The 144,179-nt window shown below is 41.3% G+C and overlaps 1 protein-coding gene and 1 non-coding gene across 3 annotated transcripts; one reads left to right on the top strand and one right to left on the bottom strand.

Moving 5' to 3' along the window:
- Positions 1–25,683: 25,683 nt before the first annotated feature.
- BASP1 (brain abundant membrane attached signal protein 1) lies at positions 25,684–78,343 on the bottom strand. Of its 2 annotated transcripts, none has more exons than XM_053592845.1 (2): positions 78,093–78,343; positions 25,684–27,303 (listed from the first exon to the last, which is right to left on the bottom strand). In XM_053592845.1, the coding sequence occupies exon 2, from the start codon at positions 27,292–27,294 to the stop codon at positions 26,602–26,604; it is 693 nt and encodes a 230-aa protein (XP_053448820.1). In that variant the 5' UTR covers positions 27,295–27,303; positions 78,093–78,343; the 3' UTR covers positions 25,684–26,601. The 2 variants fall into 2 exon arrangements, with proteins under 2 accessions (XP_053448820.1, XP_053448829.1); XM_053592854.1 differs by lacking the exon at positions 78,093–78,343 and adding an exon at positions 66,540–66,750.
- Positions 78,344–121,361: 43,018 nt separating this feature from the next.
- Positions 121,362–121,464, top strand: LOC128592157 (U6 spliceosomal RNA). Its single transcript, XR_008381784.1, has one exon. It is a non-coding gene; the product is annotated as a U6 spliceosomal RNA (small nuclear RNA).
- Positions 121,465–144,179: the final 22,715 nt, after the last annotated feature.

Genomic DNA, 144,179 nt, shown 5'->3' on the forward strand with positions numbered 1-144,179 from the left:
CCCAAAGCCTTTCAAAATAAAAAAAAATTAAATATCTTTCCAATGATTTTCCTAATTTTTCACATCTACCCTTTAATAAGTATTTTCACCCTGGCTCTGTGAATTAGTATCATTATGGAAATGTTTTCAGTTCCATGAAAAATAAGATTTTGACTTTTTTACTCTACTACACATTCCATATATTTTTTTCTGATTAAAACTTAAAACTACTGGCTGGGCACGATGGCTCACTCTTGTAATCCTAGCACTCTGGTTGGCCAAAGTGGGAGGATTTCTTGAGGTCAGGAGTTCAAGACCAGACTGAGCAAGAGAGAAAACTCATCTGTACTAAAAATGAAAAAATTAGCTGGGCGGGGCGGTGCCTGTGGCTCAGTGAGTAGGGCACCGGCCCCATATACCGAGAGCGGCAGGGTCAAACCCGGCCCTGGCCAAACTGCAACAAAAAATAGCTGGGCATTGTGGCAGGCACCTATAGTCCCTGCTACTCAGGAAGCTGAGGCAAGAGAATCACCTAAGCCCAGGAGTTGGGTTGCTATGAGCTGTGATGGCACAGCACTCTAGTGAGTGCGATACAGTGAGATTCTGTAAAAAAATAAAAAATAAATTACTTGGGCATTTTGTCAGGTGCCTCTAGTCCCTACTACTTGGGAGGCTGAAGCAGAAGGATCGCTCAGACCCAGGAGTTTGAGGTTGCTGTGAGCTAGGCTGATGACATGACACTGTAGCCAGGGCAACAGAGCAAGACTGTGTGTCTCAAAAAACAAAACAAAACAAAGAAAAAAAACCCAAAACTTAAAACTACTAATTAGATCTAATGGCAAGTACGTGGTCTTCTCTTAGAGTTTTGCTTGCATTAGAGAGTTTCAGACTTCAGTGTGCATCATACCACCTGGGGAGCTTATAAAAACAGACTCCTGGGCCCCAGCCTCAAAGATTCTGATTCAGTAGGTGTGAGGTAGGGCCCACGAATTTGCCTTTCTATTATAACAAGCTCCCAGGTTGAGTTCATGTTGTAGATCTATCAACTGTATTTTGAAGAGCACCAATGTAGCTAATACCCCAAACACCAGATTATTTGGAGGATTCAATTAAATTATTAATTCTTCCTATTTTTCTATGGCACATATTTTTGAATATTATTTAACAATTTTAAAATGTTACTCAATTTTGATATGAGGACAATTAATGACAATTATGGTTATGGGGGGGGAACAGAAAGAGGGAAGGAGGGAAGGGGTGGGGCCTTGGTGTGAGTCACACTTTATGGGGGCAAGACACGATTGCAAGAGGGACTTTACCTAACAATTGCAATCAGTGTAACCTGGCTTATTGTACCCTCAATGAATCCCCAACAATAAAAAAAAAAAAAATTTTAAATGTTTTTAAACAGATTTGAATTAAAGCCCAAGATGTTTGAGGAAACTCAGCTCTCAAAGATGACTGATGCTAAACGTCACAGACTCTTGAGCACACAGCATTTTGCACATGGTAGATGGTTCCTAAATGTGTGTAGAAAAGAAAGGAAGCTGGGAGGCACAGAGAGAACAGGGGGCCTCATCTGGTTCAATAAAACAATTGTAAAGGGAGCAACTGATATTTGGGATCCTACATATTTTAATCTGTTCCAGCATAACTATGTAATAAAATGAAGCCACACTTTGCCAAATATTATTTTTCCAAGGATCCTCCTCACATCACAGAATTCTCAGATCCCAGCTGTAGTTCTGGGCTTTCCCACTCTCCATCCTCCCCGCTTTTGATGGATAGTCCCAAGGAACACGTCACATACCTCCACTTTCCTCTGCTTCATCAAGGCTTCCTCCGCAGGCTGCCTTTAAAACCAAACCAAATTACTACTAAGGAGCATTAACTTCCCCAAAAGGCTCATTCCTTTATCTCTGTCTTACATATTATTTACACAAACACATTTAATTTTTTAAAATATTCTCCCCTCTGGTAACAATGATGTTGTAAATTATCTGCAAGGAAGAATGGGCTAAGAAATGTCATAGCACACTCGGCCTTCCTTGTTTCCTATACATTCTGGTGAGTAATGAATGTATTTTTATACACTGACAAGGGCGTTTCCTCCACTTCAATATTAACCTATCAGCTTCTGTAGAAATTGATGGGAACTCAGAAAAAAAAAAACAAAAAAACTCAAATGCCAATTTATGTTAAAGGGACTTCCGGCTGTCGGCTGTTGGGTGCTTTATGTGTGACAATGGCAAAGCATCAGCATGCTTGGATATTGAGAAAAATTAATAGCAACTTCTCTCTCCTGTCGTTCCGGGCACGTAGTGTTGTTTGTTATTCCCAGGAGAAATTTCATTAAAAACAGCTTGCATTGCAGAAACATAAATAAATAGCTCTTCCTTCAGAGTTCGTTCATGTTTGATGCAGAAGCATGAAGAAGTGTATTTGTGGTGCCTTTTGCACAGACAAGCTTAAACATTTACCCCAACACATCTTTGATTGGGACACCCATTATCAATTTCAGAATAGCAAAATTCCAGAACAAATAAATTAATGTTCCCTCCAGCTGGGCAACATTACTTAGGTAAATAATGAGTAACTTGAAGGAATTCATTTCCCTCCAAGTTCTGGCAGTCAGTCCATGGGACTACAGAATTTTAATTTTTTATTTTTTTTGAGACAAGGTCTCACTTTGTCCCCCATGCTAGAGTATAGTGGCATCATCATAGCTCACTGTAGCCTCAAATTGACAGAATTCTTTAAGTTAAAAATACTTCATTTACTAGGACAGCTGGCACAAATACTCTGGGTTTTCCACATAACCTGATTTAAATAGTCCCAAACCCACCGGGGGAGGGGATCAGAGACACATGAAAACAAACTGTCCCCGACACCCCTCCCCATTGGTATGGGACTGTTTAAAGTTCTCCTGGTAACTGGTTTTACTCAGAGGTAAAATCCCTGATACCTTCTCTAAGGAACAACCCTAAGTCTGAGTGTTTCACCTCAATCTGTGCACTTCTGTCATGTGCAATGTGAATTTCAAGTGTTGTCGCCACTGGGCTCCTAGTTGTTCACCTCAGTTCAGCTGTAAGTAGAAAGGCTCATGTGTGTCCCTTCACAAGTTTCTCAAATGAGTGTGATGAGAACAAACGTGACTTCACGCAAGTTTTCATGTTTGGGGATTTGTGGGGAGGGGTATTTTCACTTTATTTTCTGAAATTGTCATGTCTTCTGTTTGATGCCATTCAGATGACACTCTCTACTATTCTAGGATCTTCCAACAGTGTCTGAGGAAGTTTCATTTCACCAGTTTCATGCGATGATGAAGCACTAGACACTAGCCTGTCATGAAGAGTGTGATTTGGCCTCTAATTCAATCTCTAATAACAGACATCCTCTCTGACAATCTCCTGGATTAGTAGATGAGTCGAAGTCTCCTGGATTAGTCCAATGCATTAATTTATTTTTACAAAATATCATAAACTAGCAGGTGGGTATCTTTAATCCCTTTGTTACTTGATAATATAAAAAATATATTACTCAGGTGGCACCTGTGGCTCAGTGAGCAGGGCGCCGGCCCCATATGCCGAGGGTGGCGGCTTCAAACCCAGCCCTGGCCAAACTGCAACAACAACAAAAAAAAAAATAGCCGGGCGTTGTGGCGGGCGCCTGTAGTCCCAGCTACTCGGGAGGCTGAGGCAGGAGAATCGCCTAAGCCCAGGAGTTGGAGGTTGCTGTGAGCTGTGTGACGCCACGGCACTCTACTGAGGGCGATAAAGTGAAACTCTGTCTCTACAAAAAAAAAGAAAAAATATATTACTCAGATTACATTATCTGAAGTTACAGCAGACTTGTTATTCATTCAAAATGCCTTTTACAATCCTTCAGCAAACTGTGCATGTCCACGCAACTAAATAAACATTGAATTTATGCTAATTCAGGGTCAACTTAATAGACGGCCACCTACCAACCATCTGTGTCATCGTTCCTCCTGACACCTGTGAATTACAAACTTGACCAATGTTTGCAGCAATGAATCTAAGAGGTTACTTATTCGTATTTTACTGTCTATAAATTTTACAGAAAAGCAAATTGAGGCCTGGAGAATTTAACTAATCTACACAATGGAACGATAGTTGCAAGAATTATGACTGAGTCCTTTTTCTCATTCTATGTATTTGACGAAGTGAGGAACTCTATGCAATACTCAGCCAGAGTCCAGATAGGTGGCGGGTGGGAGGGAATGGGAAGTGAATTCCAGTACCAGGGACAGAGCAGAAATATATGTGTATATATGTGTACATATGTGAAATTATATATGTATACAAATGTAATAAAATTGTAAATTATATTTAACAGATGTGAAAGGAATATATGTAATTATTAATAGCATGAAACAACATATAAGAAAAAATATGGAGAAAAATAATCATGCACATTTCAAAAGACTATAGAAAGTGGTAAGAAATTCACATTCTATATGAGACTAAGGCAAAAATGTTCCCTAAAGGGAGGGGGGGAAACTAAGAGGGAGAAATTATTTATATATTGGTCACATTTATACAATAACCTTTAGATTTTTTAAAAATCGAACTCTGTTTTTCTTTTCACTGCAAAACAGTATGTGTCCCAGAGTAAGTACTCAATAAATGTTTGTTGAATTGAATTTAAATTACTTTAGTTTGGCAAGATTATTTCTCTTTCATAGTGCTCAGAGGGAAAAATCATTAAATGGATTTTTATCACACCTTTCATAAATGTCTTCATAGCGTTGCCTAGTTGATATTTTCCTTTGCAGGGCATTGCATTTTGCTTCTGTCTTTTGCAGCTCCCTTCTCTGCTCCTGTACTAACACTGCAAGTAAGAAAGACTTGCCAAGGCCCTACTGTCAAACGTCAAAGGCCTCAACAAACATATCCAGTGTTTTGAATCCAACCAGCTTCTTCAAGGAGCCAGTTGAACCCTGGTCTTTGTATAATGTTGCAAATGTTCCATTTCACCCACCCCAGGGAGAAAAGAATGGAGTTCCATGGTTTGCAAAAGCCTTACCACGCATCATTAGAAATCAGAGAAATCTGTCCACCTCCAACTGGAGAACCCACTGCAATTGGACCTTTCAATGATGGGTGGGCATAAAGATTCACAGAGGATCCTATCAGCCTTTAGAATTGTTTTCAATACAGTGTTGTTCCTTGAAAAGTTTTTATCAGTAAGTCCTTCATGAACTCGCCACTTTTCTCAGTAAGGATTGGTGTCTCAAAAGACTTTGAATATAGCTTAGAACTAATTCTCGCCCACATTTCACAAAATTATACTAAGCAAAAGAATTTTATGTTTGGAAGAAATTTTCTTCAGCTTTTTTCTTCTTCAGACTTGTCACAAGATTAGGGTGGTCGAAGGGCCACTGACCTGACCCAGGATAAGTTTCTGTTTCTGTCAATGCATACCACTCTTGTCCTTCGCCAAACACATGTGCAACATAAGTAAAGTTTAGAGTGGGTCAGAGAAACCATCTGGTCTCACCTTCTAAATTTACCAATGAGAAAATTTAGGCTCAAACACATTAAAACCCTCTCCTGAGTAAAAAAGCCAAAATTGGAAATGAAATCTAATGGCTCCCAGATGGTTCATTCTTCTGCTATAACATGTTATTCTCCTGTGCTCTGTGCTGTTGTTTAACTTTTTACTTACCTGTCTAATCTTGCTAACTAGATTCTCTTTAGGCTAGTTCCAAAACTATCTAAACAACATCATGTCTGTTCTAGCTGAAAGCAGAAGATAAATAAGATACCTCCTCTTGTCTAGAAAATGCTATGTTTTTATAGTACCTGTGATGGTTAATTTTGCATGTCAACTTGGCTGAGCCTTAGTACACCCAAAGAGCTGGTTGAACGTTATTTCTGGGTACATCTGTGTGGATGTTTCCAGAACAGATTTCCACTTTGGACTGCAAAGCAGATAGCCTCCCCAATATGGTGGACATCATTCAATCCATCAAGGACCTAAACAGAACCCAGAAAATGATGGCAGAAGATTGAATTTCTTCTCTGCCTGACTGCTTGAGCTGGAACACTGGTCTACTGCTCTTAGCAGTCCGGGTCCTCAAACCTACTACACCTGTCCAAGCTTCCTAGGTCTTCAGATTGCATTCAGCTGACCCTGGGTCTTCTCAGCCTCCATAAACCCTTATACTAAACCTCTTTTTACATCTGTGTTCTGTTTCTCTAGAGAGCCCTGACTAATAGAGGACTCAGAAATGTTCATTCATACATTCATTTGCCAAATACACACTGTGTATACCCATCCTGTGCAAAGCAGTGTTTAAGGCATAACAGCAAATAAAATATTAAAATGCTTACTGCCATAGAAATTATATGTAATTAGGAGACTAGCCAGGAAAAATTAATATGAAAAAATACATAGCAGTTTAGGAAAAGTGCTACTAAGATAAATGAAGGATGAAGGGAACAAGCAGTGATGGGACACTGTCACTGATGGGCCAGAAAGTTCTTTCTGAGAAAGTGACTTTTAAGCCAAGACCTGAAATAATTAAGACCAATCCAACTGCTTGTCTCATTCCCCTTGGGCTTGTCAGGAGGACCAAGAGCTGGAGATGAAGAGGGGTGACTTTGGGGAGTTATAAAAAATTAGATTCCTTTGATTACCTTCTAGGTTTTTTCTTTCTTTGTTATCATTGAGATGATATTCACATAACATTGAATTAACTATTTTAAAGCATACTAAGTTACACAACCTTTACTATATTCACAGTGTTGTGCAACCACCACCTCTCCCTAGTTCTAGAACATTTTCATTATTTGGAAAGAAAACCACATACTCCTTAGCAGTCCACCCCTATGCTAGCCCTTGACAGCTATCAACCTGTTTTCTCTTTCTGTAGATCTACCTATTCTGGATGTTTAGTGTAAGTCAAATCATGCAATGGCAGCCTTTGGTGTTCAGCTCCTTTCACTTCGCATGTTCTCAGAGTTCACCCACATTTTGGCATGTATCAGTATGTCAGCCTCCTCTATGGCTGAATAATATCCCATTGCTTGGAAAACCAAAAACTGCTTTTGCATTCATCAACTGATGGACACTGTGTTGTTGCTACCTTTTGGCTATTGGGAATAATTCTCCTATGAAAATTTGTGTGCAAGAATTTGAGTACCGGTTTTCAAGCTTATTTTGTCTAATGACACTTCTGAGTCTGTTTACAATTCATATTTGAATCTTTGAAAAAAATGTTTTAAAGGACCCCGTAGTGATGAAGGATCAAATATATTTAAGCCCCTAATCAGGGGTCCTCAAACTTTTTAAACAGGGGGCCGGTTCACTGTCCCTCAGACCATTGGAAAGCTGGACTATAGTTTAAAAAAAAAAAAACTTTGAACAAAGTCCTATGCACACTGCACATATCTTATTTTGAAGTAAAAAACAAAACAGGAACAAATACAATCACACTGCCTCATGTGGCCCGCGGGCCGTAGTTTGAGGACCCCTGCAAGAAGCCTTCAATCGTTGTTATCGTTATCACAGCACTAAAGACCATATAACTGGACCCAAACTTCATAGAAAATCGTTTCTATCTGGAAAGCAGGAGTCTCTTATTGAGTGTCTCATAGCCTGTCCCCTCCAATTCTTCATCGACCTCATACACTCCCCAGGAGTGGAAGAAATTGGCTGGAGTCTTTCTCAGTGTCGTTGTCATTTATCTGCCATACTGGAAAAGAATTTCTAGTCCTCAAATTTGCCAATGGATTTTCTCTGGGTTTTGCCCTAAGTTACACAAACCTTGTTAAAAGCAAATAGAAAGAGAGCATTGTCTTTCTGACTGTGTAACTTGGCATATTAAAGGAATCTCTAATTTATTTATCTAACACGCAACTGCTGACATCACTGCCTGAAGTGATTATCAAGCCAGTCTGATCCCAGCTTGTTCTCCACCCAAAGTTAACAATATTTAAAGGAATTGTGACAACAAAAATTCCATTTTTATCTAGAGCCAAATATCTGTTCAAATAATCACTCAGTGATCATTTGAAGTGTTTGCTTACAAGGGATGAACCGAGCGAAAATTTGGGAGGTCTTCAGATAGTCCTAGATTTGCTATGACTTTTTATATGACTTCCAAGAGTGTAGCCTGGAGATGATTGTACTTGCCCATTATATAGAGATTTTTTCTGATCCTATATGCAAGGCTTATCCTGTATTTATGTTTACCTTCTCCAGGTTAATTCATTCAAAATGGTTGTGAGTTCTTTAAGTCGTTTCTTAACACCATATTTGTCCTTTCAGTACCAATTATGCTCTTTTAAAAAATTTTCTAAATTCATTTATTGTACTACTGATCATGTTGGTGAGAGAGAATTGTGGCAACTGGACTAATTCTGCCATTTGTTGTTCCTGCCAAATGCCAATTTAATATTCTTACACAAGTGGCAGTAAAGGGAGATGTGTTATCTTCCTCAACTAAACAAAACATTTCTCCTTACAACAAACAAGAGCCTTATTAATGTGTTTGCCATCAGGGCTCCTCCAATTGCAGAAACTAATTCAAGCTCTGTTTTTAGAGGTGGTACAGCCGTACCTTCTCAAAGAATCATCTTGAAGTTGAATGGAAACCTTTAGAAAACTCTCCCGAATGGTAAAAGAGAAACAAGGCCACAAGTAATCTTCACTATCTCAAAGCTGGGGGACCCAGCTGAGTTACCCTCATAGGTTAGGTCAAACTCCAAAGAAAACAAATACCATTAGAAACAACGTTTCCCTATAAGGAAAACATTTCCCAACCTTGCAGCCTTGCTATTCTTGACTTGGTACACAGTACCATACAGACAAACAGGCCATCTGCCGTGTATTGACCTGTGATGCTGCAATCTCCACCCTCCCCTAGAAGGTCGGTAAGGGCAAGACTTTGTACCACTGGTGCCTGGTAATTAATGTCATGGTGTCAAGTGGAGGTGGAAATGAATGGGTACTGAATTCATGTGAGCTTTCCAGCAAGTAGGTTTAATATGTCTCCCTTTCTAGAACTTGAAAACTCAAGGAACAAGTAATCGATACTATCACCAAAACTAAATTATTTCAATCTTTTCTATTTGCAAGTATTGAATAGGTTGTTCTGGTTGCGGGAGGGGGAAGATCAATCATTTTGTGGGGAAAAAAGCCATTTTCATTTCTTTCAAACCTGCTCTTGTGTCTGTCATCTCTACTTAGCAATAAATTGTTCCAGGAAAGAGACTGCAATAGTCCCCCCTTATCCTTATACAAGGTTTCACTTTCCAAGGTTTTAGTAACCTGCAGTCAATTGCAGATGGAAAACGTTAGATGGAAAATTCCAGAAATAAATAACTCATAAGTTTAAAGTGTACAGCATTCTGAGTAACATAAACAAATCTCATGGCATCTTGCTCCATCCTACCGAGGACATGAATCATCTCTTTGTCCTTCACCTCCGGACTGCCTGGATCCATCCAAAAGGTAGGGCTGTACCATGTCTAAAAACAGAGCATGAATTAGTTTCTGCAAGTGGCAGAGCCCTGATGGCAAACACATTAATAAGGATCTTGTTTGTAATAAGGAGAAATGTTTTATTTGGTCGAGGAAGATAACACATCTCTCTTAAAACCGCCACTTGTATAAGATTATTAAATTGGCGTTTGACAGGAACAACAAATTGCAGAATTAATCCAGTTACCCAATTCTCTCTCGCCAACATGATCAGTAGTGCAATAAATGAATTTAGTAAAAATGTTTTAAAAGGCATGATTGATATTGGAAGTCTAAATATGGCTCCCTAGTCACGTAGCTGTGCCAGTGATCAGATCGAAAAAAACATAGCACATGTAGGGTTGGCTGCCATCACAGGCTCAGACATCCACTGTAAGTCTTGGGATACATCCTAGGCTGATTGTGGGAGACTGCTCTATATCTTACATATTTATATAACTACACTATCTGGTATAATGCCTAGTTCCACAGTAACTTCTAGACCTGTTGTCTTGTTAAGCTGAACTTTTTTTTTTTTTTTTTTTTGAGATAGAGTCTCAAGCTGTTGCCCTGGGTAGAGTGCCATGGCATCATGGCTCACAGCAACCTCCAACTCGGGCTCAAGTGATCCTCTTGCCTCAGTTTTTCTATTTTTAGTAAAGATAGAGTTTCACTTTTGTTCAGGCTGGTCTCAAATTGGTGAGTTCAAGCAATCCACCCACCTTGGCCTACCAGAGTGCTGGGTTTACAGGCATGAGCCACTTCACCTGGCCATTAAGCTGAATCTTTAAGGAGTTAATAATGAAATAAATAAGTATGGTGGGATGCGGGCTCCACTGTGAAAAGTAATTCAGACTGAGTGTTTTGTACAAAGGGGCCTGGGTCCTCCGGAGTCTTCTGCTGCGGGCACTCTCTCACACCCAGCATAAGTGGAAGGGGCAGGAGATTTTCACTATCTCAATTTAGAAAGATTGAAAGTCTTCTCCAAGTCCTGTCCCCTGCCCCCTCTGTGCAAATTCAGAGTAACATTGTGCCTGTATTGATTTCTTTCCATGGAATGGAGACTTTGCAGTATAATTCCAGTGGTTTCCCTTGAAATAAAAATCACCTTTCCTCAAGTGTGGAGGATCTGCTGAAAACCTCTGAGCTTTGGGTTAGGATTTCTAGGGCCAAGGATATTGCCTGCTGAAACATTTTCAAGGTGCCAACCCACCCCTTCATCCACTCTCAACTTAGTATATTGGACCTGTTTTGATGCAGCCCAACCCCTCTGGGCCTACGGAGGAGGGCGCAGGCCTTTCCCACATCACAGACCCCAGGAAGGGGAGGAGGGGGCAGAGCTCCTTTGGGGGTGGGCTGCTAGTGTTTCTCTAAGTTGAAAGCTGGTTTTTCCAAAAGTTGTGGTATACAAAGAATACTGAGGGAGAAAGCAAAGAAAAAGGAAAGAAAGAAGGGAGGAAGTGGGCGTTTTCATGGCTCTGATGCTCACCCAAGTCTTATGAGCACAGCAAAGCAAGAGGTTTTATTTCTATTTTACTAATGAGGAAACTGAGTTTCAGAAAAGTCATTTGTTTCCAACCTCACAGAGCAGTAGAGACCTGAACTCATATTTTCTAATTTCTGCTCCTGTGGTCTTTCTGCTGTAGATATAAGAGCGTCTTTCTTCATTTTACTTAATTCTGCCAACTTAAAATTTCTGAGAAAGATTTATTGACATACAGATGAAATGGAAGCTCCTCATGCAGGAAATGGTGAAATAAATCATACCACATAGTCCCTAAAACCATGAGACAGTGTGACATGCCCCGTACGGCACCATCTCCAAGATATATCACTGAGTGCAAAGTAATAGCCTGCAGAGTATCCACCTAAGGTTCCCGAGGGTGAAGACAGCTCAACCAAGGGAGGGAAAAAGTTTTGCCTCCATGGTGCCTTGCTGGAATCTGCCACAGCTCTTCTGCCTGTCCTCCAACCCGGCCAGGCTTCCCAGCTATGAAAACCCCTTGGTATTGCTTCCGGAGCAGCTTTCTGCAAGAGTCTGCTGTTATCCCCAGAATGAAAAGGACTTCTACATCAAGCAATTCACTCCATGTAGCTAGATATAGGTTAATAACAAGAAAGAGGACTCCTTAGCAATAAGATCTTGCTTCACACAAGAAGTTAAGCATTGGAAGATGAAGCAGAGAAAAGTAACAGATCTCAGTGGAGACTGGAAGGCCAGAGCAGAAGCTTGGGTTTCAGTATTTAAGAAGTGGCATTGCCGGGCGGCGCCTGTGGCTCAGTGAGTAGGGCGCCGGCCCCATATGCCGAGGGTGGCGGGTTCGGACCCAGCCCCGGCCAAACTGCAACAAAAAAATAGCCGGGCGTTGTGGCGGGCGCCTGTAGTCCCAGCTGCTCGGGAGGCTGAGGCAAGAGAATGGCGTAAGCCCAGGAGTTGGAGGTTGCTGTGAGTCGTGTGAGGCCATGGCACTCTACCCGAGGGCGGTACAGTGAGACTCTGTCTCTACAAAAAAAGAAAAAAAAAAAAAAAAGAAGTGGCATTGCCAGTGGCGACCTAAAGGCTGTGGCTCAAACTACCAATTGACTACTCAGCTAAGAGCTCAGCCAGTTTGCTTTGGAGTGACGGTGAATTCTTCAAAATACCCTAAGTTGCAAGGTGAGTAAAGAAGTGAGGATGTGAGGCTGAGAAGGGTCCAGGGAGGAGAGGTTACAGTATGCCAGCAGTGAGTACAGACTCCCAGGTGCTAGGTGGTGTGCCTCACGGCAGTGCAGAGAGTCAGCAGAATGGTCTGGGGTTTGACACCCAGGAATGAGGTGTTGTGGGTTCCTCCCCTCCCACCCCGTTGATACATTTAAACTAGACTGGCATAAAGCTTACGCCACGAAGCCAGTTCAGAGCTCATAAAAGATCCCAAAATGATTTCTACCTGGGAGAGTTTTATTACCCAAGACTAAATCTGGGGTTCTTAAGGCATGCATCAAAGTTGATAAAAGAAATTTTTATCAGCAGAAATGACTCCCCTAGTTTTTAATGAAGTCAAGAACTTTGCAAAGGGGTTCATAAAAAATTGACAAATTTACCAGTAGAAACTGTTGATAAGACCGTATCATGTTGCACATGATAAATATACACAATTCTTATTAATTTTTAAGATAAATAATTTTTTTAAAAAAAGAAAGTTGATATACCAAACAAAAATGTTGATAAAATGTTTTTCACTATCAACATAATCCATTTCGACTTTCCTATTTCCACGATTTGATTAAAATGCATGTTTGACATACTGCGGACATGACTATAATACTTATGCTTAATCAGAATTCTATTTCTTCCTTCCTAAATTTCCCCCCAGGCTACATTTTAATAGTTTAGAGCAGTTTATAATCACTGAAGAATACTAACTAGAGCTTTATTTTGTTCTATTATGAATTCAAGTTTTTAAGAATGAATTATGTATGATAAGCTTTCCTTCCCACTAATGTGCCATTTATAACTAGCGTATATAATTCTTTTGAGAAATTGTTGCTATCCAGGGTTTTTATTACAATATACCATTATTATTATTATATAACATGCTACTACCCAGTCCTTTGTAATCTAGCTTGATGTCGTGTCTTAATACACATCTTTGTCCTTAACACACATCTTTGTCCTTAATACATATTTGACTAGACACAGGTCAGGAATGAGGGAGACTCAGAGATGGAGTGAATTTCAAAGGTACACAAGTCTGAGGTGAGACAGAGTTCTCCCACAAAGTGTCACGTTTGGCCCACACAGTTTAAAGTACTACATTAACTGACATATAGAAGTTCAGAAACTTCATGTAAAAATTCAAACTGGGGGCTTCTCTGGAGAAGGCAGCTCTGGGCCGTCCTGCATTCGCTTACAGAACAGCAACCTGCAAAGTAAGCAGCCGCAGGCCTCCCCTGGCTGCGGTGGGCCCCTGGGCGGGGCTTGCAGCATCTTTAGGGCATGTGTAGGGGGCGGGGCAGAGTCCGAGCTGCTGATTGGAGGAGGCTGGCGGGGAAGGCGGAGTCACAGGGGACAATCTGCACGGGCGTACCTTGTGCGCAGCACAATGATGTTATAATTTGATGTAACAACTTGTTACGGCTTCACGTGGCACCAGAGCGTTCTGCTTCACGTCAAAAACTGCTCAGGGCTTTGCCCTCGTGTCTGAGGGCCTGAAGAAGATCAAAAGAGAAGGAAGGCACTCCTCAGAACAGCATGACTCAGGAGAACAAGGAGTGTCCGGCAGGTGCAGTGAAAAGAAACCGAGCTGTGGATGATCTTCAGCATAATTTGAGGTTTTCTTTGTAATTCACCATCTTCATGCATGTCAGATATTCTACTGTGCACCACAGCACAGGGGTGCTGTCAAGAGTTCCTGCGACACGTGGCCCCTCTTGCCCAGGCTTGACGGACTGGGGTCGGCCCCGCAGGCTCCATCGCTGGCTGAGCAGTTCTGTCTCCTCTCTCCACACACAACCATGACCGTGTAATCAGCTCGTGGTCTTTCTCATCCACACACTTATTTACAGCCTGTTGTCTAAGTGAGCAACTGACACTTCTGGAGAGCAGCACCAAAGCTTCACGGCAGGACTTTCTTTGTTTTTTGTTTCTGGTTTTCTTTGGCTTGTTTCGGGTTCACATATCATGAGTTTCCAGAAGCCTGACCCCACCCCCAGCCTGTCCCCAAGATTAAGAAGCAGAGCTGAGGCATGCCCAGTCTTCACAAAATAACTTACCATAGTTCACTCGTAACTTAAACAATTATTTGTATTTTTTTGTATTTCTTTAAAACAAAAAACTAAATTTTGCTGCTGGAAAAGTGCGTGGCTGTAGCTAACAAAGTTCTTCAGCATAACTTTACAATGAACTCCAAATGTCTACTTACCAAGGAGGCTTCCCCATCGTATGAGTGAGCCAAGGTAACCCATGTATTTTCCTTAAACACTGGGCCACTTTATAATAAAAACAACTTGAGTGGGTGGTGCCTGTGGCTCAAAGGAGTAGGGTGCCAGCCCATATGCCAGAGGTGGCAGGTTCAAACCCAGCCCTGGCCAAAAAAAAAAACTGCAAAAAAAAAAAGAAAGAAAAAAAAACAACTTCAGAAGGTGCAATCCTATTCATATTCTTAGTTCTACTCTGTTTTGTGGGAAAAAATGTAAATAGGTTCTTCCACAAACTACCGTTAGCATTGCAAGAGTTTTTAGACTTTGCCAATGCAGAAGGCCAGGGAAGAGAGGGGTGCCAGCAAGGTCCCCTCTTCCTGTGTTTTGTGGTTGATCAATCCTTTGACATGACTTCTGGCTTCTCACGGTAACCGTGCAAGCCTTCTGTGTGTTCATTAGCTTTCTACCTACTTCTGTGCACATACCTACCCGTGCAAACATACATACACAGATGTGCCCTCCACTGTCACTTGCCTGCCCACATATAAACTGAATCTAAAGTACAGTTCTGACTCTGCCCTGTCTTGGTCCTGTTTCTCCTCCTGCCTGCTATCTCTAGTAAATATGGCGGTATCAACTATGCCCTAATTTGATTGGACCCATTATCTATAAATACATAGTAACAGCCCTTCCCAAACCGTATTAGCACCTCCCCAGAAATGCTGCCAATTCATAGGTCTGATTAGCTAGACAAACAGGCAGGGAACTCCAGCCCAAAAAGTAGTCTTTTGTTCTAAATTATGATATTTGCCAGTGAAAGTAGCAAATAGAATTTATGAAATGCAAAAGCACAATTTCTCAAAGCAGTAATTTGGTAGCATCTGTCTTATTCTGAAGAACGTAGCTATCTTGAACATAAGTATAAGGGGGGAAATTCGGCATTGGTCTAGGAAAATCCAGGAGATTATTGAGTCAGAAAGTATGCCCACCGTTGTTCTCATCTTGCTTGCTAAGGGTGCACCAAGCATGTTTATGCGTAGTGCCCCCTGCAGTGATTCAAGCAAGAGAAAGATTACTTTTGAATAAAATGAATATTCGATCAAGAACAGAAATAGATTTAAGCCAGATTTAAACTAAGACGCTAGCCGTAAATCCAGGGAAAGTCAGGGTACTAGAAAATAGCAACATAAAAGCATTTGGATCCTGCCAAATATCCATTTGAAATTGAGATTTCCATATAGCTAAATAAATAAATAGCAAAAATGTAAGCATTACTTACCAAGGGCCTGGCACAATTAACCCTATTTGTCCTCACAAGAGTCCCATAGGGTTTGTACTATTACCATTTTACAGATGTGGCTGAGGGTAAGTGACTCAGTCACAATCATCAATGGTGAGTGACTTCAAATTCGGTGAGTGACCCCCCAAGTCTGTTTTCAACCACTGTACCACCTGCTTACCTGGCACCCATGAGCAGGGGCGAGAAATCATCACTTTTTACCTAATGAGGGAGTTTATTGTGAGGACTTTGAAATATTAAAATACGGTATGTAGTTCTGTATCAAAGCTCCTCTGAGAACAGAAAACCAATCAGATACACATACACACACACACACACATATTCTATTACATCTATGCACACACGCCATAGGATGTATACATGCATTCACACACCACATAACAACGTACTGGTCAATGACTGACTGCCTATACACTGGGGATTCCATGAGGTTATATTGGAGCATGATAGAACCCTGATATGTGTCAGTCGGTACCGCACTGTAAATCAAGCAGGGGAAGTGATTGGTATTTAGTAATGGTGCTGGGACATTTGGCTTTCCAGGAGAAAAATACTTAAAAAAATAAAAACATCTGGATAAATTAAAAATATATATACACAAAATATATAGCATCTAGGTGTGTGTAAATATACACTATGATGTTTGCACAAGAATAAAATGGCTGGGATGCATTTTTCAGAAAGTCTTTTCGTCATTAAGGGACACATGACTATATATGTATATATATATATGCACCTATACAGACATATTAATAAATATATATACATAACACAGAAAGTTATTATACAAATTGGCTACACAATTATAGAAGCCAAGAAGTCCCACGATCTGCCATCAGCAAGGCAGGTGATACAGAAAAGCAAGTGATGTAATTCAGTCCAAATCCAAAGGCCTGAGATCCGGGAGCGTGGATGTTGGAGGGCACACCATGAGCTAAAACAGAGCCGAGTTCACCCCCCTCTGCTTTTTAGTTCTGGGCAGGACTTCCAGATTGGGTGCTGCCCACGCACATGAAGGTGACTGTCTGCTTTACTCAGTTCACCAGTTCAAATGCCCACCTCTTCCAGAAATATTCTCTCAGACAAACCTAGAAATAATGTTTCACCAGCTATCTGGGTATCCTTTGGAGTGGTCAAGTTGACACACAAAAGGAAACATCACAGGTCATTTTCTTAAACACAGTTCTGGACTTTTCTTCAAGACTTTATATTTTACCTTCAAGCCAGTTTACCACCTCTGGAATATGTGTATAAACACAAGAGGTGAGTCTTTAGGATAGGCCTTATTATCAAGCAAAAAAGACAGTCATCCTACCAGCAGGATTTGAGGATGTCCATTTCCCAAAAATCAATCTCTCTCTCTCATCCTGTGCTGACACTGCCTTAAATGGCACGAGCAGAAAAGTTGTGGGAATCACCAAATATTCACAGTTCAACATAAATGTGTCTTCAGATTGATTTTTCCCATCCCAATTGTTCCGCAGCAAAAGGCGCTGGCAAAATGGGATATTACACAGCAGTGTCACAGCAAAGATGATATTTTAATTACCTCTTCACCCTATTGGTGAGGGAAAAATTTCTGCCTGAGAGTTACAAAGATGGCCATAATTTTTTTAAAGAAACTAACAGTATCTTAAAGTATCTAAAAACAAATATTTTTGTAAGATGAGCTGTCAACGCCCAATGATAGTTCCATGATTAAACTTCTATTTCACAAACCTCTATTTTTCCTGACAGTGAACATAGCGGATGATCAAACACGTGTGCTGTGTAATCATTTCTAGAAATGTTTAATGGTACGTGAAGAAGACAAGCTTTATGTCTCACAGAGGTAAGGGCTCAAGATTCTGAGAGCCTGTCCAAAAATCAGGCAAAGAAATCTTTCCCAAAACGTCCTATAATATCTTCATCTCAAAATTTTAGGACATGGCTCTTTCTCTGGATGACAGAATCATCGAACCCCAGAAGCACCAGGACCATCCACCTTCCTGGAGCCCAGGTCTCATCTCAGGATGTCGTCGGGCAGAGTGGGATTCACTGAGATGGAAAGATCAGACTGGAGGAGGTGGGACCACAAACAAATACCCTTAAATATGGAGCCTCAGAGCTCCCTGACTTTTGCCAGTTCAGAGAGATACAGCCAAGTCTTGCAGCAAAACTCAGAGAACTTAATTTATTCTGACGAGCCAAAGCAAGGGGTCCCAGTGTCTGGATGCTTAAGGTGGAATGTCAATCACAGAATCATCTGTACAGGTGATGGGGAAGCAGGGGGTCTAGAAACAGGTGACATTCAGAGATTCTGTAGGCAGCCTTGGCCGGGACTAGAGAACCTGTGTTGGCCAACAGCTGAGATGCTGTCACTGGCCATGGGCGTAGGACAAGGACTCCTAATCCAGAAGAAGACAGAAAAGATCTAGGTGGGGCCTCAGTTCTGGAAGAGTATCATTTAGGAGAGCATAAGTTCTGGAATATGTTTCTGATACTCTTACCCTAAGTGGGGGAAATGCAGACAAAGCCTGAGGGGAAAGGCCATTGTGACATTATTAACTTCAGTGTTGAATGAAGGCTTCCTAAGTCACCAGACCCTCTGAGATCAGGAATGATCTGCTGTTTAGAGAGCAAAGATAAATTCGTGGATGGCACCTGTGGTCCCAGCTACTTGGGAGCCTGAGGCAAGAGAATTGCTTAAGCCCAAGAGTTTGAGGTTGCTGTGAGTTGTGATGACACAGCACTCTACCGAGGGGGAACATGGTGGGACTCTGTCTCAAAAAACCAGAAAATATATGTCATAGATATGCATCTAATTTCTTCCAGATGGGTACTTAAAAAGTTATTTCTAAGCTTTATGCTTTGCTGTGTATACTTAAATGAAGTAGGTGAAATGCTAGGCTGAAGTAGTGAAATGCTGAGTGGATATTGCCTGGTGTCCCACAAGGGACAGCTAAAGGGTAGCTTTTGTATCTTTAAGTACTTTAGCGTTGTTGTTTTCTTTTTCCCGAAGAACTGTCTGATCATTCCCCACAACCCTGCCATGTTCACTTAGGACTAAAGTAGAAACAGCCTTAAATTAAGGCTGTACAACTTTGACTAACACATAAGGAAAAACTTACAGAATGCTGGGGTGGGCATGAGTCTATCTCTGAGCGACCTTTTAAAAAGGGAATAATTCTAATGTAATCCCTGCTTTCAAAGAAGAACTATGGATTCAGAGCAAAATGCACCAGATGGGTTTAGATGTCTGGATCTGGAAGATATAGGGCTATGTCTTGAGTTTCTTGCTAGGTTTCAGGCATTGTGCTTTACATTAATTAATTACATGCAAAAATGTAAATTACAGAAATGGCACAAATAATACCCCCTTTTTTATGAGCCGTAATCTATAGAAATCTTTTATTACAAAATCATAAGCGAGTAATTCTTACAGTGAAAACTATCTCTATAGAAAATAACTAGATAACAACAACAAAAAGTAGGAGTAGGGAATTTGATGCAAAAGACAAAATGTCAAGCAAACAGAATATAGAGAGAGGAAATAAATAAAAGACCAAAAAGTTACAATGAAGTTCTGACTCCCATAAGAAATGTAAGCAACGTTTTTGAAATACTCTCGTTTATCTTCTAATTGTATTAGTTTGGGTTTTGTTGTTTTTACTATTTTGTGTGTGTGTGTGTGTGTGTATGCGTGTGTGGTTTTGTTTTGAAAAGGTACAATTTTCTCTGAATGTCAAGGCAATTTCACCTCCTGAAAGAGGCAACTGAATAGATAGCAAGCAAAAATATAGTCTCCATTATTCTCAGCTTAAAAAAAAAAAAAAAATGGAAAAAGAAACCCTCTGGGGAATTTGCATACTAGTCAGACTTGGGTGCATTGCAGTAGGTGGTTCCGGCTGGGGGTTCGTTCTATTCTTAGACGTCTGTGCCAAGGCAGAGTAGGATGGAAATTGTTCACTGCTGCTGAAGGACCTTCTAGTCATTTCTTTAAATGGGGTTCAACTGTCAGATCAAATTTCCCAAACCTGTGTAAAAGGCTCTTATAATTAGATGTGTCATCTCCTTTTTTCATGGCAAAACTCAAAACTAGGCTGTTTCTGTCAGTAAAATACTGATGTGTACTCTTTCTCTTCCATTAAGAGAATTGCTTTGTTTTTAGAAGGAAGGTTGGGGATTTCTTTCTTTCTTTTCTTTTTTTTTTTTTTTTTTTTCAGTTTTTCTTCCCTTCTCCTTTTGTTAATGAAAGTGTATGACAAGTCAACACTTTTCTTCAAGGTAAAATAAGTGCCTTTTTTTCTTTGAGTAATAACGTGATGTGCCTGGCTTTTTTGGTTGTGTGGCTCTTAAATACAATCCAACACTAGAAATTAATTCATTCAGTGACAAGCCAAGAGTCTCTGGTGACTATTCAAATTTTCTACTTGAATAAATTCATAGCCTGAAAAGCCAAAGGATATTAAAGTGGCCAGTAAGGAGCCTTTATTTCTAGTGTTTGAAACTCAGTCTTTAACTTCATTTTAAAAAGAAAATCTATCAGAATATATATATTACGTTTTATAAAATAGATTTCTTTTCAAGTTTTAGTATAAGATTCTACACCCAAGGCTTCAGGAAGCCTGTGGCCTAACAATGTTTTGTTTTCATTATCTAAATCTATGCTTCAGAATTAGTAAAATATATATATATATGTATGTAAAAATTATATTTGATAATTCCCCTAAACAGTTGCTTTTTGTTTGTTTGTTTGTTTGAGACCATTTGACTCTTTTAAATTCTGAACTGTATTGGCCTGCTGGGCGTGGTGGCTCATGCCTGTAATCCTAGCACGCTGGGAGGCCAAGGGGGGTGAATTGCTTGAGCTGAGCAAGAGAGAGACCTCATCTCTACTAAAAATAGAAAAAAGAAAGGAACTAGCTACGTGTTGCCATGAGCACCTCTAGTCTTGGCTACTTGGAAGGCTGAGGCAAGAGGATCCCTTGAGCCCAATCGTTGGAGGTTGCTTTGAGCTATGACCCCAGGGCACTCTATCCAGGGTATAGAGCAAAACACACACACAAAAAAATACAATACAATAAAAATAAATCCTGGACAATACAAGCTGAATGATTCTATATCAGGGTTTATTAACCTATCACTTTGCCATTTATCATTTTAACACCTTGACTTTATTATATAAGGCCAACTACTTTATAAATAAATGATATTAAAGGTGAATTGTCCTGGACTGGGAGGGTAACTCAGAGAAAATATAAACCTACCTTCAAAGATAACATCATAAGGAATAAATGTGATGTTTCAGCCTTGGAAAAATGGATATGAAGGTCCAGTGTACAAGAGATAGAGAGATAGGATATTTTTGTTTTTCTACTTCAATGTGTAAAGTTGCACTAAGTATTTTCCTTACAGATCATAGTTTTTTCCAAAATTTTTTTCAAAATACTTTTTAGGAATTTTCTCAAATGTGTATGTGAATGAAAGCACACAACTAAAGAATGAAATTTGTTCTTATTAATATGAAGACTAAGAAAAGTTTGGAGAAATGTAGTAAACCAATGATTCCCTGGACTTTGAGATTTCATACACTGATAAAATTTCTGTCATTTAAAAGGTGGAGGGGGACCGAGGGAGGCGGGAGAGAAGAGGAGAAAGGGAGATTGGTGCCCTCCCACTTAATGGGCACAGTGTAAGTGTATGTGGCACACCTCTTGGGGGTGGGACACCACTACAAGAGGGATTCTACCTAACAAGTGCAAACACTGTAGCCTAGTAGTTTTGTTTGTACCCTCACGTTAAACTGAAATTAAAAAAAAAAAGAACCTTATAATAATAAAAATATAACCTACCCCCACCCTAAAAAGAAATGTGGAAAGCATATAGGCTCATGATAAAGAATAGCTTTTTTAAAAATCAAAGATACAGACCTTCATTTAGAAAAAAAAAAACTCCCTACATTGCATTTTGTGCTTTCCATTTGCAGATAGCATAAAACAAAAAAAGTGATACCCTGGTCAAATAGCAGCCCTGGAGCTAAATATTTAAAATATTAACTGGTTGGCAGCCCAATCAGTGTCAGTTACAAATAAGGCAAATTGTGCCTTCTTTGGTAAGGCTGTATATAAAAGCTCATCTGATTAATCTCACAACTACTAGTGGTATTGCTATTTCGTGTATTTTTAAGATTACCTTCCAAGCACTCAGTTTTCATGATTATGGAAATTAGTTAAAATAAAGCTCAAAATAACTGCACTGTTACCCTCTCAAAAAACAAAATAGAAACTAAAAGGATGAAGTTTAATCCATCAACCCTGAGACAAAAAGTTAAATAGTAAATTTTTTTGTTTTTATTTATTATTTATTAATTTTTTTGCAGTTTTTGGCCAGGGCTGGGTTTGAAGCCACCACCTCTAGCATATGGGGCCTGCGCCCCAATCCTTTGAGCCACAGGCGCCGCCCAATAGTAAATTTTATAAATAGGTTTTTCCTGGCCATAATGGAACTTAGCTGAAAGAGTTGTATCTATAAAGGAACAGCATCAGATCCCCAGCTCTAACCATGGGTGTGAACTGATAGGTTGTGTGTTTTAGTGAGGATACCATGTTTCATTATACCATGATGTTTCATTTAATGAAAATAGAAAGTTCCAGGATCCTTTATGAACACAGATTCTGTGTAGCAATGCAGTACTCTTGGCTATGCTGGAAACTAATAATTTACCCAACTTACATAATTTATGCCGCTAAAGAAGGTCTAGATCTACTCAGCACCACAGAGTTGACAAACAAGTCCTTACTCTCCACTGGTCCAGGTCTCCACCCCACTGAGAGAGGAGATTTTTCCAAGAATGGTCGATAAACTCTACTTAACAAATTCAAATATTGTGACTTGGTTGTTTGTACCCTCACATTAACCTGAAATTTAAAAAAAAAGAGAGAGAGGAATAAATAACCAAAAAAAGAAAGAAAGAAAATTAGATTCTCCAATCTCAGAAAGCATGGTGAAAATAAAACCAAAAAATGCCAAGGAAAAAAAAAAAAGAATGGCCAAAGACTTTGCTAGTTTTGCCCATGAGATCTCGGCCTCAATGACCTAGCGTGTGCTGAAGGCCTTTTCTTAGCCTGGGATGCAGGGCACACTCCAGCTCTCTGGGAATTGAGTCCATGCCCATGGTGCAGAGGCAGCATCAACTACCAGACAGGACATTCACAGTGGAGGGACAGACCTGGTCAACCTGGGCAAGTGCCTCTGGATTTCTTTTCGTTTCCTCCTTGCATTAGGCACTAAAGCACCCAGCAAATGTGACACCCTGGAGCCCTTCATCTTCCACAGAAATGTGCACCCCTGAGTTAGGAAAGCAAACACCTGGTAAGTTCCCAAGTAGTTCTGACCGGCCTGTTCAGCACAATTCAGTCCACTGCTTTTGCTTCATTATAAATCGTTCATGAGGAGAGAACAATCTAGGTTGATCCAAAATTAACATGGGTCCCCAACATTGTTCTCTTCCCAGCTGAGCAAATTACTCCCACACATACATTTTCTGCTGAATATACAACTTCAAACTGCTTTTTTTCTAAGTATGGTAAAATTCAATATCATGAACTATGGCTAAAATTCTGATTTACAGATTTGGGGTACCACATTTTTAACATTCTAATACTCTTTAATTGCTTGAATACCTAACAGAGTCAGAAAAGAGAAAAATAAATACATATAGCTCAGATTTTAATTCTTCTATTCTACCCAACCAACGCTAAGTATAAATAAACTAAGAAAAATGTCTCCTTAAGCCTCATTTATTCCTCTGTGGCAATTTATAGTAATAAATGCTAATCTGGGAGGCTGATTTGATTATTCTAATCACCAGAAAGCCTAGTGAATTTTTTTTTAATTAAAAGGAGAAGCTGGGGGAAAACAGTGAATATCTAACAGCACCAAGCACATTTTTCTGCAAGAAATGCATGGCTTTTAATATTAGCAACTATATAAATACCCTCCATGGTTCACTGAATCTTGTTAATGCTTTACCACCATGACCTGGCTCTAAAGCTATTTTATATATGCCAGCATACATGCGTAATAATTTGGAAATTCCCCTTCTGTTTTTCTTACCTAGAACAGTTGCTTGGTGGATAAAGTATTGGCAAATTTCTTGCATGCTGTGCTTTCAAGCATGAAGAGTTCAAATTTATTTCAGAAATTATTATTTCAAATTTATAGAAATAAGAACTCAAAATGCAAAAACGTGATAAGCATGAATTGAACCCAATAGGTATAATATTTGCCTAATATTCAGTTTCGCCATTTCTTCTTCCCCAAATATTACCCACTGGTAACATCTTAGGTGTGGGTCAGATGACATGCTACTAGAAGATACTTAGAGAGGATTTTTTTCCTTTTTAATTTGACCTTGTATAATGTAACTAGTAAAAATGGAGCCAGGTTCATCTGCGTCTACCGTATTGCTAACATTCCTTTGAGAAGTAGTTCCATTACATTGACCTTCACAGATTCCATAAGAGATTGTCAGAGTTTTCTAAAGTACGAAATTATTATTTATTACTCTGTGTAATGACCACCCAATCCACTGCCTTCAAAACAATGATACTGAACTGATTTAAGCATGAGAAGTCTTTGTGGTGGCTAGGGTTCAGTTTGTTTTTTTTTTTTTTAAGTCTTTTATATTTGAGACTTGATTTCCAATATTCAATTGGAAAATACTCAAATATCTACCAAAAGATGCAGGAGACAACTGTGTCCTCTCTCGGGTCCCAGGACTGATGTCCACGCCTGACTATTCCACAGTCGCTGCTCCCACCCATCCTCCAGCCCCTCCTACATGTGCAGCATGGATGGTACCTGAGCCCACAGCTGGTCACTATGCTAGCTTTAAAAGAGAAATCAAGAGATGGAGGTGGAGGTGACATTACGTCTGTTGGTGCATACCTAGGCTTCATAAGATACACTGTCAGCAGATGTATACACAACCTACTGAATTCACAAATCAAAGCTGCCTTGCCTTAGAGGTCATAACATCCCTGCCCTCTTGTACGAAAGCAAGGGAGATCTGGAGAAGTTAGAAGTGACTTAAAAGCCAAATAAGTCATTAGTGGCAAAAACAGGACAGACATCCAGTCACCATAAAGGCCACTTCCATACTTGCTTTTTCACTTCCTGTCTCACCACACTCCGGTCGCCTTCCTGGCTTTACGATGAAGGGTGACGGAATAGAATGACCCTCAGTGGTTTCACAATTCACATACACAGGATGTTTCTGTAAGACACATCTTCCCATCCTTTAAGATCAATTCTGTTGGATCGGCGCCTGTAGCTCAGCAGCTAGGGCACCGGCCACAAACACTGGGGCTGGCAGGTTTGAACACAGCCCAGGCCTGCCAAACAACAATGGCAACTACAACAGAAAAATAGCTGGGTGTTGTGGCCGGTGCTTGTAGTCCCAGCTACTTGGGAGGCCAAGGCAAGAGAATAGCTTAAGCCCAAGAGTTTGAGGTTGCTTTGAGCTGTGACTGCACAGCACTCTACCAAAGGCAACATAGTGAGACTCTGTCTGAAAAAAAAAAAAAAAAAAAATCAATTCGGTGTCTTATCTTTTAATGATTTTTATTCAAAATCTTTGTTATTTTTAAGTAATTATACCCACATTTTAATAGGGTGTATATCTATGTTTTCTGTTTAGCTTCTGAGATAATTTCCTGACACTGATGCAGCTATTTTTTTAAGGAGATAATGTTCACAAGAATTTTAGGATCCTGTTTTACACTTCTGTGTAAATGTAGAACCTCCATAGTTGACCTCATTTTCATAAACCAGACAAGCACCACATGTATGTATCGGAACTGAAGGCCTAGTTCCTTCTGCTGAGCAGTTTGTAACATGCCGGATGGTCACCTTACAGAGGTTGTACTGTATGTTCAGGAAAACGCTCACTGCACTGCTCTGTTCTCTGATAAGGTTGTGACTAAGGGGACAGGGGGCAGATAACAAAGAAAACCAACAGTCTCCATCTCTTCTTTTTAATTGTTTAACTTTATTACTGTTGCACCATTTATACAATTACATATAATTTCAATGCATCCATTGTACATTTTTTTGTTTTTTTATTTATTTTTATTTTTTCCATTTTCCAATGAGTGGTGTGTTGGTGTCTGTGACACAGAATGGAAGAGAAACTGGAGCTGCGATGAACGCAGACTTTTTTTTTTTTTTTTTTTTTCATTTCCACTGACCAATAAACAGAACTACAGGTGCACCCAACCACGGACATGCATTAACTCGTCATGAGAAATCTAGGTAGGCTAAGTAGGATGAGAGAATGTTTGTTACTCCCAAAAATATCTGGAGAGGAAGAATGGAGGATTGGCATCGGGATACATGTGGACAAGCTAAGTGGGCTCTGTCTGAAAGTTGGCATTCATCCACAACATTAAAAAAATATCAAAATAAGAAAGGCTGTAAATTAAAAAGAAAACACAGAAAATACTGCTTTCATAAAGATCTGATTGCCTTGGCACAGGCCCTGTGGGCAGAATCAAACGCATCACTCCCAACTGCCCTGGTCAAAGAAGAAAAGCTATTCGGTCTTAGCGGTGGAGCGCGTGAAACAGCAGTCAGTTCAGGTACAAACGATGTACTGCACTTTCAGACACTGATCTTTAAAATCCAGGACTTCTTGGTAAAGTTGACTGAAGGTATATTAGATATTTCCCCACAAAAATACTATTTGGATTCTCCCCACCCCCTCCCTCCCTTGATGGGACACATCCTTTTTTTTCCTTGGGCAATACGTATCATTACTTCCAATTTGAAACAAGTTAGTATAGGACAGAGAGAGAGGAGAGAGGACAGAGAGAGAAGAGAAAGAGAGAGAGAGAAATCTTTTTTTGTTTTGTTTTAAGTGGTATTATTTTTCCCATAGGCTGTCCTTGTCACTCTTTCACTGCTACGGATTGATCAGAATTAGCTGCCGGGGCCTCGCCAGCCTTCGGCTCTTCTGCGGGGGCTGCAGGGGCCTGGGCCTTGGTTGTAGAACTAGGTGCTTCCGTGGCTGCGGGGGTCTCCTTGGTGGAGGCGGCGGCCTCCGTGCTGCTACATTTTGAGTCTGAAGCCGGGGCCCCGTCACTTTTCGTCTCCTGGGCGCCAGGGGCTGCGGGAGCCTCAGTCTTTTTGGGGTCCCCTTCCTCCTTGCCCGCGCCGTCCCCGGCGGCGGGCGCCGCGCTCTCGGCCGGGCCCGCGGCGGCCTCGGCGGCGGCTCTGGGGGCCTCGCCGCCGGCAGCGGGGCCGGAGGCCGCGGGCTCCGACTCGGCCGCCTTCGGCTCGGCCTTGGCCTCGGCCGCGCCCTCCGCCTTCTCGGGCTCCGCCTTCGGGGCCTCCTCCGGGGCGGCGGCCGCGTCCTTGGCGCCCTCCTGCTCTTCGGCCTTGCGCTCGCCGTCCTGGGCGCCCTGCTCCGCCTTCTCCTTGCCCTCCTTGGCCTCGGCGGGCTCGGCGGCCGCCTGGGGCTCTCCCTCCTTGGGGGTCCCCTCCTCTTCGGTCCCCGCGCCTTCAGCCTTCTTGTCTTTGTCCTTGGCCTTCTCGTCGTTCACATTGTAGCCCTTCTTCTTCTTGCTCAGCTTGCCTCCCATCTTGGAGTTCTGTAACCAAACACAGAACAAAAACAAAACAGAGAAGGGAATTAATTGCTCAGCTGGAGTGAAACCGGGAGGCTTCAGTTTAAGTGAGGAGTTCAAAACTCTTCTGAACTGGGCACCCCACCCCCCAAGCTCCCCAGGGGGTAACATGGTGAATTTTCCTTATATACAGTTAAATCATTATGTCATACGATTATCACACAATTGAACATAGAAATCAAGCAATCAAGGAAAATTTAGGAGCTCAGGCACGTGGAATTTTTTTAGATTGTTAAGAAAAAAAACAAACGACAAAAGAAATTAAGGAACTCTGTTGAGAGCTTCTAATTACACAAGTTGAGGGAGTAAGCAGCTTAAGTCCAAAAATCGGTGATTAGACCCAAAGCTTGTCGATCGCCCTGACGTGGAGCCCTGTTTATTCCTTATCTGCCTTCCCAGGTCTGCCTGTATCCAATATCCAACACTTGTGTGCAAAATGGCAGAACAGCCATTTTAGATCTATGCTATAGCTGGTACAAGTCTTCTTAATTTTAAAATGCTTTCTGGAAAAAATGCAAACTACAATAAAGCACCAATCACAAATTTCTTTTAAGAAATCCAAACTACAAACTCATTTTAAAACGACTATTCCTATGTCAGTTTTACAGACGCAAACACATCTTCAAAGACAAGACAAGAAGGGTTCAGTCTACCGGTTACCCAGTGGGAGCAGTTACATAAAGTATAGTGTCTCCAACTATTTTTAGTTCACTAGTTTTGTGTCTGACTTCCTTTCAAGGTCTTTTTCACTTTCAAAAAAGTTCCAGAAGTCCGGGAGAGGTAGCTCCCAGCTGTGATCCTAGCACTCTGGGAGGCTGAGGCAGTGGATCCCTTGAGCTCAGGCGTTCTAGACCAGTCTGAGCAAGAGTGAGACCCGGTCTCTACTAAAAATAGAAGAACTAGCTGGGCATGATGGCAGGAATCTGTAGTCCCAGCTGCTTGGAAGGCTGAGGCAAGAAGATTGCTCAAGCCCAAGAGTTTGAGGTTGCTGTGAGCTATGTTGCCATAGCACTCTACCCAGGACAACAGAGTGAGACTCTGTCTCAAAAAAAAAAAGTTCTATAGAAATACAAAATTGTTCTTCATTACCAATTTGCTGATTAAAATTCAAACTATACGTGCAAGCTTAGTGGTCATTAACAGCATTTTTCACTCAAAGTTAAGTTTCCAACTGTCTTGAGGATGCTACTTCAAAGGGATGAGGAGCTCTGATTGTCTTTGAATCCTGAATTCTTCTCCTCTGGTACTCAAGCATTAATCTAGATAAGAAATTTCATCCAGAACCATGGCTAGGGCCAAGTAGATTCTGGTTGTTTTTTCTTCTTCTTTTTTTTAATCTTCAAGTGCATTTTTATGGCATCATTTATCAGTGCGGATACACTGAAATGCTACTCTTATAAAGGAAATTGGTTACTTTTTCCTGACGAAAGAAATCACATTCCATTATCCTGGATAGTCCCTACAAATATGGAAGTACAGAAAAGAGAGAGAGCCTTGCCCTGGGCCCCAGTGGTGGTTCTGGTTCTGGCCAGGGTGGGGGCCACTGGCAGAATTGTCAAGCACTCCTTCAGCAGCCTTCTTGTTTTTGTTCTTTTAAAAATATTCATCTACAATGTTTGGAGAACACTTAGAGATCTAAAACTAGACCTGCCATTCAATCCTATAATTCCTCTACTAGGTATATACTCAGAAGAACAAAAATCACATTATAACAAAGATATTTGTGCCAGAATGTGTATTGCAGCCCAATTCATAATTGCTAGATCATAGAAAAAGCCCACGAATGGATTAATAAATTGTGGTATATGTACACCATGGAATATTATGCAGCCTTAAAGAAAGATGGAGACTTTACCTCTTTCATGTTTACATGGATGGAGCTGGAACATATTCTTCTTAGTAAAGTATCTCAAGAATGGAAGAAAAAGTATCCAATGTACTCAGCCCTACTATGAAACTAATTTATGGCTTTCACATGAGAGCTATAACCCAGTTATAACCTAAGAATGGGGGAAGAGGTAGAGGGAGGGGAGGGGAGGGGGGGGATGGGCGGAGGGAGGGTGATTAATGGTATCACACCTATGATGCATCTTATAAGGGTACATGTGAAACTTACTAAATGTAGAATATAAATGTCTTAACACAATAACTAAAAAAATGCCAGGAAGGCTGTTAACCAGTGTGATGAAAATGTGTCAAACGGTCTATAAAACCAGTGTATGGTGCCCCATGATTGCATTAATGTACACAGCTATGATTGAATAATAAAAAAAATTCATCTTCAAGAGAAATTTGGCTATTTATTCATTACACTCCTTGGGATCATAATTCGTGATAGTGAAATAAGCTACATTGATGTTACTTAAAAGTCAGGCATTGGGTAGGAGGGAACTACTTTTCAGTGAAGACTGTGTCTTACCACTCTGAATTCATCTCCTGCCTGGAATGACTTTAATAGTTAGGGGAGAAAAAAAAAAGCAATAAACTGAAAGATGCCTAAAATATTACTGCTATTCTCAAGTAATAGTTCCTGTTATCCAAGAAAGAATCTCTTTTACCTGGGTTTTTAAAAAAAGGATTGGCTTTTGGTCAATACCTACTTCAGACCTCTAACGGGTTCTATTTCACTTAACTATTATTTTTCCCTCAAACCTAGAAACAAATATACATAGCATAAAGAAATATATCATTTTATCCTATAAGCAGTTACAAAGCAATCAATCGGGATGTAAAGAAATAAACTGGACCAATATTTTAAATTGTAGTTTAGAACCCTTTCACTGAATTCTTAGTCAGTCTATATCAACTACCTGACATTTGGAAATACATGTGGGTACATTCAGTTAAGCTAAATAAGAAACAGGAAACCTGACAGGTCTGCCTTCAGGACCGTCCCTCAATTCGATAATAGAAACCCATACACCAACTTAGAAGTTACAGATGGTTAAGACAAGCGTAAATGCAGTGCACTTTTCGTAAGTGTAACATGGGGTGCCGCTTCCTGACACCCACACCATGAAACTCTATACAGCAATCCCCGGAGGTTGAAAGTCTTGTTGGTTTGCAAACCTAAAATCTGAGTTACTAAAACTGGTTTTCTGAAACACAGTTAAGGCCACATTCTATTCTTTCTTTTAAACCCAGCTGTGATTCATTTCTGGGTCAAAATGAACATACGTAATCAAGTTTGTAAGGAAGAAAACGTGCCTGTTTTCAAACCCAAGACTAATAAATGCCCCCTCACTTCTGGCAATTTACCTGTGCTAGTTAAGAGTGAGGTGCCAGAGGAAGGCTTATAGAATCCTCTAGAAACCCTGGAAAAGCAGATGCCCCTGATTATGCTCTAAGACAGTATGGGTGAAGAACTTGCCAGTGCCCAGGGGTATATTAAAATTACAATCTAAAGTCTCGCAACTGTTTCCTAGGTGTCAGCCACGGTCCTAATCCCAACCATATTACACAAATTATTTAATCTTCTCAACAGTGCAATGTAGTGTGCCATGAACATCTCCTTTTACTAGTGAAGGGAGTTCCTCCAGTACTATGAGAAAAAGGGCAAGTCCAACAAAATTCAGTACAGCCAGAAGGTACCATTGAGGAGGCAAAAAGGAACATTACCCACTCTGGGTAATTCAGGCTGATGCCACCTGAGCTGGCTCAGAATTTAAGATGTTGAAAGAACTAGGAAGAAAGTCGGTATTTCAGGTACTCTACGCTTCTCAACTTTTCATCTTCCTATTTGCCTGTTTTGTATCAAAAGAGAGCATTGGACATACAGTTTAATGATTTCCCTTATTTGTTACTTCTAATTTTGAAAGAAATCATTTGGTGAAGAAAGTTAGAAATTGGAACTTCTAAGTTAAGAAAAAAAAAAAGGCAGCTAAAAAAAAAAAATTGGGGCATCACTTAAACCTAAACCAGGACTCTACTGAAAGGGCATTTCTCCACAGTTAGGGCATTCACCAGGCATTAAGCAGCCCAGCCAGAAAACTCAAACCAGTGCTCTGTTCATTGACCTAAGCACCATGTGTTTACATGCTCCCCAAATACTGAAGCTGGTCTCTTAGATACGACATCTCAAAGGAAAGCAAATTCGGGAGCTGTCCTTTAAATTCTCAAGAAAATTCTGTGTCCAAAATATAGATTTATGTCTTGAAATTGAGATAGAAAATAACCATAAGCAGCAGCAGAAAATGGAATTTTACTGAATTTAATCTGGTAAATGTTGGACAAGAATTATTTCAAGACCTTGCACACTGGATCACAGAAGACTGATAAGATGCTGGGATAGGTCCCACCTCCATAGCACACTGCCCTGTATTCTGAGGCAAGTTAATTTCACCCTGTGCCACCATTTCTTACAAAATAAAAAATGTCACTATCATGGGAATTTAATGTGAAGCATCAATAATTTGACATGTCGCCAGCCTGCAATAAATGTTAGTTTCTTTTCCCATAATTTAACATTACAATTCTTAGATAATTCTGTTTTTTTATTTTATTTTATTTTTTTGAGATAGAGAATCACTATGCCACCCTCGGTAGAGTGCTATGGGGTCACAGCTCACAGCAACCTCAAACTCTTGGGCTTAAGTGATTGCTTAAGTGATTCTCTTACCTCAGCCTCCCAAGTAGCTGGAACTACAGGTGCCCACCACCATGCCCATTTTTTCTAATTTTAGTAGAGATAAGGTCTCACTCTTGCTCAGGCTGATCTCAAACTCCTAAGCTCACACAGTCTACTGCCTCAGCCTCCCAAAGTAAGGATTTATAGGTGGGAATCACAGCACCTGGCCAAAGAATCCAAATTCTTAAAATGAGTTAAAATTCATTTACTGCACTAAATTTTGTGTGTAAAAGGTAAAAAGCCTGATCTATGCCTTACCTTGCCTAACAAACTAAACATAAGACATTTATGAGGGAAGCTAACTTTGTCAAATGCTTTGGGGGGGGGGGGGGCATTTTCCACAGATACATTTTTTCTAACATTTTTACTAACTTACATATTTAAGATCCCCCCCCAAATGTCTTGTGATTAATTCCATATCCACCGCCTCCCCCCGCCCTTATAAAACCAAGCCTCTATCTAATTAATCCCACTTGGCTATAAATGGACATTCCAGAAAAAAAATGTGTTAGGAGTTCTATTTTTTTGGTGAACAGGGGAGAGAAAGTACCATTCTCTACACTGTTAGCTGATCAAAGCAACTAGGCTGGTGAGCAGGAAAATAAAACTATTATTAGCTTAGATTACACAAGTATTTTGTTTCTTGGTAGCAAATTATTTTTCCTAATAAATGAGTGTGCATCTATGATCCTCCATGAAACTTCGGAAACAGTGTTTCTCTAACTTTTTCATTCCTAGGAAGGCGTATAAAAGAGCATCTTCCTAGTTAGGTAAGATCATTTGCGGGGGGTGGGAGTGGGGTCCTCAGAAACAATGGCATACAGTAAAAAATGGTTGACAACTTGTTTTTAATTCTTCATCCAAGGCAAATATTACAAGTATTCCCTCCGGTCTCTCAGCCAACAATTAGTTCCTTTCTTACAGAAGAAGAAAATCCCTTTATAAGCTGATGTTCAACTTCATAGCAGGGGAATAAAATAAAAGTTGTGACCCTGTGTTTAGCAAATTTTCAAAAAAGCAAATTGCTTTCTTACTGTGGAGAGTTAAAATTTTGTATGAAAATTTCTTTGGGAGATTAAAGGCAAGAAATCATTGTAAATGCTACGTTATAACCAAGATACTCCTTAATAGCCAGAAACAGTCTCCTCTACAAAATTTTCCAACTGTTTGCTCCTCTCACTCCAGGAAGCCTACCTGGGAGCACAGGAGATGTTCCCTACCCCCTCAAATCATCTAAGTTGTGCTGATTTTGTAACACAATCCATAGGATGTACTGCGCCAGAATCACCACTGTACGTACTTTATAATCACAGAATCTCCTTAAACACCACAATCCTCACAAAACTGTAACATGATTTGGCTGCTGCTATGGTCAGCTCTCCCAGAACTTCCCCAACATGCACCTTAATTGTTTTCTTACTTCAAAATAAACCACTCTATCAGCATAGCCCACTGAAATAAAATTCAGGTTTTCCACTGGAGAAAATAAACGTGGAAGAGTAGATGACAAAAAGCCATATTGGAAAAAATTTAAAAACTTATAAAATATTTTCTTTCAGACTTGTGTCAAGAACAAGCCACCTAGTACTGAATACAAAGTTTGCTAAAAATGGCAAACAGAGGGCAAGCATGCTCTCGGCTGGTCGCCACTGTCAATAATTTGCTATAAGACTCTGAGCAAGTCACGTCCTGCCTGGGTCTCAAAGTTCCTAATTTGTACAAAGAGTTAAAGTTAATTGTCTTTCAGGAGAAGAAGGGAGGAGGTAATAATTTTAAGAATGTTTATGGCACTAAATAAAATGCTACCCATGAGAAAAATGTGGTATTATCTCCAACCCCACCTTAGCCTCTCAAAATGCTAGGCTTACAGGTGGGATCCACCACTTCCTGCCTAAAGATGTTGTCTTATTGATAAAGTTCTAACTATACTCCTACCTGCTAGCAGCTGATACATTACTGTCATTGAAGGTACGTAATTTCAACATGTGAAGCTCGTTAAAAATTAGAAATGGAAAATAATTTTTTAACAACTTAGAAATAAAAATCTGCAAAACAACATCCAAATACAGTATTTATCAAAGAACAGCATTTTTGTCATGTTTTCAGTTACATTTAAAAATATTTTCAGAATAAGGTAACAGTTGTTTAAGTCATGAGGCAGGAAGGAGCTGCCCACTGAAGACATCTCAGATAGAATCATAACTGTCAGGAAAAAAAAACAGGTTTCATTAGCTTCACTCAGGCAGAACTATTGCACAAGTGTTTTGGTTGTGAAAGACACTCCATCCATCGTTTCTCCTTCACCTGACTCTGATGGGTCATGTTTCTTTTTTTCTTTTTCCTTTTTTTATTGTTGGGGATTCATTGAGGGTACAATAAGCCAGGTTACACTGATTGCATTTGTTAGGTAAAGTCCCTCTTGCAATCATGTCTTGCCCCCAGAAGGTGTGGCACACACCGAGGCCCCACCCCTCTCCCTCCTTCCCTCTCTCTGCTTTGTTTCAACCATTGGTGGTCCTGCCCAGCAAGATCTCCCTAATGCCCAGTCTCAAAGGTGCTCCCTGAAAATAACCAAACCATCTTCCCTTTTATGCAAGGGAAAGCAGTATCAACCTACAGATACTAAAATGTTTTCCAGTACAGTTTAAGTTCATCTGAGAGGGGCTAATCACAGTTCTCCCAAACTGACATGACATTCAGTTTAGTGTTGTATGGAAATGATTGCTGGCTACCAGACCCCAGGGTGGGATAATTTCTCCAGTCCACATTTCGAATACAATATAGCCATATAACACTTCTAAAAACAAAAAAAGTCAGTGACTTCTAAATCAAATAGAAAAACAGCAACATAAAACAACTACCGGCTCTGAGAGCTAACTTAAAATAAGTTTCCTTTTCTAGTGGGACTGCTAACTAGTATAACCTCTATGGAAAACTGCATGGAGTTTAGAACCTCAAAGAACTTAAAGTAGACCTACCCTTTGATAGAGCAATCCCACTGCTGCATATATACTGAAAGCAAAAAAGGCCATATTACAAAAAGACACCAGCTCTTGAATGTTTACTGTAGCACAATTCACAATTGCGGAGATGTGGAAATAACTCAAATGCCTACCCACACAGAACAGATTAATAAAGTGTGGCATATGCATACTATGGGAGTACCAGGCAGACATAAAGAAAAGGGTGAGCTGGTATCTTTTGTGGCAACCTGGATGGAACTGGAGAAAGACCATTCTTCTAAGTGAAATATCACAGGAATGGAGAAACAAACACATGTGCTCAGTACCAGGTTGGAACTGATCAATCAACACTTAAGGGCGCACATAGAAGTAAATTTCCATGAAAATCTAGCTGGGAGAAGAGCTGACAGATAAATTCAGACCTTTTGGGTACAATGTACACTGTCTGGGTGGGGCGTCACGCTTACACCCTTGCTGCAAAAATAAAAAAATAAAAAACCAAATATGTAAACAAAGCACACTCTAATATTCTGAAATTTAAAAATAATATCCTTTTCCCACTCTGTACCATGTGAGAACTATCAAATATATAAATTCAATATTTAGTAGTCTAAGATTAATTAAGTAATCTGTTTCCTATATGTAAAATCCACTTATAAAATATAACCAAACTTGTACAAATATAGGAATTATTTTCCTGCTACACAGTCTCAGCTGGCTACCTCTTCCAGCTGCAAATCCTTCAGGAACACAAGCTCAGTGCAAATGGAGGACTTCTCTTTTTCCAGAGCAAGATTGTGCTGTTTTATAGGATGCTAAAGTTTAGCATGCGTGACCTTCCAATACAGTATATTTTGTTTGCTCAAAAACAAAAACCTGCTTTCACCCACTTGCTACCAGCCAGTAGCATCCTCTAAGTAGTAAGCTACATTCACTTCTTTCATAAATGGTAAAATTCTCAAGTCCCTAACCACAGACTGTATTAGTCCCTAAGAGTTTGCAAGATATTTAAAATATGCAGAGCAATTCTGTTTATACCTAGGTTGATCTTCTGGGGTGGGGGGAGGAGGTAAAGTATCTTGAATTTTATGAAGAACGTAGATTAAATTCCTGAGACAGAATAAATGTTAAGATTGTCCAGTACCACAAAAAATGTTCTGAATTTTGCCAAAGTTGAAGGTTTTAGCTATTGACTCATTCCTTTCCCTTCCTTCAACAAATTTTAAGGGCTTAATACATAATTACTCTTATCCCCAATTGGTTACACCACTTCTTTGGGGAAGAACTATTTTTTGTGTTGTTTTAATTGAAGCCAGAGATATGAAGCATCTCTTCTAAGGAAGAAACTTTTAATTTTTGTATAAAGGTCTATACTTTTTCATGGATTCTTTTTATGTTCAGAAGCTGATTAAGTAGTTTCATCTAAGAAATCTCTCATCAATATTTTTTCAAAATAAAGGAGTAATTCACTTCTATATTCATTGTAACACATGTCTTCGTTTTTACAGAGCTATCAGAATACAACATTTAGAAAAATTTTGTTTGGAGTTCCTAAGTTGAGAGAGAGTTTCTGGCCTGTTAAGAGCTCTTAATGCCAACAGCTTTACTTTTGGACTATCAACAGGAGGTCACAGTGAATTCAAACACAGGGAAGCCAAAGATTCAGGACCCTCCCATAAGGGAGAGCCAGAGTGAGAAAGAGATGGGGAGGGAGGACGACAGAGAGAGAAATCTCATTTTGAATGAAGTCTCTCTTCACCCTCCCTCTAACCTGCTTCTGAAAATCTACTCCTCCTCTAGACCGAATCCTCTTCTCTTTTTCAACATATGGAAACGGAAGCTGCATATTCTTTTTTTTAAGCTTGTCTAGCAGAACACCGTTAGAGGCACAACAGGGGTGACAGTACTCAAAGGGATAGGATTCAGACCTTACCTCCATTCTGCACCAAAGCGAAAGCAATGGCGCTGAGTCAGGAGGCCCAGCAGACGGCTTTTCCTGCTCTCTGGCCCTAGGAGGAGCCCACAGCAACAACTGTGGCAAGTGGAACCACTGAGTTTGACCTCATTCTCAGCAGTAAAAGAACATACTCACTGTGTCCTTAGACACTGCTGCCCTTTGCAGTGATGAACGTTCTCAAATCTCATGGCTGGAACCAAGTGAAAATGCCTGGCTTGGCCCCACGGCCTATATATTCCTTGGATTTTGGTCAAAATAACTGTGCTGTTTTAGGATATGGAAGGCACAGCCCTGCAATCCAGGATAGTGTCTAATCAGCATTTGAGCAAGCATGGAAGTTGTTCTTATAATAATTTTCCAATGCAATGGAGCTATCATTTGCTGTTTCATTTCTTTGGACCTTTAGATAAAACATCCATCAAATAGTAAGTGAGGGAGAAAGGGAGAAATGTTGAATCGAAAGGAGTACAGAGTAGGAGAAACAATAACACAGTCGTCATTAACTTTAAGAAGACTTCAATCCTTTGTTACAGATCTAAATACTGACACACCATCAGGCTTCCTACAAGATCCATGCTGGAGACCTGGGTCAACCAGATGGCTTTCAATAATCCCTCTGCATTTTAGTGGCAAGCCAAAGTATTGACTATGAAATATTATTGTTTATCCCAGCCATGTACGGAATTTTAGATGTTTTGATATGATTCCCATTTGTAACTGTTGAACATTCATTTTAGACGCACTTCACTGGTTATGTTGCCCAAATCTTTGGATGAAAAATATAAGCCCCAATTACAGTATTGCCCCTCTTGTGAAAACACAACCTTGTATAATGACAGTTTCCAGGCATTAACTACCCCAAAACAGGAGGGATTACGTGCACTGTGATCTTCCTACAATTACTACAGTCTTATTTTAAGGTGTGCTCCAAAGATGCGCTAGGTCTTATTTTCAGGGGACGTCTTATCTTTCCTGTAAGTAGGTCCTATTTTCGGAGGATGTCTTATTTTCGGGGAAACGGGGTACGTACTCCATGACACCTCCAATTTGATTTCCCTTTAGCATGTTTTTACACTTATATTACTCTGTCAATGAACAAGAAACACCCCACAGCTCAGTGATTTAATGAAAATCATGGGCATCCATTAACCAGGGTATTAAAAAAATAGGAAAATGGGATCAAATTTTTCCTTATGATCTGAAAGTTACAATATTCACCGCTTCACATGCTATTCCTACCGATGTCTTCTTCCTCTGTGCTATTATACAAACACTTCCTATGCAGGACAGTTGGCATCACACAAAAGTCCTATCCACTGCCAAGTTTCTATCTTGAAAATGTAAATTGGAATCATTTAACCATTTCACCTGGAACCAGCAGAACAGAGTTCTTAATGCTGATATCCAACAAATGACAGTGAGGAGAATGACTCCAAGCCTACAGCAAAACCCAGCATAGATATGCAATAGTATGTGTCAGAGATGGCAGCATTATTTCTGGTTTGATTACAGCTTCATCATGCAATCAAGATGAGAAGAAATCTCCTTTTGATTCTGTTGTCATCTTATAATCAAAAGAAAATATCCCTGTCTTACAAGAAAGCTGAGAATAAATCCGTTTCTTGGCCAAGTTTGACAGGTGGCTGCCCCATATTAACCTTGGGCAAGCAATAGTTACTTTGCTAGTTCAGAGCTGCAAAGATTAAACAGATTTATATGCCAAGGATCCACTATTGATTTTTTTAATGTAATATATACGGTTGTAAGTGACTCTTGAGTTGCATGTGTAGGCAAATTCATCACACAACAAGTTGAGTTTATAACCTCGTGTAGAAAGAATCCAAGTTATTGGTCAAACCTACTTGAAACAAATGTTGGCATGAGAGAGAGACAGAGAAGGAGAAATTTTACCTTAAAAAAAAAAAAAAAGAATTTATAAGGAATGAAGAAGTAAAACACATACCAAGTGTCTGCCGTAAGAATAAATAGGAGACAGCTAAAATATTTGCTGATGTCCAGCAATTCTTATTTTCAACAGTGGCTGACCCTTTTCCTTTAAATAGTCAAAAATTTTACTCCAAAAGGAGGAAATAAAATAAAAATAATGCAATGCAAGTGTATTTGCAGTAGCCTACAAGTATGATTATATCCTACAATGATTTATCATCGTCAGCTCTGACTCAGTCAAGCCTTCACATCCGGCAGTCCCACAGCATCACCAGCATTTAGGGGATGGGAATGTCCTCTGGGCAGAGGAGACGGGAAGTAAGACTTGCCAACCCATCCGTAAGTTTCTAAGGTAAAACTTTTCAATATCCTAAGTAAAAATCTAGAGAAAACATTTTCAAGAAAATTTATTCCCTTGTCACAGTAAGAATATCTGAATTATAAAAATGTACTATAAAAATATACAAGAAATTGGGGGGGGACGTACAAACACATACACATACACACACACAGATGCACATGCTCAGATGCCTACAACCAAATTTTTTCAAACAGGTGATTAAAATGGGTTGGCTATGTGAAATCAGAAAGCCTTCTCATATCAAAGAAGATTAATCCCAAATGGCCACTCCGTTGTTCTTCTTGAAGCCTAGCCTCGCTTGGGGATCTTTCAACAAAAATCCAACATGCATAATTATCTGAGGTGGTGAATGTATTAATTAGCTCATTTAATCTTTCTACATTATATTTAAAAATCATATATAAATCCACTTTAGACTCCATAAATATACACAACTATAATTCGTCAACACACAATTTTAAAAATCCAACATACAGAGATAGCAAATTCTCTGCCACTGGAGCCCATCGTATAAATTAAAGACTAAAATGCAGAAATCACTACAGTAATATTGCCGAGATCAATTTTTCAAAGTGTGTCTCCTAATCGATTGTACAAGTTTTAGCCACAGAACCCTGCTAAGTTGATGCTGTGGCTAAGAGGTGGAGATGGCAGTTCAGCTTCTCTACTGTAAGGGTTGACTGAACGTAGACATTATTCAGAGGGTTTCCCTCCCCCTTTTAATATATCCTGCCACATGCAGCAAACGCCATCGGAAAACATGTATTATTCATTCTCATCAATAGTCTAATACACTTTTAGAGGCCGCTGTGCATTCACATTGTTATTTATTTGCACTTAACGGGTGGTCCTTTCAAAGCCCCAGTTGCAGCATCCTAACATATGACGGTGTATGAATCACCTGCTTGGTTAGTCAATAGTCAGCCAACCACAACCAGCTCAGGAAATACAAGCTGTGGGGAGCACATCGGAACCATTTCTCTCTTCCACAGATAAGCCCAGGAAACTAATGTGTCCTATTGCCACAACTAATTTAGAACTCTCATAATGGAATTCAAAAATATACCACAAAGAAAAAACTCAGAGCAGCTATTTTTGCTGGACCATTATTAATGGATGAGACAGACCATGATGGCCTTGGGAGCATGACAGACTCATTAGATGTGGCCACCCAACAAAGACAGGCTAGTGGCTAAAGAAGAGGGAGGTCCATCTGCTTCAGGAATAACTGCCATTTATTTCCAGTAATTTCTATCTCCCAACATAAGGGGCTTGTCCACATTTTTTATGACCACCTAAAACTCTTAACAATATTGACATTTTAATGTATCTTTTTTTCTGTCACCAACAGCAAGTGTAGTATTTCCATCCTAATGTCTCATGTGTTAATGATTTTCAACGAAAACCATTCTAAAATTCATTATACATGCCCTTGATGTAACCAACAAAGAATTTGTTTCTGTGTGTCATGCTCAGCACAAACAGGGGTTTGATTAATGTTTGCTGAATTAATATATTCCATCCATAGGTGAATAGTTTGTGCTGTATTATCTTAAGGACCCCACTGCAATGGTGTGTAACATTCAGTAGCATTAGCTATCTGGCCCCTCCTTATAAATTCAAATTATCTCCCCAAATTTCTTTCTTTTCTTTTTTTTTTTTTTTTGGAGTCAGAGTCTGACTCCGTCACCTTGGCTAGAGTGTGGGGACATTATCATAGCGCACAGCAACCTCAATCTCTTGAGCTCGGGCAATCCTCTTGCCTCAGCTACTCAGCCTTCTCAGTAACTGGGACTCTAGGTACCCGCCACAATGCCCAGCTAGTAGAGATGGGATCTTGCTCTTGCTCTTGCTCAGGCTAGTCCCAAACTCCTGAAGCAATCCACCTACTTCGGTCTCCCACAGTGCTAGGATTATAGGCATGAGTCACCGCGCCCGAGCCTCTTCCCAAATTTCTAAACCAAATGCCCCCCCAGCTGTCCATGCTCGCAGGCCCCTCCATACTTTTCCTTCTTCAAATTCAAGCCTTTTAGCTACTGAATGAGGAAAGACTTAAGTCCCAGAATGCTGTGAGATTTAAAACCATAACTGAGGGGGTTTCTTCCTACCCAAGGAACTCCTAGAGAAGAGAGACCGTGTCTTTCATCCCCAGACTTGGCACAAAGTAAAAATTCAATATGTACCTTTTCAATTTATAAGTGAATTCTAACCAAACAACAAGAATTCAATACCAATCGCCCCTTACTCGTGCGAAGACTTGAAGCAGTCACTTCAACCTCCCTTATTTGCTGGTATTTCCAAAATTTGTGTGCGTAAGAATCATCTGAGGAGCTTATTAAAAGTACAGACTGGGGAGGATCATCTCTTTCCAGAGATTAATTAGCATCCCCAGAGGGGTTCCTACAAATATATGTTTTACCAAGCTGACCAGGTAAAAATGAAACAAATAGTGCAGAGACCACATGGTGAGATAGACGGACACAGAGTTGGCAATGACTTTTACATTATCTGTAAAACCTCAGATAAAAATCTCCCCAAACAAGTGTGATTACAGGTGGTTGCAAAGCTAAAAACAAGAATGGCAGAAAACCCAGTTGGGTGAGGGAGCACAGGGTGTCAGGCCCCGTGGAATCTCACCAATGGAAGGAACAGACTACCTTTGAGTTGTCTTTGCTACCAGAACCACAAATAAATTACAATTACCAGGACTTATTCTCCCTACAAACAACTGCCCACCATCCTGTCTGAACCCCTCTGGTTAGTGTCCTAGTTTAGTCCTGGGAGCCAAGACACAAGGACCCTGGATGGCAGAGCAAGGATCCTGACCGAAGGGCAGTTTTATCAGTATTGAGAAGCTCCAAGCCACATTGCGGGAGGGGGGTCCCCTGTCCCCCCATCCCCTTTTGCAGCTGGCAGGAGCTCAGTGGCTCCCTGCTTACATAATGGGAGGCCCCAATTGTTCCAGGTTTACAGCCAGCCCTGGGAGACAATGCTGTTTTCAGCAGCATCCATTTTATGTAATTAGAGTTCACATTTCAGAAAACAGGTTTTTCTCTTTTAGTTCCAGTGAGACTTTGATGGCTTGCCAATACATTCTGAATCCTGATCCAATATACTCTGTGGGGAAAAAGCATACGGGGTGAGCAGACCACGGTGCAACCTGGAGCAAGGAGTCAGCCTCAGCACGCTCCACCTCGCCTAGAGAAGGTGACGAGGGAGGGCGCGTTGTTAACAGTGTTAAACGGATTATCTGCAATAAAGGGCACAGGTCAGCTCACGACACACAGGAGGCAGTGTGTACGTTTTTGTTTACCTTTCTTTGCCTAACGCCATTTTTTCAGCTCTGTTGGTAAGTAACCCTGAATTTTAAGATTTAAGGAAAATAGAGGAGGGGCAAACTGCAAACAAATGGGGACTGATTCAATTATAAATAAAAATAATCACTTTCCTTAACATTTGAATTCTAGGTTAGAACCTACAACATCCATCGGTTGATTCTAAGAGTAGGTGAATGTTGCTGAATTTCACAATGACAAACACAGTCATTTCACCTTGGTAAAAGATGAACGCCAACCAGAAATACCACACCACTGAGTCCAAGATATACAGAGCAACACTGCAGGGAACAATCAAAAGGGAAAATATTAAAACACATTAAAAAACATGTCGTACATAAGAGAGACCTCATTTAAAATAACCTTGGGAAAGACAGTGTTTTCCAAACTATAGTTCCACCTTACTTGCTGTAGTGTTAAATTTAAAGGTTGTGGCAAAGGGCGGTGCACCATATACACAGCATGGGATTTAATAACAGTTGTTAAGCTGAAATAGCTGTAAATCTTTTCTCTAGGAATATTTTTTTCTATCAACAGCTATAAAATCATATGCTACATATTCAAACACCAAGTGAAGGAAAGAATTACCAGGTGTCTGTCCCTCAATCTTAGCATAGAATTCAGGCCAGAGGTCAGCTACCACTATTTTTTTCCTCTAGGCATAGAGAAAACAAGTCAAGAAAACCGGATTGCCTTAAGCCAGAAGCAGTTTTCTTACAATTAGCAAGCCTGCAGCTTTGCATCCACGCCACACCGTTATCATGCTGGTATTCATCCTGCAGACCAAGTACTAAGTACCAGCCCAACATATGAAATTTAATACGCCACTGATTCAACACCTACCTGTAATATTAAAACTGTATAATAACACCCAAGTCACCCTCCTTAGAAAAGGAGCTAATGCTACTTATTGTACCTGATTTTTTGAGCTTGAATCTTTAAATAATTTCTGTTCACCTCGGATGGACTCTTACCACAGCTACTACCCGGCTGCTTATATTAAATAAGCCACTTTTAACTCCCAGTATTGGTTATTTCATTAGTGATATAAATGACTAGACTTGTATCCCTTAGGTCTATACATTTTAGTCTTTATACAAATGTGCAATAATAATGTATCTGTTTAATTAGACTCCACTGAACACTCAAATTCATTTATTTACAAATGTTCAGGCATTGTGCTAGATGTAGGGTACCCAATGAGAAACAAGGTCAACTCTAATCACCAGTAGATCCTTGGAAATCATAGCAAAAACTATGCCTCCAAAAAGGATCAAAAGTAACAGGGAAAATGGTAGCCTATGAGCTGAATTCCAACGAGGTGGCTTAACAAGTAAACTACAACAGAAAGTCAATCTATTCCACAAAAGTTAGAGTAGAAAAGAGCAGGGCACCTCCCAAATCCTTCCTAATGAGGCTTTCTGGCCTCCCCTTGGGAAGTCTTTCAAATTTTTGTGCACTATCTGAGACAAAGGCCAAGGTCGAAGGTGCTAAAAAGTGGGGTGCAGGAAGGCAAGTGTGGAAAGTCATGCAGATCTCAGACAAATGAGGAACCAGTGAAACCTTGGATGTCTGTAATAGGACACCTCAAGAGTCCCTCAATCAGGGGGAAATTCTTCTGATTAGCAGATCAGGTGTCCTGCCCTATGGACTCAACCCATGCCTTCTACGTGTGAGTATCTGGAGTTCTCTATCTAGAAACCTACTGTGGTCTGAAGGACATTGCTTAATGGAATATACTGGTGACAACATGAGCTTAAGCAATCACGAAGTTGCAGCACAGCTGTTTGAGGTGTACTGTCTTAGTAAGATAGTCAGTCAAATGCAAACATACTGTCAACTTCAAACAGAAGGCGGAAGTGAAAGAGATATACTTCACATGAGAAAATTTACCTGACTTACACCAGCTGGCAAAATTCAGCCTCAGTGAAGCTTCTGTGTGTTCCACCATTCATGCCACACCAAACTTATACCCCCACAACTTCTACCCCCAAACACTGTCAAGAGTGGAGAGGTAAAGACTACAACATTTCCTGATTGACACCAAGCATCCAATGTGGGGCAAGAGATTTCAAAACACATAGCAGCCTCAGATTAACACAGGTACCACAGACTCTATATGACTCTCAAATATTAAGGAAAGCCCAGAATAAAAGCTTGGAAGGTAATAGTACACTATGACTCACAAGTCTGTTTTAATGGGGAAAATCCTGGTGAACTTATTATAGTATTAAGTGGGTAGATTACTATGTCATTACCATAAGATGGAAGGACCTAAAATAGATTAAAGTGAACCAAAGGAAAGAAGAATCTTTGTTAGAACAGTATCTCCTAGCTCTTGTGACCCTCTGCTGTCTTTTACATTTCTCTGCCTCTAAGATTGCTAATATAATAAGAGGATTATGCCATTTCATCTCTAAAATCACATGTATCTAAAACACTAGTACAATAAATATCAATAAAGAAAAATTTGCACATCCAGAAGAGTTCACATGTTGGGACTAATGGGTTAAAAAATAGAACTAAAATGTTGCTAGTTAGAATAAATCATTATGTAACATGAAGAAAAAGTAAACCTAAGTTGTGGGGAAAAAATCAAAGTCATTTGGACAAACAGCAGAGGAATAAGCAGAGAGTGAACTGAAATCACCTAAAACCACCTATGATAAGGAACATACATCCACCAAGGTCAAGATCAGGGTTGGAGCATCCTTATTCCTTTGGTGTCAACCAAAATGGCCTGTCCACTGAATTAGGTTACCCAAGATGAATGGTACTTTGTGCTTTTCTCTGTCCATTTTTACATTGAGCCTTTTTTCCCCCTCATTTAAACTAAAATGTCTTCAGATCAGTACCATGCATGGCATAGTTTAAAATTTCAGCCTGCTATATGATGTAATGTGTATCTTGTGATGACTCAAACATGGAATTTGCAATTCTTACCAAATTAAAACGTAAGAAATAAATGTGATTAGTTCATTCAATACGTCATATATACTGAAGCTCCATGCATCACTGCAATGCAGTCTGTCTGGAAAGGAAAGGGCACTTTTTAAATGAACACAAAAGACGAATTACAATGATGTTAGCGGATATTTGTTTCTCCAATTACAGATAAATGAGAACTAATTGCTAAAAAGGAAAAAGAACATGCTTGTGAGTCTTTTACAAATTAATTATATTCATCATAATTAGTACTCATTCGCATGCATACAAGATGCTAAAGTTTTCCTACTTTATTCTATTTTATGAAAAAAATAATTTTCCCTTGAAGATCCAGTCCAGTCAAAAATACCAATGCAAATGCCAAATACCAGTATAAACGAAGGTTTGCAATTTGAACACATCATAAAACTTATCAACATGCCAATTCTACGCAAAATGTTTTTCTATGATAGCTATGTACATTTTCTGCATAATATGAACAAAAACACCTGACATGGTAATTAATGTTGAAGGGGATTTCTGTTCCATAAAACCTCCTGAATGTATTAGTGGTCTTCCCATCATTGGTGAGCTAAATGCATGCAAATTTAATAATAATGTAAGTATCCGAGCTTTCCCTTGGCCACAGATTGCAGTCTAACCCCAGGTATTGGGATGCATGTCAATGGTGATCAAGGATTAGAGACAGGGTAGTTCTGAAAGACATAGATCATTTTGAGAGACTGGGAAGGACCTCAATTACTCAGAATCCCATCAAGCCTACACAGGAGAAAATAAAATAAAGGACAAAGCAGGGAACTGAATTTTATGCTTTGCAGTTGTTCTCCAAAGAAACCTCCCTTACAGGTATAAAAGATGATTACAGAGATAAGTATATTTTTTGAAAGTAACTAAATATTTTAAATTCTGGAAATGAAAAAGAAAATAACAATTGACTATTTTCACAATTTTGTTAGATAATTTTACTTGCCAAAGCTAGAAATTCTACAATTTAGTCCTTTATTCTAAAGTAGGTGTTTGCACACTGGACTGCTTGCTTGTTTCTGAAAATAAAGTTTTGTGGAACGCAGCCATGGCCGTTCACTGACGTACTGTCTATACGTGCTTTCACATGTCCAAAGCGGTGTGAAGGAGAATTGAGCAGAGACCCTCAATACAGAAAGCGTATGGCTGGTACTTTTAAGACAAAGTTTGCTGACCCCTGTCCAGAGACTTAGATGAATGTACTTAACAAGTGACTCAGTTCCTATGATCAGATAAGAGTGTGATTCAAATCTAAAGCATGCTGAAAAGATGAAACAGGCACTTTTTGCAACAATATTATCGGTGACAAAGAATGTCATATGAAAATGTTTAAAGATTAGGAAACAGGATGGTCTTTTTTTAAACTCTAATCACTCACTCTATGTATTCTGACCACTTGGGGGCAAAGAGATTTAGGTTGTAGCAGAAAAACAGCACATGGTAGGTCAAAAACTCTGTACAAGTCACCTAACCAGAAGGCCTAGGACCAGAGCACAAAGTCCTCAAAAACCAGAACCAAAAACATGCTTGGGACCCAAACAAGAACTCCATCCTTTCTGCTGCATAGCAAAGAGGGACTCCCTGAACCTCTCACAGCAAAACTACGGATAATAAAACCTTTACATAAGAGAAGATTTATAAAAATTAAATAAAACAATAAAGATTCAAATGCTTCTCTTGAGCAGATGGTGTGGTCCTGTGGTGGCCTTCAAATTCTACCACGCCTGGCTTTCTGGGAAGTCAAAATGTTCATCTCTGAAACATTTCCATAATATTAAGCAATACCCCAGAGGTAAAGAAGAAGCTACAGAGAACCCAGCTGCTTCTTATCATAGGTCTACCCCACCTCCACCCCCACCCCAGGAAGAGCTGCTTCTTACTTCTCCCCAGACCTGCCTTTCTCATCTTCAAGCCCTGACCTCAGTGCCCCCCTTGTCCTCTATGACGTCCTCCAAATGTTCCAGAGCGTGACATCAATTCCGTCTTGCAGCACTTCCTACACTCTCTAGCTCACAGCCTGAAGCTTCAGAGTCATCCACACAGCAGTGTAACACTGATCCAATGTGGGCATCCTTCAGGTTCTTCCCTGATACCTTCCTCGCCTACCTGACCCTACTCAATTTCCCATATTCCCACAAAGACTAGAACCATCTTCCACCCCATCTCTGTGCCAGAAATGTGGGGGTCTTTCTGGACCAACTTGCTCCACACCACCCCTACTATCCTCACATCCAGGGCTTATGTCCTTCTTCCATTTCAGATCTGTTCAAAACTCCACTTCTAGGTGCTAGAACACAAAATCGTAGCTAAAGCATGTACTTCTGAGTAAGCTTTTTTCTTCCTTGCTTCCTCTTGCTGCTAGATAAAGATGGCTGGCGCTCCAGCAGCTGTCTGAAACCATGAGGACAGAAATCAACAGTGCAGATGGAAGAGCTACTGGAATCTTGATCCTACCACTGAACAACCACATCAGCCCTGGAGCCGTCTCCAGAATTTTACATAAGAAGAATTCTACATTTCTCTCATTTAAGCCTTTACATAATAATTAAGAATTTCAACGCAGCAAAATCTAATTCTAACAAAGAGTTGTTTCCTCAAAACCATTCCTCAAACACCAAAAGTTCAGAATAAAAAACCTCCATACATTTAACAATAAATCATTGCTATGACCCCCTTCCACAACCAACTCTCAAACATAGAAACTTCTCAATTATTAGTGTTCAGAGTATGGTATCGCTTGAAAACACCACATCTAACTAAGTGAATTCTCCATGCAAAATACATACTGATGCTGTAAAAAAAAAATAGTAATAAAAAATTAGGTTGATTTGTAATAGTTATGTCAAAGCAAAAATTATAGACAAGTTTATCCAAGAACACAGTTTATAAAGTTTTTTATACAGAATGTGACTTTTCATAGAACATGCACCAAGTTAAAATAGAAGATATATTTTAGTATAGGTGGAAAAACAGCACAGATTGAGAGAGGGTCTCAGCAGTAAGTGAAAACAAAAGGGAATCCTAAAACACATTAGAATGAGAGGCCTTAGGGTGGCCTTATGACTTAGATTAAGGCTGAGCCCGGTGGCTCATACCTGTAATCTCCACACTCTGGGAGGATCGCTGGAAGCCAGGAGTTCAAGACCAACCTGTGCAACATAGCAAGACAGCATCTCTACAAAAAATACAAGAAATAGCCAAGCATGGTCATGTGCACCTGTAGTCCCGGCTACTCTGGAAACTGAGGCAGGAAGATCACTTCAGCCCAGCAGTTCAAGGCTGCAGTGAGCTATGATTATGCCACTGTTCTCTGGCCTGGCAATAGAGCAAAACCCCATCTCTAAAAATAGTAAAAACAAGTTATGAGTTGAAGTAGGAATATAGAAATGTTAGTACAAGGAAAAAAGAGCCATTTATAGAAAACAAAATAGACTTTCAATAGAAGTTTTAAAAAGCTAAAAGGTTGTGTGTAGCAAGTGATTCTAAGTAGGGTTAAAAAAGAAAGTATGGGGTGGGGGGAGGAATGCCTCAGCATTGACTACAAAGGTCTCCTGCAAGTCTTAACCGCAGTTGGCTTTTCAAATTCCTCATCAGTTAATCACCCCCATTTTACTTTTGCTGGCCGTAAAGCTCAGGAGAGAAGGACCAGGCAGAAGGCCCTACATGTCGCAATCCAAAGACGTGCACACCCGGACTGGGGGCTGTAGGCAGCACCAGAGAGAAGCAGATGGCTTCTTGCCTTTGACCAAATTTGCCTCTGGGTAAAGAAGGCTGTGGGAAGAACAACATTTACTGCACCACACGCAGGACAGACCTGCCGGAGGTAAACCACATAGGGCCCTGCAGGCGCTGGGTTAGCAGTGTCTGAGCTCGCAGGGGGCCTGGAAAGTATTAAAGTTTGATATCTCAAAAAGTAAAATAGTACCTCTCCCCCACCCAAAAAAAAAAGACCTCCAGGTCTTAATTAGTGTTTGTCTTCAGTAACACTTACACCAATAAGCCTGCGTAACTCAACACATTTGTAATTACCCAAATTATATTTAATTTGGGGTGTGAATGTGTGTTAGTGTTTGGATGATGTGGAGGAAGGCCTCCACCATGAGATAGGTATGGTGGGAAAAGGAAATCAAGAAGCTTGGGAACAGGTGCATCAATGTGTAAAAGTGCTTTACAGGCTACAAAAAAAGCACAATGGCAAGTGGTATATATGTTTTAAGAGGCAACAATGTTGGCCGGGCGCGTGGCTCATGCCTGTAATCCTAGCACTCTGGGAGGCTGAGATGGGTGGGTTGCTTCAGCTCACGAGTTCGAGACCAGCCTAAGCAAAAGCAAGATCTCGTCTCTACTAAAAATAGAAAAACTGAGGCAAGAGGCTGGCTTGAGCCCAAGAGTTAAAGGCTGCTGTGAGCTATGATGCCATGGCACTCTACCCAGGGCAACAGTTTGAGACTCTGTCTCAATAACAAAAAAAAGAGAGAGTGAGAGAGACTACAATATTGAAAATCATTCTGTGCCATCCTGGGTAACGTAGACACCCATAAACGTGCTTGTTTTAGGACATGGCGCTACACTCACATTCTACGGGGGGGGGGCACACTGCCTCCCATCCTTCTAATCTGAAAAAGCCCTGTGGTACCTAAACTTCGTTTTAACATTCACATTTATACAATCAGAATGTGTAATTGTGGATCAAATTTGAACCTTCTTACGGTAATGATTGTTAGACACCATTATACTCCAGTCATGTCCAACACAGGCTGAAACACACTTACGAATGGCTCCGCTACAGAGGTCTCTCCATTTAAACTAATGCACCATGGTCCACTCTGGAATCAATGTCACATACGTATTGACATTCAGGGAAAATTTATCTAGCACGCACAGCATATGATGGAAAAAAAAATCTTTTAAAGGGTGACATAATTGTTTTTCACATCAAATGAATAGATTGAGCTCACAATAGAGGCTGCTCTAGGTAGTAAACATTAGATATGAACTAGGTCCTTTAATTTCAACAGTTTACAAGCACTAGGCTAAATTTAAGTGTGAGCCATAGGTATTATTATATTTATAGCTCCAGTCAGAATTCTGACAATATGATCACAGGCAACCATTTAAAAGACATTTGTTAGAATATTGACTAACATGTCCCAGATCTTCCACTCTCCCAGATCTGGAATATTCGAGTGTTTGATTTGAAATAATGAAAAGCAATGGAAAACAAAACGGAGGCAGCTGATGACCCTGGGCTATTTGTTGGCTAGTCTATACCTAAGGCAACTTCATGGTGGCCTAGGATACAAAGTGATGCACCAAATCGTCACCAAAATCCTTTTCAAAGGAAGAGAAAAGGACGCGGCCAAGGCGACCACAAAAAATATTTTCCAAATCTTCTCTATTACATCTAATTCTTGATTCTCGTGACATGAAGTCTACTGATTTACAAAGTTAAATGTGGGGCATGAATTTACATATCAAGTGGTAGCACATTAACACAGCCAAACTTTATTCCCGACACTGACTTATACAGAAAGAGTTACAATTTCTTAAATCCATCTGGGGTTATGGCATGAAAGGCAAGCTTAAGTGAGGGCTCAGGAACTTAGCGGGTCTCATCAAAGTTGATTTCTAATCACTGTTGAAGAAGCAGAATTCGTAGTTAAGAGTTACAACTTCGGATCTGTCTCAAAGACTGAAAGTATGCAGAAAATATATTTATCGGGCAAAATTTCTTTCACAGTTGAGTGAGATGTAATATTACTGATGGTTTTAGATCTCATAAAACAGGTGAAAACATCACAATAACATAATTGACCTATATGAAGTCAAGATCCACTTTTCTCACCCTCTGGGCACCTGGATCAAGAGCCCTGAGATGCAGTAGCTTATACTTTGCATGTTTAGAACTTGACTAAGAACTCCACATTCAGAAATCCAAATGAATTTTAAAAGATAAACCCAATTTCACAAATCCAAATTAACTTTTTTTTTTTTCTTTTTTGGCCAGGGCTGGGTTTGAACCTACCACCCCTGGCATATGGGGCCAGCACCCTACTCCTTGAGCCACAGGCGCCACCCAAATTAACTTTTATAACACAACTGATAGAAGACAGGGTGAATCTCAAAGAGCTCTGATAAAGACAGGGCGAATCTCAAAGAGCTCTGATAACTCAGAGGCCAAGAGGGTGCAAAAATGCAATTGTCAAAAAAGATCTTTTACAGAAGGGTTTGTAAAGCAAATTGGGAAAATGGGCAGTTAGAGAATGAGGCCCCTCTAGATTTCTCTGAGTCACAAACACACTTCTAAGTCTGTAGTCACAGAGATGTGGGTTGGCCCAAAGCATAGCACCATTTTTCTAATAATATGTCATATTTAACAAAGTTCATCCTGGTTTTCAGGGTTGTTGTGGACCCTGTGATCTAGACTCTTTCCCTTTCCAAAGCTCTTTTATTTTACAGGGAGTGTTCTGTTCTTGTCAGGACAGTCTCTACTGTCCTCTGAAGAAGCCAAGCCCATCCCACAGCTGGGACAAGTTGTGCCTATTGTTTGTGCCTGAAAGACCTCCAAATACCTTAGTGTGATGGTACTCTACCAGGAAGCCTTCACCAATAATTCTAGAACACATCTACACTTTTCCTTTTCTGTAATCCTTTACAATGTCTTTTTCTCTAGGCATATATTACATGGCTTTTATTCACTTTACTAGTAATCCATCATTGTTTCGACTCAAGAAAAGCTAACATTACAGACACAGCTTGGAATCCCGCTGCTTCTGTTTAACACCTGAGTTATCCTGAGCAATGTATTTTTTCACTGAGATCTCAATTTCTTCCTTTCTCTCTCTCCTTTTTTTTCTCTACCTTATCCCTGTCTCCATTTTTCCCTGACTCCAGCAATTTTGCTCCATATTGTTTGTATTTTAAAAGAGGGAGCCAAATAATAAAGACTGAGAAAATTCTCTGCCTAGAGAAAAAATATTAGACATAACTTTATGTGCAGAGCCTAATAATTTCTAAAGTCCTATAAAATTATAAAATTTATATATCAGTAATCACAAAATCCCATATTTTAAATTGCTGGGGTAATAACATTTATAAAAAAAATGGAATTCTTTGGAAACAAAGTAGTATTTATAGATTCAGTCTCCTGAATACAAATACACGTTCATCATATATGTGGCATTTAGATTGACCATTTATAAAAAAAAATATCTAGAATAATTAGAACAGGGGTGAACCAAACAGCATTAATGCACTGGCTCTACTGTGCCAAAATAGTGTCAATAATGATAATGTAAATTCCACCTTCAAAATGGGAGAGAGCAAAAATAGTTCTGAATAAAATTTATTTAATAGCCACTAGGGGAACAAAAAATTTCTATTTCAACGTTGACATTTAAGCATGTTAAAAAGACTGTAATGACAGCATATATAAGACACACAAACACAAATACATACTCGTGTCTACTCTTCTATCAAATCCCACCTCGGTTAAAATAGAACTTTAAGATCTGACCTTATTATATACAGAGGCAGGATACTTATGGGTCACTCTTAGACCCTTCTGCCATGAGCTCCCTCATGCCTAAAGTTCAGTGTTGGAAAAGATGATTCTCAGCACTCTTCTGGGCTTGCCCAGTGTCAGTAGAGTTGCAGCGTTCAGACACTTAGGGATGATTATGTGAGAATACGTTCGGGTACGACCCAACACTGTTATGTTTTACTCAGGATCAAGGTATGAGACAAGTTTTACCTATAAACACAAATCAAACAAAAAGTGACCAGGAATCCTGTCTGAAATTAAAGTAGATCACTTATAAGAATAGATCCAGTTATGCTAGCACGGGTTAAGTTGTTTGAAAGTACACACCTCACTTAACTGTTACGTCCTCCAGACTGGGATTGTCTGAGGCATCTGTCCACATTCTCATCAAGAAGGTGTATGGAAATATTCTGACACACATTCTCACCAAGAAGGCTTATGGAAATATTTTGATGTATAGACTCACTGAACTCAAAGTTATCTTGCAGTATGTGAGAACCTAAAGTATCAATTAGATATTTTCAATCCTGTTGTACAGTTTATAGTATTAAAACTTTAATTTGCAAAAAATTAACTTCACCCAATTCCACACAGTCCCCAGAAGTTACGGCACTTGACAAATCGTGCCTGATGAAGGCTCTGACGAGAGCTACAGTGTTTTGTTTGCTGTTAGCAGTGGGCCCAGATTCACTGAGGACCAAGGTGCCTGATGGTAGAGACACGGCCATGCATGAGATGGACACAGGGCCTGAGGGCACACAGCCTACGTGACAAGGGGAATGGCTAGAGTCATTGTGAATATTGGTGAACCAGACAAGTTCACCAATATTAGGATCACATGGGAAGACATAGTCCACAAACAAGACAAATTCACAAACAAAATAACTTTCATGTGTTGTAAATGCTACAAAAGAAACAAAGATCTAGTCAGGGGTCCTCAAACTACAGCCTGCGGGCCACATGAGGCGGTGTGATTGTACTTGTTCCTGTTTTATTTTCTTACTTCAGAATAAGATATGTGCAGTGTGCATAGGAATTTGTTCATAGGGTTTTTTTTTTAAACTATAGTCCGGCCCTCCAACGGTCTGAGGGACAGTGAACTGGCCCCCTGTTTAAAAAGTTTGAGGACTTCTTGTGGGGGGAGGGAAACACCTATCACTGGCTTTCCTCACCTTATGCTAATTCACAGTGTAAAGTAGGTATCATTAGTGTCCAGTTAGACACCAGGTAACCGAAGTTAAGAAGGTGGAGGAATAAAGAACGAGACGAGGATTGAATCCAGGTGGGTCTATCAGGGTGCCCTTTCATCAGCTACAGGTGTTCCAGAATGTAACACACACTCATGTGTGCATATTTTAAGAAAGGCACAGACTTAGAAGAACAGGAGGGCTTATAAAAAGATCATTTTACACATGTCAGTACATGTTCACCTGTTTAAAAATAAGCCCTTCACCCCCCACAAAAAAAAAAAAATCCGTTTAAAAGGAAAATAAAATGCTTACCTTTTTTAAAAAACTGTGTGTGTTTTTTTCTAGACTTACTTCCACTCCGTAACAACATTAGCAAGCTGAGTGAGCATGTGCTATTACAAACAACAACCTTTGTTTTGTTGTTTACAGTTAAAATGCAAAGCATTACAGATTGTTTAAACAGGTTATACATGGGCCTAAGGACATAAGAAATGCACTTCACTCACTTACTCTCCCTTAAATTAAAATAAGCCCTGACTTGAATGTATATTAAGAGAGAAAGTGATAATCCTACAATGGTGGATATACATCATTACACAGTTGTCCAAACTATAGAATGTACGACCCCAAGGGTGAACTACGGACATAAACTATGGTTTGGGGTGGCGGTGATGATTCAATGCATCAACTGCAACAAAGGTACCACTCTGATGGGGATGTTGATACTGGACAGAGTATGATGTGTGGGGCGAGGAATATATGGGAAATCTCTGTACTTTGTGCTTCGTTTTGCTATGAACTTAAAACTGGTCTAAAAAAAGTCTATTAAATAAAGAGAGAGACAAAACCATGAAATCATTCTCACCTCCACTCACTGCAGACATGGATGTATACAAGAACCTCTATCATTCCTTGTCTTCTTACTAACAACTACTCTCTCAGTCATTGGTAAAGTTTAAAAGAAGAAAGGAACCACACAGTGACCGTAGTCAATAGCAGTTGCTAAAACTACTAATGGTGCGTTAAGGATGTCTACTCAGTGTAAAGCGCAGCGCTGTAAGCAGGATTTTACTCCTTTCTCCATCAGTCAGGAAGGCATTAGAAGAGGAGTATCCACTTACCCTTAAAATGTAGCAGATTTCTCATTTTGTAGAGTGTGTGGTTCAATAAAGCTCTTCAGAGCCCCTCTCCACAATGCACTTCTTTTCCTTTTTTTTGTTTTTTCTTTTTGGCCGGGGCTGTGTTTGAACCCACCACCTACGGCATATGGGACCAGTGCCCTACTCCTTGAGCCACAGGCGCCGCCCTTCTTTTCCTTTTAATAAAAAGCTGAAGTTTGAGTCTCAGAAGCCCCAAGTTTGCATGCTGGCTCTGTGGGCTAGTTTTGCAATCTTGCCCTCAACTCCTCCAGCTCTTGGTTGCAGCCAACATTTTGTGTCCATGAATTGTCCCAGAGACCTGACTCTGACCCCAGGCAGTCCCAGGGACACCCATGTCACTCCAGTTCTCACACAGATCTAGGAAAGCTTCAGGACCTGATCCATTTCCAACAAATAAGGCTAAGGCACAGCACTTACTTAAAGAAGTCAAAGAAGAGTTACACTGGAAGCAACAAATTAAGTTTTGTTGTTGACTGACATGCTTCCATCAAGCTAGAAAATGTGGAACATAAACTAAGATGTCCCCTGTCACACTGGCTACGTGACCCGTCATTTATTTCTCTCTACCACAGTTTCATTATTTGTTCAATGGGACAACAATGGAATCTCCCTCACATCTATCTGGTACATTTTAAAATGTCAATCTTTATGAAGCTTAGAACACTGCCTGCTTGGCTCACAGCCAGCACTCTGAGATCTCCAGTTCAATAGACTAAAAGGTTTTATTTTGCAATATTATAATTAAAAGACATAATAAAATGTCTTTAAATGCCACTTTAAAAATAAATCTTTGTCTAGTTTCACTTTCCCTGTAATGATGGTTTCATTTTTGTAACTTAATTTCTATTAAATCATAGCTGTATACATTTATGGGGTACAATGTGCTGATTTAATATACAATGTGGAAAGCTTAAATCCAACTGATTAACATAACCATCACCTCACTTACTTATTTTTGTGGTAAGACACTTATAACACACTCTTAGTTGTTTGAATCGAACCCTTGCATTGTGCACAGTAGGTGAGATCCCACCAAATACCCTCCCTCTACGTGCTCTCCCCCCTCCCCTACTGATGGCTTTATGTTATCAACTTCGAATCCAAGACAATTGAGTCTTTTTGTTTTAGTAGGATATCTTAGCCCATTCCTGCTGCTATAACAAAATACCTTAGACTAGATAATTAATAAATAAAAATGTAGGGGCGGTGCTCAGAGGGGTAGGGCCCTGGCCCCATATGCCAGAGGTGGTGGGTTCAAACCCAGCCCTGGCCAAAAAAGGCAAAAATAAATAAATAAATAAATAAAAATGTATTTCTCACAATTTTGGAGGATGGGAAGTCTAAGATTAAGGATAATAAAAGGGGACTAGTGCACTTCTCCAACCTTTTTATCTTTCGATATAAATATTTTTTTGCTGAAGAATCTTAAGGACCATGAAGCCCTCAATCTTTTTTATAAGAGCACTAATCCATTTATTAGGGCAGAGCCCTGAAGACTTCATCACTTTTCCAAAGGGTACATTTCTTAATACTATCTCATGGGTTTCAACATAATGAATTTTGGAGGGCCACATACATTCAGACCATAGCATAGAGTCATTTTTTAAATTACCTCTCTGTAAACAGTGCCAACTACAAAAGTAGACTAATGAAGAAAAAAGGAAACACCACCACTCATTCCCAAAAACTCCACTGCAGTGGTTACCAATAAAGAGGATTCACAGATTTGCGGGGAATCCAGACTAGGTCTTTACTTCTCTAATGTAAGCCTGGGTTTTCAACCATGGAAGGACATTTTTCAGAGGCAAATACACCACATCCATCAGAAATCCTAAATGAGTCCTAACTAGGATCAGTTTTATTTTAAAAGGCTCTGGAAAAAAGATAACCAAAGTTGTATTACCAGACTAAAGACCTAGGCTATCTAAAAACATTCTAGGAAAAAAACAAAACAAAAAAACACATCCTAGGAAGATGACACCAAGACTCAGGGTGAGTGTGGTGTCAGTCGCCATCACCAATAATACAACCTTCTGTTCCATGTACTAACGTTGACCTATTTTATTCAGACCTTGATTGAGTTTATTGACTCCCAAAATTATTTACCATAGTGAATTCACATATGCCAGACCTTATTTCAGAAATAGCTAAAGGAAGTGTGTAAGTTTTACTTAGGAGTTGATTATTTAGATAAGGAAAGATGTCATATGGCTTTATTCCCAACCCATTGGTCCCTTCTACTGAATGAACCAAGATACACTGGCTTCTTACCTGGCTAAAAGAAGCAAGAACTAAACTCATTCTCCTTTACTACCCATTTGTTAGAGAGTTAGGAGATTCTCATTTGAATGAAAAGATATTAAAATTTTACCAAAGATAACCAAAGTTAAATAGAAAATAGGTGATTGATAGTTGACACTCAAAAAGAAATTCCCACATAGTCCTTGAAAACTCATGAAGACTTATCAATATTTAAATACAATTCACTATGAGTCATGTTTAAGTAGTCTTAAAATTTATGCCACACATCAGATATTTATCAGAAATTACAAACAGTTCACAGTGCCAGAAAAGAAGATGACAATCTGGGACGAAGAAGAAACAGCAGGAGATGAAGGGGAAAGATGGGTCAAGTTCAGATTTGAGCTGAACATGGCTTCCATTCAGTACCTGCAGTTGAGACTATCTGAGCTCAAGCACACACTTCTGTCCTGGCTCTCACGGGCTCCACATTGCACTTGTACCAAATACCAGACATAGGTTTCTCCTCGCTGTTCCGAAGCTTGACATTACTTCTCCATCAACACTTAACTATATGTTTCATCAAATAAACATCAAATAATTTCCAAGATAAACATCAGTAGGTGTCAGTTGAAAGAGAGTGAAGGGAGGCTTAAGCTTCTTCCGTTTCTTTGAAGTTTTATTTCGGTTTCAATAAAAACTCAGCCAGCTATGGAGATTGAGTTGGTTGAAAATAGTGACCACTTTTCCTGCATGAGAAAGCTGAGACAAGGAGGACAACCAACGGATCCAGAAGATTGTAAGGAAAATGTCCACTGCTGTACTGAAAAGGAGAGGAGTTTGAATAGAGAAAAAATGGAAAGGTCCATAGATAAGTGGGATAGGTACCATTCACAAAAATTTCAAGTCACAAACCAAATGAAATAGGAATGTCAAACTGCTTAGATCCATAATGTGGCCAAAAACTGGGAAAAGACAAAATCCCCCCAAGTAAGTATTTATGTAATAAAAAGCCTCTTAATACATTGTATGTATTTTATGCTGGTCTGGTGATACTGAGAACTACAGGGAATCAAATGTGACTCTAGAAAGCAATTAAGGGTCACCTACCAGCAAGAGCCAGGTTGAACCCCTTTAAGCATCTCATTCCCAAAGGCTACATCTGTAACATCTGCAAGTTCAACAATAGATTTAGAGTTTGTCCTCTTCATGATGAACATCCAAGTCACTAATGTTAATAATAGACCCTTAGTCTATGCCTTTATTCATAAAGCATTCCAGATGAGCTCAAGAGTTCTCCAGGTCCCTAATCAGAATACCCACATTACTCTTCCTTGGCATACCTCCATGAAAAACTCTGGTTGTCTACCACAGCATAGGCTAAAAAATCCATTAGCAAACTTTCCAAGTACACAGAAAACTCCCAGCTTTTGAATTACAGAGTAGCACAACCAGTTTTTCTGATATGCAGAGTTGTGATTTATTTACATCAAGACTGCCCATGAAGACTTTTTTCTTAAGATATGGGTCTGATTAAAACAGTGCATTAGCACAGTGGTTATGGCGCGGACCACATACACCCAGGCTGGTGGGCTCAAACCCGACCCAGGCCAGCTAAACAACAATGACAACTGCAACCAAAAAAAAAAAAAAATAGCCAGGCACTGTGGCAGGAGCCTGTAGTCCCAGCTACTTGGGAGGCTGAGGCAAGAAAATTGCTTAAGCCCAAAAGTTCGAGGTTGCTGTGAGTTGTAACGCCAGGGCATTCTACGGAGGGCGACATAGTGAGACTCAGTCTCAAAAAAAAAAACAAAAACAAAAACAAAACCAATGTATTACTCACCGTATTTGAACCACTCAACTTTTAGATACCAGGGTCTTAATATAAATCTTTAATTCCAAGTATTAAAATATTCCTCTTTTTTTTCAACAATGACATGAACATTAACTCTCACAATGTGCTCTTAAGATAGTGTCAGTACCCATCTAACTGTAAAGGTAAGAGCATCACCAGAGAATGAACACTTTAGCAACCAGGAAAGTAGCTTCCTGGATAATCTGCTCAAGATCCCCACAAATGTAAACACTGGTTTAAATGCATGTAAAAGGAATTCGTTTTTCTATCTCTTTCCCAAAATAGAGTAGTCTCAAAGATTAATGCATTCGTTCACATTGAGCAATTATTCTGGACCAACTACTAGTTGAAGTTCTGGGAAAACAACCATCAGGCAGACAAGGCTTCCACATCCAAGAGTTTCCCTGTGGAGAAATAATCATCCATTAGAGGTGACAGGTAGTACAAATTAGACTGGAGGTGAAAGTCAGAAGAATGCTAAGAGACTGGTTACCCCAATCTTGCCCTAAAGTTGTCGAGACATGGTCAAGAGTCCCAGCTACTTCTGTAAGCTATTTGCAATTCCAGAGTCAAGAGAAACCAGCATGGTGGAGCAAAAGTGACAGCCACACCTGACTAGATATGGAAGGAAATATTAATGAAAAACACTAATGGGAAAATGGTCAGTTATCAATATTAGCACATTAAACTCACCCAGCCCACGAGGAAATCCTGGGATTAATATTTCCAAAACAGGTTTATCAAAATAAAATGTTTTCTTTGTGTAAAGACACCCTCATTCATTGTATGTCAGGCAATTTCACAATCATCTCTATGCACCCCAACCTGTCTTCCTGGAGATTCCATCTTCCTCTAGGTTAGAACAAAGGGTAAACTCTATTTACTCCACGGATTCCTTGGATGTAGGGAACAACTTCCCCATAGTAAAGATTTGAAAGATCTTGCAAAATATTGTGAGCTTTGCTTAGAATCTTGCATATTTCCCATTTCTCAAGTTGGGTAGCCAGCCTTATAATGCACTGGACTGTCAGGAGGGTATACCCGCTGGACATTCCCCCAAAAGATCCAGCATGACGCTGCCCAAGATCTAAAGTATATTCTTAATGGGTCTTAAGAACTACCTATTCTTGGAAGACTTAAACCTTCAATTTGTAAACCCTAAGTACTTGGGTTTTGATATGTGAGTATCTTTTCTATCTAATGATTAAGACCTTTGCACTAAATGTAATCAATGCTGGATTCTCCATATTCCCTAACATAATATTTACATCAAATTCTTTAAATAATAGTGAATTGAACTGGGATATCTCACATGGCTTAGTCAAGTGTAAGGTAGATCTAATATCATCGTGTATCTACAGACCAACATTTGTCTCTCTGTAATTACTGGTTTACTTCTTTGCCTTCACTGTAAGCTCCTGCGTGGAAGACAACAGGCTCTTGCACTTTCTAACTCCGTCAATAAAAAAACACTATTTTAATGTGGTAGATATTTTCCCACATTGCATCTAATGGAGTAGAAAACCCCAAGTCATTGAAGTTGTCCATTTATGTGCAGAAAAATGTTTTCAACATACTCTTGAAGAGCATACTGGAGCTATCTGAACTGCTTTAAAAAGGCTTCACCTGAGAAATATGCTTACAAATGCCACCCATCTTTCAATAAAGAATGAATTCATCACAAAAGCAATACTTGTATCTTTTAACGATATAAAATACTTTTTTAACTTATGGCTTTAGATGTATATGTGCACATCACGTTCATCCAACCCAATAACATATTTATAGAGCAGAAATAGAATAATTTTTTCACCTAATTGAAGAGGCGAGGTACACTATGCACCTTCAATTCCAGAAGACTGAAACCCATGCAGTCTTCCCAATGTTTCCTGGAAGAACGAGACAGCAGAATCTTACACCCAGCATGCCTTTAGCTTCTGTTCTGTATTTTCCCATTTTAAAACCAAAATGACACCATCACTATCAAGTCACATCAGAAGGTTGAAAAAGAAAAAAAAAAACAAGGAAAATATCATCTGTTTGGAAATACACATCATCCAAAGGTGTATCAGTCCCACAGTTACTCATCTGTGTCATAACTGCTGCTCAAACATCAGAACATGTCACTGCAGCTAATGACAGAGCCTAACTACGTAATCTACAATGTGAGCTAAAGTTTCCTAACAAAATATGAAGTTATGAAGTTCAATGTATGAGAAATCAGGAAGCGGTATGGCGAGTTAGGGCCAAAATGGTGAAATAAAACTTAATTGCAAAGAGCTATCACTGCCTTTTTTCTTCTACTATGCAACTTAAATCAAACTGACATGCCCTGTGTATTTGATGTCTGAAGCTGTGCTCTACCTTTTCCCAAGGGTTGGCTCCCTCCCGCCTTATCCATCAGAGTGTCCTTTGTATATTGGGGGAAGGACACTAAGGAACTAAGGAAGAGACAAAGGAATCTTAGCTGAAGACGATGCCACCAGCTAATTCATTAACTGGATCCATTTAAAATCCATTTAAGACAAGGTATTGACTGATGCAAGTACAAAGTGTTTATGGTATAGATCATACCTGTGGGATGGGTGGTATGAGAACGTCTTATACCTCCACCAAGCTCAAACGTGCAGACAGTAAAGACCCTACTTACAATCACCTCAAATACAACTACAGCTTTAACATGTAACACGGAAGCCTATGAAAATAAAAACTTCACGAAAAATAAATAAAATTTTGCAAATAATATCTAGAAATGTTTTAGAGTGAGTACATTTCATTGCTAGAATTAAACATGCTTACTGGAACCCCTCCATTATTATTTCTTAACTACAGGTTGCTTCAGAAATCAATTTCATATCAGTATTAAAAAAAAACTATAGAAGGCTTTTATTCAATAAAAATGCTATTAGCAGGAATTGGCTCAAGAAAACTGGACACTGACCTAATACAAGATCTCAGGGTAGACAAGAAAATACATATCTCTAAAAATCTACAAGAGGGACTCTACCTAACAAATGCAAATATTGTAACCTAGTTAGTGGTACCCTCACATTAACCTGAAAAAAAAAAAATCTTAGTTAAAACTAAGGCCAGTGACCCTGGAACATGAACGCTGACCATGGAGGAGCATGTAAAAATGGAAGGGAGGGAGTACATCACAAATGTTGTCTTAAATGTGCCCGTTCCCCTCTAATAAAAACACAAAAATCCACTAAGACATTTGCTAAGGGTTTATTACAAGCTGGTTCCTGGGGTATGAGAGCAAAGCCGAGGGCAACATTCTGGAAGACTCACAGGGCCGTGAGTCACAGGGCTGTGAAACACGCCGCTCCCTGCATTCAGCCCTTCACTGGACTGCAGGTTGTGCTAGAAACTGCCACCAAAAATGAACAAAGGAAGGTCCTGACCTCACAGGACTCTGCCTTGTGGGGCACCCACAGAACCAGGGCTAAATTCAATTTTACTTCGTTAGATTTACAATCAACTTGTGTAAAGATTTCAGCCCACATGATCATCTAAGGGCCTAGGATTTGAGACCTTACGAAGTCTGTTACTAAAATGAATTTGGTTAAGTTGCTTGAAAATGACTGATCTGAAGCAGACCAATCATACTCAATGACTTGGAAGAACGGTCTAGAAATATGATAACTGAACAGCTCCCACTTTCATCCTTTCATCTCATCAGTATTTCTGAAAAGTTTCTACCATGCACTACCATGTGTTTCCCACAAATAATGTGCGATTTCATTCTTTCTTGCAGATTCTACCTTGGGTGGAAGCTCAGATGCATGAGCCATCAGTACTAATTACTTGTAATCTCAGGGCTTTAGAACAATTACTACTAAGGTTACTGCCTGGAAACAGAATAATTACACTAATTGGAGTTCATCAGCTATTCATCTTCCTAGTAAGCACAACTGATGAGGTGAAATTTAGTGTCCATATGTGGGAGTCATTAGCAGCCAAAGGCAACTTTCAGAAGACATGTGCCCTCCATGGAAATAATATACTGCAGACAACTTTCCACACCCAACAGATGTGGGTACTTGGTGTGTATCAGAAATTGTCACACAGAGCTATTACATAGCTACAAAACTGAGCATCCTTGCTTCCCAAGTGTGTTAATCTAGAGGAGCAGAGACACAAAATAATCCTGTCAGTTTTAATTAAGTGCAAGGACAAAAATACCTGTGCCAAGAAGTGTGGGGGCATCTTTGTGAAAGCAGCATTTAAGATGAGATCTGGACCAGGAGTAACCTCAACAGTGGGGAAAAGACTACTTCAGCAGAACAGTAGGAATGGCTTGGAGCACTGGGAGAATGGAGGGTGGGCAAGAGACTGAGTAGGAACAGAGCTGGAAGAGAGAAACAGAAGACGAACACACACAGGGCTTTGAATTTTACACCAGGTGTAAGACAGAGTTATGATATAAAGTCTTAGGCAAAGGACTGCCAAGCTGAGATTTAGAGGAGTATCAGGGCAATGATCCAGGAAATGGCTAGAAGCTTCGATTAGATTCACGGCTTAGCGTAGAGAGCAATGGACACACATGAGAGCCTATTGGAAGGGGACTACAAAGAGATGCTCCCAAGTTTTCTAGCATGAATGGAAGGAGCTGCTATCGACCCTAAGTGAGCACTAATGGAAGACCACTGACATGGACTTGAAAATAGAAGCTGCATAAACTGGAGTTAAAATCTTTAGATTCTAAAACACAGCATATCACATGCATCATACAGAAGATAATTCACTAGAGAAAACTGTTATGGAAGATATTAAACAGCATTAACTTTCAATTCTCCTAGGCCAGTGGTTTGTGTATCTGGAGTAGTCAAATTAAATGGCTATATTCAATTTCACTAAGGATAAATGAGGAAATATTTAAATTGCCATGGTTCACACAGACCGGCGTGACCTGAAATTTGAAACAGGAAAGCAATGGCCGGATTGCTCGAGAAGGCACCCCTGAAGTTGTTAACTGCTTTTTAAAACAGGGCCTCTCAAAAATATGACGTATAAACACACTCACATTTGGAGAGAATGCCCCTCCAAAGGATCCCCTTAAGTATCACTACTTGTTTCACCGCCTGGAAAGACCCACAGATTCATTAGTCTTGATCTTGGTCATTGAAGATTTCACCTGACACCTGACACTCTGACTTCCCCTTGGTCAAGTCCCCTGTACTCTACCCTCTGTCAAAATCCCAGCTACTTACTCTTTCTATTCTCGTTTTTGTTAAATCCCCTGTCTTCTAATGTCTTCAACCCTGAATCTCTGTCCAATAAAACCTGTCCCACTCAAACAGGCTCATTTTACGGCAGTTGCCCCTTTAAAGACCCTATCTCTAAATATCGTCACATCCTGGGTACCTAGGGATGGGGCTTCAACAATTGGTGAATAGGGATTGGTGAGCACCTAATGAACAGCACGGATGCTGGAACAAGATTTTAAACAGCCTACACACCTGGCCAATGCTGGTCAGTTCTTCTATCTGAATGAAAAGGGCTCTCTACCATTGCAGATTTTAAAATAAGCTGCCCCAGAATGAAGCCATTCTAATTTAGAAAACTCAAGGCTGGCTGCTTCTTTACACCACAGGCCTTCCTCTCTTTCTTCACCCTCTTGTAATACAATCAGGTGTTGCATTTCGGTCAAAGATAGGACCATAGATCCAACATTGGTTCCCTGGGATTATGAAGCTGGATTTTTACTATACCCTTTCTATATTTAGATGTGTTTAGGTACACGAATACTATTGTTCTGTGTTACAGCTGTTCACAGTATTCAGTACACACCATGCAGTGCAGTTTGTAGCCTCGGAGCAAGAAACTAGAGCCTATACCTAGGCATGTGGCAGGCTATCCCGTCTTGGTTAGTGAATGTACACTTCGTGATGTTCACACAGTGAAGAAGCTGCCCAACCACACGTTGCTCAGGGCACAGGACTGTATGTAAGTGCACAGATACCCTAATGGGGAAAGCCTGCAGGCAGAGAAAAAATACTGTAACAGCCTCAGGAGGAAAACAGGTTGCACCATGCGTTGATGCCTGCTGATGGGTGGCACCTGCCTAAAGCACCAAGTTGGGGATTCTGAGGCCTCTGCCCCGTGTCCATGTCCATCGGGGAACAGGCCCTGCAAACACCCTCGGCCTTCCTCAGTACAATGCAACCATAGGAACCTGACTTTGAATCCGGTACTAGTCTCTACTTCCTAGTGATCTGAATCTCAGGGCAATGAACTTGCTGCATCTTTTGTGTCTGATGCTACCTTTACGTCCACCTTACATGGGCTCATGAGGATTAAACCAGGGCTCACATGGTATCAACTCTCCACACCCCCTTCTCAAGGTCAGGGACTAATGAAGCAGCAGTTTTTTTCCTTTTTATTTATTTATTTATTTATTTATTTGCACAGGAGCTTCAAATGGCCTGCACTGTAGATCCCCTTTTCAAATATGAAATAATCATTATCACAGGTTGAATTATGCCCTCCCTCACCCAATATTCATGTTTTAGCCCCAATCCCTAATAACCCAGGATGTGACCATATTGAGAGATGGGGTCTTTAAAGAGGTAAATACAGTAAAATGAGCCTGTTTGGGTGGGTCCTAAACCAGTCCAACTGGCGTCCTTAGAAGAAGAGGTGATCAGGACACGCAGACGCCAGAGATGGGCCCTCACAGGGAAGAGACCCAGTGAGGACACAGCAAGTGCAGCCTTCTGCCCGCCAAGGAGAGAGGCCTCAGGAGAAACCAACCCTGCCACACTCTGATCTTGGACTTTCAGCCTCTAAAATGTATGAAATATATGAAAAAGCACTCCCATTGTTTAAGCCACCCAGTCTTGGGCCCCAGTGGTAGGGTCTCCAGAGTGGCACAGGTGCACCGTACTGGGGCGTCTCCCAGTTGTGTCACTGCGGCGGCCTGTCCCACCCTTGCATCCACTCTGAGCTCCTTTTCTCCCCTGCGCACGTGAGGAGGGCTCAGAAATAAGAGCGCACTGACTGCCGACCTGGAACAACATAGTTCTGCTTCCTATAATGTACTTACCAGAAATCCTGCCCCCACACAGGGAATCTGCGCACTCCCAGGAGCAGAAAGGAAGGGTTTTCCCCTCCCCAGCCAGGAACGAGGCTGCAAAATGACTGTGCTCAAATTTCCCTCAAGTACAACCAATTCCTCTTCTTCAGCCGGGCTTTCAAATCTTAATATTTAGCAAGAAATGCTACTGCTGCTCCCAAAAGGCTCTTCTTCTCTCAAGACTGGAACTGGGTAACCAGCTAAGGAGGTGGCTAACTGTGTGACAAAATCCAAAGGAAGTGGAAATTCACCCCCACCTCATTCAACCCCACACCAACCGTGCGTGGCGCACATCAGTGTTCCAAAACATTTGCTCTGTGTGTCAGATACTTTCTCTGCCAGCTAAACTCTGCAGACAATTGCTGACAAGTCAGGGACTGCTAGTTTGCCACACTGTGTGCTTCTAATACTAACAACTGTCTTAATACATTAAGGGTATTTTTTTTAAAAGATATATTATCCCCCATCATCCCTCACTCTAACCCTCTTCCAACAAGAATCATGCCCAACTCAGTATTTGTCACTTCTTTCATTCCCCTTAGAAACAGCAGTAAACATTTCTTGCAATACTATGTCATTCTGGGCTTCTCTGCCCTTCATCTGAGAGTCTTGGCTCACTCACTACAGAAATCACAAAGGGTCCGCCTTTGGAAGTACACTTGGCCGATGAGGATCAATACCGAAGGGAGCCCCACAAGTGGTGGCATGAGTACCCCTGTCCCACTCAACTGCTCCCTGCATCCCTCTCTTTCTTCTCCCCTTAGCATGATAGTATTTGTTGCTGGATGAAGATACTGTCAAAGAATGTGTTGCCATAGACAGCATTAAACTTTAAAGTTCACCAAAGTGACTTTATTTGGCCGGAAGGGCTAATTAACGTGGTTTGGGGGAGAGGTGGGAGGATGTGAAGATGGTTGACTTCTCCTAACTTCACTTTTTGTTAAATTCTCTACATGTTGAGTTAGTAGTAAGTAAAACATAGTATCTTAGGAATGTTAAAAGAACTCCTTTCCCATAAGGAGTTCATTCCATTTAAAACTACAACTCTTACCTTATTGAAATCATCAATGAGTAGTTATTTCTTTCTGCACCAAGGTTGGCTAAGTTCTCTTATGATGACACCCAATGCCCCCACCCCCACGCAGGAGACTTCAGTACAGATGAAATCAGAGCTAAGTTCTCTGGATGGCAGAAATAAAACGAGTTAGGAGTGAGCTATTAATAGTCTGGTTTTGCCTCTTCATCCAATAAAAGGGTAACCAAACCTTCAATAAGACTCGTCATGAGTCAGCACTGGGCCAGATGAGAGAAAACAGTAATTACTCAGCTATGAGTCAGAAGAGGCAGCACATACCTAGGAAATGCCAATCTTATCCCAACACCTTTCTGGAACACATCAGTACACAAACTCTGGTTACTATTTGTCTGAAAACCAAACACTTAAAAGTTCTGGAACCAGGTTTCAAAGGTCCAGTTGGCTGAGCCCTGGAAATTGGAGCTTGAGGGTGCAAAAAAAGATCGCCAGGGCTACTGAGGAAACCCTAGTGCCACAATAAGCCTCTGTCAATAGAGTGTATTCACCCTGTTTACCCAAGGTTGGGTGATTATAAGAAGCCCCACAACTATCATGACCAATTGTTAATTGAGATTCTTTCCTTTTCCTTAGGAAAATGAGTCATTCAGAGACGATTCCAGGATACCTTATCTACTCACGTTAATGTCTTTGATAAAAACCTAAGCGATCATCCAACCTCACCCGCCTTCTGAGAGCACGCAGGATAAAGACAAGAGGGGTCATCTCAGATTTCTCCCACTGTAAATCACTGATTTCTTTAAATGTTCCTTTTGTCCAGTTGTCTTATACCTAAGGCAAATATAGCCTCTGTTATTCTCTATTGAAACAGCTGAGAACATTTGTAAAGGTCAAAGACAACAAATATTCTAGTACCCGGAAGGTTTCCTAGGCAAGCTCAAGAAGCCTAGGACAGCCCTCCGTGAGGACGCAACCACTCTGACACCTTTCTTCTACACATCCCTAAGAAATAGAGCCACTCACTATTACCAGGTATTTTGTCCCCTTTTGATATGCTATTAGATCACGTTATTATTTAACTTGGTTATTGTATCAGTCTAATATTTTTTTGAACGAACCGTCAAGAGAAAAGTGATCTGGGTCTTTCCAAAATCACTTCGCCAAGCAATCCAAGAAACTTGTTCTTTAGAAAATTCGACAAGGAAAAGCTTTTCTCTAACATCTATGTCTTCCTAACTTAAAAAAGAAGTTTCAGTTTGGGTTTACTTTAGGAATATATCCAATTTTTGAATCTGCATAACTATAATAATTATAAGCATTATGAAAACTGAAGTCACTTATTTATTGCAGGTTTCTCTGGAAAAATATGAATGAATCAAAGCTTCACTTAGTCAAATTTCTAAGTAGATTCTTTTTTTGTTTGTTTGTTTTTTGAGACAGAGTCTCACTTTGTCACCCTTGGTAGAGTGCCATGGCTTCACAGCTCACAGCAACTTCAAACTCTTGTACTCAAACGATTCTCTTGCCTAAGCCTCCCAAGGAGCTGGGACTACAGGTGCCCGCCACAACATTCGGCTATCTTTTAGAGATGAGGTCTTGCTCTGACTCAGGCTGCAAGTAGATCATTTTAAATATGAAATTAAAATTCTGTTTCACCTAAAACTATCACTGTTTATCCAAATACAAATGCACACAAATGGTTTACTTTGCTAAGGTCAGTTTCCACCATCCTGATAGTACTCTTTATAATGTGGTTTAGCAACTTGAGCATTTACTTAAGTTCCACATTGTAAGGACTACTTCAGTACCTTACAGCTCTTTTAAGTCCTCTAAATCAGACCAAATTTGCTGTAAACGCCAATTCTAAAGAAAAATGATTAAATCCCCCATTTTCTGCACCTCTCAAACCAATAAGCCAGTTAATGCTAGTAATTTGGCAATGACACAACTGGCTTTTTTTTTTTTAATGTGCATCTGCTATCACGGCCCCCAACCACCATCCTGCACCAATGTTCATCTTAGGAGAAAAGCAAAGATACAACACGAAAATTTAGCTTTATGAGGAAAGTTAATTTAATACACTCTGGCATAGAAAGGAAACCACGTGTATACAACATAAGAGGCAAAGAGGGCTAATTTGTTGGGGGCGAAGATGACACATGGTTAAAGCACTGGCAGGTGGGAAGTGGTGAGTTCCTCTCTGTGTTGTATCTGAGAAGGCAGAAGAAGGCCCTCTGGGGAAGACAATGAGAGAGATACAGGATCAGGACTGGATTTTCAAAAGATAGTATCAAGGTAAAAAATAAAATGTTTTTTTAAGTTGCAGGCAGTGAGTAAGAATTTGACTCAATTAGACAGTCGCTGCTTGTCTCTGGAAGAGACAGGCTGCAGGAGGGAAGCTTTAGTGGGAAATAACCTGGGCAGCTCATGGGACCTTGGGCGAGTCACTAAGGTCTTTACGATCCTAAGTGTTTAGTCATGAGCTTTCTGGCCCTCTGCTCCAATGACATAAAGGACTGAGGTTAGCACAGTGATTCTCAGCACTCACCACCAACTTTCTGTAAATGAGTTCTGCATGGAAGCAGAATGCAAAGAGGTGAACCAATGTCAGACTTGGTTTTTTATTTCTTTAATCAGGAAATACTAACTACACAGCTGACAGGGGATCTACAGTAGCTGATCTGTATCCCAAGAGCATAATTACAGGCAAGGTGACAGGGCTATTACCTCCACCTGTGAAGTGTAAGGAGGCCCACAGAGGAGCCAATCGAATCCATAGCCATTTATGGTCCTTAATAACAGTTTCCATCACCATCATCTTACAAGACAAGTATGACTTCAGGTTGTTAGCCCATGTTCACGATGATAAGAAGCATCTTTAATCCATAGGTAATTGAATGTATTTACTGAGTAGATATTTCAATTGTACACCAGATCTCCCCCATGATACACGTATATAATTTTTAACTAAAGAAGTCACTATTGCTCTAAATGAATATGGAAGATGTTAGCACATTAAAAGTTTACCCATTTCATCCTCAACAGACCATATGTATTACATGAGATAAAACGGCCACAGCTTATGAGTTCAGTGTAGCACCGGCAAATGGAATTGGGTAGAAGGCCATCAGGCATGGATTCGAATCCTACCACCTTCCATTAGCTCTGGGATCTGAGATACAATATTTAACCCTCTATTTGCTATGTATACCCAGGTAAAACGCATCTTACAATTTTGTTTGTGGTAATAAAATTCTATTAAATGTATGAAATACCATAGTCAATATGTGTCCAATAATTTCCCCAAATTAAAAAAAAAATCTTTAAGTAAACATTTAAATAGATACAACCACCACATCTAAAGCTCCCTCCCTTACATGAACACCTGACAGATAAATAAAGTAGAATATAACTTCCCTCCTAAAGCACCAAGATTCAAATACCTCTTTAAGGAAACTATTAAAAAATAATTTACCCAAAATGAGAACAAATTTACTTTCACTCAAAAGCAAAAGAACAAGTGTCCAGAAGGACAAAAACATATCACCTGGGCATCTCCCTAAATTAAAGTCTTAACTGTTAAGACCAATTCCAAGATTGATCCACCCTAAATATCTCAAATTCCAAAAAACTTCTTTTTTGTTTTAAAGTAGCCCTGTGACTAAGGTCTCCCAGGGGATAATTGCTTCCAAGGATTTCTCAGTAGGTGACAACACCTTTAAATAATATAAGCTTCAGTTTTACTCACACTATGGAAAAGGGTATATCTCATGTTGGGGTGGGGAAGTTGGATGGAATGTTACTAGATAACACAGTGGCTTATCAATCTTAGTACTAAAGACTAAGACACTTGTTTTGAAGGCAAATGAATACATCATAATTTAGGACACAACAAACCTAAGTATTTTCAGCTATTTGAATGAATTATGTCTATACCCAAGGTCATAATAGCTAATCAAGTTGAGTCCAGACCTCAGTGAACCATTCCCTGAATATCTCTGAAGTTCCAAGGACTTTCACTTTTTTTTTTTTTTTAATTAAAAAAATACCAATTCAGTATGGAGGTTTGGATTGTACTAACCTTCTATCCACTGTGGGTAAAAGATGTTCTCCAACACATTGAAGGTATCATATGCCTGGAGGATTATTCTAAACCACATACTTCTATGTTCTACCAGCTACTGTCCAAGGTCACTGCCATCAGCCTGTCTTGTAACAATGAGCTCTTTAAACCAAGCTTATGAACAGCTACAGACATTGATGACATAGAAAATTGATATTCTCTCCACTTTACAGTGAGTGTGGTTAACAAATGCTTTGAGTAAACAGGAGGCATTTTCCTAAAGGCATAATTTCACTTAATTCTTACAATAACCCTCTATTACAATCCCCATTTTATACATGAGGATTGAGGCACAGAGAAGCTAAGCAACTGCCAAATGTCACACAGCTAATAAATGACAGAGAATGTTAACAGTAAATCAGTCTCCAAAGCCCAATCCCACCACACCTAACCCTCCAAGTCATCCTTTCTGAATGTCATACTCCCCACACAATGTACGAACACTTGCTGAAATATGTGAAAGCTGTCCAGAAAGTATCCAGCCACGTAGGTCTCTATTTTTCCTATTACGTGGCTGGATACTTTGAAGACAGCCCTTGTATATTACATTTCAAAGAGAAGTTCAAAAAACAAACCAATTAAGTCCAGTCCTTTTTCCTTCCTTCAAAATGAAACCCCCCCAAAAAAAAAACAAATTGAAAAGTTCATGAAATGTTTTAAGCAATAGAGGAAAAAATACTGTGTAAATGCTTTGCCTTCCCCCTGAACACCATTTCCCTACATTATCTCGGAGTGTTTCCTTATGCCCTGGGTCCCTGTTGTGTTTGCAGGTGGTTTCTATTTCTAAATCTCTAAAGCTTTCAGGAATGTGTTCCTAGACTTCAAGTCTGCTCAGTCGCAGCCTCCCAGCTTGGCCTTGACGAGTCAAAAAAATCTCTGCTTTCCCTATTCAAAAACCTACAAAATACGCATGTCTGTAAAAAATTAAAAAATAAATATTTAAGTTATTTAAATCTTTAGGGTGCAGAAGAGTGAAAACACACCACGTGATTCTCTCTGCCTCCCATTTTCAACCCATTTCTGATTTTTAGAGGGGAAAAAAAAGATTACTATTTTAAACACACTACCCGTTAGGCTGTGTCTCCTCAAATTACAAGTTAACTATATTCTGTTTCACTTGATTCTATACAGTGGTCTTTCACTCTTGAGAAGCTTCGCCGGACAATTTTTCTCATGTGACACTCACCCAGCTGTCTGTCTCAATAGTTGTGGAGGAAACGCATTTCACAAAAGCCTTCCTTTGCTGTGGTTTTAAGACTACCCCTGATAAGTTCTCAATAAACGGCACCTCTGGTGTTACATAAGCAGGCCGGGAAATGCAAGGGGTATGGCCATCCAGACAGCAGGCAATCCACTGTGGGGCAAATTTCCGCAGTGGTGCCTCAAAGAATTTCAAATTTGTGTACCCAGAGGAGAGACGGTGGGATACATTGGTACACTTTCGAGACTAAGATATTTTACTTCTGACTGAAGGCTCCCTACATCCTCAGGTCATCATTAATCAGCCTGGAACCATATACTGAATTCAATATATACAGCTCAATATGCTGAAATCCAGGAGTGGTGTCAATTACACTGAATGGCTGAAAACACAGACCTAGAAGTTGAGGGGACTTAAGAGCCAGCCATTGCTGGCTGAGACTTTCCTCCAGCCATACAGTGTGTGGTCCTTCTTATAATTGCAAAATGGTCCTTCTTATAATTCCAAAATTCCAAATGGAAATATATATATTTCCTCCAGCCATTAGAGTGTATGGTCCTTCTTATAATCCCCCCAAAGAAATTATTATTCCAATTTTAGAACTGAAGAAAGTGAGGTTTGGAGAGTTTTGCTCGAAGTATACTAGCCAGTGCCTAGGGATTCTTCAAAACCAGCTTCTCTATATGATGCCCTGGGAAAACTCCTCCCTCCAAAAATCTCCCCAAATCAAGTTTTTATCTTTTAAAAAATTCATCCTATTTGTAACCCCACAGTTATTTTCTGATATTTATCCACTATAATTAAGCCAGGTAGAAAAGCTCATGGTCACTGGCTTATCCTTATAAACTCTTAAAGAGATGGAATACATGGAAAAGGACAAAAGGACAAAGATTCCGCACCCATCTCCCACCCCAGAAGGTCAATTCCTCTGTATATGTACTCAGGGTTTTTCCTGGCCAGTTATGTGGGTTTTAGCAATTTGACCAGCTAAGGAAATTATCAAGAAAATAAAGGTGGGAAATGAGCAGGTAAAAATTGCATTAAATGAAGGCCTGCACAAATCAAAGCATTTCTGTCAACTGAATCAGACACCAAATGCAATTGCTTTTGATAAATAATAATTCACACGTCCTTTTTGTACATTTTTGAAAACAAAATTTTACATGAGATCATAAAAATAAGACAGAACAATTTTATAAATCCTTTATTTAGAAAGCATTGTTTATTCCAGCTTTTAAGGTTTGCTAGTTTTTAATGAACATCATTAATGATCATCTTTTAATGAACATTCAAAGTGTTCAACATAACCCATTTATTTTAGGGGTACACTGGGAAAAACTGGAAATGAGCTTATGAGTAAACTAGCTAGGCTTTACCTCTTAAATACATATTTTAAAAGATAGAAATGTATTATCTTTGAAAAACCAATATGAAAGCACTATAAAATAATATTTTCTATGAACTAGTTTAGTCATAAGATTTTATTTTATAGTATGTATAAGTATACACATGTTTATACATATATATGTGTATATATGTAACAGCTTAATTTCTTTCAAAAATAGTTTTGAATCTTGTAATTTTTACAAAACTACAGTAACACAAACATCCGTTTTACAGTGATCAAATCTCCCCCAAATGGAAGTTTTTTCTCTGATATCATACTTCATTTATCTTGACCATGGAAAGAAAATGGCTTGAAATTGTTCTAAATGTGAAATTAAAAAACAAAAGCAAAAAACCTAAAGAGACGGAACACATCACATCTTAGACCATAAGATGAGTTTGTTCTGAAATTCAGGAAGATTATGCAGAGGCCTCCAAAGATAGGAGCCTAAATGTTTAGAGATCTCCCATTGGACATTTAAACTAAGGTGATATGGGGAGAGAGGAGGTTCCCTGCCATATGTCACAATGGCAGCCTGAGCACTACTTAAAGAATAGAAATGGCATTGTCATTGTTGGTGTGTTTTATCCAAAGGCTCAATTAGCTCTTTCTTCACTTGCTAAGGCTTGCCAAAAATCTAGTTAGCTAAAGGAATAAAGCAACTAAAAATAGTTTTTTCAATTCAATTTTAAAATTATCTTTAATTTATGGCCTTCATATGAAAGCTATAACCCAGTTATAACCTAAGAATATGGGGAAGGGGGAGAGGGAGAGGAGGGAGGGGGGAGGATGGGCAGTGGGAGGGTGATTGGTGAGATCAGACCTACAGTAGCATCTTATAAAGGGTACATGTGAAACCAACTAAATGTAGAATATAAATGTCTTAACACAATAACTAAGAAAATGCCAGGAAGGCTATGTTACCAGTGTGATGAAAATGTGTCAGATAGTCTATAAAACCAGTGTATGGTGCCCATGATTGCATTAATGTACACAGCTATGATTTAATAATAAATTAAAAAATAAATAAATAAAATTATCTTGTCCAAAAACTTAAAACTCCTTGAATTCGGGTCATGTTGTATATATTGGTATATATATTGGTATATATTGATATATACTTGCTACTGAGTTTGTTCTATATTCCCTCCCCAAAACATAACCTAAAGGAAAAGAAAAAAAGCAGTACATACAGCCCTTTAAACCATAATAAATCAATAAATCATTCTATCCTAAGGAGTAGAAAGGGAGTAATACCTCCCACCTAGAAGATAGCCAGGCAGACATTCTCTCCAAGCATAGGGCCTTGCACATTAAATGTGGTTAATACCGAGTACTTATTAGAAGGGACAAAAGACATTTCCATTTGAGGCCACATGCGTTATTCCACCAGGATCTACTGGGAATACTAAAGCATAAAATCCTGTAAAACATAACCTATCACTGCCAAAATATAATATTAGCTCCTATTTGATATGTACAATAAGTCCTCTTTTGGATATGAAAAACAAACAAGCCCAAAAAGAAATCTAAAGGGCCATAACCTGGAAAATACATTATTTGAAAGAGAACCAGCCATCAGACGTACAACATGGCTTCTGTTAGATATTGCAAAAAAAAAAAAAAAAATTTTAAGTGGAAGCCTTATGAATCTAATCAACCACCTTCAACCCACCACCATCCTTCCTCATCAGTAGATTTCCATCTCCATGGGGTTCACCCTTGGAATTCTTAATGAAACAATGAGGCCTGAATCCAGAGAAAACAGAAAGGGTTAGCATCCTGATTAGGTAACCATTTTCTTTCCTCTGGTTTTTGTAGGCCATCTTGTTCATACAAACGCCAAGAAGTCTTAATTCTTCCCAAGTGGTGTCAGTAACGGCAACACCCACTGTCAGTTTTGAGACCAGTGTCCCTTATCAAATGCCAGCCACAAAGATCTGTCAGGCAAAGGGCTAATTGATGCAAATTAAGAAAGCTACCGTCACTGCAGTGGGATACAAGGAAAAAACAATGGACAGTTCTAGAGAGGAAAACAACAGTGTGTGGTTAAAAAATATTTAATCCACAATTTGCTCTTATCATAAACGCAAATCTTGTTGTTCAACTGAAATCAGTTAGAAAGCAAAGAAGATAAGAGAGAGCCTGGATAAGAAGAAACACACACACAGGGGGATGGAGGGAGCCGGGATGGGGGGAGAACTGTCATGGTGTCTAAGGGTTTCTTGCTACATTTAGGGCAAACGCCTTTGTTCCTGGGCTTCTGAGGAGAGTGGGTGGCTGGATGATGGAGAGATCGGATGGGGCTGCAGGGCCCTCCACACCCTGCTCTCCGGCGCATGCGCGAGGCCAAGACAAAGGAATAGGTAATTACAGTCCTGATTCATTCATTTTGCCCGCAGTACTGGGGGTCTGCTAGCCCCGGCCGTAATCCCTAGGGAGCTTGGGGTGTTCAGCCACACCCCTATAGCAGAGGCCCACCTCGATGCTAGTGTTTGGTTTTAACCCAACACACAGTGCTAGTAGCCTCGGGGGAGACAGAGGTGTGTCAACACTGTACCAGGTACTAAAAATGCACCCATGTGCGCTGTGCTCACTTCAGCTGAGTGAAAATTACATGGGTAAAGCCAGTCCACTGAGTTGGTTTCAAGGCGGAAATGTCTCTGGGGAGGCAGATAAGGAGCCCAGTCAATTCGATGAATATTCATGAAAAGAATGCGGGTCGTAGCCGCGCATTGTGTGTGCGGTGGGATCCAGGGATTCCGCAATTTTTGTTTCTAGGGGCGGAGGGTGGGCAGAGGAGGGACAGCAAAAACCCAGGATCAGGTTTCAGCGTTATTGCTTTTGGCAAAAGCCCGAACCTTCGCCGCCTGCTGGGCTGAGCCCGGTTAGGGCCAAGCGCTGTCAGGTAACACACACACACATACACACACACGGGCCGGGGCACGCGCACACACACACACACACACACACACACACACACACACACACACGGGCCGGGGCTTAGGATGGATGCTCCCAGCGCTTTCTCGGAACCAAAGGTTCGAAAAAATAAAACGCTCCAAGGTAGCCCACAGGTCAATGGGAAGGCAATTCAGCCACGGACGAGGTTGGAACTGTGATCTGCCCAGGACGTGCTGATGTACCACGTTGTCGTGCGCACCTCGTATTTCTCGGCCACCTCAAACCAAGATTCCGGAGCCCCACGGATCGAGGAGGCCCATTTGCCGAACCCAAAGGCCACCCCCTTCCTTCTGATCAGACCAGATTCCCAGTCCTCTTTCTCCACTTACTCCCGCCCCACCCCACCCCCACCCCGCCCCCACCTCCACCCTCCATCTTCTGCTGCTGCGCCCCTCGCACCAGCGCTTTCTTCCCGGCTGAGAATGGCTCCGATGACAGAAACGCTCCCTTCAGCCCCCAAAACAGTGCTTAAAGGGTTTTGCATTCGGTAGTTTCCTCCTTCCGGAGCAGCTTCCCTCCCCCATAGCCCCCTCCCCGTCCCCAGCTGGGTTTATCAACCTCGCCATCCCCTTATCCTCCCCAGCCCTCAAGTGTCCGAAGCCGCCCACCTCGTCCCCTCATCACCCGGGATCCCCAAAGTGCAACGGAGCCCTCACAGAGGCACCCCATGTCAGCCGCCGTCCAATCCGGTTCGGCACCCCGGCTGCGGACGGGCGCCGAGAGAACCCAGGGGCTTCAGGTGGGGCGGGGCGCGGTGGGGCGCGGAGGCCCCGGGGTGCGCGGTGGTGGCGGGGGCAGCGGGCGCGCCTCCTTACCGGCTCTGGGTGCCTGTGCCGCCCCTTGGGTGAGCGCGGTGCCGCCGAGGGGCCCGGGTCGCTGGCGTCGTCCGGCCCGGTGCCTGGCCGCTGGCGGAGGCTCTCTCCCGGCTAGACGGCGGAGTCGGGAGCGAGGAGCCAGTTGGAGCGCTGCCGCCGCCGCCGTCGCCGCTGCCGCTACTGCCGCCGCCGCCGCCGCTGCTGCAGCCTCTGCATTTCTCGCGCTCGCTCCCCCTCCCCTTCCTGCCCAGCGCCCTCCCCCGGTGCGTCCGCCCGCCCAGCCTCCCTCCTCCCGCGGACCCCGCCCGCCTCTCTCCCCTCCCCCCCCCAGCCCGGGGCCCCACCCGCCTCCCCTCTACTCCCCAGCACTGTGGCGCTCCCGCACCTCCCCTCCCCTCCAGCCGTGTGCCCCGCCCGATTCCCCCTTCAACCCCGGGCCATCCCGGTGCCCCACGCCTGTCCCCCCACTTCCCTCCAGCACAGTCACCCCATACTTCTCCTCCCCTCCATCCTGGTCCCTCCCATCCAGTGCCCCGCCAGCAGCCTTTCCTCAACTGTCCTGCGTTCAGGTTTCCCACTCCCACTCCAGTGCCCTGCATTCCCTGTTCCCCCCTTCCCCCGCCGCGCCGGGCTGTCAGTGGGTTTCTCTCTCTCTCATTTGGAACGAACGGTTGGATACGAAGTGCTCAGGCTCTCGATCAGACTTAAGGGGCTGCCTCGAGGTGATGAATGACGCCCCCTGACACCAGCTACCCTTCTCAGCACCCCAATCCCACCCGCTCCCGACGTCCGGCTGAAATTCCGCTGCCCCGGCAGGCAGAGAGGTTGGGCTGACTGTCTAGGCTGCACCTCCGCGGGCGAGTTGCGCACCCCGGGTTGCTCCGGCGCCCGCGGGCAGAGCCGGGCTGGCTGCAGCTTTGGGCCAGCGCTGCCGACCCAGTCCAGCTGCCGGGGCGGGCGGCGACGCCCCTCCAAGGATGCTCTCGGGACTTGGCAGAGGAAGGAGGAAAGAGAGGAGCCCCAGGAAAGGGGCCGTCGATTTTTTTATTTTTTATTTTTTTGATGTGTGTGCTTTAATGGAGGCCACCAGTTCTCAGAAGAGAACTGCAGCAATGCTGCTCGGAAGCGCGCGAGTCAAAGCTGTGGCCAACCGCGGTGCGTCCGGGTGTCCCGGGGGGCGACCACTTTGTGTAACACCGGGACACAAAATAGCCACCAGATTTGGGAGATACGCTCACCTTGCTTACTTGTTGGCAAGAGGGAAATGCAAAAAGATAACATAACGTCACATCGTTTACAGCGGTAGATCTTGCGTTAGACAAAAGCCAATTCTACCTTCCCGCAAAAGCCATCGCCACCTTTGGAACTTCCATTTGCGGCATTGTGGCGCCCTCTGGCTGTATTTGGATCGCTTTCATGCTCGCCTACGTCCCGGCAAAGAAAAAAACCACGGAGCTGCGATCTGTCTGTTCTCCAGGATGGCTCTGGGTCTCCGGACCTGCCCGTGAACCTGGGGACAAGGTCGCCCTCCCGAATCGGGTGACAAAATATAACTATATTTAGGGGGGAAGGCGCCAAAGGCAAGCGCATTTCCGAATTCAGCTGGAGGAAGGTAAGTGCAGTTTCACTTAACAGGAAAGTAAACTTTTCAGAATTTAAACTATATCTAAATTAAGCGAGGTGACGATGTCAACCTAACTACACCAGCGATTTTGCGGTGGGAACACTTGACAACCTGCTGAACGCGTAGTTCATTTGGGGTAAATTAAATCAATACAATGCAAACTGGAAATGTTCAAATGTTAACCAAAGAGCATTAAGAAAAAGGTGGGACTTTTGTTTTCTTTGTTGTTTTTTTTTTTCCCTTTCTGTTATTTAAATGTACGAGGCTGGGGAAGAAAATTACAAATAAAATTGCCTTCAAAGCATTTTATACATCTGGCATGTATTTCTGGCTCACCAGTGTACCTCGTATAAAACTAGACACAGGATGTACGGTTCCTCAACCTCCTTTTTGACCCCCCTTGTTGTGAGGGTCTGCCCAGGCATTGTGAGGTGTTTGGCATTTATTGCTGACCTCTGCTAGTAGACTGTGACCCCCTCCCCAGGGGTACACACAGGCACACACACAACAACACACCCTACCACTGCCGCCACCACCATCACCAATTGTGACAACCAAAAATGTCTCCAGATATTGCCAAATATTCCCTAGAAGGCAAAGTCACTCCAGGGTGAAGTGACGATGAGAAAATGTCCTGGGTTTTAGTCTGTGAAATTAGGTGAATATTTGCCATTTTGTGGTCAAACGGTTTACCCTGTTTGTTAAAGGAGCTGAGTAGTTATTCATTTAGCATTCAGGTTTTCATCCCTGTGATCCCCAAGGCATGTAAATCATCTTAAAATCAGTAAATATATATTCCTATTGTATTTGCATTATATGCCTCTGGGTGTTATCTTCCTTCTAGATTCTCTATTTCCAATTTAAAAAAAAAGACAACATAAAAATTAATGCTCAGCACCTTTGATGCTTCCAACTAAATTTTCATGATGGAGAAAACAGGCCTTTCGAAGGTGTGATTGGAATACAGATCACAGGTTACCATAGCAACTGGAATCAAACACTTATACAAATGAAGAGAACCATAAGTCTACTCAATTTTGTCCTTCATCAGATTTAGTTGTTCTCTTGAAAGGTTAAAAAAAAAAAAAGGGAAGGGAGAGAGAAGCAAATTATCTTTTAATAAAATAATGATTCAAATGATGGATAATGCTATTAATCTTAAGAATAGAAACGTTTCCAGAATTCATGAAGGAAATGGTAGACAAAATGTTACATGCAACTACATAAAGTCAAATCTGGTGATATCTTTAGTCTCATTTTTAGTTGTTTGCCTTACATCTTACATCTTAGATTTTTAAGGTGTATGCCCTTAAATTATTTTTTAAACACATACTTAGGGACTTAATGAATATGAACTTGAACCTCTGGGTCTTAGAAAAAGGTTAACATTAACTATTGTGGATGTCACATAGCTGTGTAGATCACAGACTAATAAACTTGGGAGCATACCTTAAGGGTGCAATTTGTGGTAAATTTAATTAGCTTTCACCATTACATTCATGGGGAAAAAAACTCCTCTCCAAATGGAATAAATATATTTTCAAATAAATAAAGCTGGACTTGATGGTTATAAAATGAAGGCCGTTGTCATTTTTAATTGACTGCATAATGTGTTCCAATGAAGCATAACCTGCATTATGAAAATCTTTAACCAAGAGATAAATTATTCTGTGATTACTGATTTCTGTCATAGAATTTGCCATAGATCTACTTGCAATATAGTGGACTTATTACTTAAATCACTAGTTTACAGAAACTTTAAGGCGTGTTCAGCTTTTTGAATCATATATATTGTGTCACTTGAGACACCTGTAATAGATTACTATCTAACCCTCATCTCCCCTCCAAACTTCACTCTTAACTCCCCTCTCCCTACCTCCCACATCACCCACCGAGCCTAGCATCTTCCTCATCTCCTTGTCTTTCCTTCTGACAGCAAAAAGAAAATTAAATCTCATATAAAAGATATAAAGTAACGTGAATAAATCAAAAGCATGATGACAGTAGTGTTCCCCCAGATATGACTCCAGTCACCTTTCCTTGACATCTTTCTGCGTATTTCCTATTTAAGGCCACTGACTCCTCAGAGACCCGCTTAGGGAATTTTGAAAGTGAATTCGGCTCTACTGGTAAGTTGGAGGTACAAGACTTCCTTCTTGCAATTTGTTTGCAAAATCTCATCTAAAAACTGCAGCCAAAAGGCTACAGAGTCAGTATTACATAGGAGATCATGCAGGTTTTTTTTTCTTAAGTGTATTTATAATTTTTTAATCAAAGAAGATTGAAATCCATATATTTACTTCTTCTTTCTATTTCTTACTCTCTCCCCTGCACCCTGTATTATAACCTCACCCTTCACACAACCAAGTGAACAGCAAATGGATTTCCTTTCTTAAATCGGTTGTTCCCAACTGGGAGTTATTTTGCTTCCCAGAGGACACCTGGCAATATCTGGAGGTATTTTTGGTTGACACTATGGGTGTGGAAGGGTGGAAGGAGAAGGTGCTACTGGCATCTAGTGGCACACAGGACAGCCCCACAACAGTCATCTGGGACAACAATGATGAGGTTGAGTAACCCTGATTAAAATGAGCATGAAAACGCTGCTCAGTTAGAAAAGGCCTGATTTTTTCCCCCCTCAGAGCACATACTGCAGAGGGAAGCTTCCTCTTGCTGTGGTTTTAAAAGTCTTCAGCAGGTCATCCTGCTGTAAGTACAAAATTTAATGGAGATTTCCCTTCCACAAGGGCCTGCAGTGTCCAATGCACCCTGAGGCCTTCTTCAACCAGCTTCCTCCACTGTGACACAAATCCAGGCCTTACTGTAAAGAGCAATGTCAAAGATTAACATCAGGGATTTTAAATTTCATTCCCTGTTGCTACAGGCTGAGTAACTAGAAGAAAACAGCTTCCCAGAAGTTTCCTATTTTACCTTCCTCTTTATGTACTGTAAGAGGATAGCTGGGGAACCTGGGCAAACATTTGTTTACCAAGAGGCATTGGACTTGAAGTGGAAGGGAGAGCCTGGCTGCCTTGGTGCTATGCTAGGGACATTGGCCCCAGCTGAGAGGTGGATAAAAAGGCTTGGAGTTGGCTTGAATGGTTCACATTCCCAGCTCCCTTCTCCTTTTCATAGACCATAATTCTCCCACCTTTTCAGTCCCAACATCCACTTCTCCTCACCAGCATTTTTGATTAAAAAAAAAATTACATAAAACCCACAGTGAAGGGTTTTTCTAACCCTAACTAGCAAGGGCTTTTTCTAGGCAGTACTTAGCTGTTCCTACAGACATCAAGCCAGGCATTAGAGAGACTCAGAGCTCAGCCTTCCAGAAAACAGTCCTCAATTCTTTGGCTACCCTTCCCCCAAAATCACCCACTAAAACCTTCAGAGAAGAAATTGCCTTCCAATAGGATAGGAATGTTGTAGGACAATCATTCACTGGCCCAGCTACTGCGTACATAGGACTGTTGAGGTCCCAGTGTTAAATAGTGTGGAGTAGGATTAACCTTCACACCAGCTTCTACTCACCCTTCAGCCTCTGCTGTAATGAAAATATTTTTCCTGTAACTCCAGTGCAAGGAATGGTGCCCAAAATAAATTGCCAAGTGCAAAAGCAAGTTGTTAAACAGAATGCAAAGGGTGAACATTTTTCTTATGAATAAATTAAGGGATGCTGCTTTGTCTACTTTTCCAAGTACAAATACTGTCCAAATTTCAGTATCTACCTAAATCTGCTCTCATAATAAACTCCCTAAGACTCTCCCAGGCAGTTGCCTTAACCCTCTTGTTTCTAAAGCCCAGGAATCTCCTACTCAGATAAGCTCAACTCCATGTGAGAAAGAATGATTTCCCCCCTAACAAAAAATGTAAGATGGTAAGAAATGAGAGAGCCAGATTTGAATAAACAAACACCAGCTACTGTGCCAGTAGTTTTAAGGGGAGCCAAATGCTGTGTGGGAAAACAAAATAGATGAGTGGTGATGCGTCAGAACACTTGAACGCTTGACACAACAACCAAAAAAAAAAAAAGTTCAGTTACCATCTTGAAGCATCAGTCTTCCTGGAAAAACTTGGGACCAAAAAAAAAAAAAAAAACCAGCAACGACATTGTAATTAAGATATTAATCTTATCAAAATCAAAACACAAGGAAAGATGTCAAAAACAGCTGCTTAGTTTCTTAAAGCCAGTTGCTGTACAGGGTGTACGGCATTGTTCCATTTATGTTATAAACAGACACTTGGGGAAATGCCTGCAGGGTTTGACTATTGACAATGGATTTCTCTGGGAACTGGTGTCGTTTCAGAGGGGGACTGGAGGACAGCTTAGCTTTCTAACACTATATAATAAAATTCTATATTGATGAATGTGTTAGCCATGGCCATTTGTCACTTTGGTAATCAGAATAAACAATTTTGGAATAGCTGAGGAATAAGTTTGGGGCTAAGAAATTATTCCTTGAAGTCTGCCCTCTCATCCCCTTCCCTGGGTTCTTTTTAACATTGGACCTCTGCTTCTTGCCTCTTTCTGCTTTTTCAACTTCCAATGAGTGGCTCCACTTGGGGGAAGAGTGTTGCCTTAAACCTGGCACTTGCCCTTGACTTTTTCCCCTTACCTGTACTCATTCTGACTTCAGAGCAAACTGAAAGATATTCCAGCTCAGGCCCAGTCTCTGGGGTGCCATACTCCAGTCCACTTCTAGTGCAAAGGACTCCACACACCCCAGACTGATTCATTTTAAGGTGGTTGATCAAATGAGTCGTGATTACAGGAGCAAGAAGGTTGCAGCCTATAGTTAGTCCCTACGTACTCCGTCCTTTATTAACCTACTTTGGGGGTTGCTGGGCCCATAACACAAACACACACTGTTCAGTCTTCTATAGAACATCTGTATTTTGTGTCTTTCTTGCTATATCTGAATGACCTTTTATTGCACAGCATTGCTGCTGAATCAAAATCACGTAAGCATTTTATCTTCTCTTAGAAGCCGCTTATTTTCCTTTTCATTTTTATTCCTAGTAATACTTTTATAACAAATTGGAGCACCTACAAGTTTTCACCTTTTGAAATATTTTCTATGTTTACGTTTCCAGAAATGGGGCTGATCAATCCATGCTGTTCTGAGTTTTATGACTCTTATCCTCCAATAAGATAAGACAAATAAGGAAACCAAAAGAATGTGAGAGAACCTGTTTTCCTAGAGCTCCAACATCAATACGTTTTGCAACCTTGTATAGGTACAAAATGGTTCTGTGCTGCACATATTTAATTACCAATAAGATTAGACTTTGTTTTTTTAATGTTGATTCACCTTTGGGGTCTTGTCGGGTATAACAGTCTCAGTCTCCTATGAAAAGGTTAATATCAGTTCTACAAGCAAAAGTCTTCTAACTGTCCATCCTTCTGATCAATTTTTAAATGGGAAAATGGATGCTTTTCTTACATACCCCTTCTCTTCAATACAAGTTGAACTCCATTGGAACATAACTAGGGGGAGAGTTCATCATAGTAATTGAGTAGACAAGCACGGTTGTTAGATAATAGGTCAAAATCCTAACTTTTTAACGAAGGTTAAAATCCTCCATTTTCTAGCTTTGTGAGTTTGAACAAATTCTTTCATCTCTCTTAGCCTTAATCTTTTCATCTGAAAAATAGGAATATTACCAGCTTCCTTGGATCGTATCAAGGATTATATTATATAAGAAAATGTATGTGAAGTCTTAGTCAGTTCATACAACACCCTCAGAAAATGTGTTCTAAAGAAGTTGATTTTAGCATCACCAATAGGAAAATTCAAAAAATGGTAAAGCAAAAGCTATGCCTTGGACCAGGGAAGGTGAAGGTGAAGGAGAATGTTACTACCTTCGCACAAGGAAGTGAGCTCTCAGCAACTTGGCACCAAGAGTAAAAACTAATGGGATTCTCTAACCCTATCATCCAAGAAAAAAGAATATTTCCAGTGTATCAAGAGGGGAAACTTTTCCTGGCAGTCAACTCTGAGAGGGCTGTATTGGTGCATGCTTTTAGATAAAAGATACTGAATTTCTTAAAAACAAATTTTTAATCAATATTTTTACCACAGATACAGAGATCTTCTCATGAGGCCATTATGTCAAAATCCAAACTGAAGAAACCATCATACTGTGTAATTCTGCTAAAGCATTTTTCTGCTAAGGGAAAAATAATGTCCAGACACGCAACTTTGTGCTGGAGTTTATAATGAGATTCTCCGTGGGGATGGGAGGAAGGAGCCAGAAGTCTCTCCTTGGATGGTATCAGCATTTCCAACTGGGAGAGCAAAGTCTCTTCAAAATATAAACCCTGGCGGTGCCTGTAGCTCAGTGGGTAGGGTACCAAACCAGCCAGGGCCAGCTAAAACAACAATGACAACTGCAAAAAATAAAAATAAAAAAATAGCCAGGCATTGTGGTGGGCATCTGTAGTCCCAGCTACTTGGGAGGCTTAGGCAAGAGAACCGCAGAAGCCCAAGAGTTGGAGGTTGCTGTAAGCTGTGATGCCACAGCACCCTACACAAGGTGACAGCTTGAGACTCTGTCTCAAAAAAATATGTATAAACCCTACAAGTGGAGCTTTCAACGTGGGAACCCCAGTGCCCTGGATGATTTTGCAATAGATATCAGAGAATTCTTATACACCCCCCCCCCATTTAGATTCTTCTTACTAAGTGCCAGATATTTTTATGCAAAATTTAAACAAACACTGCAGAGTAACAATTGACTTCTCAATTATTGTATTGGTGGAAAAAGAACAAGAAAATTTGTATGTTAAGGGCCCTCTTCTTCCTCTTCTTTTTCCTCCTTTAAGACGGTGGTTTATATTTTGGCCCACCATTTCTGCCCGGAAGGGCACCACAGGACTCAAACAACAGAACCCCACATATTGTTCAATAGCTGTTTAAACCTGTTCAAGGATGAGAACATTTAAAATCTACTCTCTTAGCAATCTTCAATATCTTGCTACTTCAGTTACCATGATCTACCACAGATATCTCGCATTTATTTATACTGTTTAATTGAAAATTTTTGTCCTTTGACTAATATTTCCCCAACACTACCACAAAATGCTAAGTATGTGAGGTGATACGTGTGTTAAACAGCTTGATTTAGCCATTCCTCAGTGTATACAAAATCAAAACATCATGTTACACACCATAAATTTCAATTTAAATAAATACTTTTCAATTTAAAATAAAATAAAAACTCCTTTTAAAACTGAAAGTCTACTCAATGGCCTGCAAATTGCTGAATGGAAGCCCCAGAATTTGGGAGCAGTTGAGGAAGGAAGAGGAAACCTGAGCTAGGAAGATTTTTGAGGGTAGTTGTTGATAGTCATTCCCTGGCAACCAGCTGAGTGGCCTTACAGGTACCCTAAGCAGCTAGAAAGGAACACTGGGGGGAGATTCAGGCTAAAGATGAGGGCATGACCTCTACACGGAGCTTCTTTCTGGGGTAGGGGATAATGAAGATCCCAACTGAGGGGTAGAGAAACAGAGACACAAACGTTCTTCCTTCCAGGATCAAGAAAATACTGTTTTTATAAAGTTGTCATTAATTGATCATCTCAAAGTCACTGATACATTTTTAAAAGCCACTAAAAACCAGTCTAAAATGTACAGTCTAAGGTGACATTTATAATTAGATTAAGAATCAGCAAAATTTTTCTTAAAGGAACAAATAGTAAATATTTTGAGCTTTGAAGGCCATGAGAATTCTGTTGCCAGTCCCCAATTTTGCAGCTGTAGCAGAAAAGCAGCCATAGACCATGTGTCAACAAATGGATCTGATGGCTGTATTCCAAAAAAATGTTATTTACAGAACACATGGTAGGTCAGCCCTGACACAAAGGCTGAAGTCTACTCACCCCTGATGGAGATCACTGATAATGTCCTCCTGCTAGAATCACCTCTAAACTATAATTGAGTGTGAAGATTCAAACAACTCATGTGCTTTCATGTGTTATCTACCTCAGGAAATTATTTGGCAGCAACAAATAAAAGAGCTCTCTGATGTTTTTGACATGCTATACACAGAATTTCATATAAATATTTCTATGTTCTCAAATCATTGTCTTATCTGTTCACGAATATAAGCTTTCATTCTTTCACGCATTCCAATTCATTCCACTGTTTCTTCATCCACTGAAGACATTTATGAATGTCTGATAAAGTCATGAAAATTTGATGATAATCCCCATTTCAGTTAAGAAGGGTTTATACTTTCTTCTTGGGTTGATTTTATTTTAATCTCATGAATTTCGTATTATCCCTGTAATTGAAATACAGTCTGAAATATTTGCTAATCTCATCTGGAATTGTCTTTGTGGAGAAGAAAAACTGGACAAAAGAGAGCAAGTAAAATTAGCCAACTAAAAAAGACAGCACATTTTAAAGAGAAATAAAACATGAACCATGATAAATACCAGACTTAGCACAAGGAATTTTTGGAAGGGAACATTTTTAAATACCATATAATAGATACTTCTGCCTTATGATATAGGATATCAGATGATCCTAGTTAAATAAATAGGAGCAGATTCATTTGCATGTATCTTAGATAAATTCTCAAAAAATGTGGTTTATAACTTGAAAACCCTTCGAAGGTCTAGTTCAAATCTAAAATTAAATTGAAACGACTATGTTTTGAGAGGCTGTATTTTTAAATCACTCTGACATTTAGAGCTGAAAGAAACCATGTCCTCTAAAAATACACAGCCACATTGCCTTCCACATCCAGGGTAGACATTGATAATCTATCACTATCAATCAATCAAAGCAGTGTTGCAGCAGTCGTAAAAATCCTGTGTGATAATATATCCCAGATTCTACTGCCAATTAATCGGATCGCACCCCAAAGCAGGTCAGGTATGTCATTGTCATCTCTAATGTCCAATTCCTTCATTCTACACATTAGGAATCTAAAACACACTAAGGTCAAAGGATCTCTCCAAGAAATACAATTCTCCAGGCCCGTCCTAATTCTGTTTTCCTAAAGCCAGGTTACGCCTAGGGCTGGGTAGGAGTGGTCATGACTTCGAGTTGAGTTCTAAACACAGGCAGACTGAACATATTTATGGAGTATCTACTAAATGCCAGAAACTATCCCTGAGTGTTGGGAATTCAGCAAAAAACAGGGCAGATGAGGTTCTTGTGGATACGAGGGATAAAAAGAATAAGGTGGCTTCAGCCGGTGATCCTCTCTGAGGAATGGTTGGCTGATAATGAAGACCTGGTTCTCCAATGAATGTTCCGGTACAGCCGGGCGGCCCTGCAGGTGGGAGGAGGAGGCGGTGGGCGGAGCCTGAGCAGCCGGAGTTCTAAGCCCGGCTGCGAGGAGACGCAGGTAGCGGCGCTCGGTTATACTCAGAGAGGTGGACCAGGACCGAGGGATGGTCCGGGCCTGGGTGTGGCGTGTGGCCCAGGATGGACAGGCCCCAGGGAGTGGTGATGACAGAGGCCCTGGATTAAGGCGAGTGAAATAGAGTAGAGACAGTAAACACGGACAAAACTGGTGAGCAGTTTTACTGTGACAAGGAGCAACCTTGGCTAGAAAGAATTGAGCATTAGAGGGAAAAATATTTTTTTTGAGAGAGAGAGTCTCACTCTGTCCTTAGGTACATTGCCATGGAGTCAGCTCGCAGCAACTTCAAACTTTTGGGCTCAAGCCATCCCCCTGCCTCAACCCCCTGAGTAGCTGGGACTACAAGTGTCTGCCAAGAAGCCAGCTAGGTTTATGTTTGTTTGTTTTTCCTATTTTTAGTTGAGAGGTGTTTTCCAAATACCAGGTCATGCCTAGGGTATAACTCAGATGATCCGCCAGCTTCAGGTCCCAGAGTACTAGGATAACAGACCTGAGCCGCCTCTCCCTGCGGAAAAGAAAAAAAAAAAAACTTTTATGAAGGCCAGAAGAACTTGGTCTATGTCGAGGGAGCTTTGCAAGGGAGCAATTGATATTGGAAAAAGAGATAATTGCTGACGCCAAATCTTTGAGTCCTTGAAAAGGCAAAGGGTGTTTGGGTCTGCAGAATAAAAACATGGACTGTCTGGCCTTTGTGGGGACAGGGACACAACGTAGATAGATATGTTAACGCGTGCATGTTTCTGAAGATGAATTCATATACGCACGTTCTTATGCTATAGGGCATGTGCTCCAGAAGAGCACGGGCTCTTGTCCATTTCATTCTCTGTTGTAAACTCAAGAATCTAGAACGGTGCTTGGTGACGTTGGGCACTCAGTAAGCTTTTATAGAAGGAAAGGTTAAGTCAGTCTGGTTTTCCAAGTGACCACAAGGTGGCAGGCTCATCAAGAAAACAGTGTCTGCTTGGCTAACTTCTAAAGCATAGCAAATGCTAAGCCCAGAAAAGCGATGACCTTTAAGAGAACATCCTGATAAAGTAGAAAACAAAGTGCAGCATTAGGTGTGCCTGTGCTTGTTTGTCTTGCGACAGACAAGACTTTACGCAACCACGAGAAAAGAAATAAAAGACAAAGATTAGGTAGGTACCCAAAAGCTTAAGAGAGGCTTCCAATGATGTGAAAGTATTTTTTCTTTTAAAATTTGTTTCCCCTTAAACTAATAACACTTAACGGCCTCTCAGCTAGTTCTCACATTTAGCAAACTTCAAAGGCACATGATAAAACACGAGAGAATTCCCAAAAGGAAAGAGGATCCTTTCCGAGATCACCTAAGGTGTCAGAAATCCAGACTTTAGGATTGAATTTCATTTGTATAAATAAGAATAAATTGGCACTTTTGAAAATAAATCTGTTGATGTTATTTCTTGTAGATAATATCTTAACATTTTATTTTTTTTCTTAACTACACTTGAGAATATTGAAAATTCAGGTGAAAATTAATTTTTTCCTTTTTTTTAAATGGCATACAGGGTTTGATCCTAAGATTCGTGGGTGATTACATCTTCAACATGGCATTGTGTTTTGCTTTGCTTGAACTTTAATTACAAATCTTTTAGGTTTTCAAATCCATGGCTTCCTTTGTAGGGTTTCAGAATTGGGTGCCATCCTTCCCTCACTTCATTTTCCTCATCAGTAAAATGTAGATAATGATCATATCTACCTGTGGTAGGCTGTTTTATTTAAAATATTTGCCACCCCTCCCTGGTGGAGGATTATATTTCCCCACCCATTGATATCGGAAGTGGCCCTGTGATTTGAGATGCCCCTCCGTGTTGAAGAATAAATCTCCTTTCCCCAGTGAGCTGAGAAGTAACCCTGTGACTTGCTTTGGCCATTGGATTGAAGGGAAACATGATATGTGTGACTTCCGAGCAAAAGTGTGAGAATGAGCTCCTGATTCTCCATCCCTCCTTCCTCTTCACCCCAAGACTACTAATATCTACCCAACTGCCATTCTAGTTTCTGGATCCCCCTGATATTGCCCCACAATTGACATGTCCTGTGGAGGAGAAATAAACGTGAATTGGTTATTCACGTGAATTGCTAAATTTTAGTGTGGCATAACTTAATCTAAATGGTCTAATACAAATATGGTGGTTTGAGAGTAATATGAAATATTTAGCCCCAAGTGTGATCTATCTTAAGCAATTATTAAGTAATTAATAGTAATTAAGTTATTAATTAAGTTATTAATATCACTGATTATTATTCATTCATTATACCTGCTACATTGATGGTAAAAGCACATTATCTAATTTCCCTTACAAGGTGTTGGTATCATTGAAAGTTTTAAAATGGGATTTAGAGCCCAATAAAGAGGCTAAGATGTCCTCTAGAAAAGCAATGAAAAGTGTATTTGATTAAGTGCCATCCATGGAATGGATGCTCAAGTACATTTACAGGACAATTAGTGTTAATTGCCCTGACACCCCTGTTCTGCTGTTGTGGCCTCTGTTATTCACAGGGTACACATTTCTTTGACTGTTAAACACAACTAATCAAAAGAAATTACTTAACCTAAGATATTCTAAATCTTTTTTTTCTTTTCTTTTCTTTTTTTTTTTTTTTTTTTTTTTGAGACAGAGTCTCACTCTGTCACCCTCAGTAGAGTGGTATGGCATCATAGCTCACAGCAACCTCAAGCTCTTGGGCTCAAGACATCCTCTTGCCTCAGGCTTTCAAGTAGCTGGGACTACAGGTACTCACCACAATGCCCAGCTAGTTTTTCTTTTCTTTTTTTTTTTTTTTTTCAGTAGAGACAGGGTCTTGTTCTTTCTCAGGCTGGTCTTGAACTCTTAGCTCAGCCTCCCAGAGTGCTGGGATTACAGCCATGAGCCACCATCCCCAACCTTGATATCCTATTTGTTTTAATTCAGTTTTGTTGAGTAATCTTCTTCTTCCACTTAAGATATTGAGTTCTTAGCATCTAAGAAATTAAATTTCACACTCCCCTACCTGTGCTCAAGTTGAATAACAAAGCAAGGCCTACATGGTGTGAAATTAGAATTATTTTTAAAATCCCCTGGCCATCTCTGAATGCCAAGAATGTAAGAAGATGCCTTCTAATGCCCTGAAGAATGCGATTTTACTTTCCAGTTGAGGTCAAATTAGAGTTCTTAATATAGTTATTTGCCAAGTGATATGGTGTCTGACAGGCAGGTCCCACTGATTCTTTCAACCCAGATGAACCATCACAAACTCCACCCAGTGAAAGAGTTCACCATACTCCTTCAACTGGCCCTGTTAATGGAAAGGAAAATGGTCTAACAATGTAATTCTTTCACAGGATGATTTGAAAGCCACTGCCCAAGCTGAGGACTTGGGGGCAGGAGAGACCAGAAGGTTGCAAGTTTTCTCTCCCAATCATCCAATAGAAGTGACACCTCCAAGTTCCCCCCACCCTTCACTGGAAACATCACTGGATAAACTTACTCCAAGAGGGACCAGTCTAATTGCTTCTGAGAAGCACAGAGCAGAGAGATTGAGGCATAGATCTTAACAGAAGTTGGCCTATTGATGATAAAGTACCCATCCCATTTCCCAGACATGATCTCAGAAGGATGCAACCTGAAAAATATCCAACAATAGGAAACTGGCAGCTTCTCTGAAGGCCAGATTCCCTAGTGAAATTGGCCCCTGTCCAAAATCCGTACCCACCATAAAGCTAACTCATCCACAAGGTCTGCCCACACCATAAAGCTTGAAAATTGCTATTAAATATCATAATCTTAATTACAAAAAGACAACCAAGGACCACCAGATATTTAAGGAAATTTGTGACATGAACTCGAGGAGCCTGGTGGGAAAGACTTCAGGAGAAACAAATGCTGCAGGAACTAGAGATACATACATAATATTTATACCCTCAGAGCTATTAGAGAAAAAAGTATATTCATAAAACAAGAACAGGAAGATATGAAACAAGTTCACAGCACAAGAGAGGCTTCTTGGGAATTAACAATATGACAAGCAAGAAATATATCTTAATAGAGAGTTAGAATATGATATGGAAGGAATCATAGAAACCAGGTATAAGATCATGTCATCCTCAAAGAAAGAAGTATGGAGTATTCTCAAAAGCAGACCTTCCATTTGATCCTGCAGTCCCATTACAAGGTATCTATCCAGAAGAAAAAAAAAAATTCATTTTACCACAAGGACATTTGCACTAGAATGTTTATTGCAGTTCAATTCACCTTCACCAAGATGTGGAAGCAACCCAAGTGCCCATCAACTCATGGCTGGATTAGTAAACTGTGGTATTTGTATACCATGGAATACTAACCAGCCATTTAAAAAATGGAGACTTTATATCTTTTGTATTTACCTGGATGGAGTTGAAACACATTTTTCTTAGTAAAGTATCACAAGAATGGAAAAGCAAGTATCCAATGTACTCAATACTAATGTGAAACCAATATATAAACAACTACACACCCACACAAAAGGAAAACACAAGTATATTCTAGTGAGGGGTTGGGGAGAGGAGAGAAAGGGCAAAGGAGAAGAGAGAGGGTGATTGGCTAAGTCCTCACCTAATGTACACAAAGTAAGGGTATACAGTACACCTCAAGAGTGAAGGGCTCAAATACAACTTGAACTTTCCCTTAGAAATTAAAACAATGTAACCTAAACATTTGTACCCTCATATGAATCTGAAATTAAATACTTACATATATACAATGGTCAGGAAGGACCTCTTAAGAAATGTAACTTGTGTAGTTATGAAGAACAGATACCATCTTAATCTCTTAACCTTATTTTCAAGGTATTTACAAATTATATTTGTAAGACAAACATTGAAAAACAAAAAGGACTTACAAAAACCCATCAAAATGAGGGTCAAAATGTAGGAGAGACATGAAATCCAAAAGGATAGTGTCCAGGGCAGTGCCTGTGGCTCAAGGAGTAGGGCGCCGGCCCCATATACTAGAGGTGGCGGGTTCAAAAAGGACAGCACCAAAGGGGACTCCCAGAATAAAAACAGTGCAGCAATCTAGACCACAGCAAATCCAGATCAAATCTGGGAACCAAAACATGATACAGGGTGGCCGTAAAGTCCATGTGTGATTTAAAACGGCACACTATTTTAAATTGCACGTGAACTTTATGACCACCCTGTACGATACATTTGAGAATATGGGAAATAATACTGACAGAGGCTTGGAAATAAGAAGTATCGATAGTTTCAGAGACAAGAAAACAAACATGAAAATGCAGCACCTTTAGGAAAAACAAAAGTTTATAAAAAGAAAATTATCTCATATTGCCTATTTGCCTCTGTAGGGAGGCAACCCCCATTTACACAGTCATTGAAATGTAACTACAAACTAATAATTTAAGAATAAATTACCATATGTTGGGAAAATGCAAGGATGGAAAAGGGAAAGGAAAGCCAGGACGGAGAGCTATGAGAGCCCCTATGCTCATGTTCCTTAACAGAATTCAGCACAGGGCTTCTACATGTGACAACTCCAGAATCATGTGGACAGCAGTCAAATATGGAGGAGCTTTCCAGAAGAACCAACTCAGATGCAAGAAAATACCTCCAAGGAAGATGAAAAGAAAGTCGAGGTGAGTAGGGGAATGATGTTTTCCACTGTAAGTTCTTTTGCATGGAAAACATTTTAAATTACGTGCACATTGTTACCTTGATACTCTAAAGTTAATTTTTTTTAAAAAAAGTGGTAAAAGGCAGGTTCATCATCAAGAAATTACCAATCCAAAACAAAAAAAGAAAGAAAGAAATTACCAATCCAGTTGGAGAGATAAGGTACTAGCAGGTAAAAATAGAATAAGAATAATAAAAGTTTAAACAAGACAAGAATAGAAGATAACTCAACAGGTAGCTGGACCAATTGCCAAAAGGATAGTTGCAGAATCAGAGGGAGGAAAGTTCACTGCAGCCTCAAGGTTATCAGGGACCACTTTTTGGAGAGGTAAGATCTGGCCTGGGTTTTCTTGGAAAGAGGGAATTGTGTACTTAAACTTGGCGAGGGCAGCCCAAAGAATTCTTAAAGACAGAAACAAGACATGCTGGAGGCGGTAGAGCAATGAGCCATTCATTTAGGCTGCAGCCTAATGCTGATGTCCAGTTTGGGTCCTGTGGGAGTTGTCTGACCGTCCAACCAGGAAAAGTCAGCAGAGTCAAGGCTCCCAGGCATCTTGCAAGCCAGGCCAGAAAGTTTGGGTTTTCGCTGTAGGCAGCGTTCTTCAAAGAGTGGACTGTGCACACAATGAGAGCCAACAGGAGCACGCTGGGCTGACATTGAATAGAATGATAGATACCATGTTCTCTCCACCCGGACTGTCATGCTGGGCAGTGCACATGGTTCATGGTTTAGTTCGATGAACTCTCAAAAAAGGGCAAGTACTTTAAAAGGATAACTGGAAAAAACAACTTGGATGTGGTATAAACAGAGGAAGACAGGTAACAAGAAAACACAAAACCAATGCTGATAACTAACCTTCACAATGAGATGGGAATAATTTTAAATTACCAGGGAGAAACATCACATCCACTGCTAGAAAAGTCAGACCTCAGGGTAAGCATAAAATGTGCCTCTAGGTGATAGCTATGACAAGTCCGCTCACTGTGGTCAGACAGACACTTAGAAGTACTTCCTATGTTAGCTTCAGGTTACTTTTTAAAACTTTTCATGGTGGTGTTGGGTAGCCAACACCCTTTCCAAGGGTAGTTGGCTTCATAAATGAGGGCATTTGTCATTAGACAGCCTGCTGAATAGAGCTATCACAGCGTGAAGCGCAGTAATTAATACTGGCAATATAAATATACCATTTCATGTTTATCCAAATACATAACAGTGCTGCTGAACCCCCACATGCAGAGCTAGGATGGGCAGCACTTTCTATTTCCAGAGGAATAATTTAAAGTCATAAAAGCTCAGTTCTTTACATATTTAAGGAGCTTTCACACTAATTAAATGTTTAAGACATGAAAGCACTTCCATGGTGCTCTCCATGTCCTGGAGCCGTTCTGAGAATTTTATACAATCACCCCTCACTTAACCCTTACCAAAAAACCCTATGAGTTGTACAACTATCATACCCATTTCCCAAATGTGGAAATCAAGTTCCAAAGAAAATAACTGTCCATGACCAATTGTTAAAGCTGGATTCCAACCCAGCAAGGCCAGCTCCCAACCATATACTAATAGCTGCAGGAGTACAATTAGTGTAAATACTCAAATACACCGTTGCATGACTCATATTTCCTTTCAAGATGTCCAATTATTCAATTCTATATGTTTTGCAGGTTTTTACTATAAAACTTGTGACTTAGAAATAAACCAATCTGTTTTCTGTTAATTGGTAAAGACACAGAAATCTCCAATTCTAGACACAGCCTATAAATTGGCCAATAAAATATAATAATTAGATTATACAAAATGACCAATATTTGTGACCTAAATTAGATGAAATAATAATTTTTAAAAGTTGACAGTTGGGAAATAACTTGAAATATGAGAAAAGTGATTTATACCTTATAGGAAATATGATTAAATATAGTTTAGCAGATTAGAGACTATTAGTTTTCTGTTATTTGCCATAACAAATTATCACAAACACTGTGGCTTAAAACAACATAAAATTTCCCTCTTCCAGGTCTGGAAGCCAGAAGTCCAGCATCAAGGTGTTGGCAGGGCTGTGCTGCCTATAGTGGCCCTGGGTAGAAATCCATCTCTTACCTCCTCTTGCTCCTGGAGCTGTCAGTATTTCTGGTTGTTGTCAGCATTCCTTGGCTTGCGGCTGCGTCACTCCAATCTCTCCTCCATCCTCACATCTTTTCCTCCTCTGTGTATCTCTCCCATGTGTGTCTCTCGTTAGGACACTTGTCATTGAATTTAGGGACCACCAGATAATCCAACTCGTATCAAGATCATTAATTATATCTGCAGAAACTCTTTTTCCAAATAAAGTAACATTCCTATGTTCCAGGGATTCAGATCTAGCTATATCTTTTGGGGGGGACTTTCATTCAGCCCAGTACAGAAACATTGTCCAAAACCAACAAACTGAGTTAAATAGTCCAAACATACAGCTCATTCAAAGGTTAGCAAGACAAAACAAAGCAAAATCAAGGACACACAACTAATACAGCTATACACAAGGTAGAGGATGCCAGGTATAGACTCTTAAAATGCACAAAGAAAGAGAATGCATAAATTGTGTAAATGGTCAGTGCCACCTGGGCATTAGAATATTGTGGCCTATTTGGAACAGCATGTGAAATGACATTAAATTTGGAAAAAATCAAGCAGTTAAATATTTATAAAATAAGGTCTTTAAATCACAAGTTAAAAATGTAAGCATGAATAAAGAAGCTTGGAAAATAAAATACTGGGCTCGAGCCCACAGGTGAAGGCTCTGAAGAAAGGAAATGGTGACTTTTCTTCAGCTGAAAGTGAAAGAGGTTCACACTGTATCTCAGGGGTTAGGGGTGAGATTAGCACCAAGGGGCCCAAGCCCCACCCCTCTCCACTGTCTGACATGTGTGTTTCCTGTTCAAGGCTGCAGGGTTGGGCTTTGTCTGTCATACACAGAATAGTGTCAGTCTCTCCAAAGACAATATTACCAAAGTCTTGCATGTCCTTTGCCTCTTTGAGGCTATTCATGCACTGTGTAATACGGGAAAACTCAACCAAGTGATTTTAGGCCCATTCTGGTTCTCAATCCCTGATTCTAAAGGTCTGTAAATTTCCTTTTTGAGAGCAAGCATTCCTGAGCATTGGAATGCAATGTCCAGGGAGGCTTTGGAATACTTCCTCTGAGGTCCTGAACGTGAGGACACATCCCCCTCTGTCTGGAATGAGTTATGTACAGTTCTGCCCTAACCTGGGAGGATTATGCAAGCACACCCTCTAGGTCCTGCAGTTCCAAAAAAGGATCTAAGGTTGGACCCTCTCATGTGCTTTCCACAACAAGCCACGGCCAGCAGGAAGCACGTTCTGTGACTTCAGAGAGCAAAATCCCTCCTTACACAGCAACACAGTCCTGATTCCTAATGTCAAATAAATAATTTAGTGAAAGTTATTGAAAGTTCAGGGGCAGAGTTCTCACAATGATCCCCAACTGCCAATCCATAGACAGCTGCCAGTTCAGGACAAACGATGAAAGAAAAGTAAAGATGATTGTGTGTACATACACGCACACACACACTCACACACATATAACACATATATAAAACATTCTGGGGGAGAACAAAGTTCCTATAAAAAATTGTATCGGATCTTTTCACATTAAGGCGTTCGTTCTCAGTTAATGGTGACAAGTGATGGTAATTTTTTTTAATTATTCATTTATTTTTAATGTATTTCCTTTTTTTGTTTGTTTGGGTTTTTTGGTTTGTTTTTTTTTTTGCTGTTTTGGCCCGGCTGGGTTTGAACCCGCCACCTCCAGCATACGGGGCCAGTGCCCTACTCCATCGAGCCACAGGTGCCACCCCATAATTATTCATTTATTTTTAATGCCATCACTTGGAAAAAAGTTTTGTTTGTTTTCCAAATTGGACTGCTTTTAAAATCACCCATTAAAACCTGTCTTTAGTTTTTGGCTTTTTTGTAAAACCTCAAAGCCTGGGAATTTCTACAGTAGCTTATTCTTGAGAAGCCTGGAGACCCCTCCAAAGCTATACTCCGTGTAAGGCTCTCCAATTTTGCTGCCCTGAAGCTACAGCACTGGGAAGGGAGTCCAGGACCTTCACCTCCACCCCAGTGAGACCAGAATGAGAGAGCTGGACAGCCTCATCTTAGCTGCATCTGTGAGGGGTAAAGTCCCAGGCAGGACACGAGCTGTCGCAAACTTCTCTAGCATCAAATACAATACACGTCAGATTTTCACTGAGTTCAAATCCCTTTCCTGCTTTTAATATTTTTAAATGATAATAATCTTAGTTTCAAATCCTCATTATTATAGTGCTCTTTTCAGCATTTTGGCTCTCTAGATACATATGTCATGTGACCAGCCACAGTTGGAAGCCCTGATGGCAATTGCCCCTGTGCCCATTTTATTACTTCTCCCTGTTCTTCTGAGATGAGGAAGTTGGGGTGTATAGAAAATTACCTGTCAGCAGTTAGAGAATTACACATGTACACAATCTGGTAATGTAACAAAGTGAACCTTAATTGGAAAAAATAATAAAAGAGAAACCCATTGTTGAAAATGAGTTTGTTAAATGTATTCTTAATTTCTGTGAAAATTGGGTCAACCGTGTGAATGTTGTGTTGCCTCAGAATATCCACTAGGGGGCACTGCAGTCAAAGCACTTAATTTGTGTATGCTCAGGTCATTTTGTTCCATACTGTCAAAAGTGAATTGCCTCAGCAAAATGAGAGGTCACTAGTTTTCAGTTCTGTTTAGGCAAAAATTGGAAAAGGCACTTTTTGCTGAGGGAAGAAAAATCCGTTTTCTGGCAACAGAAGTTAAAAAGTAGCTGGCTCCAGGCACCCAGAATTGGCTCCTTCTTAAGGTCAGTATGCCTGACCCCACACAGGAATGCGCACGAGAGCATCAGGCCAGAGATAACACTCTGGGGCTTGTAAATGTCAACCCTTCCTTGCTCTGCTCAGCTGAAAACATCCTCCTCTCCCCCGCCACTGCCCCACCATCACCACCCCTGCTGAGATTCATAAACAAAACAACTTAAACTTCTCATAGAAGCTTGAAAATGAGCTTTAAAAGTGGAGGACATTTCATTTCATAATGAATCTGATGTTACCAGTGGACTCCACCGGAGGAAGGTTGTAACCTCTTAGAAGACCCCTGAGCTACAAGACGTCAGGTGGGTGCCCTCTTTGTGGCACAGAAGGGAGGGCAAATGAAGTAAGTGCAAGAGGCTTGAAACAACACTTAGTATTTTTCACTTTTTTTTAAAGAATTTTATTTACTCATTAAAGTAAAAATACATTCTGGGGGCTTGGAGTTGAAGAGCTAAGGTCTAGGAGAAGGCGGGATGGGACTCAGGAAAGAGACCGCAGCACCTCCAGGCCCCTTGCAGCACAATTCAGGTCCCCATACCTCTTGCTGCCTGAGCTTCCTGGCAAGTCCAGTTAATGCAGCCACTGAGAGGCCTCATCCACTCAGAGAGCTCACAGTGCCCAGTCAGCTGGGAAAGTAAAGATTTCTATTTTTTTTTTAACTTGGTGTTTTGACTTGGATTGTACCCCTCCCCGCAAAAAGATATTAAAATCCTAACCTCTCCCTCACTTACACATAAATGTGACCCTACTGGAAAGAGGGTCTTTCCAGTCAGTCAAGTTAAACTGAGGTCTTGAAGTGTCCCTAATCCAACATGGCCACTGTCTTTATAAGGAGAGGAAATCTGACGCAGAGAGAGAACACCAGGGACCCCAGAGGCAGAGACTGGGGTGACAGCACCTTCAAGCCAGGGAACCCTAAGGGTTGCCAACAGCCACCCACACAACAGCTGAGGGAGATATAAGAACCGCCAGAAGGCACCAGCCCTGCCCACACCTTGTTTCAGACTCCTGGCCTCTGAAATAGTGAGAAAATAAATTTCTGGGTAAGTTTTAAGGCCCCCTGTTTTTAGTATTTTGTTCCAACAGCCCTGGGCAATTAACACTTGCAACCAAATTCAGAAAAAGTAGGATGGAATTCTGGGAATGTCAATGGGATTTCACTGACAAAGGCCAAGGTTTTAAAGATTTTTTTGTGTCTTCTTTTTTCCTCCTTCTTTTTTCCTAAGACAAGTTAAGCATCTTGTCCTAAATTAGAAGGCAGATTGCCAACTCCTTGTATAGGCTCTTATAAGTATCATATAATTATCTTTTATTTTTCATTTTCCACCTATAAAATAAAATGAATAAAACCTCAGTGGTCCAACATTAAATCAAGAGTTGACTTTGGGGGACCCTTTCTGCATTTTGTATAGAAATGTCTCTGATGTTCTGAGAATTTATAAAACCTCAAACAAAATGGTACAAGTGTATTGTCAAGTTCTGATTTTCCAGAACCCACAAGACTTTCTTCCTTCTTTGACATTCCATTCCAGGAAAGAGGCTTCACATCTTGGAATGATGAGAAGATCAGGCACAGACTGAGCTGAGCTTTCTCTCCAAATTTCCTGGCTCTCCACATCCCTGGGACAGAAAGGTTATCACTCTGTGCCACAGTCTGCAAGGCCCTAGTGAGCCCACAGGTGATTCCCTTTGCCTCCCAAAGATGAGCTCATCTTCAAAATCTAGCCCCAGCTGGAACAAAATCCTTTCTCCTTATTGTGTTTCAGCTGCATTGAAATGGACTGAATCTTCCAAAAGTACTAAAGAAAGATTAAAGGAGAACCAAAGAAAATCATGGAAGCATGGAAAGCAGAGTGCCTGCCACTGCTCCTAGGTCCTGTCCCAGCTGCCATCTGAGCTCATGCCCTCGATTCAGATGACAAAGACCATCTTGCAGCCTCCTCGTTTCCCAGCCACTGAGTCATTGCCACTGAAAAATGCCACCTCACCTCCCCACCAGGCCTGTGTTATAGACAACTCACCTCCAGGGATCAAAGGCATTACTGACCGAAGGCCAAATCTCCAGCTGAGTGGGAGATTATCACATTTTTCCCATGCACTCTGGTTTGTAGGCGGGGAGAGGAAGTGGTTTAACCCATATCGATCCATATAACGGACGAATTATGGAAAACTTAGCCATTAGAACAAACATGACATTCATACAGGGTGAATCACATGTGCATCACAGCCTGGGTCAATCTCAGTGGAACGGAACCATCTGGCCAAGGTTGAAGAGTTCCAAGCTAGTGGGACAGAAACACAAGCATACAGTGTCTAGGGAAGAGGTGACCCCGAGAGAAGGAGCAGGTGGACGAGGAGGCCATTGTCATAAAGTGGGATGGGCATGTCGTGGAGATACACATCCCAGAAAACCAGGAGCTCAGTCAAGAATGGGCTGTATAGATCCAAAGAATGTTGAAGATTCCCAAGAAGATGGTGAGATCTAGGAAGTAAGGCTAGCAGCCCAAATATGATCATAGCCACAGAAATGTGCTGGACGCTTTACACGGATCTTCTCGTACAATTCTCACAACCACATGCCATAGGAAGTACCACAATCCACATTTTATAGAAGAGTGAACAAACCTAAAAATGTTAACTAACTTGGCTGAAGTCACACAAACCAAAATTAGAATTCAAGTCATTGGATATTGCAGCCAGGGTATCTCCCTCCCCCCCACCCCCACCACTTTCTCATATATATATATATGTGTGTGTGTGTGTGTACATATATACACACATATATCTTAATTAAATTGGAGACATGGGAAAGAAGCTGTCACCAGATCATCACATAAAGGACGCAGGGGTGATAGCATGGGAAGAAGACCCTTAGAATATCAAAGGCTCCACAGAGCAGGACGTTCTCCTAAAGGAGAGAGTAATAGATGGCCAGTGGTCATGAAGTGTTGGTAAATGTTGGTATAATGAGTCCCCAACCCAGTAGGTGAAACGTGGAAAGGGGGAGAACCAGGCTACTCTAAAGAGGCAGGATTTCCTTTAGGGTAGGCATTCTTTCGAGACTGAGGACAAAGAAAGAGTAAGGGTCCAGACCGCCAAGTGGACAATGTTGGCATGAGGGCAGAAGCGTCTGGAGTCCATGAGAAAGCCCCACAGGACAGCAGGGTGGAAGAGTACACAGGGGAGATGGATTACCGGATGGGCCAGAGCTTGGGTGGTCCTTGGAGATGACAGGATGGCAGACCGGATGGAACTCGCTGGTCTCCCAGGGACCCTCAAGCGTCCTGTTGCTTCCTTATCCTCTGAGCTGCCAGGGCACTGGAGCACTCAGCCTGTGGTCAGCTGATCACCACCCCACTTGGAAGGGGACTCTTTGGGGCCACAGGTCTGGTCGGGGAGGAAGGAGCTCTGCTTGGCCCAGCTGGCAGCTGGGAGCTGCCAGACCTTGACAGAGAATTAGCTGGCCTAGGAGGCTTACCCTGGCGTGACAAGGGAGGTAAAATAATCTGCCTAATGTACATTCCTCTTCTGGAAAATCTGAAATAGGCAGAAGTTTGCTCTAAGCCTGGTTGTACGTTATGCTTGTTTGGAAAGGGTTGGATAAGGAGTTCCCCCCAAAGAGAACTACAGTAACCATAATGTTTAACTATAGTTCTCATAGTAACTGTAATGTTTAAGAACCTAAAGCTATCTCCATGTGCCCTAGGTGAAGCAAGAAATGTGAGGCAGCCATGTGACTAATCTCAGGCTCACTGCTTTGGGTCTATTTTTCTAATCTTCCAACCGTCTATTTATATTTGGAAACTACCTCAACCGGCGCTAACTTATGTCCTAGGCTTTCTCAACCGTTTTGTGTGGCTGCCATCTCTCATTCCTGCCAGGCTGAATCATGTTAAAATGGTTTTTAAGTGTGTTGTTCAGGTTCCAAGAAAACACTTTCCTCCTAGGAAAACGCGTTTGAACTAAATGTAATTCCTGCTTCTGTTTAGTTCCCTGCTATGGGTCTTTTAATCGGAGAACAGCCCAATACTATAGGAGCCAGGATCATTTCTCTTGGTCCCTGTTTCCTTTTTCCTTATTTCTTCTTCTTTTTTTTAATTATGGAAAGTTTCAAACATGCACAACAGTGTGGATGAAAGAACAATGATTCTGTATGCACCCACCTCCACTTTCAACAATTGTCACTCATTTGGCCACTACATTCAGTAGATGATGGAAGAGAGGGAAGGAAGAGAAAGGAAAAGAAGGAGGAAGAGAAAACAGAATACACGAATTAAAGTGTGTGGCACAACATCTGGAGCACGTTCCCCAATCCCTCCACATTTCCTTACTTGGGAATCCAAGTTGAAATAGTTCTCAATACAAATTACATATAACTGGTCTTGCAAAATTTTTCCTAGATTCTGAATTTCAATCAGATTTCAGGGAAATCACTAGGAGCCTGGTTAGAAACAAATCTGTCACATTGTAACTCACTCTTCTGAATGTGATACAAAAACAATACTGATTATTTGTGCCAAGCTCACATTTTTACTTGTTGGGGATTTTCACCACATACAGCGAATTCCAGTAAGAAGCTTTAACTTTTTTTGGGGGGAGGGGGGGTCAGCTGAAGAAATGCTGGTGTTTGGTGGGAGCAGTCGGGGGTGGGTAGGAAGAGGTTGGGAACAATATCTGAAAACTCCTGACAAGTCCTGGAAGTTTACATTTCAGATTGTTTAGAGAAAGGACCCCATAGAAGATCACTTTTAGGACAAATTGAGGGAGACGATTCTGGAGGGAGTCAGAAATTAGCCAGTGTTCTTGAGTAAGGAAATGGCACTGGCTTATCTGTTAGGAGTTTGTTTGTTTGTTGAGACAGAGTCTCAAGCTGTTGCCCTGGGTAGAGTGCCATGGCGTCACAGCTCACAGCAAACTCAAACTCTTGGGCTTAAGTGATTCTCTTGCCTCAGCCTCCAAAGTAGCTGGGACTACAGGCACCTGCCACAACGCCCGGCTATTTTTGTTGTTGTTGTTGTTGTTGCAGTTGTCATTGTTGTTTTAGCTGGCCCAGGCCAGGTTTGAACCTGCCAGCCTCGGTGTATGTGGTTGGCGCCCTACCCACTGAGCTACAGGCACCACCCTGTTAGGAGTTTCTCAAATGTAGTATGTGGGTTCCTTCTTTCTTCCCTTCCTTCTTCCTCCTTCCTCCCTCTCTTTCCTTCCTTTCTTCTTGTATTTCTTTTTTTAAGAATATATGTTTGCTGAGAAAAAAAGGATTTATATCATCAGTATTCATAATCATACATTCACTTGCCAAGGTTTTTCATTTTCAGCTATCAGGTGAAAGTGAAAAGGAAAATATAGACCACAGTGTCAATTTTAGCTGAAGACCCAGCCCTGTCATTTATTACTAGAGTTGTTTGAAACCTCCTGTTGTGGGATTTGGTGAACTTGAATGACTCCCCTAAAATACTGACAAGTCTGCATAACCGCAAACATCGGTCTGGCATGTCTTGGTCAAGGCCTGGAATCTTGACAGTGGTTTTTCTGATTTCCACGTGGAACAAAATGCTTAGGGCAGAGAAGCCTCTGATGTGCACCCACACACACGGAGGAGGGGCAGGTGCCCAGCTTTCACCCACGCACCTGCTCACACACTGTACACTAAGGGAAAGGAGGTGAACCGCTTTCATGAGGTGGGAATGCCCAGAGAGGCCTCTCACCAGCACCTGGCCATCACAGGCAAGTCAAATGTCCCAGGTGACCTGTGTCAACTGTGACAACAGGGATGGACAGGTACTTCAAGCTCCAGGGCCTCATTTCCTCCTGCTGTGACATAGGCAGGGAAGCAGCGCAGGTGGTTTCTGGAGGTCTCAAGGTGGCTCTACACCACAGTGAACCACACAGAGAGAGTGGGGCTTAGTGACTGCCAGTGTGAACTCAGAACTGCTGCCCACTTCTAAACAGCCTGACTGTGGGACTGTCGCTTCATATCTTCTAAACCTGGAGGGAGGAATACCTTCGTCACAAGTTCTTGTAAGGACTGAATTCTTAAAACATATATAAAGCACCTGACTTAAGGAATGTGCTGCAGTGCTCAGACCTTCCTTAAAATGCTATGATTTCAAACATCAAGGAATCTGGGAAGTTTGCCTCCTTGGAACACAGCTAGCCAATTTAGTCCAAAACATTTCCCACTATAACTTACTACTCATTGGCTCATGACATGGATATTCCTCTGAGTCAATACCACTGGAAAATACTCATGAGATAGAAGTATTGCAGAGTCCACGCCTTACATCAGATATTTTAGATACTTTCTTTTTCTTGTTTGTTCCAAGTCACTTCAAAATAAAAGAAATAGTGTAAGTTCAACCACATTGGGAAAGTGAAATCTTCTCAAGGTTTATATTGCTAATTAAATTAAGGTTTCTAGCAGATCAAGGACAAAGAGCTGAGTTCAACAACATATTTCCTTTGATCTCAAGATTTTTTTACTTCAAAGACTCACCGGCAGGATGGTGCAGGCAGCTGTCAGTGACCCTTCCTTCCCTACAACAAGCGGGCTCAGTGGGGAAGGAGAGACTTGGAAAGTTGACTGCAGAGCAGTGTGGACCTAGGGTGAGGAGTCTCAGGGAAAGATCATGAGTCAGAAGCTGTGAGTTTGAGGCTTGAGCCTATCTCTCACCCACATCCCGTGAGAAAGTCACTTCGCATCAGTCTTCATGTTTTCCCAGGAGAAATGGGGCAATAATACCTAACCTATTTGCCTCACGAGTTTAATATAAAGATAAGGCTGGATCTGGTCTTCTGATACACCAAATTCTGAAATCAGATTAATAAAATCCCAGAGGGATCCTCAAGCAGTTTCCTTTTTCTCTTTGGAAGAGTTTTTCTCACCACTTAGTAGGTGCTCAATAAACTCTCTCTCTTTTTTTTTTTGTAGAGACAGAGTCTCACTGTACCACCCTCGGTAGAGTGCCATGACGTCACAGGACTCACAGCAACCTTCAGCTCTTGGGCTTACGCGATTCTCTTGCCTCAGCCTCCCGAGTAGCTGGGACTACAGGCGCCCACCACAATGCCCGGCTATTTTTTTGTTGCAGTTCGGCCGGGGCTGGGTTTGAACCCGCCAACCTCGGTATATGGGGCCGGTACCCTACTCACTTTGCCAAATGAGTGAAAACTATGGTGGGTCATGGGCCTGGGACGTTCTGCTGCTGAGATTTGCTCTGCCCTGCTCTTGGGCCACCCCAATTATTGTGTCCTTGGAACCCTGGCTCTACTTATCCTAGGGATATGGTTGCAAGGAAGTGCCAGTGCAGGGAGGGAGAGGGCAGTGGGGCAGGTCAGAGAGAGACAAAGTGACCCTGCAGCCAGGCAGGAGGAGGATCCTGCAGCCACCTTCAGATGGGAGCCTGCTCTGTCCCCAGCTCAGGGTGGGACACGTAGTCCTCTGTAATATCCCCTCACGTCCTTCTTTGCCCCTTACTAAACGGATTAAACATTCATACATTTCCAAATTTTCATAATCCTGGAAGGAAAAACGTGCTAGTAATCAGAGAAATCCAAGTCATCCTAAATTCTTAGTCACATAGGAGGGCTCTGAGGAAACCAGACGCTGACTGTAGGATGAGAACATAGTGAACAAGAATTACTGAAACTTTGAGACACCACTATAGCCTTCACGATGGTTCTGAAGCCTCCGTGTACCTTTGAACTGCTCATTCCCACAATCCCTTTGGACACCTCCTTTGTCTCAGAGAACACAGGACAGGCAGATGCCTAAGGGCCGAGCTTTGCTGTGAGCTGCAGGGTGGGCCACGGGTGGAATCCCCCAGTGCCAGTGGGTGTCACCATTTGGTATTGCCACATCGGTGTTCCCCTGCCTTAGATGGGGTGTTCTTCCTTTGTCTCTGGGGTGGTTTCCTAAGCCGTGTGTGCAGTGAGTCAGCCCTTGCTAGAGGAGTGAGTCAGTGGACAACTTCGGTCGGGTCCGCTGGAAGAAGGAGACACTTCCAAAGATCCCAGTATGACTTGGGATGTTTACAGCTGCGAGTCACAGGAGATCCAACCAAAAGTGGCTTCCAACATCAGCCAGTGGGTTAATCTCACCTAACAGGAAGCCTAGAGAGTGGAGGCTACGGTGTTAGACAACGTCTCCGCAATTCTCTTGATTCCAGAAAAGCAGTGTGATGCCTCAGCAGGGAGCACAGCCTCTGCCTTGACCTCCCTGAGTTCAAATCCCAGCTTTGGTCCTTCTTCACTGGAGACCTTCCCACAAGTCACCCCTCTTCTCTGAGCCTCAGCTCCCTCCTCTGCCGAGTGAAAAGAACAATGGTGTCTCCTTCCCATGGTTAATTCATACCCATAAACTGCTCGGCCAGGGCCTGGCATGCAATAAGCATTATGTAAGTGTCAGTTACCATCACATTTATCTATATCACCCCCTGATTGTCACAAGGGGTCTCCAAGACAGCAAGCCACCCTGATGGCTCAGCACAGCAGGGCAGGAAGGAACCTGCGGGAGGGGACAGAGCAAGGGAGCGGGAGGACATGAGCTTCTCTTGGGCTTCTTTCCTTAAACAGGGGAAAAAAATCTTCCTCAGATCCCACCCCCCATCCCTTTCTGTTGGGTCCTCTAGGTCAGGATTGGGCCATGCGGTGATGTCTGAGCCAACACTTGGCAGAGGGGACAAAATCATCATGGTGAGAGTCTGAGTTGTCCCTTGCGGTGGCCATAACAACATGAAGCAATTTAAACTAATATTAGTTCCAATTAAATACAAATGTGTTGCAAGGTCAAACAAGCCACATTTCAAGTCATCAATAACCACATGAAGCTAGTGGCCATTGCAATGGGCAGTGTGACCTGGACTGTTTCCATCAGCACAGGAAGTTCTGTGGGACAATGTGAGAGTCAGGGTTCATCCCCCAGGACTGTATGAGGGGTGAACCTTCCCCGGCACACTTTCTTATGTCTGAACAAAGTGAGGTGAAGAGGTGGCCCTTGGATAATCCACAGTGAAGAAAGAAGAGGGGAGACTGACATAGGTGTGGGTGGGACGGGACTGTGGGTGCAGACGTGGCCATGGGGGAGAAGTTCAGCAAGGTTTAAGTCACCCTGGACGTCAAGTTTATCAGGCTAGCCTTTCTGTCCAGGAGACTCCCCTACACACAGGAGCCCAGCCATTTGATTGTGGTAGAAATCAGAATATCAGGAAGGATTTGTTAAACAAACCTCCCTCCCCCAGGCTTAGTAGTTTTAGTAACTAAAGGACTAAAATCAATCTCCAGCCTGCCTACGTCCCAGACCCCAACCCAGCATTATAATAAGACTCTGCAAATCACCAGGCTGAAGTTGCCTATTTTTATTATTGTCATATAAAATGCGGTAATAAAAAGCATTTTCCACTTTACATGATCGCTGTGAAGAACAACGTATAACATGCCAAAGTCCTCAGGAAATACCACAGATCTCCCAGTGAAGGGAACCTCCCGACTTACACAGGGGCCTTTGCGAGCAGTGAAAGGCCTCCGAATCCCTCAGAATGTTTGAGTTGTGGAAAAAAACATGCAATTGGAGCAATAACAACCAATATGTAGTTATGCTTAACGTTATGTTGGCCATTTGCCCAAGGTCAGAAACAGCAAAGATGCATTTGCACCCAGACATTCCAATGCCAAGGCCGGTCACGGTCACGCTTCCCCCAGGATTCGAAACGAGTAAGGTCTTTGGGGATCAGCTGGAGCAATGGCTCTTAAATTCACTCATGCTCCAGAATCATCTGAAAAATCATTTTTGTGCACAGATTCCCGGCCAGTAGTGCACTGGAGCAGGTGCCTCCCACAAGCTCAGGAGAGCTGCCGTCTCAGCTCAGTATTCAATAACATCAAGTTTATGGCTTAAAATCAGTTGTAGTAAGAGAATTTAAGCCACTGGCATCAACAACTCTAGGGCACGTGTTCCCTAGTGAACTGGTTGTTAAACCTTTACCAGCATACCCCTCGCCTCAGCTACGATTGAGAGTCCCCATCCCTGGAATCTCTAATTCAGTAAGTCTGGGATGGAGGCTGAGAATTTACATTTCTCACAAGTTCCCAGGGGATGGTGATTCTGCTAATCCAGGAAGCCCTCTTTGCACATCACTTGGAAGAACATGTCAGAGAGAGCTCCAATTGTGACAAAGATTCTTCCCTCCAGACTAAAACGTAAGTCTTCATTGACCAGAAGATGCTGGTGGTTTCATCAAAGAATATTGGCTTTAGAAGACCCCATATAAAATCGATACTCCCAGGAGCTACTGTTTGCAAAATGTTGACTGTTGACCAGTTGCCCACTCTTGTCATTCCACGCATGAGCTCATTTTATCCTTCCAAAAGCCCTAGACAGCAGGGCTAGTTCACAATTGAGGCTGACGCACAGAGCAGTCAAATGACTTGCCCAGGGGTTCACAGGGAGAAGGGAGAGTCGTGGAGATGTGAACATGAGTGGTCTGGCTCCAGAGCCTGAGAGTTTAACTGCTGCCCCACAAATCACAGATGAGACTTGACTGTACTTCTGCCAAATATAAATCTAGTAACAGTTCCCTTAAAAGAAGAATAAGAACTTCAAAGAAAGCACACAAAAAGAAAATGTGGATTCGTTTCTCCCAACTGGACTTTCATGACTTAAAGGGAAATGGGTAAAGTTTTCAATCCTCCCATCGCCCTCCGTGTAACATCACAAATGTGCAGAGACCCCACCACCAGCTGAGGAGAAAGACATTCTTCTCTATTAGAGGTCAGTGAATTTTTTCTATAACAAACAAGAGACTAAATACTTCTGGCTTTTCAGGATATACAGCCTCTACTGTGTCTACCCAACTCTGCCTTTGTAGTTTGAAAGCAGCCAGAGACAATACGTGAGAATGCGCAAAGCCACATCTCAGCAAGGCCATGTTTGCAAGAACAGGCATTGGCCCTGTGTGGCTGTGGGCTATAGTTTAATATCCTGTCTGAGATTATTCTAAAAGTTGCTCTTTATTCCTAAATAACTGGCAGAAATTACTTTATTAATACTCTGGCAGAACACAGGTCATTAAATTTAAGTAAAACTTTACAAAAACAAAACAAAATGCCGTTCTAGCTAGGTAATCACTGAACGAATACCGGTGTGAACCTCCTCGGAAGAAGACCCATTTCTCTGGTTCCAATTTGGGAATAAGTCTTTCTTGCTTTTAGATTGTGATGGTGGGCTCAGCTGGCTGGAGAATCCTGCTACTCAGGAAAAGGTCTGCAGATCCAAAGCTCAGCTCAGCCTTAGTCCTCTTGGTCAAAAAGGAAGCGAGACAAGCAATGGATTCTGACCTAGTTTGTCTCAAAAATACATCAACTAGTCTAGAACCAATTCAGAATGTACCTTATAAATCAGCTGGGTCATCGTTCTTTTTAAAAGATAAAATATTTACTCATTCCGTTTTGCAAACCAACACAGTGAATATGATGGTAGTTCTGTAAGAGACTTTATACAGGTGTCCTCAAACATTTTAAACAGGGGGCCACTTTATTGTCCTCAGACAGTTGGAGGGTCGGACTATCGTTTAAAAATAAAAACTATGAACAAATTCCTATGCACACTGCACAGATCTTATTTTGAAGTAAAAAAAACAAAACGGGAACAAATACAATCACACCGCCTCATGTAGCCCGCGGGCCATAGTTTGAGGACCCCTGCTTTATAACTATGTGTCCCAGAGTCATCCTCTATGTAATTTTGAAATTGCCAACATATTGGTAAATGCCCCATACATTTTCTCCTAGGCGCTCACCTGTCCTCTCTTCTTCCAGGCTATTTTCCTAATGCACATCCTCAATCTTTCTGAACTCGGGATTAATCCTCTTGGGATTACCATTGCATATTGATCTAAGCCCTAACTCCATAGCCTGGCACTCAAGAGATGGTATGACCTTTTTTCTCTCTCCCACTTTATCTCAATTCTGTCTAATTTCTATACCTAGATGATCATGTCTTGAGGAAGGAAGTTCTAAGGGTTTTGTCAAATGAGACAGGTGTTTTATAAAGCAGCTAGAATAATATTTAGCCCCTTAGGAGAACCAAATTGATAGCCAAGGGAAAGACAAGGCTATAGGCAAAAAGACAATCTAGAAACCAAAGGAATAGTCTGAGACAAGTTTCTGAAATGAGTCAACAGAAAATGACATTTCCCTCTTTCTGTAGTAGCTAGTACACGGTGTCCAGACAGATCTAGGACCTTAAAAGAACAACAGGGCTGAGGTTCTAGGTCAACGCTCTTCAAATTTGCATTTCCCTTAGAATCATTTGGGTGATTTTCACTGTAATATTACTAGACCTCACTCCAGGTACAGGAAAGGGGCCAGGAAATCTGAATTATAATAAGTGCTTTAAGTAATTCTTGTGATTGTTCAAGTTTGAGAAAATGCTGATTTTACATTAAAATCACTGGGAGGCCAGGCAAAGCCCACAGGGAGAGGTTACACGAAAGGAGTCTGGGTAACAGCCCAGCCAAGGCTCCAGCCCACAGCCAGGATCAGCTGCCAGACGTGTGTGAAGATGCACCTAGGTGACCCAGGCCCTAAGCACCAAGACCCCAGCTGAGGCCCCAGACACTGTGGCACACAGACAAGCCACCCTCTATTTGCTCTGTCTGAATTCCTTACCAACAGAATCCAGGGGTCCTCCTGTAATCCCAGCACTGTGGGAGGCTGAGGAGGGAGGATTGCTTGAGCTCAGGAGTTCGAGGCTTGTCTGAGCGAGAGTGAGACCCCAACTCTTGGAAAAAAATGGAAAACCCCAGTTGGGCGCCGTGGCGAGCACCTGTAATCCCAGCGGCTTTGGAGGTTCAGGCAGCAGGATGCCCACAGCCGGAGTCTGAAGTTGCAGTGAGGGCAGTGAACTACGATGCCATTGCCCTCTGCTCAGGGCATAGGGTAGAACTCTGTCTCGACAAAAAAAAAAAGAATCCAGGGGTCAAATAAAATGGGCATTTCATATTTCGTTTTGCTTTGTTGTTTGTTTTGTTTTTTTTTTGTAAAGCATTTGGAGAGCTTTTTAAAAAATAATGTAGCTTAGATCCTGTCCTCATTACACATCTTGATTTAATTAGTCTGGGGTGGGATCTGTTATTAATTTTGTTATAAAAACTTTAAATATCAAGCAGAGTTGAACAAATACTACAAGAAAATTGGTATACCCATCAGAGCTGAAAATATTTTGCAATGCACTGGTTAGGCGGGTAGATTGGCCAGATACATGGATAATAGGTAGCTAGAAAGAGATACCTCATAGGTAAATAGAACTATTTGGGAGTAATTTGCAGACAGGACATTTGACACCTAAGTACTTAAGCACAGAACTATCCAACAATAAGCGTGTTGTCCTACAAAACTACAACACCATTATCACATCGAATCAAATAATAATTCCCCAATATGCAGTCCATATTCAAATCTTCTCAATCGTCCCCCAAATCTCCCTTTTAGCTATTTTTTAAAACCAGAATCCGACCAAACTTCATGCATTGCACTGAGGTTCTTTATTTTTCTTTTTATTAATTTTTCATTACACTAACTTCTTGCCACTAGCAGGGAAGGTGTATCATAGAATAGTCTGTATTGATTTGACTGTCCCTTCATAGTGTCATTTAACTTGTATGTGTTTTCCCAGTCAGTCCTCTAAACTCAAGTTGAAGTCTAGAGAGTCTGTCTATATACAGGTTAAGCATTTGGGACAAGCATAATTAATAGGAGACTGGGACTTCTCATCACACCGGGTAGTACAGACTGTTACACTGTTAGCGATGCTGGGTTTGACCCCGTAATAAAAGAGGTGACCACTGCATCTTTTCATTACAGTATGTTTTTCTATTCTCAGTTAGCAAGGAATATGTGAGGTGATACTCTGCCATAGGAATGTCCCATGACATTGCACTTGGGTAAATACTTAGACTTTCTGAGTTGTTTAGTACATGTGCATTTAACTACATAAAAAACTGCTGACACTTTCCCACGGTGTCCGTATCACCTTACATTTCTACCTGCAATCTCTGACAGTCAGATAGTTGTTGTTTAACTATGTCATCTCCTACATTTCTTAGCTGGAATTTCCCCACAATGAAAAAAAAACTCTTCTTTATAAACTTGAGGGGACTGACGGTCTGCTTGTCAAGGCAATGTGGTGCTGATTCCTTCACCTCATCATGCATTTCTAGAGGGACAAGTTCTTTGTGGTCACCTCCAATGACTTTGTTTCCATCTCTCTTCCTTTCTCTTATAACTGCAGACTTAGAAATTTTTATTTACTCCTTATTACTCCTTATTTTATAATCAGTAACACTTACTCTTTTTAATGCTCAAATTCTCCTAAATTTCCCCCATGGGAAGGATGTCAAGATGGTTCTCTAGCCTTTCAACATGACTTCCTGGGCTTTGGGCACGTTTTTTGCTTTCTGGAATGATAAAATTCCCATTTTCACCTTGAACCTTTCCTGAAAGGAGCCTAAAATTGGCCATTTGTCCAAAAGGCCTGGTTCCTTGTAATGGTATTTAGAAACCAAGTCTGGGCCGCAGGCGTCTCAGGGCTCCCAGGTGTCTTGACTTCTAGGTTCTTTCAGTAGAAATTCACACACACATGTTATGAATAAATCAAGAACCGAGAGATACACATACATTCAAATTATAAATTCATACCAATATTTCTGATGACAATTTTACCTTCTTAACACCTTTCATTTTTTAAATTTGTATCTTTCCCCTTATGCCAGAAATCTTGATATCTTAATAAAAATTGACATATTTACTAATTTGCTTCATCTCCTAATACAGATAATATGCTTCCAAAGTCACAATGCCAGTCTTAGGACTACTAATAAAACTGCCAAGGAAAGCTTAGGATTTCTCTTACAGTTCTTTTTATCCTCACAGTACTTCCTCTTAGAGATGTCTGGTCAGAGCACTGAGTTTAAAGTCACGGAAAGAATCCTCCCTCTGACAGTGGGTTCCACCTTTTCTTTATGGCTCATTTCCTACAGCCACAGACCTCTCTTTGATCCCTCTAGTCAAGCATGTTTCTCTCCTCTGGACTCCAATGGCCTTTTAACCATTCCCATTCCTGGTAGGAATCTTAAAATATTAAATCTTAAAGTATCTACCTTGCATACAGTCCTGTGTCAGGGGTTGGCCGATTTTTGCTGTCAAGGGCCACGTAGTAAATATTTCAGGCTCTCAGGGGCACAAAAATCTCTGTTGCATACTCCTTTTTAATTAAGATAATCCTTTAGATTCTTTACTAGTGGGGTTGACAAAAGCAGTAGAGTTCTAAGACACAGCCCCGGGGTCGTAATTTGCACGCACCTTCCTTATGCTACCTTCTATTTCAAGCGTGTTGCATGTTGCTGTGGGCAGGAAGAGTCTCTTACTCACCCCTGTGTGCCCAGCTTGTAGCAGAGAACAGGAGACAGGGTGTCACTCAATGGTTGTGAAAGTCATACATATGCATCATGATTATTATTATGACTTACAAAACTTTGTTATTATTCCCGAAAACAGAGAACCCAGAACTATAAAACCAAGATCCGTAAACACAAAGCATGAGTTACAGACAGGAACCTGCGGGTACGACTCGGGGATTCGGTCACTGGAGAGGGAGGCAGTGGCTGATGGGTGCTTATCGTCCCCGAACTGGGGGTTCTTGGGACTAAATACAAGTGTCCTGTGGAGACACTTTAAGGCTAAAAATGTATAGGAACAGATGAGATAACAGAGGTGGGGGTAATTCAGTGGCTCCCCCCCCCCACGAGGGTACAGCCCCCCACCCCAGGAGAAGATGGGAAGGAAGCCCTGGTTTCTGGACGCCTGACTCCATTTTCGTCTATGCCTGAGAGAGGAACAGAGATTAATACCATCTGGAAGAAAATGAAAAAAGACCTGTAGCTGGTTTCTGGTGCTCAGCACTGTGAGTTTGTTAGGGCTAAGGGAAAGAAAATAGGTCATGGTTAATACTGTGAAGGGCAGAGGGGAGTACCAAAATATCTTCTCTGAGCACCTTCCCAAAACAGATCCTGAAGTTACACCTCAGTGCAAAATGCTAATTTTTCTGAGAGAAAGAAAGAGGAAAACAAAAACCTGAAAATGCTTCTTGAAAAATGTGTTGTCTGTGTTTCAGGAAGCTGCTACTGATGGTAAATTTCCACTTCTGATCCAAATCCTGGTGTCCTGGTGGTGTCACTTCCTACCGCTGGGGCCTCCACCCTAAGCCACTCACATCTCACATTAACAAGTGGATAGTTTGGAGGGTGCTGCCAAGGAATATGAGTCTGTGGGAAGTATTTTAATCCTAAGAAAATTTATATCCATATGTAGTTGGGATGGAAAGTGTATGGAATCCATTCAAAGCAAAGATGCTTTCAGCTATGCTATTTGAAGTTACATTTCTGTTTCTTCCCTTTGCCTGGCCTGTCTTAAGACACATGTTGCAGTAAATTAAAAAGAGGGCATTTAAGCCTAATGGTTTGTCTGAATAGTGTTAATCCCGTCAAGAGCAGTTTGTGACAAAAGCTAAAGATTGCACCGTTCCCTTCTAAACACAAACAAGTGAAACATCTGAACCACTTCTCCTGTCTCTTAAATATTAAGATGTAACACATTGGTGATGCTTGTTGACGTTTGTTATACTTTTGATGAACAATTAGCCGGTATGAATATTAACAGGAAATTCCATTCATGAGATAAGCAGCTGTTTGTGCAAAGCTTCAGCCAAATCATGGGACCAAAAATCTTCTTTATGCAACTACTGTTTATTGAATAGTCAGCATTCCTTGCGTGTTCAGAAGGAAATGCTTTGAGAAGAACTTTTATGGCTACTTTTGGTCCTTATATTTTTGTGAGGCAAAAATAACTTTGGTGGCTAATTTTGCCTCTCATACTTGCAGTTTGTAAAATGTGAGTGTTTAATAGTGTCCTTTGTCACCACATAAATTTCAAATAACAGCGATCAACAAATAACTGACCCTAGAAACTTCCAAACTGTAATGCACATCCTGAGGTTGGTCTTAAAGGCCCTGATGCCCCAACATATCATAATGCATTATTATTATTTCATTCTAGAAGCACAATGCTAAGAGCCCCAACAATTGTGTGAACCTCTCTCTTCTTCAAAAATGCCACTCTTCCCTTATAGAACTGTTAAAACATTTAGTGTCATATTCACATTGCAACATTTATTTAATGTCCACTAAATTACTGGGGACATAGCTACCAAAGACTAAGAGGAAAAAGACTGGTAAATAATTAGTTAGATGGCACAGCCATGACAGGCTTGATGGCAGTTCTGCACAAGAGCTGGGAAGGCAATAGTCTGTTCTCCAGGGAAGGGGAAGGGGTTTTTATCAAAGATTCACTCACAAGCCATCACTCACCAAATCCTATAGAATCTACCCCCTAAATACCATCCCATCTGCCCCTCCTTCTTATTTGCACTGCCCCAGCCACCCCAGCCCCATCTGCAAACCCTACCTTCCTCCATCTCTCCTGCCTGCTTCTCGTCTTCCTGAAGCACCAGCGAAGTCCAAACTGTTGGGACTGTGTGTCCCTATCAGTAAAGATTTCTGAGCAGCCATTCCCAATCTGACATTTATTTATGAACTCTACACATGTACTTCTTGCTGTCAGTAAAGATTAATGCCTCTTAAAGAAGATACGTGTATCTAATTTTCTTCTATTATTTTCTGGCATACTTTGTGAGGGTAGGGGGAGTTGGAGTTCTCTCCAAGTTAGGAGACAACTGCTCAAAACAGCCACCAGAGTATAGTTTCTAAAATGACATCGAGTCATAATTAAGACTTTCCTTTTTTGCCCAGGAGCACCTCAGACCTGGCTATGAAGCTGAACAGGTATCTGCTCAAACAACAGACCTACCTCACCCTCTCCTATCCAGCACTTTGCTTGGATCCTACTGAACTTTTGGTGGAGAAGGAATTAAGACAGAAAAAGTGCTGCCTACTGATGGCAATTCATGACCGCCCCGTGCCAAGTTGTTTTCCAATTGAGCGCACCCCTGAGGTCTAATTAGCCGAAAGTCTGAACTACAATTTTTCAAGAGGCTTAAGCTATATCCCTTTTGAAGCACATTTCCAGGAGTGTGCGGTGAGCCCTGTAACGTGACAGGAAGCACATGGGCCCAGGCACCAGCTAGAATTATCAACCATAAAGCCAAAAAGGTCATCCCAATATGCGCCCCAACACCTGAACCATTCTGCACCATTCATGATTTCACGTGAATCAGCTCCATAAACCAGCTCTGCCTTTTTGGTCAAGTTCTCTGTTAACGGTATCACCACCAGCCCTGCCTCCCACACGGCAAAGCTAACATTTATGCTCAGCTTCTCCCTCTTCCCATTCATTTCCCAACATCCCCCACCTCAGAGAATTCTAAGTACATCTTTTCTCCTCCACCACGAATTAATCTAGGCCTTCCACATTTCCTGTGAGTAATTATAATCGCCCCTTATGTTGTCTACCAGATGCCAGGTTCTCTGCCCAGGTACTGTTTAAAAAAAAAAAAAAAAGGCCTATTGTATGCCTCTAGCAGTAAAAAAATTTGAGCATGCATTTCAGGAAGATTATTCAAGAACTTCAAACTTGTATTACTGTGCTGATATATTTATATATTTTGCATGTTACAAAATAGATACAACAAATAATAACAATATATAAATGAAAACAATCATAAAAGTATGGGGAGGGTGGAGGGGTTTAAACTTCCTTCGAATATGCCAGCTATCTCTGGCTTTTTTCTCTAATCTTTAGTAGCCTTCCTAGAAATTTCTCTATTAAAGGCAAAACAAGTAAAAATTGTAATTGAAGTTTTTAGATTCACACCTACTCCGGCTTTCAGAAACTGGGGTCCAGTCTGTCTTGTCTATTATTCCCCAGTCTTCTACCTCCAGGACCCTTGGCTGAAGCCCCACGGGGCACTACTTCAGCAGCAGGTCGGCGTCACTGGCCTCTGACTCACAGCGTCCCCGCACATCATCATAGAGCCCCTGTTGGAGGATGCAGATTCTAATTTAGGAATACCCATCCTTGCTGCAAATGTGTTCAACTTTGTATCCCGGATATGACAGCACGAAGCGTGCGTGAGTGTGGGGGACTGGCACCACCCTGCACGCTGTCACCTCTGGTCCAGGAAAGAGACCTACTGTCTGCTCTCGTTCCAGGTTACCTGGGGCACTTGTCAAAGTTCATCAGAGCTGGAGGGGTGATCTTTGAGCCAGGTGTTATCCACTGCACTCTCGCTTTCTTCTAGATATTTACTTAATTAGGGAAATAAGTGGACTGTAATGGGCTTCTTAGGATTTAATGTTGACTTCTGACTCCATCAGTCTTCTTTCAGAATTTTGGTAGGTCGAAAGATTTCTCCGAGCCTCAGTGTATCTGGAAGAAAAGCACAGATTTCCTCTCTGTGTAGCTTCATCAATAGTAGAAAACAGGCAAAGTCCAGACCCACCACAGCTGAGTCACGGATGCCTAGCACAAGTCCAGCTGATACAGTTAAAGGCCAGTCCTTCTCTGCCCTCATGGGGGCAATAACTCTTGTTGCTCTATTCTGAGCAGTAATTTAGTGACCCAGATCAACATTTCCAAATTGTGCTCAGGCTTTGTTAGACAGGGTGGCCAATTGACCACCTATTGACCAACTTCTAAGAACATCCTAATTTTGTTACTGAAGCTCTACAAGAATGTTCCTAGCCCTGGGAAAATCAAGATGCCCCGTGTCCTAGGAAAAATGGCCCTAGAGTCAAAGAATTTTAGAACCACTCTCTATTGTTTTCATCTTTTTTTTAAAAAGGTGATAAAAAATACATAATTTATAACTTATCATCTTAACTACAGTCATGGGCTACATAATGGTATTTCCATTGGCAGTGAACCACATATATGATGGTCACTATGTAAGATTATATTACCATATTTTACTGTACCTTTCTATGTTTAGACACACAAATACTCTACCATTGTGTTCCAATTTCATGCAGTATTCAACTACAGGCTTGTAGCCCAGGGGCAACATACGACACAGTATCCTAGGGGTGTAATACGCTATATCACTACACCATCTACGCTCCTGTCTGCTTCACAGGAAGCTTCCCACTGTGAAACAGCTCCTTGAGGAAGAAGAGCTGTTACCTCTGTATCTGACACAATGAGACTCAAAAGGCATTCACAACACTCTGCCCAACTAACATTTATCTATACTCTGACTTCCACTGATGGAATGGATTTAGAATTACATTTGTAATACCCTTTGTTTAAAAATTTGAGACTACCTGAATTTATATTTGAAAGTTGTCTTTGGTTAAAAAGTTTTAAGAGTGGATTTTATAGTTCAACCTGTCTTTTAAAATTCCCCACCAAAATGAAATGATGGTTCAATCATCTGAGAAAGGGCACGCATAACCTCTTTGCATTTCTGGATGTCAGAACATACGTGTGCTCCAAAACTAATAGCCAGGGTTACCTTATCACCTTCAAGATCATTTATGTCAGACGTTCTCAACTGTATTAAAGGGCTGCACCATTACAAAGGTCGAGAAGCACTGGTCTAGGTAGATGAACAAATTGAAGCCAACGAGGATAAAGCTGTTTATGCAAGTAGACGTCAGAATGGAGGCCAGAGCTACATGATCTGAATCTTAGGCTGACGTGCTCTTCTCTTACTTTATCTCATTCATCTTGAGACTGCCTTTGAACCTCTGTCAGTTGACCACCCAAGGGACTGTAACAAACTGTCAACATACAGAGGTGGTCACCCTAAGGAACTGGGCCTATTGCACTGATATGTACATAAGGTTCATGTCTGTTCTATGAAATTAGGTCAACTTCAGGAAGTGGTCACTGCAGGCAGGTGGTCAACTCATGCAGGTTCTGCCGTATTTGTTCCCCAGAGAAAACATTAGGTGAGAATTCAGTTCCAAGTGCAAATGAGTAGGCACAAAAGCTCTTTCCCCACCCCACTTCCCATGGTACTTAGCAAATGATACCAACTTTTCTATTAAGCAATGTTGCAGCATCAGATCAACTTTCACTAAGTTTTACTTGTTTAAGGGCCACGTCAGAACTCTGTGACAGAGATTAAATGAAGGATATTTATTAGGGAGCCTTTCAGAGATTGAAAAAGAGAAAGGACGAAAGCAGGATTGAGTGAAGGAGAAGCTGAGCTGCGATGCAGTCCTGACAAAGGCCTCGGCAGAGACCAGAGGTGCACTGAAGTCAGGGTGGCCCCACGGAGTTGACCCGAGGTGGCCTTTATACCCCCATGGAGATGAGTCACCGGGTGCAGGAATCCTGGGGTGACTTTGAGTGACCAAGCTCCTTTTGATTCTCACAAGGGTGCCCATGGGGAGGCCCTCGGGCCTGCAGTGCTGCTGGTAGGAAGCCTTCATTCCTGAGGGGAGTCTGCACAGAGCATCATGGGGTCATCTTCCCAGGACACGCAAGTCCTTTGCCAGGATTATTAGATCAAACTGCTCTGCACTAAATTCTCTAATACCTCAAAGAACACGGACTGAACTCAATTCAGAAGTTGCTATGTGGCAGACTCCTTTAGGAAATGAACACTAAACAGATAATAATAATCCTTTTCATGTCAGCCTGATGGATGCTAATTCTGTTTACTTTGATAGAAATTGGCAACAAAAACAGAGGCCTGGTGCTCGCTTTGGCAGCATATACTAAAATTGGAATGATACAGGGAAGATTAGCATGGCCCCTGCGCAAGGATGACACGCAAATTCGTGAAGTGTTCCATATTTTTGAGGAAAAAAAAAAACAAAACAGAGGCCTGGATTTTCTGTTTTTAAAAGGCAACAGTGCCAAAGTATGGGCATGATTTTTATCAACTGATTGTTTTATTATTTTGCGTATTTCTACACAGTCATGTGCTACACATCAATTTTTTTAAAGGTGAGGTATTGCATGACATAAGTATAAAACTGGCCTCTATTTTAGAGAAAATCCTTGGAGCCCTTATGGCAGCCAAACTGCCTGGCTCAATTCTCCGATCCCACGGTGTGACCGTGTCTATGCCAGTCGCTGCCTCAGAAGGTGATTGAAGATTTTTGCTCTGAGGCACTGCCCGAAATGCACAGCTTCTGGGTGATATTTCTTCCCCAACTCATACCCTTTCCCCTGTCGTCCTCTTTGGTTCATGTGGAACCTCTTGTCCTTTTCATCATAAAGACTTTCCAGGTATCTCCGACCCATTGCAGACTGATCAGTTGTTCCCCCTTAGGGACACTGTTTTTTTCTTTCGTTTAGGCCCATTCCAATGGGGATCGCTTAACGGTGTTAAATCTGAGGTGGGGGAGTAAGCACTGTCCTCACCCTGCTTTCCAGTGCCTGCTTCCATTCCTTTGTGTAAAAACTCTCTGTGTTTTGGGTCATGTCATCCACCTAATCTACCCTGCATGCCTGTGTACCACAGCGATTGGCTGATGTTCTGATCTTTCTCCCACATCGTAGGAAACCTTGGTATTTGGTTCATGGCTTCCTTCTCCAGGTCACCGTCTATGACATCTAGGGTCAATTTGACATCCATGTAGCTAACACTAGCCATGGAGGCCTCTAAGGCTTCTCTATGGCAGAGCCAATAATACTCACCTCCAAGGCCCTCAACTCCACTGCACTCCAGCATCCTGCACCCTTTTTAGTCCCTAACAGATCATCTCTGAAAACTCCAACAGCAATAGCCCACTGTCTTGATTTGAGTCCCCCAAGAAGCAGACACTGAGGAAGGATTTCTGTGCAAGTAGATCGTGTGGGACGCTAACCTCAACAGGGAGGGGAGGATGAGAGGGAGGAGCCGATAGAAAGTATGATGCCAACTGCGTGCCCACTGTGGGCAACTGGAGCTTATTCCCGCGGGGGACTCTGGGAAGCAGGGTAGAACATCCCAGAGTATCCCACCTGGGGAAAGGGAAGGCGCTGTGTTAAACAGCCACCTATTCCCTTCAGTTATTGGCTAAGGGTTTCTTCCATGGAGTGTTCACTGCCCAGCGTTTCTGACCGGACAGGGAGTTGAGACAGGTAACAGTCTGGCCAGAGCAGAGGACAGGGAAATAGGAGTCCCACATGGACGCATTCACTTTACCTCTTATTTCATCTATTCTAACACACATTTCCCCTAAACATACCTTTTGTCTTTACTGAAACCTCTAATCCCTTGACTCATCCATCTTCAGCTAATTATGGCCTTGAGGGAACAATTTATTCCATATGGAGCCTGGATCCCAAAGACAATTAGAACTTCCCTCTCTCTCAAACCACTCAACTTTATTGTCTCCTTGTGGGTTTGTTTTTTTGTTTGTTTTCATTTTTTCTTTTTTAACCACAATTTGTTATTTCCCAACTAAACTGAGACTATGATGACGAGAGAGAACAGCTCACCCAGGCAAACTGGTGCCACCACAATTAATGGCAGTCGGTCTCCTTGGTTTATTTATTTATTTAGCTTTCATCTTGATCAAGTCTCTTTTTCATAAACCTCAGCCATCTGATGTCACCCTTCCTTGACACACCTTCCCACCTTTTAGTCCTTTCATTCACACCAGACAACTCAATCAAATGTCTGGACAGAATTATTCTTGCTCACCGTGTCCTTTCCCCTTTCTCCTTGGCCTGTCGCAGTGTTCTGGCTTACGTTACTCTGGTTTGGCCTCCGTGTCAATCCAATGGACACTTCAACTCTCATCTTTCTTCTTAACAACATTCTTGGACAGTCGGTCTTCCTGGAGCTTTCTTGCTCTTATTTTCTGTGCCATGACACCATCTTAGTTTTCCTCCTAACTTCATGGCCATTTCTTCTCTTTTCTGCAATTTCCTCCTCTCTCATCTGGCCACCGACTCTTTGAGCTCTTCAGATTTCTGTCCTGGGCCTTCTCATTTTCTCTCTAACTGCTTTCTAAACAGTCTTATCCTATGGCTGCCTCCTCTTCGTATCTACAGTTTGGACTTCCTTGAGATCCAGGTTCATATGGCCAAAGTCTACTTGATATCTACTCTTGAATATCTCAAAGATATTAAAATCAATGTACCCAGAAGTGCTCTTCCTTCCAAACCCAGCCCATGTCCAGTGTACTTCATCTTGGTAATTCACCCAACTCAATGCTGATCCAAAATCCAGGGGCCAGTCTCAACACTCATCCCCCTTATCCTTATTGAACTTCATCTCTTAAATGTCTTTTGAAATTACCTTCTCTTTGAATTATCATCACTTTGGCTGAACTATCACTTTCCAGAATTACAGAAATAGCCTCCCCACTAGTCTACCTTGGCCCCTCTGGGCACCTCTGATCCCTTCTCCAGGCTGCAGCTAAAATCAACTTAATGAAATTTTGTAAAACAAATTTGATCATGTGAGCTCAGCCTTTAAAACTCTTAGTGACTTCCTAGTGCTTTAAAATTAAGGTGAGCCTTTGTGGAGTGTCCTGTGAGGTCCTACCTGTCCCAGTCCCACAAACGTCCCCAGGTTCATCTTTCACCACACCCTCCCTCACTCTTTCTGCTCCAGCTACACTGACAACCTTTGATCCTGAGACTTCTGATCCTCACGCTTCCACAGGGCATTGGCACATGCTGAGTCTGCCTCTCCTCTTCCTGCTTTAGTTGAATCCAACTTAGGGATTGGAGTTAACGTCACTCCATCAAGTGACATATTCTACTTCAGTTAATAAAACTTTCACTTGTGCCCAGTAAGAGTTTATAGTAAGAAGAATTGGTAAAAAGTAAAAAGAAGCAAAGCAAGGATGGCTTTGCTGACATCTGAGTAGATCAATTCCTCTTACCAGAAATGCTTATGGAACCATATAATTTGTCAGAGCATCTGTAACAGTTGGAACCTTGCATTTATCTGTATGTTGTTTGATTACTGCCTGACACCCCACTAGATTTCAGGGTCCAAAAGGACAAGGATGATGCCTTGGTAAGTACTCAGAAGATAGTGACTGAAAGAATGACCAAATAAATGAATGACTAATTTCTAATTTCCTAGAGAAATAGAGTTGCTAGGTGTGAATGACTTCTTTTTCCAACTTAGACTTGCAGTTTCAGGGATCACTGCTCCTAGGCATAACCCTGATCTTGTTCTGATGATCTTCTTCCCTCTTTCAAGACCAGGAGCAACCCTGATCTTGTTCCCTCTTTCCCCGATTTCTATCTCAATCTCTCCCTCTTGCCTCACCCCTTTCTTGTGTCCATAAATATTTCAGATTTTATTAGGAAAAATACCTTCCTCAACCTTGTATCTTGATTTTTTTTCTTTATAAACTTCCCAAAATAAACAGCCCATAGTCGCTGTCTCCATTTCTCATTTCAGTCTGCTCTTATCTATTCTTGTGACTCTGACCTCAACAGCAAATCTTTCTCTTGAACTCCAGGCCCAAATAACCAACTGATGCCTCAGTATATTTATCCACATATCTTAAGGGCTCCTCCAATTCAATCTCTTCTTCCCCCTTCAAGCCCACTCTACTCCCTTATAACTAGTTAGCAGAGCCAGGGCTCTGATAGTTATCTCGGTTTCCTTTGGCCTATTCCCCATACCAATTGCCTTATCTGTTACATTTCTTAGATGTTTCTGAAATCTCTGCATTAATCATTAAAGATACTCATTTTTAGTTCGCAGACTATGCCGAGAGCTTCCAAGTAATCTTCCAGGTCAGCTTGGCCTTACTTTAGTCTGGAATTTGGAGAGTGATCTTTCCAAAGTACAGCTTTAACCCTGTACCACACAATCCCCCAAGCTTCAGCCCCTCCCAGGCTCCTCACTGTCTCCCATGCACAGGCGTAACAGGCCAGTCCCCCCATACAGTCCCCTCTGCAGCTTTACCTCCAGCTGCTCCTTCCTTTATCCCCTTTGATATAAATAGTCCCCAGGCTGAGCTCTTCTCACAATGTCAGAATGTTGCTCTGTTTCCTGTTTCTGTGCCTTTTCACATTTAGCTTCTCTATACAACAACCTTCTTAAACCTTTGGAAGAATGGAGAACTCCTATTCATGCTTCGTATCCAGGGCAATAATGACTTGTTTTGTACACTTATACCTGACCTCCCCAAATAGAGTTGACCACCCTATCTGGTGTGCTCTCAGTGTACCAAGTACACTTCTTGTTGGACTTCATGTTGGCAGAGTTGCTACAAACGGTTGTTCAGGTTGTGGACTGCTCAACTCTAGGGGCCTTGTTCATGCAACAGCGCACAGTGAACACCGTCCAACATGTGGCCCTGCTCTTGAACTTTTTTTTCTTTACTCTTATGGGTCATTGGTATGGAAAGAAGGCATGAAAAACTGAAGAATGTAAAATATATGTGCTGGAAGGCTATCCTACCCCAAAAGGACGCAGGGATAAAGATATTTATAAGTGTTGCACAGGAGCTTAAAAGACAAACATGCTCTCATCTACTCTTTACTTTGCTGTGCTTTGCTGTGTTATGTGTGTGTGGCAAATTGTGGGAGAGGCATGGAAATAATGAGCTGGCTTAGGGGAGCAATGCTAGTGGACAACACCTGAGCAAGAATAGCTGCAAGGATATATGCAGACTGTTCAAATAAAAACAACCCAAACACAATTGGCCACTGAAAATGGAGTGGAGGCTCCTCCCTACCTTCGTGGGGCAGGTGGCTCATGATGGCAGTGGGGAAACCTCTCCAATAAATCTCCCCCCAGGGCTCAAGTTCCCTGTCACACATGTACAGGAACCACCACTGCTGGAGCCTGGGTGAATTATGTGCCTGCTTCCCCTCCCCAAGACTGAGGGCTTGGTTAAGCCAGGAGTTGAGTCTTTTGGTTTTAAATCACCAGTAACTTACGTGATACCTGGGCCCATGATGGGCCTTCCACATCCTTTTGGGTGCTGGGTGGGGACAGGTGGAGAGAGAGGGTAATGAAGGGGGATTTAATGGACTTTGACAATGATCATGATCATAATAATAGTTAACATAAATATAGTGTTTACCACGTGCCTGGCACTTGCCTTAGTGTTTTACCTGTGTCGACCAATCGTATGCTTGTAGGTAGCTATTATAATAATTTTCATGGCACAGATGAAGAAACCGATGCAGGAGACATTAAGTAACCTGCACAAAGCTACAGAGCTAATATTTCACAGTGGGGGTAGGGTTTGAGCGCACATAGTCTGGCTTCAGGGACTCTCCTTTAAAAGGCTATTCCTATTCCCTACCCCACCTGTTGTGATGGCAATTTTAATCTGATGAGAAGCTAGGGATTTTCAGTATGACTTCTATGTACATCATGCCTTGGACCCACATATCGCAGTGGATTTTGTCTTATTTTCTCTTTTAAGAAAATTTATCTGTGTATTTATTTTTGTGCCTTGTCTCTGAGCTTCCTGTACATTCTCCTTTCCCTTAATGATCTTGGTGAGCAAGTCGGGAGGGAGATATGTTGGAATTTCTATTCCAGGGAGACATTCCACTTCAGTTCCCTGGGTTACCTGCCTGTCCTCTCTGGATGCATCCTTTTACATAGGGGAGAAATTATGAAGATTTTTCCTCCCAATATTTTGCCCATTCATCTTTTTGTTTTGGTATTGCTTCTGGGAGATGAGGGCTATCTTCCCATCTTTGGGAACACCGGGGTTTTTTGGGTAACACTTTTCGAAGATTTAGTATAAGATTTTCCCTTCTTATTTGCTTAAGGATAGTTGATTCAATTTGGTTTTTCTAGATCTGTTTTCCAAAAATTTCTTCACTGTCTTTTGTGAATTAGGCAATTTATAATTTGGTTTTACTTTGTCATCTTACCCCAGAATAGAATAAATGCATTTCTTCCAGAAACATTCAAATTTAATTGTCCTTTTTATTTAGTTGTATTTCTCTGACCCGAGGAGAGAACTGAAATGTTGAGTTATAAGGTCTGTGAGTTTGAATTTTTCTGGGGAAAGGCAAAAATGTTCACACCTGGCTGCATTTCATAGGATCCCACACGTTTCATCATTTTCTTCGGACTCCCAATGGCCTTTTAAACATGTATATCTTAGCATTTCTACAGTGTATTAATAAATAAGAGCTTTGATTTTTTTATTGTAGCTCTGAGGGAAAAAACAGACATGTGCGTTGCATCCACAGCTATGACCAGGGTCCAATTCATTCTTTGATGTAGAACTTAAAAGATTATTTAGTTCAAAATAACTCCGTTCCACTCCCACCCCCAGTGTTTTCTAATTATGTAGGTGGTTGGCCTAAGAGTCTATGAATGTTGCTGCCCAAAGAGCTGCCTCCTGTAGGCTTGGTCTTCTGAAGGGCATGCAAAATTCTTAGATGTCCTCCTTTCTGAAAATAGAAGAATGTGCCTTTACAGTAATTTACCTATACTTTTAAGTTAAGGCCAAAATGTCCATGGATTTTTGACCTTAATTTTCTCTAAATTATATCCAATTTGATTTTAAAATGGCCTCAGAGTAATGCAAGGAGATAAAACTTCTATTCTGGAACTAGGATTGGGTCTATTTCTAGTGATGGTAATAGAACCCCTTTTTCCTTTCTTTTTCTTTCTTTCTATTTATTTATTTAGTTATTTGAGACATTGAGATAGGGTTTTGCTCTGTCGGCTGGTCTACGGTGCAGTGGCATCATCAATCATCATAGCTCACCTCAATCTTAAACTCCTGGTATCAGGCAATCCTCCTACCTCAGTCTTCCAAGCAGCCTGGCTAATTTTTCTGTTTTTAGTAACGACAGGGTCTCACTTTTTCCCAGGCTGGCCTTCCACTCCTGAGCTCAAGAGCTCTTCCCATCTCGACCTCCCAGAGAGCTAGGATTCCAGGCATGAGCCACCAAGCCTGAGCCACCGAGCCCAGCAACATTCAAAGGGATAGACTCTGGGCACCAGCTCTGTGTGTCAGCACAGCACATGGTCTCGGAGTGGACAGGGCTTGCTTCCATTTACACCAGGATCTAGTATGAAGCCTTTCATACAATAGGTGCACAATAAATGTTTTCCAAATGAAACAACTTCAAACTTCCTTTATGGGTTTGCCGTAATGGATGACATCACAGATGCCTGTATGATCTTGTGCCTCACTACCCGGAATAGACTAAAATGGAAAGTGTGGACAGATTAAAAAGGAGTACTAGGCTGGTATATCCTGAGTTCCTTGTTTGTCCACCAACACGGAAGCCTTTGGTGGCTGTGGGAATCCCAGGAGGCCAGAAGAAACTCTTTGTGATAAAGCTCCCCAAATGAGTAATTATATCAGCAGCAACAACCCCCTGCCAATTTACTTCTTCAAAAGTCTACCTCCTACACTTGTCTTTGTTTCTGAAAGCCTGCAGATAGAGATTCTGTTACTATAGCAGATGGTCAGTCTCTGTGGGTCACGGTGAGGGGAGGCCGTGAGGCCATGGCTCAAGGGGCTTTCTCCCTAAGTGGAGTAATGAACTTGGAGGGAACATTCGTTGGAGCGAGTTTGCAGCAAGGTCAGCAGGTAATGACATAGACCCTAGGTTAAGCTTTTCATCATCTGCTTATTGTAACTTCTCCAACCTGTGAGAATTAACATGTGAGCCAACAGTGGATGCTCTCGCTATTTTGAATAAGTGGTATTTGACATTTACTGACTGTAGACATTTGGCAAGCAGCCATTTGCCAAAAGGACACAAACACACAAAGACTGGAAAGAATTCTCATTTTCTTTCCACTTAGATGTGTAATTCGAACTGTTTTTATTGCTGTTTGTTAAAGTAATCTTTCTCTGAGAAAGTGTTTATAAAGCAATTGAATTCTCTGGGTGTCAGGCGTAGTAACACTATTAGTCACAACACATGTAATCAAAAGAGTAAGAAAACGTAAAATACGGATTTGAAGAACAATTACCCACAGAACCAAACCAAGGAAAAACAAACAACTCGTACGTTAGTTTGCTAACCTGACAGTTTTCATTTAATGGTTACTTTCACGGATTCTATCCCCAAATCACCTTAAGATTTTGCTCAGTTCCGTCATTAATATGGCAGCAGGAAAACACGTTTTTCCACCAGAAGGCTTTGGTATATTTATTAAAAGGTGATACATGCATGCCCACATATCCAGTTACTGTCACACACACCCCCACATTACTATGAAATAGATTAGCATGGAAGAAAAAGTATCCAATGTACTCAGCCCTACTATGAAACTAATTTATGGCTTTCATATGAAAGCTATAACCCAGTTATAACCTAAGAATATAGGGAAGAGGGGGAGGATGGGCGGAGGAAGGGTGATTGGTGGGATCACACCTACAGAGCATCTTACAAGGGTACATGTGAAACTTACTAAATGTAGAATATAATTGTCTTAACACAATAATTAAGAAAGTGCCAGGAAAGCTATGTTAACCAGTGTGATGAAAATGTGTCAAACGGTCTATAAAACCAGTGTATGGTGCCCCATGATTGCATTAATGTACACAGCTATGATTTAATAATAAATAAATATTTATTTATTTCCTGTGTTTATTGAGAAACTAGATTTTTAGTTGGCATTTCAAAATGCATTTTGTGTTGTTTTATGCTAAGGAGGTTATTGTCAGCTATGTGGAAATAGTCTCCATCCTGACCAGAATAAATTATTTTAAAGTTCAAAAGGAAAGAGTGACATAGTAATTGTTTTTGCCTCCAGGTTTGATGAAAATAAAAAACAGACTTTATAAGTAGATATCATGATTTACTTATTTATTTATTTTTATATCACTATTAACAAGGACGGAGGGAGGAGTTTTTACAAAAAACTTTAAAGAGAACCCATGGAAAGTTATTGGCAGTTTGCCAAATTGTGGTTGGGGTAAAACTTATTTTATTGAAGGTTAGATCTTTAAAAACAGCTGTTTATTTTTCATTCTTACTGTTCTTAAAAGAATTTTGTTTTCCCCCAAATTTTCCTGGTATTCAAAAAGGTTTTTGCCCAGGCTGTGTGGCAAATGCACTTCTGGTTCCACAATTGATTTATTTATTACAATTTATTCATTTATTTATTTACTTTCAAAAAATAAAAAGAAACTCATGTCCCTAATTGTTACCCAGTAGAAAGGTGCTTCTAAACTTCCCGTGCTGGCATTGGGAGCAGTATCCTAAAGCATCTCCAAGGAGCATTGACATGAAAATGAAATAGATGAGTAGGATAATTCAATTAAATAGAATAATTTGTTTTTAGATGAATGAAAAAGAACAGTTTTTTAATTTTAAACTACAATAGAACCTCATAGGTGACCACCTCCTTAAGTTGACCTAATTTTCATAGACCAGATGTGCACTATTGCGCGTGTCAATATAGTACCCTTACCCTAAGCCTAACCCTGGTTCCTTATATTGACCATCTCTGTATGTTGACCTGTTTGTTACCTCCCTTGGGTGGCCAACTTACAGAGGTTCTACTCTAGATTCAGGGAAATGCTCAATAGAGCACCCTGTTCTCTAATAAAGTGGTTACCAAGGGGGACAGAGGAGAGATAACATGTTTGGACAGACAGTAGGTGAGGTCCTGAGGCTAAAGGGTATTTCTTTTTACTTGTGGCTTTGGGTTTTTCTCTGTGTTTGAAACCTATCTAGAATAAAAGGCTTCAAGAAGCTGGCTATCATAATGTCTAGTCAAGGGCTTGAAAATTTCAAGGGTTTGCTTTTGTAGTTTCTTTCATTGGGCTTTTAAAATTACAAGCCTTTCTGCAGCTAGTTGTGGTCTCTAAGAGTCATGTAACAAAACAGCAACAAAATCTGCACCTATCTGTGAGGTTTGGAAATTACAATATTTTAAGAAGTTAATGACTTCAAATTGAAATTATAAAACTAATTATAGTTTTATAATTAGTGTAAAATTAATTTACATATACACAATTACACTGAAAGATTTTTTTAATATCATTAGGCAAATTAGGTAAAGAAAAGTAGATTAAGGTTGGGCCTGGTGGCTCACCTCTTTAATCCTAGCACTCTGAGAGGCTGAGGCAGGTAGATTTCCTGAGCTCACCAGTTCCAGACCAGCCTGAACGAGAGCAAGACCTTGTCTCTAAAAATAGCTGGGCATTGTGGCAGGGGCCTGTAGTCCCAGCCACTTGGGAGGCTGAGGCAACAGAATCTCTTGAGCTCAGGAGTTTGAGGAGGTTGCTGTGAGCTATGTTGCCACCACACTCTACCGAGGGTGACAAAATGAGACTCCGTCTCAAAAAAAAAAAAAAAAAAAGGAAGGAAGAAAAAAGAAAAGGGGAAAAAAAGTAGATTAAGGAGAGATATCTGTCTCTCATCAGTTAGTTTTTGCTGCATAGCAAATTATCTCAATAAATTCTTTGTCTAAATACTTCTTTATTTAACTCACCATTATGTGAATCAGCAATTTGGGTTGGGCTTAGCTGGGTGAATCTTCTGTTTTCCCTTCTTCAATTACTTATGTGTACGATCAGCTGCTGGTTGTGTGGTTAGTTGGTCAGCCTCATTCACTCCTCAGGCAGGAGGCTGCAGTCAAGGCCTAGATACCGTAGCTGCTTTCAGGTGGAATCTCATCTTGCAGGAAACTAGCCCAGAAGGGAGGGAGAGGGGAGGAGAAAGAGAGAGAGAATTACAAGTTCTCTTGAGGATTAGGCTCAGAACTGACACAGATTTCAGGTTTGAGAAATAAAGAAATAGACTTCATGTCTCCATGGGAGGAACATTGTCACAGTATTAGACAATTGGTGCAAGCAGGGACAGAATTGCTGGCCCTTTCTATAGTCTACCAATATATCGAATTAGTTATTTGAAAACATGGAGCACTGGGACCTAGAATGTTTAGAAGCTGTAGTTCAAGCTCAGTTGCTCTTGACTTTAGGCAACCTAACAAGGCCACCTTTGCTTTATTCCTCTAAGTAGAAGTGGTTCTGCTGCTAGGCGTCAGGGCTTTTGCACAGACAAAAACTTCCAAAGGATCCTAGTCTGTGCAGCTAAGCAGGCAGAGCCTTTGTGTCCCTTCTTCAGTTAGATGCTGACAGTCTTTCTTGACAGATTGAATGGGAGAGTGAGAAAAAAAAAGGAATGCAAAATGACCCCAGGTTTTTAGCCTGAGCAACTGGGGCTCTGGCATCGCTGTCCACTGAGATGCGAAGTTCCATGAGTACAGGCAATTTGAGAAACTCAGTTTTAAACACTTTAGGTCATTCATGTGGAGATATCAAATGCACTTGTCCCCTCTTATCTTCAGTTTCAGTTGCCCCACATCAAATGTGCTCAGAAAATATTGAGTGGAAAATTCCAGAAATAGACAATTCATAAATTTTAAATTGTGCAACCTTCTGAGTAGCACAATTAAATCTTACACAATTCCACTCGGTCCCACCCAGGATGTGAATAATCCTTTTGTCCACGATATCCACACTGTCTACATTACCTGCCTGTTAAGTCACATAGTAGCTTTTCAGTTCTCAGATCCACTATTAAGGTTTCGCAGTGCTTGGGTTCAAGTTGCCCTTATTTGATTTAATAATGGCCTCAAAGATCAAGAGTAGTGATGCCGGCATGTTGTTACAATTGTTCTACTCTATAGTCAATCACCCACTGTGCCAAATTTATAAATTAAACTTTATCATAGGTATATGTGTTTAGGAAAAATTATAGTGTACACAGGATTCTGTATTATCCAAAGCTTTAGCCATACTCCACTGGGAGTCACGGAGTGTATCCCCCTTGATATGGGGGACCATGGTAAACACTCTAATATGTGAGGATGGAGTTAAGGAGAGCAACCAAGCCGAATGTTCGAATTTGGAAGTCGTCAGCACATAGATGGTATTTGAGGTCATGATAGAAGGTGGCATTAGCAAGAGAGTGGCACAGAGAGAAGCAGCTCAAGGCTGCAGATCTGGGTGCTGTGGGTCTGGGTGCTGCAGCCCTGGGTGCTGTGGGTCTGGGTGCTGCAGATCTGGGTGCTGTGGGTCTGGGTGCTGCAGCTCTGGGTGCTGTGGGTCTGGGTGCTGCAGCTCTGGGTGCTGTGGGTCTGGGTGCTGCAGCTCTGGGTGCTGTGGGTCTGGGTGCTGCAGCTCTGGGTGCTGTGGGTCTGGGTGCTGCAGGTTTGGGTGCTGTGGGTCTGGGTGCTGCAGGTTTGGGTGCTGTGGCTCTGGGTGCTGTGGGTCTCGGTGCTGAAGCTCTGGGTGCTGCAGCTCTGGGTGCTATAGGTCTGGGTGCTGCAGCTCTGGGTCTAGCATCCAACACGTCCGGGAGAACTGATAAAACCCGCACTGGGGGCTGAGTAGGGAAGAAAATAAGGAAAGCGGATGTTCTAGAAGTCAAAGGAAGGAAGCATCAAGGGGAAGGGGAGGTCATTGTACCAAATGCTGTAGAAAGGTGAAGTGCAGCAGGAACCCTGCTATGAAGCAGGAAATGAGGGTGTGGGAATCCTGGGGACCTGATCTGGAGAGGTCTTGGTGGGAGGTGGGGCAAAGACCTGAGCAGAGGATCTGCTAAGAAGATCATGGGGTGAACTGGAGGCGGTGAGTGCTGAAAACCACCATGAGGATCTTTGCTATAAAAGAAAACAGAAGAAGAGGACAGCTGTGGAATGGATGAGATATAAACGCACTGGTGGAAATCCCCCTGAAGAAAGAGAAATGGGTGGGGAGAAGAGAAAAAGAAAATGGTACTGATGAAGCGTGTCCAGAACAACAGAGCGAGGGGGTGCTTCTGTGCCTGAGTGGAGGTGCTGGCATCTGACAGGGGCATTGAGAGTTCATCTAGAAGGAAACAATTTGGGGCTGAAGAGACACAGGGTCTGCTAAGGACACATTGCCCTGAGCCCCTGCTCTACAACCAGTAGGTAGAAAGCCTGTAATCAGTATATGAAATAGAAGTTCACTGTTCTCACGTCCTTTAACCCAAAGATTCGCCCACAAGTTGAAAAGTAGGAAGCAGGACGTGTCTAGAAAAGGCACAGGGCACAGTAGAGGGCAAAGGCACAAAGGGGTTCCACGGACGAGCCAGAGCACAGGGCCGATGAGTCGGCGTCTGTCTCAGTGTGAACTTGACCTCTGCCTCTTAGAGCTGCACGTCTGAGACATCACCTGCCTGACTGCAACGTTCACCGGAGCTCCCACTTGTAAAAGCCCAACACCATCAGTTTCTCCCTTATCAACTTCATCTGTGGATTCCACAAGGAAAATCCACGTGAGGAGTTTCGTAGCCAGCACAGATTTTGGCAAAATACTATGATGGTGGTGGTTGTGTTTACTGCAAATCACCTGCCTACCGATTTAGGATGCTTGGGGGGTGCAAGTCAGATAACACAACGATTAACTATGTGAAAGTGTACAATTCAGTGGCATTTAGTGTATTTGTGTGTTGTTCAACTGCCACCTCTGTCTGGCGCCAAGATATCGTGACACCAAAAGAAAACCATGTCCCCACTAAGCCGTCCCCCTGCCTCCAGCCCTGGCGACCAGCCGTTTGCTTTCCCTCTCTCGTAAATTTGCCTATTTTCGATATTTCAGAGAAGCAGAGGCGTGTCCTACGTGAGCCTTTTCGTTTGCTTCCTTTCGCTGAGCACATTTCCTGGGTCCATTCTCGTTGTAGCACACGTCACCACAACGTCATTCCTTTTTAGGGTGTAGTATTTCCGTCATATGCATGTGCCACGCGTGTTTATTCTACAACCTCTGAGGGACAAGGCTGTTTCTGCTTTTTGAATATTATGAATAACACTGCTATGAGCATTTTTTACAACTATTTGTTTGAGTACCTGTTTCCAATTCTTCGGGGTTTTTTCGTAGGAATGGAATCGCTGGGTCACGTACCAACTGTTTTGATCACAGAAAGTAAGTCTCCAGATGATAGGATTTTCCACTAGTTCGTGCTACTCTAATCTCCTGAATCCAGGAACAGAGTTTCATTCTGCTTTGCATCCTCATCACCTTGCTCAGTGCCCAGCCCCTTATGGGTGCTCAAGAAATGAGTGTTGAATTCAACTGAACTCTTGCCCTGGACATCGATTGTTATTTACTGTATTATCATGTGCAGGATGAGAGAAGAGATTGCAACCTTGGTGTCTCGGGTCCTGGTCCATTGTGTGGTTCCCTAAGCAAAAATAAACAATAAATAAGTAAGTAAATGAATTAACTAATTAATTAATTAAATGTTTATAAGTCCTATGTTATAATACACACAGAGACACACGCGCCATTCTGTGGGTCTGGGGGAGCACTGTACTAAGTTGAAGGAATATTTCCTAAAAGCACTGCTTAATTCTTGCGAATGTGAATTTCCACTTCCAGACATCTTAAACTCTTATCAGAAACGAGGTAGAGTGTCCCGCTTTCCACCACTTCACATGCTTTTTCTCTCCAACTTTGCCACATGGTTTCATTTCTCCCATAGCTCAAAAGAGCAGGAGAACCCAGCATACCAGCTGAGAGTGGACTTACCACTCCGTGTTTTTCAAAGATTTAAAAAAGTGAAAGCCTCCCCTACCCCCAGGGCTGTACAAAAACAGATGGAGGGCCATATTTAACGGATGGGCAGGCAGTGGTTTGCCAAGCCCATACCCTACCATGCTATATTTAAGTTATTATTTTTGAATAAACTTTATACTTTTGTCAAAGGACTGAGAATGTACATAGGTAGAAAACACACCTTGGAAGTACCTCATGGACGTGCATGTGGATTACACAATGTAGGAAGTTTCAAACCGGCTGCAGACTGCAAAGGCACATAACAACCACAGAAGCTATAGAGGCACCCTTGGTTCTAAGTGTTACAAATCGGGATAATAAAAGAGGAAGCAGATACCTGCCACGTGGAGTATTTAGAGAATGGAGGAAGGAAACAAGTAGGCCTAAGACATGGGGGTGAGTCCCCAGGGACAGACAGAGTTAAGGAGAACATCTGGGTAGTTATAAACATCTGAGGCAGATCTAATAGCGCCCTCAAATGGAACCAGAGATACGAAAGGACAAGAGAAACCAGATGCAAGAAGAAAGAAACTTGGCTGGGTGCAGTGGCTCATATCTATAATCCTAGCACTCTGAAAGGTCGAGGGGGGAGGATCCCTTGAGCTCAGAAGCTTGAGACCAACCTGAGCAAGTGTAAGACCCCATTTCTAGTAGAAACAGACAAGTTAACCAGGTGTGGGTGCCTGTAATCCCAGCTACTTGGGAGGCTGAGGCAGGAGGATCACTTGAGCCCAGGAGTTTCCGGTTGCTAAGATGCAGGCTGATGCCACAAGACTCTAGCCACTCTGTGTCCAAAAAACAAAAAGAAAGAATCTTGATAAAATTCCAAGATGTAAGTGAAAAAGATTAGTTTGCTCCATTTACACTGAAAATAAGAAAATGATCTGAACTTTTGGTCTAACTTTTACATTCTTTGCCTAGAATCAGATCCCACAACTACAACCAGCCGGGAGGAGATTTTTAGAATAAGTTATGTTAATGACGTACTTTTGTCTGTGTTTCTCTTCAGCTCTCTGGATGTCACCTCCTATTCCTTCGCTCGTTTGTTGCTGTAACTTTTGGGAACTTGTCATGGATGGGAACTCCTCCTCTTTAATTGAAGTCCATGTCCACTAATTTTGTCCTTCACAAAACTGATGAAAAGCTGTGCACATTCCCCACGTTAAAACCTGTCATTTACCTAAAGATTGTCATCAAACCTTCCTCAGTCTGTGTTTCTCCTGACCTAACCACCCCAAATCCTTGATCCTTTCCTCATACAACTAATTGCCATCCTTTAAGAAAGATGTTTGTGCCTCTGTTTTCTTCACGTCATTTTTCAACAGCAGAAGCAAACAAACCCAAGAATGCATTTTCTAGTGAAGTCTGCCCTAAGGTGGCCCATCTGGAGAAAGGACACCCAGAGGCCAGCGGTTCCTGCTGGACTGCTGGCGTCTCAGAGTCCTGCTGTCTCTTTCCCACAGAATCTCTACATTTTTTGAGAAACAGTCATTTAGTAAACCAAGTCCCCTGCACACAGGTCATTTTGCCACTAAATTTGTACCTTGTAATAATCTCAACAACAGCAACAGTAATAGCAGCATCTAACTGTTGCCCTGGGCTGACAGCCACCCTCTGTGCTTGGCCTGTCATTATCTGCATCTTACAGCGAAGGATGCAGACGTGGACAGCGTCCAGGACCGGCCTGCGAGGCTCCCGGCTCTGTGCAGGGAAGCCTGGATTCTCTCTGGCTCTCGGGTGCCATGCTGTTTTCCTCTCAGTATTCATCTGTGGATTGAAATGAACAGTCTCTGTATTAGCCATCTCAGGCTGCTACAACAAAATATCACCGACTGGATGACTTAAATAACAGGACATTAATTTCTGGGTGCTGGAGACTGAGAAGTAAAGGTTGAGACACTGCGATCTGGTACCCTGGTGTTGTAAGGAAGAGCATGGGCAGCCAGGGCTCTCTTCCCGGCACGCAGACATCAGTCTTCCCATTTTATCCTCATGTGATCCAGAGCGGAGAGAAAAGAAGCGGGCTCTCTTGTGTCTCCACTTATAGGGACGCTAATTCCACCCTCATGATTTCATCTAACCCTTATTACCTTCAAAAAGTCCTATCATATTGGAGATGAGAATTTCAACATATGAATGGGCGGCAGGCGGGACACACACGGCCGGTAACAGTATCTCTTCTTATACTTACTATTATTTTTGCTACTCAGAAATACGTCCTTCAGCAATACTCTCCCAACTTATAAGGTGATTTTCAAGTTTATGTTGGCTCTGACTCTAAAGAATTAGCAACTCCCCGTAATCAAGTAACATCCACTGTACCAGTCAGTGCATTTTCATGATCTTTACTCCTAATATGGAAGCTTAAAGGTTTAAACTTTAAATACAATAAGAGCTAACGTCGTATTCCAGGCACTGTTGTAGGTAAGCTGCATCTGTTAACTCCGTTACCCATCACTACAGCCATAAAGGGTGAGTATAATCACTCGCTTCAATGTAACAGACTGAGGCACAGAGAGGGTGTGTAACTTGCCCCAAGTCACACAGCTGGAAGTTGGCCCCACATCTTTATGAGTGGACTTAGATTCCAAAAATATTCTATGCATACCTTGTTGCTAATTCTCTCTTGAATAAATGATCCCTCCCTAATCAGGAATTTCAGGGTGAAATCATTTTCCTAATGTTAGTTATCTAATGTCCTGCTCATAGTAATTTAGGTCTCTAACTTTTTGCTATTAGGAAAAATATATTTCTCTAAAATTATTGTTTATTATTCATTCTGAAAGAGAGATGAAGAATACAATACATAGAGTTTGGTACCATATGCTTATTTTAATAATGTGTAAAAACAGTGTTGTTTATTGTTTTGGGAGACATATGTATGTTGCAAAAGATAAAGGCTGCCAAGAACGTGATGCACGTCGAAGTTGGGGCAATGGTTACCTTGGGTGGGCAGAGGCTGGCAAGAGGTACGGGAGAAGCTTTGATCTTATTTGTAAATTTCTTCCTTAGGCTTGCAATGGTCACATGCAGCTGATTTTCATATTATCCTTTACATCTCTCTGAAGGTTTAAAATTTTTATAGGTTTTAAAATGATGTGGAGAAAAGAAATTAAATGTAAATATAGTAGGACAAAATGCTGATTGCCAAGAGGTCTGGTTTTTAAACCTTGTTCTACAATAAGCCTTTGTTTTAAACTGAGCAAATGGCTTTATCCAGTCTTCTTTCTTTAACTATAAAAGAAAAGGGTTATGCTAGAACAGGGGTCAGCAAACTATGAACCCTTGGTTTTGTAAATAAAGTTTTATTGATACATAGCCATGCCGTTTTGATACAGGAAAGTGGAACCCAAAACTGGGGTCTGGCCTGAAGACCACTGGGCTCTTGGCTTCATGCAGGAAAGAATTCAATAGCAAGTTGACAGAGTGAGGCAAAAGCAAGTTTACTGAGGTAAGAAAAGAAAAAAGGAATGTGGCTGCCCCATAAATAGAGCAGCGGCTACAGAAAGCAGCACCATGTGAGTTTCTGGGGTCTTGTTTTATACTTTGGATTTAATTTTGAGTTAAGTAGAGAGATTATGCATAAGATTTCTAAGAAATGTATGGGGAGTTCCCAGAACTGAGGGTTCTTTCTTTTTTTTTTTTTTTTTGCAGTTTTTGGCTGGGGCTGGGTTTGAACCCACCACCTCCGGCACATGGGGCCAGCACCCTACTCCTTTGAGCCACAGGCGCTGCCCAGGGTTCTTTCTTTTTTTAAACCAAATAGGGTAACGTCCTAGAGTTCCAATGGCATTTGTACACTGTCATGGCCCTGGTGGGAGTTTAATGCAGTGTAAGGTGGGATACATGTATAAAGAGTTGGGAGGGTAACTTGAGGTTGTGTTTCATCACCATCTTGGCTCCAGCTGGTTTAAGCTCCTGTTTTATAAGACACCTTGGTTCAGGTCTCATGACCCCTTAGTGAGCAGGACCTGCAGGTTCCCTTCACATACTGGCTAGGGCTGCTTTCATTCTACAGCAGAGTAGAAACAGTTGCAGCAAAGACTCTCTGTGCTGCAATGTCTAAAATATTAATTATGCAGTATTTTTCAGGAAGCATTTGCTGTTCTCTGTAGTAGAAAACCAGTCTCCTTTGGTGCTGATATTTAATCATTCCAGGATCAGGTAGGATAGCTAAGGTTTTGCACCAATGGTGGATGGGGAACACCAGCCTTCCACACAAACATGCTTATTTACATAAGCATGTGAATTGCAGATAAAATTAAAGAAACTGTGGCAAAATCCTTCACTATCGCTCTGGGGTATGTGGGTACAGACATCTTCCACTGAAAAGAATACATCCCGAACTGGATCAGAGGAAAGCTCATAGGCCCCAGAGTCACCTTCAAGATGGTGTATATTGTGTGATTTATGTACAATTTGTGTACAGTTAAGCTTTTAGGGTTTTACAGAGATGTTTTATAATGTAAGTATTTAATCTTTGAATAAAATTTCTAATGCGAATGAACAGATGACTCACTAAGGACTCATTAAGCAGTTCACCCACTTTAAGAGGAACACATGATAGTGATCAAGAGCAAGAATTCGAGATCAAAGATGAGAATTCTGGCGGACACCCTTTGGGCCTGTGCATCTTGGGCAAAGTATGTGACCTCTCTAGCCTCAGTTTCCTCGTCTGTAAAATGGAGCCACGCTAGTATGCACCTCACTGGGTTATTGCAAGGACTAAATGATATCATCCATGGGAGACGGATAAGCATAACACCGGTAAATGTTAGCCATTATTAGCTGTACGTGTTTGGGACACGGTACAAATACTGTGGTTTTTAAATAGGTTTTAAAATGCAGCTTATGGGATCTGCTTTCCGGACTGACACAGAGAGGAAAGCGAAAGGCAGAAGGCAAAGCAGGTGGAACATGAGAAGAGGGACTAAAGCAAGTTGTCGCACATCATCAGCATCCCGAAATGGAACCCATCACCCACCGCGCGAGCAGCCTCTGTCGGCCCATCAAGAGACACACTAGGGTCCCCTCCTGCCTTCATAAATCTAAAGCAGAATCCTGACTGCAATTGTTTGGACGTTTTTTGTGTCCTTCAAACCTCATATTGAGACTTATCCCCCAATGGCGGTGTCAGGAGGTAAGGCCTACGGGAGGTGTGCATCAGTCGTGAGGGCTCTGTCTTCATGAATGGATTCGTGCCCCCCTGAAAGCGGCTGTGGAAGTGGGTTCTCTGCTCTACTTTTACTCCAGAGAACACAGCATTCAGGGCAGCATCTTAGAAGCAGAGAAACCAGGCACTAATCTACTGGTGGTTTGATCCTGGACTTCGCAGCCTCCTGAAGTGTAAGAGAATAAGTTTCTGTTCTTTATAAATTTCCCAGTTTCGGGTATTCTGTCACAGCAGCAAGGACTGGACTCGGACAATGACACTGATACGTAGCCAATTAGTAGTCATTGGAATAAAATCAAGCACAAACAGACAACATCATGGGAAATATTTGCAGTTTGACTTTGGGCAAGTTTCTTAGCTGCTCTAGAACTTCATTTTCTCATCAGACAACATTGTCTCATGGAAAAATAATATAAGCCACATACATAATGTTAACTTTTCTAGGCTCAGTGCCCGTAGCTCAGCGGTTAGGGTGCCAGCCACATGCCCTGGAGCTGGTGGGTTTGAACCCAGCCCCAGCCTGCTAAACAAACAAATAAATAAACAAACAAACAAAATAGCCAGGCGTTGTGGCAGGCACCTGTAGTCCTAGCCACAAGGAAGGCTTAGGCAAGAGAATTGCTTGAGCGCAAGAATTTGCTGTGAGCTGTGACGCCACAGCACCCCACTGAGGGCAACATACTGAGACTCTGTCTCAAAAAAAAAAAAAATTCTGCTAGTCATGTAAGCAAAAAGAAACATATAAGATTAATTTTAATAATATGTTTTATTTAACCCAATATATCCAAAGTAATATCACTTCAATCCATAGCCAATAAAAGTTTTGACATATTTTATATTCTTTCTTTCATACAAAGACTTCAAATTTGCCATGTATTTTACACATCCATCAACAAAGCTCAGTATTAGATTAACTCCTGCTATTTGCAGCTGAAGAAATTGAGTGGGTTCTCCTTTGTTAAAAAAGCTACTAACTCTTCTGTGATTTCTTTCATCAGCAGTTGGTAATTTTGTGAAAGCCTGTACAAGAAGGTTCACAGTTGCTGGCATTCATCACAAATACTAGAAACAACGCAAATGCCTTTCAGCAGGCAATGGTTCAGCTGTGGTGTATCCAGACCCTGAGTACAACCCGGCAACAAGAAGAAATGAGCAACTTGCATGGATCTTGAGGGAATCATGTTGAGTAAAAAAAAAGTACATCTCGAAAGGTACAATTCCATGTATGTAACATTTTCAAAATAACGAAATTTCAACAATTATCAGATCAGTGATTGCCCCAGAGCAGGCATTGATGGAGGAGAAGTTGGCTGTGGGGATGAAGGCGCAGCAAGGTCCTGTGGTAATGGCACACTTCTGTGTCTTCAGTGCGGTCGTGGTTACGCAAATACACGCGATAAAGTTTCCAGAACGTTATACACGCAGACACATATGCACAAGTGAGTGTTTTAAAGCTGGGAAAAGGTGAAAAATGTTCTATGGACTGTACCAACGTCATTTTCCTGGTTTGAATGTTGCACTAGTTACGCAAGACACAACCATTGGGGGAGGCTGGGTGAAGGGTGTGTGGGATCTCCCTGTCCATGTTTTTTGCATCTTCCTATGAATCTGTAATTATCTCATTCAAAATTGATTTTGTGCAAACTAAACCAGTTCTTTTGATCCTAGATGCTTATGATCTTACCACAGTTTATTGCCTTCAAAATCCACAATGTTTTATGGCCTTAAGGACCCAAGTTATACAATTATCATCACATTATGATATAACATCTAATTTTCAAAAACCCACAATAAAGTTGGAGCAAAAAGGGAACAGTTACAAAACCTGTATGATGTGATTGTTATTTGGCTTTCATTAAAACTTACTTATAATTAATCTGTTTCTTTTTAGCCCTTCAATTCTCTAAGAGTATATGTTAAAACACTATTTTTTTAATTTGCATTATCCTTTTCCTGATGGCAAAGCATTGGCAGAAATCTGTTTTGTGACTTAAAACGTTAGTCTGGTTATTACAAAACTAAGCCCTGGAATTGATGACAAAGTTAACACAGGTTGCATTTTTTAGATTGACCACAAGAGGGCTTCTTTCATTCCCAATAGTAAAAAGCCACCAAATAAACTTTTTTTATTAATATTCTTTTTATTTTCTGATATGCAACTTCAGTGATCAGTTTAAATGCTAGATTTGTAAAGAATCCAAAGCCTTATTTTTACTGTCATTAAAATATTAATAAGTCATTAAAATATTACGGGCTTCATTGCATCCCTATGTTCATTCTTTCCAGTTGTTGGATGTAGATAGACTTCGTACACATTTCTGCTAGGTTTCTGAGCTTTCCCTTTTGATGGCTTTAATTCTCCTTTCTAGTGGGCATTTATATAATTTTCAACATGAACTTTAAATTTTTGATTGGTATAAACTCCATGGAAAATTATATGGTAGTATCTCAAAGAACTAAAAATAGACCTACCATTTAATGAAGCAATCATACTGCAGGGTATTTACCCAAAGGAAAAAGGCCATTTTTCAAAAGGACACCAGCGCACCTGCACTCAATTTTTTTGGCACCACCATTCACAATTGCAAAGATGTGGAACCAACCCAAGTGCCCATCAATACATGAGCGGGTTAATAAAAAGTATTATATATGTATATATACCATGGAGTACTACTCAGCCACAAAAAGATGAACTGATTAAATTTTATAACAACCTGGATGGAACAGAGGACCATTCTTTTTTTTTTTTAATTATTTTTTATTTTTTTATTTATTTGTAGAGACAGAGTCTCACTTTATGGCCCTCAGTAGAGTGCTGTGGCCTCACACAGCTCACAGCAACCTCCAACTCCTGGGCTTAAGCGATTCTCTTGCCTCAGCCTCCCGAGCAGCTGGGACTAC

This window comes from Nycticebus coucang, chromosome 1 (genome assembly GCF_027406575.1).
Source record: "Nycticebus coucang isolate mNycCou1 chromosome 1, mNycCou1.pri, whole genome shotgun sequence".
Classification (NCBI taxonomy): domain Eukaryota; kingdom Metazoa; phylum Chordata; class Mammalia; order Primates; family Lorisidae; genus Nycticebus; species Nycticebus coucang.

What these genes read in the sequence shown, in the direction of transcription:
- BASP1 (XM_053592845.1), bottom strand. Translation starts at nt 27,294, where the DNA reads ATGGGAGGCAAGCTGAGCAAGAAGAAGAAGGGCTACAATGTGAACGAC.